Below are 121,896 nucleotides of genomic sequence, written 5' to 3'. Positions count from 1 at the left end.
CTGCTGTAACAGTAAAGGCCATGAATTGGTTCAGGTCAATGAATTAGGATAGATTGAACGCTCATTAGCGATTATGTGGCAGATTCTCAGCAAGTGTAAAGGGCCCTTAAGTCACTGCCAGATATCCTTGTTGAAGTTGTATGCCAAAATTCATAAGCCCAATCCTTTTTGCCTCAAACCACCCTTCTGACATCAGAGGAAAGTCAGAACACCCCAATGTGCATTAGGTGCTCAGTCACTCCAAATTAAAGAAAAAATAAATCATCTTATGTGGACAGCCATCTTTAACAAGTACATAGCCTTCACAATGCATTTAGAGCTCCAGGTTCATTTATGGTTTACAGTTTGGTCTAAAAATCACAGAAGTAAGGTATCCCTCCCATACAGGCTGCTCCATGAAGAGGAACCTATAATGTACTTGTACACATTGCAGAATACACACGTTTTTTCTGCACAAGATTAAACAAATATAATGTACCCTTTGCAGATTTGACTGGATTTCACCCCTTTCAAGTGTGAGATCTGCAGAATTTTTTTTTTAGATATATAATTCTGCATCCTTTTTTCTCCTCACCCAAAATGCTCCATGAGAACCTAGCCTTAAAGGGAATCTCATCAGGTTTTAGCATATTAAGGCTGCTTTCACACCTGCGTTCGGGTGTCCGCTCATGAGCTCTGTTTGAAGGGGCTCACAAGCGGCCCCGAACGCATCCGTCCAGCCCTAATGCATTCTGAGTGGAGGCGGATCCGCTGAGAATGCATCAGTCTGCCAGCGTTCAGCCTCCGCTCAGCGAGCGGACACCTGAACGCTGCTTGCATTGTTCGGGTGTCCGCCTGGCCGTGTGGAGGCAAACGGATCCGTCCAGACTTACAATGTAAGTCAATGGGGACGGATCCGTTTGAAGATGACACTATATGGCTCAATCTTCAAACGGATCCGTCCCCCATTGACTTTCAATGTAAAGTCTGGACGGATCCGCTCAGGCTACTTTCACACTTAGAAATTTTTCTAAGTTATAATGCAGACTGATCCGTTCTGAACGGATGCAAACGTCTGCATTATAGGAGCGGATCCGTCTGATGAAACATCAGACGGATCCGCTCCGAACGCTAGTGTAAAGTAGCCTAAGCTGTTACCATTGCAATGTTCAAGGGTCTCTTTTTTTCCCCTCCATGTTGTCATTTCGATTAAAAAAAAAAGTGATTTTTCAGTTATGCTAATGAACCTTCAAGTTGCCCAGAGGGCCGTTATTCCTCTCCTCTAGAGCCAAGTAACGCCCCCTGCAGTGCCCAGCCCACCTTAATTTCAAGCCCAGCACGCCTCCTCAAATAAATTTCCTCCCACAGCCGAGCAGTGCCGCCCCCTCTGCTGCGTCATGTAATTTATTCAACAGACTAACCTTGCTTCGTCCTTTCTTGCGCAGCCACAGTATCGCCGACTCCCTCAGGATCGGACAGGCGCAGGCAGTCGGCGATACTGTGGCTGCGCAAGAAAGGACGAAGCAAGGTTTGTCTGTTGAATAAATTACATGACGCAGCAGAGGGGGCGGCACTGTTCAGCTCCGCTGTGGGAGGAAATTTATTTATGAGGAGGCGTGCTGGGCTTGAAATTAAGGCGGGCTGGGCACTGCAGGGGGCGTTACTGGGCTCTAGAGGACAGGAATAAAGCCCCTCTGGGCACCTTGAAGGTTCATTAGCATAACCGGGGAAAAAAAAAGCTTTTATATCTAAATGACAACATGAAAAAAGACCCTTGCTGGAAAGCAGGTAGTTTGTGCATTGCAATGGTAACAGCTTAATATGCTAAACCCCGATGACAGATTCCCAGGTACCTGCACACAATGCAGAAAACATGCACCAAAACCTCATGAATAACGCATACAAGTCCACATTATTTATGGCAGTTTACTGCTTTTTTTGGTACTTTATGATGTTTTCAATGCAGATTTTCTGTTAGTGTTAATAGCCCTATTGACATCTGTGGGACCACTACATATACGGTGCAGAATCACAAAATTGATGTTGCAGATAACATCTACACTACAGGTTGATTTTGCTGCAGTAAAATAAAAGAAATTAAAGTCTACATTGGATTTAGTAAATCTCATTCACTTTGCTGGTACTGTATTAGGCCTCATGCACACGACCATGCTTTTTTTTTGCGGACTGCAAACTGCGGATCCGCAGAAAAAAATAAAATAAAGCTGCCCGTGTGCGGAACAGAACAGGCGGCTCCTTGTAGAAATGCCTATTCTTGTCCGCAAAACGGACATGCTATATTTTTTTTGCGGGGGGGGGGGGGGGGGGAAACGGAGAAAAGGATGCGGACAGCACACGGAGTGCCGTCTGCATCTTTTGCGGCCCCATTGAAGTTAATGGGTCCGCACCTGAGCCACAAAAACTGCGGCTCAGATGCAGACCTGAAAAAAAACAGTCGTGTGCATGAGGCCTTATGCTGCTGTGTTTTGCCCCACAAAAAAAAATAAAAAATCCACAAGAAATCTGCAACGTGTGCAGTTAAACTTAGGCCCCTTTCAGACAAGCGAGTGTCATACTCCGGACTCACAGCTTCAGTCCTGAACTTCCAGCACATTGATTTGATGCTATGTAACCCTTAGCGTTCTGGAATGTATAGGATAACAGTGACATAATGCTGTCAGGGCTGTAAGCGTTACATTGATTTATGATGCTATGTGACCCCAGCAGTGCTGGAAGTTCAGGATGAGAGCTTCACTGCGAGCCAGGAGCGTGACACTCGCTCGTCTGAAAGTGGCCTTAGAGTTAGCACACTAAGGCCACTTTCAGCTTTAAAGACATTTTAAAATGGGAATCCGAAGTCAACTTTAGTACTGGCTGGTTCCTCGGTACCAAAGCCAATTTCAGATTCCTATTTTAAAAAAGGTTTTTAAATCTGCAGATAGGAATACCGAAGTCATTCACCGAAGTCTTACACATCGGCAAGACAAAGTCTTATTACACGGAGCCCATGCATTTTAGGCTACTTTCACACTAGCGTTCGGAGCGAATCCGTCTGATGTTTCATCAGACTGATCCGCTCCGATAATGCAGACGTTTGCATCCGTTCAGAACGGATCCGTCTGCATTATTACTTAGAAAATTTTCTAAGTCAGAAAGTAGCCTGAGCGGATCCGTTCAGACTTTACATTGAAAGTCAATGGGGAACGGATCCGCTTGACGATTGAGCCATATGGTGTCATCTTCAAGCGGATCCGTCCCCATTGACTTCCATTATAAGTCTGGACGGATCCGCTCGCCTCCGCACGGCCAGGCGGACACCCGAACGCTGCAAGCAGCGTTCAGGTGTCCGCTCACTGAGCGGAGCGGAGGCTGAGCGCTGGCAGGCGGATGCATTCTCAGTGGATCCGCCTCCACTGAGAATGCATTGGGGCCAGACGGATGCGTTCGGGGCCGCTCGTGAGCCCCTTCAAACGGAGCTCACAAGCGGACACCCGAACGCTAGTGTGAAAGTAGCCTTAATACTGTGCGGAAACAGCATTGCAATCCGAAGCTCGATTAGCTCGAGCCTGGTTATAACCTTACAAGTACCTATATGGGTGGATTCACAAGGGGATTTATCAAAACTGGTACAAGGAAAAACTGGCTTATTTGCCTGTGGCAACCAGGTGGAATCTGATTAATTGCTATGGGCAACTAAGGGTGGCATCACATCACATTTTTCCAATTTAACATATAAGTTACAGTGCATTCACAACTGTATAAATGGATCCGCATCCATTCTGCAATTTTATGGAACAGGCCCATTCATTACAACAGAGCCGCAAAAGATGCGGACAGCACACGGTGCGCTGTCCGCATCCGTTGGTCTGAAAGGAAAAAAAAAATAATAAGTTCCATTCTTGTCTGAAACCGTGGACAATAGGCACTCTATATACAGAACGCATACGACCGGTATCAGTGTTTTGCGGATCTGAAATTTGCAGACTGCAAAACACTTAGTCGTTGACTGTAGCCTTAAACAGATGCCTCAGACTGATGCCATACAGTGGTTTCCGTTCACCAAAGTTTTTTACCAGACTGTGCAGGATACAAGAACGTTGTGTGCGGGTTTTTTTTTTCTTACACATCAAGCAGAGGTACAAAAAGTGATGTGAACCCACCATTAACCAGTTCTCCTACATTTTTTTTTTTAGGGGAAGATTTTCCTGCAGGTTTTTCAGCCAAAGCAGATTAGAAAAAAACCCCAGAGATATAAGGACGGATTAAAGCCACTTTCATATGTCCAGTAAACATTTCCAGCAGAGAACAGCCAGCCGCAGTTCACCAGATCCAACATTGCCAGATTATACAGATCACCGCCAGATCCCCATTTACTATAATGGGATCTAGCAGTAATCCAGCCAGTTTCCAGCATAAGGGCTCATGCACATGTGCCAGACTTGTCCGTGCTGAGGGCCACAAATTGTGGTCCACGTTGCACTAGCACAATTCATGTGGCCGATGTCTGTGGACCCATTCAATTGAGTGGGGGGGGGGGGGCAGCACAATCCATACTGCAAAAAAAGAGTAGTGAATGCATGTATTTGCAGTGCAGAGGCACAGACAGAAAACCCACAGAAGCATTCTGTAGGGCTTCCAATCCAGGCCTCCCAGATTGTATGGATCTGCATGCACGATACATTGTGCACACAGCTAGTGCCCATATATTGCAGACCACCTCCATGTGAACATGCCCAAGGGTCCAGCCACAAAGTCTGGTCTCTTGATGTAGCTTTGAAAACTAAAATCAGGAGGGATCTTGAGTAAAGAAAGTATACAGGACAGATACAGTTTCAGCTTCCAAAACCATCTGACCATACCCTCACTTGCCACATACAGGGGCGGACTGGGAACTTAAAGTGGCACCATTTTGTAGTCAGGTCCAAATTGATGGAAGGTAGGAACAGCAGCAACACCATATTGTGGCACATTATACCACCCCAACAGAGCCAAATACCACAGTCCATCACAAAATCCTGCCAGAAGCACAAAGTACATTCCCAAAAACCATCTACTGGCCAGCCATGAGGAGGGCTCAAGCAGCCCCCCAGGAAATCTCCCTGTAAGGTCTATGGTAAGTCCAGCCCTGGTCACATACTACTTTTATTTTATTTTTCTTCAGTCTTCCAGTCCCCTCCTGACCAATACAGCCCTAGGCACCACACACTACCCCTTACCTCTGTGTCCTTCACCAGACCACACAGATCTCCTCTATCACACCACTAGTTTATATGGCCCTTATGTATTGCCTTCACCTGGAGTCAGCAGAAATCAGGGTCACACCCGCCTCTTCCAGCACTGATTTGGAGTCATGCAATACCTCCAATACATGAGGATCCAGGGGTGCTAGTGATCCTATTCAGCTAAGGGTACTTTCACACTTGCGGCAAAGGATTCCGGCAGGCAGTTCCGTCGCTGGAACTGCCCGCCGGATCCGGCAATATGGACGCAAACTGATGGCATTCCTCAGACGGCTCAGGATCCTGATCCGTATGACAAATGCATTGGAATGCCAGATACGTCTCTCCGGTGTCATCCGGAATAACGGATCCGGCATTTATTTTTTTCAATTTTTTTTCGGTCTGAGCATGCGCAGACTCCAATGCCGGATCTGTTTTGCCAGAACACTCGGGGCCGGATCCGGCATTAATGCATTTCAATGGGCATTCCAGCAAATGTTCCGGAATTTTGGACGCAGATAAAACCGCAGCATGCTGTGGTATTATCTCTGTTCTGAAAAGTCTAAAAGACTGGAGACATCCAGAACGGATTTCTCTCCATTCAGAATGCATTAGGAGAAAACTGATCAGTTCTTTTCCGGTATTGAGCCCCTAGGACGGAACTCAGCGCCGGAAAAGAATAACGCTAGTGTGAAAGTACCCTTAGGGCTCTTTCACACCTGCGTTATTGTCTTCCGGCATAGAGTTCCGTCGTCGGGGCTCTATGCCGGAAGAATCCTGATCAGGATTATCCCCATGCATTCTGAATGGAGAGAAATCCGTTCAGGATGCATCAGGATGTCTTCAGTTCCGGTACGGAACGTTTGTTGGCCGGAGAAAATACCGCAGCATGCTGCGCTTTTTGCTCCGGCCAAAAATCCGGAACAGTTGCCGCAAGGCCGGATCCGGAATTAATGCCCATTGAAAGGCATTGATCCGGATCCGGCCTTAAGCTAAACGTCGTTTCGGCGCATTGCCGGAGCCGACGTTTAGCTTTTTCTGAATGGTTACCATGGCTGCCGGGACGCTAAAGTCCTGGCAGCCATGGTAAAGTGTAGCGGGGAGCGGGGGAGCAGTGTACTTACCGTCCGTGCGGCTCCCGGGGCGCTCCAGAGTGACGTCAGGGCGCCCCAAGCGCATGGATCACGTGATCGCATGGATCACGTCATCCATGCGCATGGGGCGCTCTGACGTCATTCTGGAGCGCCCCGGGAGCCGCACGGACTGTAAGTATACCGCTCCCCCGCTCCCCGCTCCTACTATGGCAGCCAGGACTTTAATAGCGTCCTGGGTGCCATAGTAACACTGAAAGCATTTGGAAGACGGTTCCGTCTTCAAATGCTTTCAGTACACTTGCGTTTTTCCGGATCCGGCAGGCACCTCCGGCAACGGAAGTGCATGCCGGATCCCAACAACGCAAGTGTGAAAGAGGCCTTATTCGTGGGCGAGCTGGATTATTATTATTTTTATTTGGAGTCGCATTGGGTCATGGGAAGACAGACAGCTGGATCTGGACCTGTCATAAAACATGTGATTTATACTAAAATGAGCGCGCTGATTCCAAATATGAACTCGGAATTTGCCTGACACGTCTAGATTTTAACCCCTTAAGGACCCTGGGATTTTCCATTTTTGCATTTTCGGTTTTCACTCCCCGCCTTCCCATAGTTCTAACTTTTTTTTTTTTCCATTCACATAGCCTTATGAGGGCTTATTTTTTGCATGACAAGTACTTTCTAATGGCACCTTTTACGGTTGCATACCATGTAGTAGGAAGCGGGATTTTCTTTTCCATATGGGGTAGAATTGGGAAAAAATGCAATTCTGATAAAGGTTTTTATTTTTTTACACTGTACACTATGCGGTAAAATTGACCTGTTATCTTCATTCTCCAGGTCAGTATGGTTCCAACGATATCACGCTTGTATAATTTTTCTTGCATTTTAATACTGAAAAAAAATTAAAACCTTTGAGGGAAAAAAATGTAGTTTTTTTATAACCATATTCTGACCCCTATAACTTTCTTGTAGTTATGTGTACGGGGCTGTGTCAGGGCTCATTTGTTGCGGGATGATCTGTTCTTTTCAGTGATACCAATTTGAAGTGTGTGCGACTTTTTTATCACTCTTTTTTTCCCGTTACGCCATTTGCAGTATGCCATTAATATTGTAGCATTAGTATGGGCATTTTTGCATGCAGCGATGCCCATGATGTATTTTTTGTTTTTATTGTTTAAGTATTTTTATTTTAAGGAAATGGGGGTTGATTTGAACTTTTATTTTTTTTATATTTGAAAAAACTTTTTTTTACATTTTTTTAAGTCACCTTGGGTGACAATAACTGGCAATCATTAGCTTGCCTATTGTGTTCGTTCATTGAACACTTCATTTGCACTATACCAATACAATGCTGCCACCTAGTGGCCTGTATTGGTATAGTCATCTAATAGGCACCAAAGCCTGCCGATCTCAGCCGGGGAACGCTGTTACCAGAGCTTAAGTGCGCGACTTCCGCTTCTGGACTGCGCAGATTCCGTGGTCACATTTAACCACAGTATCTGAAAGGGAAAATTTATGCAATCAGCCTATTTAAAATAGCCGTAACCCGGCGTCTATGGCGCCCGCTGCTTGTGCGAGCGGGCGCCATGTTTGAGGTCCTTAAAGGGTTAAGTACATGCAAAGCCTATTCAGTTATAATATTAATGCATTATATTGGAGATATTCCAATGGACATGTCCAGACCTGTTCGGACGCACTCAGGCTGATGTCAGCACTAAGTATATAAGACAAGCTGGACAGATTTTGATAAAGTGATCTGTTACAGTGCTATCAGTTTTTAAACTTAAGATGGATAAACGCAAATGTGTTAACGATCCAGACAATTTCTGTTACATATGTGGCAAACACTACTTATGACCAGCGCAAGAATCTGACAAAGCGAATGCGTCTTGCAGCTTGGGATGCATTTGTGCTAGTAGTGCAGAACTTCCTTGGGAACAGACGAGCTGCAAACTATGCTGAATTAGTAGACAACATGCTTACAGCATATGAACCACTTGGCTGCCGCATGTCATTGAAAGTGCATTTCTTACATTCCCATCTTGACTTTTTCCCACCCAATTTGGGACACGTAAGTGACGAACATGGAGAGCGGTTCCATAAAGATATTTCTACAATGGAGAACAGGTATTAGGCCGCTGGAATCCCAACATGATGGGGGACTACTGCTGGTTTTTGCAACGGGAAAATATGACCGTTCACAAACGCAAAAGCAGATGCCTGAAGCACTTTTAGCAGTACTGGGCCTTGCTCAAGTAAGACTTTTAAACTGAAAAACGAGACTTTTGGAAATTGTGTTATTCCATTACATTTTCATAAACTGTTTACTACGCAAACTTTGATGTAGATCAGGTAATTGTTGGAGTAAAACTCGTTCTGTTCAAAATTATTCAATGCTTTCCAAGTGCTTCATTCATTTAGGCATACTTATGCATAGCAACATTTCGTGACATGTTACAACAATTCTGACTTTGGATTTGTAATCCGCACAATCGATTTAGTATAGGACAAATGGTTTTTGCCCAGTAGCAGACAAAACTTTTTTTTTTTTTTTTGCTGCGTGGTGAGATCAGCGAATTTTTGCTTATGAAATTCGTTCATACTTCGTTTACTGGTAAAAGGTGACTTGCGTTATGACACTAAACGCAATCGCAGACAAAGCGGACTGAACTTGTGTGCAATACCATCCGTTTTTTTCCTGAGCAGACCCTGATAGAATCCGTGACGCTCGTGTGAAAGAGGCCTTAGTAAATATGCCCCATTATGACTAGAGATGAGCAAATATTATATTCGTTCACACTTTGGTAAAAAGTGAATTGCGTTATGGATTCCTTTACCACGGACCATAACATAATTCTATGACGGAATGCCTTTAGAGGCATTCCATTATTCATTCCGTTATAATAGAAATCTATGGCCTGCAAAACCAGTCCTCTCCTGCATAACGGAAACGGGACGGATCCGTTTTGCAGCCCATTCCATTACGCATTCTGTCATAGAATTGCGTTATGGTCCGTGATATCAATACTGCAATTCACTTTTTACCACCAAACGAAGTGTGAACGAATATGAAATTTGCACGCCTCATCATAAATGGATCTTACGGCAGCGCAGAGGCGTAAAAAGCCGGTCATAGTAAATGTGCCCCAATGATTTTTGATGCACTGATGTATAAGCCAATGTTAAAGCAGCCCTAAATTAGGGCATTTTAGATACACTCTGGTGTTCCAGATCAATGTACCCCCCCCAGGGGTTAATATCCACGCGTGGCTGAGAGACTGAACACTGACACAGAAGTTGGTCAAAGCAATCTCTAACTTTATTACATCAGGTAAGCCGTATTATACATCTTCAGAAGAGGGCAGTCCTCACTGAGGCTTAAACATTGTTTCATTGGTCAAAAAGGAAAAAGTGATAAGAGAAACATAGATAACACCCTGGCATCTGCGCAGTGAATACCACTTTGGAATGTGAACTAATGTAAACATCTCGTTACCATCGCCATTTTGTAATGGCTTCTATTCTAAGGCCTCTTTCACACTTGCGTTGTCCGGATCCGGCGTGTACTCCACTTGCCGGAATTACACGCCGGATCCGGAAAAACGCAAGTGTACTGAAAGCATTTGAAGACGGAACCGTCTTCCAAATGCGTTCAGTGTTACTATGGCACCCAGGACGCTATTAAAGTCCTGGTTGCCATAGTAGGAGTGGGGGAGCAGTATACTTACAGTCCGTGCGGCTCCCGGGGCGCTCCAGAGTGACGTCAGAGCGCCCCATGCGCATGGATGACGTGATCCATGTGATCACGTGATCCATGCGCTTGGGGCGCCCTGACGTCACTCTGAAGCGCCCCGGGAGCCGCACGGACGGTAAGTACACTGCTCCCCTGCTCCCCACTACACTTTACCATGGCTGCCAGGACTTTAGCGTCCCGGCAGCCATGGTAACCACTCTGAAAAAGCTAAATGTCGGCTCCGGCAATGCGCCGAAACGACGTTTAGCTTAAGGCCGGATCTGGATCAATGCCTTTCAATGGGCATTAATTCCGGATCCGGCCTTGCGGCAAGTGTTCCAGATTTTTGGCCGGAGCAAAAAGCGCAGCATGCTGCGGTATTTTCTCCGGCCAAAAAACGTTCCGTTCCGGAACTGAAGACATCCTGATGCATCCTGAACGGATTTCTCTCCATTCAGAATGCATTAGGATAATCCTGATCAGGATTCTTCCGGCATAGAGCCCCGACGACGGAACTCTATGCCGGAAGACAAGAACGCAAGTGTGAAAGAGCCCTAACAATAATACTGCATACGTCATATGTGACACTTCAAAGAGGTGCTTCTCTATAGGCAGTGAATAATATATATCATCAAGCCATATGATTGGCTTACGCATCTCCATCACACTCTATGGGACACCTGCAAGAAGATGAGAAATCAGACACTGCCCGCAGCACTTCCCCCCCCCCCCCCTCTCTTCTACAGTCTTGAAACAAAGAGAGGGGTGGGAGGCACTTGGAGAAGAAAAAGTTTAACTCATTACAGTCCTAGATATACAAAATATAGAATAAAATTCACACATCTTTAACACCAACGATCATCGGTAAAAGAACCTGGAAACCACAAATGTAAATGCAGCTGAAGGCCAAGTTCACACGTTGCACGCTCCAACACATTGCTGTAGTTATTGGATGGGTGAAAAAACGTGCATTCAGCCAATTACTCCATATGTTGGAACCATTCATTTCAATGGGGGCTTGAAAAAAAACGGAAATGTGTCTTCGTATGGCCATGGAATCTTTTACACACGGAAGTTATAACCATTTCACAACAGGACATGTTACTCCTTGGCGGTTGAATGGTGCTAATCCACATTGGATCCATGGTAAAATAAAAATCTGGGGGTCGAGCTCACATTTCTGACACAGATTCTGCTTAGGGTACTTTTGCACTAGCGGCAGAGGTGTCCGGCAGGCTGTTCCGGCGTGTGAACAGCCTGTCGGATCCGTCCTGCCGCTAGTTCACGTGTGCCCCTGGACTACCGCTCCGTCCCCATTGACTATAATGGGGGTGGAGTTCCGGCGGCAGCACACGCCGAGAGGCGGCCGGACTAAAAGTACTGCATGCACTACATTTTTGCGGCGCTGACCCCATTCAAGTAAATGGGTCCACGTTCACGGTTTTAATATGAGAATCCGCGTGGAAAAAATGCAAGTAGACTGCAACGTACGCTGCCGGCTTAGGCTATGTCCACACAGGACGTACGGTATGTGCTGTGGATTGGTCACCGCGTGGATTCATGGGCAGCAAGTCCACATCACATTACAGTATCGGAAAGTATAAAGGACAAACGTTTTGCATCCACTTCTGGCTTCATAAACTGCATAAAAAACCTGAACATGTAAATATAACCCAACATAAGAGGCTCAAAACCTTTCCTGATATGAAACGAGTCACAGTATACTTTACTAGACTTCCGGCTCATTTAGCGTTTATTTACTGGCTGATTTCAGAAAAGATTAAAAACCGAAATGAATAAAAAAATTAAATAAATCTGAAAACCAAAAACCTAGGAGGCAAATAAATATCAGGGAAGAGAGAATACACAGCAGCCTCTGGCGCCCCCTGCTGCTGGCGGCCGCTTATAGCCGCACACTCCCTGCTGCTGTCTTTTTTTCAGAGTGCGCGCCCTTTTCTGGCCGCCTCCCCGCGTTGCTCTCTGATTGGAGCACTGCAGCGCGTCATCCCAGCCCCCAGGTCTAGCACGTCTAAATTTCTCCGTTTCCGTGACGTCATCACGTGCCCTCCGACCCGGAAAGGGCGTGACAGAGCTGCGCGCGCAACGGGCGGGAGATAGGAAAAACAATAACGCCCGAAACGGCGGCCTGGCAACCGTCATGGCCCGGATAGGACGCAGGTGAGACCGTTAGCTCCGGTAGCGCGGCGGGAAGCCTATCTCGGTGTGTGTGACTTTTACAGGCCCGATGACCCCCTGTAAATGTCCTGTTAGTGTTTGTACGGGGGTAGGACCCTGGAGTCACCCGATTCGCCCTCCTTTGTGCCCTCTGTGTGACTTTCATCCATTAGTGTTCAGTTCTTTTACGTTTTGTTTGCACTTTTATTAGTGGGTGCACTCTGTGGTGCCCCCCAGATTGCTGCCCCCCTGGCTCCCCCCAGATTGCTGCCCCCCTGGCTCCCCCCAGATTGCTGCCCCCCTGGCTCCCCCCAGATTGCTGCCCCCCTGGCTCCCCCCAGATTGCTGCCCCCCTGGCTCCCCCCTCCGGGATCGCTGCCCCTGCGCACCCCCCTCCGGGATCGCTGCCCCTGCGCACCCCCCTCCGGGATCGCTGCCCCTGCGCACCCCCCTCCGGGATCGCTGCCCCTGCGCACCCCCCTCCGGGATCGCTGCCCCTGCGCACCCCCCTCCGGGATCGCTGCCCCTGCGCACCCCCCTCCGGGATCGCTGCCCCTGCGCACCCCCCTCCGGGATCGCTGCCCCTGCGCACCCCCCTCCGGGATCGCTGCCCCTGCGCACCCCCCTCCGGGATCGCTGCCCCTGCGCACCCCCCTCCGGGATCGCTGCCCCTGCGCACCCCCCTCCGGGATCGCTGCCCCTGCGCACCCCCCCCCCCCCCCCACCAATCTGCATTGTGTGCTGTCCACGCCTGTATGCCACTTCCGCCGGCCCACGGAAAAGAACAGGTTCCTATTCTTGTCTGTTTTGCAGTTTCTATAGATGTGGGGGGAAAAAAGTGGGATGCACACGGCCAGGATCCGTGTTTTGCGGACTGTGGAACACATACAATCGTGTGCATGAGGCCTTATGGTCCTATGTGCCCAATGGGGAAAAAGGCTCGCCTGTCCTTGGTTCCGCTGCCCTGTTCCAGCTTCATTCGGTCCCTGATGAACGGGCAAGTGGCTTGGTCCTGTGACCGCTGCAGCCAGTCACATGTACTAGAATGGGATGTCGCTGCTTGTTGTACACTGTTCCAGGGCATAGAGAAGAAATTCCACCTTATCCAAGACTTGTTCTGTGGTATTCTTTATTTCCAATGAGATCCAGGGAAATCCAAAAATATTCATACTGGTAAAGAAGCCGGGCGCTGCGGTCGTAACAGACCTTATTTTCAACGGTACGGAGTCTATAAAGTGGATAAATTAATGGGATTAGTTAAAGGGGTTCCGTCACTTCATCAAATGGCATTTATCATGTACAGAGAAAGTGAATACAAGGCACTTACTAATGTATTGTGATTGTCCATATTGCTTCCTCTGCTGGCTGGATTAATTTTTCCATCACATTATACATTGCTTGTTTCCATGGTTACGACCATGCTGCAATCTATCAGCGGTGGTCGTTTGTCTCCAAGTTAACTCGCCGGCTGGGCTAGAGAGCGTGCAGGGTGAGTTCCCCGCTACTCGCTCCCTGAAGATGAGGCTGGCATACCTGGAGGATTCCCTTTCTTTTGTTTCTCCTGCCTAACGCACTCAGCGGCACGGTCGGGGAGGACTGGAGCAACATCACCGAAAGAGAAGACGTCATCGGCGCAGGCGCACTGAGGGAGTTCTGAGGAGACGAGCCTCCTCATCTCAGAGCGCCTGCGCCGAATGAACACAGGCGCGCGATTTTTGAAATACTGACAGGGCCGGCCGGAGGAGGAGATCCCGGCTGGCCCTGTCAATCAACACGACGAGGGGGCGGATTGCTGCTGCGGCTACCAGCAAGTAGACGCCCTACTTGCTGGTAGAGACTGGATTTACATATTATAAAACTTCGTTTTCTAAAGAAACGGCCGCATGAAAGTAAGTGACAAGATTATATTCTCCTATATCGCGCTATAAGGAATGTAACTATCCAAAAAAAAAAATGACTTTTGTGGGGTGACAAGCCCTTTAAGGACGCCATGGACAGGAGAGCAGATGGCTTCCTAAGGCGAACATGGGAATCAGCGGGGGCCTCCCTTAAACCTAACATAGCGGCCACTTGTACTGCTAGGGCCCTTATCTTATGGGTGAAGCAGTTAGAAGACCAGATCAGGGATAAGACTCCTAGGGATCAGTTATTAGAATCTATCCCGGTTATTGCCAAAGCAGCAAATTTTCTTGCGGATGCTTCTGCTGACGCAGTTAGGTTGTCTGCTAGGTCATCATCCCTGGCTAATTTGGATCGCAGAGCCCTTTGGCTTAAGAATTGGTCAGGGGATGTGGCGTCTAAGAATAGACTTTGTAGTATTCCATGTGAGGGAAAATACTTGTTCTGGTCTGCCTTAGACGATATCCTTGAAAAGCAGGAGATGGGGGGGGGGGGGGGGGGGAAGGGTTTACCTCTTCCTTTTTTAAGCAGAATCCCTCCTTTCGGAGAGACCCCCGGAGTGAACTCGATAGGTGCATCCCGCCAGCAGTTGCAGGGGCTGGGCAGGAGACCCTGACCTCCTCCTCCTGCTGCCTCAGAATAGAATATTTTCAGGTACAGAGAAGAGCCTGAATAAGAGAGATTCCAAGTGGAAGTTCTCTTCTAAATCCAAAGGCTTCTTGTTCAGGGGCCATAATCCTTGCTCTACTTAAAAAGACAACCCCCAATGATGCCAGGGTGGTAGGAGGGTGGGCCTCCTCCCAGCCTGGTCAAAGATTTCCAACAGTACTAGCACTTGGATTCTTCAGTCTTTGCAGGAGGGATTCAGGCTGGAATTTAAGAGTCTTCCCCCAGAAAAATTTGTTGTAACAGAGTTAGGCCCAAAGGCTCAGGAGGCGCTAGAACGGGAGATGGAGAAGCTTATTTTAAAAGGCGCTCTTGTCCTCCATCAGAAGAAGGTATGGGGTTCTACTCCAACCTTTTTCTGGTAAAAAAAAAACCCAATGGCGATTTCAGGACCATCATAAACTTAAAGGGATTAAACAAGTTTCTATTGTACAGAAAATTCAAAATGGAGACGATAAAGTTAGTAGTGGGCCTCCTATACAGCGACTGTTATTTGGTAGTCCTAGACATTAGGGACCTGTATTATCATCTCCCGATATACCCGGCTCATCAGAAATTCTTGAGTGGCACTGAAGGTACAGGGATGTCTGAGGCATTTTCAGTTCCAGGTACTACCCTTTGGAATCTCCATGGTGCCGCGGATCTTCACAAAGCTCCTAGCGGAAATGGCTTCTCATATAAGAGAAAAGGACATCCTGTTTTTGCCATATCTGGACAATTTACTGATCATAACCCTGGGGGTTTCCTGGAGGGTTGTGGACCCAATAGTAGTAACTACAGACGCCAGTCCTGTTGGCTGGGGAGCTCATCTCATGTCCAGGAAACAGTTTTGCAGGGCCCTTGGGACAGATGGATACGGGCAGCCTCTTCAAATGTTAAAAAGTTTATGGCGGTTCTTCTAGCCTTGCATCAGACTTTGCCCTTGCTCGAGAACAGTCATCTAAAAGTTTTGTCAGACAATGGTTCCATCGTAGCTTATCTGAATCATCAGGGAGGGACCAGATCCAAAGAATTACAGCAGATAGACGCTCACATTTTTTCCCCTGCTAGAAGGGAGAGTCCTGTCATTGTCAGCCCTTTATATCAGAGGAGTGGACAATCAACAGGCAGATTTTCTAAGAGAGCAGAGAGTGGTCGTTGAATCAGGGGTTTTTCTCCCAGCTAGTACAGCTTTGGGGGGCGCCATCGATGGATCTTTTGCTACAAGATCTGACAGAAAGGTGGAAAAGTTTTTCCCCTCTTTCAGAGAGACCTTCCTTCGGCAGTAGATTCCTTTCTACAGCCGTGGGACCAAGGTCCCCTCTATGCATTCCTGCCTCTTCAGTTAATCTCCAGGGTTCTTAAGAAGATAAGGGGGGACAGGGCTCCGGTGATCATGATGGCACCTTCTTGGCCCCGTCGTGCTTGGTTCACGTGGCTGAGGCTTCCCTCAGTCAGGGAGCCTTGGGTACTACCAGAGATCCCGGACTTATTAAGCCAGGGACCAGTCATCCACCCTCTGGTAAAGGGCCTTCACTTGACCGCCTGGTTTTTGAAAGGTCACTGCTAATGCATAAGGGTTTGTCTGAATCGGTTATTTCCACTCTGCTTAAAAGTAGGAAACCGGTAACCACCAGGATCTATGTTAGAACCTGGGTGGCTTTCTTTGCTTTCCTGGGAATTGATTCTGTCCCTCATGATAGTCTCTCTATTCCCCGGATTTTGCAGTTTCTTCAGAGGGGTCTAGAGAGAGGCCTTTCCCTTAGAACTTTAGTACTCTTACCGGTAATTTGATTTTGCAGAGTCCATGACAGCACCCTTATATTCCCTCCCTTGGTTTGGTGTTGGTGATGGGTCTTGGTTATGGTACACGGGGTGCGCAGAAAAAACTAAATAATTTCAATGAATTTGGATGAATCAGAAGGATGGTTAACGGGGGATGCTCTCTTTCGGCTCTGAAGACCACTGAGGAATGGAGAGGCCCCTCCTTCTTAAATATCTGTGGGTTTCCTGTCCTGGGCGGAGGATCCTCTCTCCTGGTGCTGTCATGGACTCTGGAAAATCAAATTACCGGTAAGAGTAATTATAATTTTTTTTGGAATGGCCATACGGACGCTGAATGCACACTGAGTAATTTCGGCAGAAAAAGCAACAGGCACGGAAAAATACGTTTGTGTGCATGAGCTCTTACTTTGGATTTTCTGCGGGTCTCGTCCTCTGCATTGCAAAAGGTGAAATTCACTGCATAAGTTGACATTCGGTGGTCCTAAAATTTATATCGTGGGTCAATTTATGCTGCAGGTTGGTTTTTCGCAGTACGTGTTTTTTTTTTCCCTCCCACGAATCTCCAATTCGGTGTATAGGAGTGAGGAGAAGGATGGGTTGCACACAGAAGCAGTCTGTTGTATTCATTTTTTGCAGGTGGAAATTGGACGTGGTGGTCGTGTGAATAAGACCTTGGGCAGGTGAGGGTCTGACTCTTGGTGCCCCCCGTCGGTCAGTTCCCTCTGTTTACTGGGCACAGCTCAGTACTTTTAGTAGGAGCTGTCTGGCATTATATGTTGCTGCGGCTTCGTCACATTAATGTGAATGGGACTGAGCTACAATACCCGGCACAAGCACTGGTAACAGTATGGTGCCAGGGAAAAAAGTAAAGGGGATGCGGCACTCGCACCTTCCAGCGGCTGATCGGCGAGGGTGCTGAGAGTTCAGTCCTCACAATCTAATACTAATTGTTTCTCCTAAGCAGTTTTGAAGAACTGGCTAATCCCTGTCAGCAGGATCAACCCAGACATAATGACTAGTTGGGTTTATCCTGCAGAGTAAAATTTATACCTTTTTGATGTATTCCCCTTGACCAACAGGGCCAGCCATGTTGCTCCTGAGCCGTAGTTTCTGCTATTATGCATGCGTAGAGCATCTGTTTCTGCTCAGCAGCGCTGATACTCTGCGCATGCATAGTGAAAACCGCAGCGCCAACACAAGGTTTCAGGGCCAGGTGACATGTCTAGTCCTGTCAATCAAGTGGAATGGCAGAAGGTGTAGGGTGGTATAGATCTTGTGCACCCAGGGGGTCGAGCCTGCCCCTCGGTGCACTGATGAGCTCATTTGCATATAAATAAGAATGGCCTTATCTCGGTAACAGTGCCAGGTGAATCATTTTACTCAGCAGGATCTACCCTACCACATTATGACTGGTTTGTTGGGGTAGATCCTCTTTACCTTCTGGTTGAGGCCTCATGCAATCAAGCTTGTTTGGGATCTCAAACTTTCAGTGGATACTTCCATGGTGGTAAGGTTCTGGGCTGTGAATTCAGTGCTTCTAAAGAAACCCTCATCCATGAATGGAAACGTACGCAGAAATCTATGGCTGCTATACGGTGCAGTACCAGTCCGTTTTATGTACTGCAATTAGGAGCCAGAATGCACGTGCCTGTGTGCGCGAGGCCCTATACACATGCGTGTATTCTCTGCCGTGGTGATCTAGTGCGCGGACAGAGGACCTAGAAGGACCAGGGATAACAGGAAGTACCACGGGTGGTCATGCATATGGGCGAGTAAAAATGACCATGTTTTCCATTGTCTACAGTGAGCGCTGCTTTATCATGTGCCCTCCAGTTACCCTGATGGGTCATCCATGGTTGGAGATCTACCTGCTGTGAAATCCATCGCATAGATGGGAAGGTCAACTGCTCACTTTTATGTACACTCGGACCTCCAGTTGTCAGAGCAGAAATCTTCCAGCATGCCCGGCCTCTGCACAGGGCTTGATGTGGCGATTTCCAGTCTGTCAGGTGCAGCCTTTACACTGTGTAGTTAGAGGACCCGTCCCCTCTCCTGACATGTCTGGTGCATCCCCCGTGTAATAACAATTCTGGAGCATTTGTTCTTATGGCTCTATGTTGTCCAATTCCTTGTCAGCAGCTTGCAGTAAAGGTTCAGATGGAGGTGACTCCAGTCAGACACACCAGCTACTGGTAACACCCAGCTGTACTTTTACTGCAGACTGATGGCAAATTATTTGTAGACTTCTAGCGGTCATTTAATGACCCTTATCTATATAATTTATTAAGAGGTCACAAACACTTAAGGTGGGTTTACATGGGCCGAACGTTCCTTCTCGACAGTCGGCTGCTCGTTAAGAGGACGTGAAGTGCTGTATTTACATGCAGCGATCTCCTCCACGGTATGAGGACGAGTGGTCACTGTTGCCATTCCTCGTCCTCCTACAGCTGCATTGTTTCTGGGCAGCAGATCGCCACACAATCTGCTACCCAGAAACGATAATTGGTGTGTGCACGAACGACAGGATCAACCGATGAACAAGCGTTTTGCTCATCTAGCGGGTAATCGGCACAACATTTAGACGGGCAGATTGTCGGGAATCCACCTTTATTTGAGCCACATGGTTAAGAATTGATCTATGAGTGTTTAGAAGGTCAGAGATCAGAAGAGGAGCAGTCGGCTGAGCTGCCTGACCAAACAGAGTGAAAATTCAGATCCTGCTACTAGATAAACTCAATGCTGCACAGATACAAGGGATAAATTTAAAAAAATTAATAAAGACCAATTGAAAAAATAAATAAAAATTGCCCCTTGTGGTGTACATAACCTTTAATGGGGAACACACACAGTAAAGGATGTAGACAGAGGTACGACTACAGCACTCATCCAGAGGGCTTACGTGGGTGCACGTCCCAGGTTTATCTCTTCCACCCCAGAGATTTATATAAATACTCAATATTTGGTTTGAGACCGCACACCAGATGATCTTCAAGAAAGAATTATACTTTTATTGAGATTTCATCATCAGTGGTACATATTATAGCAATGTTTCGGGCCCAGATTTGGTGCCCTTCATCAGGCTGTATAGGACAGATGTGAAATCTGACATCTGTCCTATACAGCCTGATGAAGGGCACCAAATTTGGGCCTGAAACGTTGCTATAATATGTACCACTGATGTTGAAAAATCAATAAAAGTGCACATTTTTCTTGAAGATCACCTGGTGTGCTGTCTCAGATTCTGTAAAGGATGGTCATCAATGTACTGGAAGGCCTTTGCCTCTGCATTAGTACCAGGCACCTGTAGACAATCAGTGAGATTAACCCTCTCAATCACACACTGATGGTCTGTGCTAAGGACAGAAGGTTATTCTAAAATCCTGACAAACACGTCTGTTATACCCATGCTTAACTGCAAGAAGTGCTCCGAAGTTTTCCCATAGACTGTGATGGAGAGCGCCATACTGCCAGTTCTCTCCAGTTTCTCCTCTGTTACGGCTGCTCTGTAATTAACATATACCTTTACCTTTCTCTCTGCAGTGACGATCTGGAAGACTTTCATTATCAAGACACAGATTCTGATGTTCCTGAGCACAGAGAAAACAGAGTCATGGTGAAATGGACCCATGAGGAGGTGAGGGCACCACATAATGGTCGATGATGGCTGATGTGATCACATCTGTAGAAAGAGAGAGAAAGCTGCATGCGGTCAGTGACAGTCTAGCTCGGCGTGTTCTCAGTGGATGTTAGAGTGGCTTTTCCTGGTGGTACTGTGGTATCTCTACCATCAAAGTCAGATAGGTACTGGTCCCACCTCTGGGACCTGCACCTATCTCCAGAATGGGCCCCTAAAGTGAACGAGAACGCACTGTACAAGTGTGGCCGACCTCTATTCACTTCTATGGGAGTTCTGAAAATAGCAGAGCCCTGGCTCAGATATTTCCGGCACTTCTTTAGAGGTGAACGGAGAGGTGGCGATGCATTTTCTGTGCGCTCTCCATTCACTTCTGTACGACTTCCCAAAATAGCTGAAGTGAATCTAGAGCATGTGTGGTGCGCTCTCCTGTTTAGGGGGCTAGTTGTGGAGATAGATGTATGTCCCAGAATTGGGACCTCACATATCTAAGGGTGGGTTCACCTCACCGTTATGGATTCCGTTTTTGTTTTCCGTTGTAACGGAATCCATAAGACGGAAAAAAAAGTCCTGTCGCCAGGATTTTTTATTATTATTTTTTCCCCGTTCTGCATAACGGAAACCAGACGGATCCGTTATGATTGCCCATAGACTTCTTTTATGACGGATCAAAACGGAATGCCTCTTTAAAGGTTTCCGTTTTGACTTCCATCTTATGTAAATCCACGTCATGATATTAAAGCTCCTGCTTCTCCAGTCTTTGCCAGTGACTACTGTGATCGATGGTTACCCCCTGGCATCAGCTTTGGCAGTGACTGTCATGACTGAAGCATGCCAATACAGTTGCATTAGTCACCCTGTTTATCCAAGACTTTGCATCTCTGAACTTCTGACAGCTCCTAAACGACCATTTAATCAAAATACTTAGATGCTTCATAAGACTTTAGCTATATTGTGTTTTAAGATGTTAGTTCAGAGATGAGTGCTATAGATCCAAATGGGTTCTACGTGAAGCAGAGAGCCTGTATGTCTGCCGGTGTGCTGAAACTGAAAGCTCTGGAGGAAAAACTTGAAATTTTTTTGATAACAAAAACATAGAGAGGATTTTTAGCCCAAACTGAGTAGAATGCAGTAATTGTGCCAAAAGCTGTAAGGATTGTGGATTAAACAAACTATCAGTTGTCCTCTTCTCAGTACCCTTGCCCCCTCCTTTTAAAAACAAAAATTGTCTGCAACTGTATTGAGAAACGAAGGACAAGCTTTTGAATAACCCGCTTCTGTTACCAGGATGAAGTGCTGAGAGCCCTTGTGAAGAAGTATGGGCCGGGTGAATGGAAACAGATAGCCAGCCACATGCTTGTGAGTAGCCCAGACATCGTCTATGATGATTTGATCAATTTACCTATTATATGTGAAGATCGCTTAAAAGGGTTTTAACAAGATTACTAACTTAAAGGGAACCTGTCATCGACTTTATGCTACCCATACTAACGGCAGCATAAAGTAGACAGGTGAGATGATTTCAGCGGTCTGTCATTTATAAGTTAAAAGTAAGTGGTTGCCGAGAACCAACATCACAATCATTGCAGACTGGGCCTGGAAAAGAGTCCCGGCCACCTGAGAAGAGTCCTGGTTATTCATGAAGTCCTGCTCTCCTGCTGATGACTGACAGTCTTCTACCTAGTTGTCTCCCTTTCTCTCTAGGAGAAAACTGCCAATCAACAGCAGATGGTGAGAGCAGGAGATTAGGAATAACCATGACTCTTCTCAGGTAGATTTGACTCTTTTCAAGGCCTGGGCTGTAATGATTATGATCCTGGTTCTCGGCAACCACTGACTTTTAGCTCATGAGTGACACACCGCTGAGATCAGCATTTCTGTCACTATTTTATCCTGCCCTCAGTGAGGTCAGCATAAAGATGATGACAGGTTCCCTTTTAAAGGGGCTGTCTGGTTTTTGGGGGAAACGGGACAATACTTGGGATGTGTCTGCAGTAGAGAATAGATGAGCACTTACCTTGTAGATACTGCGCCCTCACTCCGGTTCTCTCAGGCAGGTGCTGTTTACTCAGCTGCAGCAGTAGTGATGTTGCACCTACAACACATGACCACTGCAGCCAATGCCTTGCCTCTTCAGTGCACTGCTAAGGCCAGTGATTGGCTGCAGCCGTCATGTGTTGGCAATTTGACATTACTGCTGCAGCTGGGTAAGCAACCCACCTGGAAGAATTGGAGCAGCGGTGTGGGATCTGCTAGGTAAGTGGTCATCTTATAAGTATTGCAAGTGTTGTCTGGTCAGACAACCCCTTTATTACCTCTCCTGTGAACTCTGCTGTCTTCACCAGTTCCATAGAGATTGAATACAGCGGCAGTGCTTCTGCTGAACCACCGCTCCCTACAAATGGGGGGAGTCTGGACCCCTGTTCCTGGGATCTTTGGGGGTCCCAACAGTTGCACACCACCAGAGAAACTTTTCACTTAGTAATGGGATAAGTGATCTTGATACAACTCCTTTTAAACTAGCGTTGGCAATAAATTTCCACTGCCATTTGTATTTATATACAGTGAGTAGAACAGCCTGCCTAAAGGGTGAAGTTTTTTTCTCCTCACTTGTCTTTATTTAGAACCGGACAGAGCAGCAATGCCAACAAAGATGGCTCCGCGTTCTTCATCCAGACCGTGTCAAAGGACCATGGACTAAAGAGGAAGATGAGAAGGTAGGCGTTATGGCAAAGTGCACAAAAGGTTCTAAGAAAATAAGTCCTGGTAATGTTATATTACTTTGATCCCGTTTGTGAACGTGTCCTCTCCTGTGCCTGCAGGTTATTGAGCTGGTGAAGAAGTATGGAACTAAGCACTGGACACTTATAGCGAAGCAACTGAAGGGAAGGTTGGGTAAACAGTGCCGTGAGCGATGGCACAACCACCTCAATCCAGAGGTGAAGAAGTCCTCCTGGACTGAAGAGGAGGATCGAATTATCTGTCAAGCGCACAAAGTTCTAGGCAATCGCTGGGCAGAAATAGCAAAGCTGTTGCCTGGGCGGTATGTAATGTTTTAATGCTTTGAATTTTTAAGTGCCTTTTGCTGCTGATTATACTGATTCATTATATTGGTTAAAGCCACTGGTACATAGTCATACACCAGGAGAGCAAGAATAATATTCTGCTCATTTCACTGCAATGAAAGGTCTACCATTATGGTTAAAAGGAGCCTGTCAGTAGTTTTGACCATGCTAAACTGCTTACAGCACTAGGTAGGGGCTGGGAATAGCAGAAGAAACACACTGCTTTACTATCAGGAGAAGTATAAAAGTGACCTTTATTCTGTTCCTACAAATGCACTGGAGGGGGAGCTTAACAGTGAATTGCTCTCTGCATTGATCTGCCTCCTCTGTAAATGATGGCAGAGCCAGGAGACCACTTACAGCTGTCACTTTGGGTGGGGGGCTGTGAAGCGGCTCAATGCCAAGTGCACTTTACTGTGAAGCCCTGCCCTCTGCACTGGCAGGAGCAGAATAAAAGTTCATATTTACACTAGCCTCGATGATAAAAAGTATGTTTGTACTGCTTTACCCTACGCAGTGCTGTCAGCAGTTTAATGTGGTTAGAACTGCTGACCGACTGACTCCCTTTAACTTAACATGTGAAACAAAACTGCCCTTTATTTGGGTAGTATCTTATAAGATGGGGGATTGAAACAAGAGGGTGTAGTTTTTATTTTAATTCGGTACATTTTCAAAAAGCCTCGTTCAGCAAGGTCTATTAAACCAGGGAAATTTCCTGATCGGGTTGATCATGCTGATTTAGTGGTATTTTTCTTCCCCTGTAAATAAATATGGATGTATTGGTTACAGTTGCAAAATAAAAGTAAGCATCTCTCTGAGGTCTAGGTTATGTTGGGATTGTAAGTACCAAAAATACAGACAAACATAATAAAAAAATAAACTAAAATGCACATAAAGGGGAAAAAAATGCACCACTCACGGCAGCTGAAACCATCACCATAGCTGCCGTTCAACCGTATGAGAAACTACCAAAACAGGCCTTTCTAACAATTTTAGTGCCACTTTGCAAATTTTCAAAATAAAGAACTATAAATAAAAATACACACAATTTTCTTACACTACCAAAAACAATCTGTGAAAAAACTATTAAAAAGATTTGCCAAGATAAGTGGAGTGGCAGGTCGCGTGAATGCGCACTGGTGCTCTATGGGAGCGTCAGGAGCTATCTCCAGCGCTCCCATAGAGAATGAATGAACGTCGGGGCGCATGCATCACCTGTTGATTTATCAGAACGGGGAAAGAGACCCCGCCAGCGATCAGCTAGTTATTTCCTGTCCTGTGGATAGGGAATAACTTTTTGGTAGCCCAACAAATAATGATGATAATAAAGTTAGGGCCGGTAAAACCACCACGTGCACAAAATCTCTCTAAATATCTGGTCATTAAGGCCTGACCCCCCCTTTCCCTTTCCTTCTCGGGCTTCAAGCATCTCATGGATCTGTGTGTTTCATCCATAGGACAGACAATGCAGTGAAAAATCATTGGAATTCAACCATCAAGCGGAAAGTGGAGACAGGTGGCTATCTGAATGGAATGAAGATCAGCATCACAGAGGAGAAGGACGAAAAGGAAGACTCTGCTTATCAGGCTGCTGTGGAAGAGGTACTTTTTTTTTTGTGTGACCTGAAACATGCATCTAATTTGTGGTAGAGGATCCTACTCCTTTGTCTCTAATTGCAGATAGAACCATGCTTTGTTTCTGAAGTCAAGGTCGAGACCGTAGAACATGGCCCCAACTCTGACATAATGGAAGTGAAAATAGTTGAGGTAAAGTCTGAGCAGCTGAGTGAAGGCGAGGAAGAGGAGAGTGCAGGGTCCAGCCCGTCATCTGCCTCTGTGAATTCTGCCCCAGAGAAATGGATGGTGGAGTATGTCAACTGCCTAGTGCCAAGCAATGACATGATCGAATCGGTAAGGAGCTTCCAGGACATTGCACCCGTGAATTATAGCTACTCTTTCCCTATTGCCAAGTTTAGCATGTCTGCACCCTTTTATGGAACCTTTTAGAAAATTTTCCAACATACTTTTTTTTTTTTTTTTTTTTTTTTTTTATCCCCTTATTCGCAAGTTTCCTTTTATCAGCATGTAGAGACTCGTACCCGAGATATTCAAGGCCTTGACTCATTAACAACATTCTTACCCATAGGTGACAAATATACAATCAATGGGTGTCTGAACCCTATGATCCACTAAAACAGGGGACCCAGAGTACCCTCTGTGAATGTAGCAGTTGTGTGCATACGTAGCTCCCTCTCCATTCACTTTATTGGATTGACTGAGATAGCCAAGCATTGTACTCAGTCCTGTAGAAGTGAATAGAGGTGGTCACGCATGTGCGCTACTTTTCAATTGACGCACATGGGGGGACACATGTTCTCCTTATCAATTGAGGTCACAATGATTGTACATTTATCACATAAATTGTTGACAACGAGGACAGTGGTTGGCCGCAGCGGTCATATGCTGTTGCAGCCTTTTAGATATCAACATAGGAGGATTACTGAAGCTGCAGCACAGAGAACAGCTGGAGAAACAGATGAGTATAGGAGTTTTTTTTTATTTTAATGCATTTATTGGCAGGAGACACATTTTTAGTTAAATTGGACAACCCCTTAAAGGCAATCTGTAGATCAGTGGTCTGAACTTGCCCATCCAACCACCAATAAAATATGACCAAGGAAAAAGATAATGTAGTTTGACCTTCATTGTATTGATCATGGGGTTACATTTTCTTACCTAGGATGCTGAAGGTTGGTGTGACCTTACAAGTTTTGATTTGGCGGATGAATCTGCGGTTACTGATGTTGGCAGTCCTAACTCTGAGACTTCATCAAAACCCCTTGCAACCAATGTTACTGAATATCGTCTAGATGGACACACCTTGTCTGACCTGAGTAAGGGTAGCAAGGGGGAGTTGATTCCTATATCTCCACGTCCACATGCTGGATTTGGGACCCCACCATCCCTGCTGAAACACAAGAAGAGGAGGATCACATTGTCGCCTGTGACGGAAAGTGTGGCCAACACTAGTGCCTCCACTACAGATACAAATAGCATGACCCCCAAAAGCACTCCTGTTAAATCACTGCCCTTCTCTCCATCACAGGTATGACTCCGTAAAGAGGACATGGAGATATTAGAGGAACTCCTGAGCTTATAGATGGAGAAATCCTCTGGTTAGGGAAGAAGTATAAGGGCATACTGGAAAAAATTTAATCATTTGGCGGCTTGGGGATAACAGATTGGTGGTGATCTGAGCACTGGTGCCACTACAGATTGCAAGAATAGGAGCCCCATACCCCCAAAATGAATGAAACTGCATGCACACTGCTGCTCCTTTCATTGTCTGTGGCTCTTGGGAGTTCCATAGGGATGAATGGGAGCGGCAGTATACATGCTTGACCTGATAATCCATTTATTTTAGAAGTATGGGGTCCCTGCTCTCATGATCAGTGAGGGTACCAGTAGTGGGACCCCGATCATTGTAATGGCTATCCCCTGTATCATGCAACTGGGGAGAACGCCATCTGCCCTGAATACCCCTTTAATGGCAATTTTCCCCAAAAATGAAAATGTCAGTTGTGGGTGGAATTTGTCTTGGGATTCTGGAGGAACAGGTGCTGGAAATAACAGTTGTTCTGAATGTCAGACACTCCTACCTCCAATAAGGGGGTCCCCAAATCCCCTTACCCTCCATCTGTAAATGGATAGATGGTCACGCTTCATAAAGCAGCCAATCAAGCTTTATTAAATGAGTTTGAATTAAAGGGGTTTTCTTTCTGGGAGTTTTACACTGATGATAGGTCATCTAATAACTGATCGGTGGCAGGCTGACACCCAGGACCCCCATGGATCAGCCGTTTTAGAAAACAGCGGCAATGGCAGTAGTGCCGTGGCCTTCTTGCAGCTTTTCCTTGGCCATGTGATGTCATGTTATCAGTCACATGGCCTTGGCGCAGCTCTGCTCCATTAAGGTAAATGGGGCAGAACTGCAATATCAAGCACAGCCAATATACAATGTACGGCGCTGTGCTTGGTAAGCGCAGAAACGGCTGCAGCTCTACTGTGAGTGCCGGTGCCTTCAAACAGCTGATCGGGGGTCCCGGGTGTCATAACCTTTTAGGTGTTTTATCATGCCTGTGCTATAAGATCATACACCTAAAGTCTACTGTTCTGAAACGCACAATGCCCCAGCAAGAGTTTTCCAAATGAATAGCGATGGGCAACTTTGTTTCAAGTTCAGCGCGCAAGGTTTGGGTTATCTAAGAATTCCGTTATGGTCCGTTGTAGGGAAATACATAACAGAATTTTTAGATAACCTGAACCTTACACACCGAACTTGAAACACAAGTTCGCTGATGCCTACCAATTAACCAATATTTCAAGCAATTTTTTTTATTTTTTCCCCCTTCCTTAGTTTTTGAATTTTTGGTCGAAACATGATGCACTGGAGCTGGAAAACCCATCTCTAACCTCCACACCTGTCTGTAGCCAAAAGGTGGTTGTAACCACACCTCTCCATCGAGACAAAACGCCATTGCTACAGAAGAATTCGGCGTAAGTCTTTTTCCGCCTTCATTGTGTTCACTTAACTTTCCTCTTACACATCAGAAAGGACAGACTTGAAACCTTTGAAGACCGTAGTGTTAACTGATGATACTAAGTGAGTTTTATGGAGTGTGCAACTAAGTTATTTTAAAGGGGTTGTCCATGTTCAGAGCTGAAGCTGGACATATCCCCATTTTCACCCAGGCAGCCCCCCTGATATGAGCATTATTGCCCCGATGCTCTCCCTTGCCCCTGTGCTCGATTGTGCATTTTTGGAGTCTTCTGCCTAGCAGTGTTGCCGGTGATGTCACCGGTTCTCATGGGCGGGTTTTAGTGCTGCCGTGGCAGTTTTCCAGGCTAGGGCAGCTCTAAAGCCCGCCCATTAGTTTGAGTGACATCACTGGGCTTACTGCTAGTTGTAAGCCTCCGCCAAGATTTCCCCATGGAGACCCCGGTACGTCGCAAGATCTCCAGAAAAAGCCTTTGGCCTGCGTGATTCAGCGCAGGTCAAGGGAGAGCATTGGAGCATGAAATGCTCTGATGCTCATATCAGAGGGGGTGCCTGAGTGAAAATGAGGCTATAACCCCTTTAAATGTAGACTAATTGATTAAAAAAAAAAGAAATTACATTTCTCGCTTATATCATTGGGAGACACAGACCATGGGTATAGCTGTTTGCTGCCACTAGGAGGCGACACTAGGCTAAAAACTGTTAGCTCCTCCCCCGCCAGCTATACCCTTTCCGGTCAGGAGAGAGCTCTCAGTTTTTAGCCTGGGGTCGTAGGAGGCAGACCCCCTGCTCTGCATGGTGGCTGTTATTTTTATTTTATTTTATTTTTTAGGTTGGGGGTCCAGGGCTACTAAGAGCTCTGCATCCCCAGGGTGGCTGTCTGGTGACGCTTATCCCACCGCTCTGCCCCCCACAAGAAGACGAAGTGGACCAGGAGGGCTTGACCTTCCTGCTCCCCTCAGCCATGGGGCCACCTATTCCCGCCCTCCAACCTGGTCCCTGTCACTTGTGCCAGGGACTGAAGAGGTGGCACCGCTGGTCCATATCAGATGGGCGAAGAGCACAGATGAAAGCAGGTAAGTATGTCTGTCTGTGTATCGAAGGGGCTGGACTCTATTATGGGGAGACACGGAGATTGTACCTGGGGACCTGTCTGCAGTGGGGGAGTTAATTCAGCATGTGCGGCGCTTGCCGCCGCCCTTCCCCCCTCTTTTTCTGATCTCCCATTTATACATTGGGCTTGGCCGGGACCCCTTCTCCTCTGGAATCCTGGCAGCGCTGCGTCAGTCCGTTTTTCCACCGGGCGGCTGGAGGGGGCGGAGCCTAATTTCCAGCCACACTTCCCTTCCTGCCTGCTCCATCCAGAAGTACCTCGGCCGTGCGCGCGTTTCCAGCCTGAGAGGAACGTCTTCTCGCCGCAGATCACCTCCCCGTCGCATCCTGCCCCTGGGGACACGTTCCAGCAAGGGTTAAACTGCTCCACTCTGGTAGGACCAGCGCTGCACCCCTCCTCTGTACCCTCTTTGGCTCCCTGACACAGGTCATGTCGAACCCAGCGGATTCTGCGCCCCAGGTCCTCTGTAGGGCTACCCATTATGTCTGCACTTAATGTAATGTGAAGTTTCCTAGGGTTCAGGCGAACGCCCTCTGCCTCATGCCAGGCCACCCAGAGCATGCCACCTCAGTCGCAGTTCACTGACGTGCACCCTTCTGCTGGAAGTATGGAACCGGAATAGGCCAAATCCCTGTCCCGGGCGGTGACTGACCTATCTAAGATCCCCCAATCCACCCTTTCCTTAATGGGTCGCTTGGTGGAGACGTCGTCACCTGCGCAACCTGCTATCTCCCAGGGCGTACCATCCAGGAGCAGACACCCCAGCAAGCGTCCCAGGCAGGAACGCCTCTCCTCCTCGGATGCATCACCTTCTCCTCCTCCCCCATTTCGCTGTCCAGGGCGTCCTCGTTGGTTGTGGACCCTTCGTCCGGAGGAGAACTCACCGAGTCGGATACGGATCTGGATCCGGACCGCTCATCCCAGATGGCCGCCTTAGTGGACAGTCTGGTCTCGGCAATCCGGGACGCCTTTCAACTTCAAGAGGAGGGCCCCTCTTCCAGTCACCAGGGAGTTTCTTTCCTGCGTAACAAGCAGGCTCCCAAGTCATTCCCGGTACATGACGACTTTTCCATTCTCACCGCTAAAGCGTGGGAGCAGCCAGGTTCACGTTTTCTGATCCCCAAGCAGCTGGATCTTCTATATCCGTTCCCCCCCGCATTGGGTGGGTAAGTGGTCTTCCCCCTCCAAAGGTGGACCCGCCGGTGGCTCGCCTGGCCAAGAATACCACTATTCTGTTTGCGGACGGCTCCTCTGCAGGACCCGGTGGGTCGAATCGCTGGTGAGGTCTGTTTTTTCTGCCACCGGTTCGGCACTCCGTCCCATTTTCGCTTCATCGTTGGTGGCTAAGGCGGTTTCTGAATGGGCCCACGCTTACATCAGGACTCGGGCTCTGACCTTTCCCGCACAGAACTCCAGCCTCTGGCGGCCCAGATATCCTAGGCGGGGAAGTACCTTTGCGAGGCGGCTCTGGACGCGGGCTCCATGGTCGCAAGGTCCTCCGCCTTTCCTGTCTCCATTCGGCGGGAACTCTGGTTAAAGGCCTGGCAGGCTGATTCCTCTTCCAAGCGTTCCCTTCTCTCCCTTCCTTTCGCTGGTTCTTGTCTTTTTGGGCCAAAACTTGACAAAATCATTTCTGAGGCCACGGGTGGCAAAAGCACCTATCTTCCGCAGCCCAAACCCAAGCGTTCTTCCCGACCGCGTCCTTCCGCGCCTCGCCAGTCCTTTCGCCGCACCACGGGCACTCGCCCGGCGGCTCCCTCGACCGCAAGGCAGCCCACCCAGGAGCAACGGCGGAAGCCTTCATTCAAGCCACAGCCTGCCTAGTGTTCCCGAGTGCAGCCTCAGCACTCTTCCTCTGGCAAGCATTCCCCAGCCTGAAGGTACGCCCCCACCTTCCTGGGTGGGTGGTCGGCTCCTTCATTTTCAGGAGGTTTGGCAGGCCCACATTTCAGACGCCTGGGCGCTCGAGGTGGTCACTTCGGGCTACAAGTTGGAGTTCAAATACATGCCTCTAAACCGTTTTTTCTGTCCCGTCCCCCCAAGGAGCCGTCTCGTGCGGGAGCCTTCTTTCAGGCGGTTCAAGATCTGCTGGTCAGGGGAGTAATCTCCCCCGTTCCGGCGAGGGAGCGGTTTTCTAGTTTTTACTCCAACCTCTTCATTGTGCCCAAGAAGGAGGGAGCGGTCCGCCCGGTGTTGGACCTCAAGATGGTAAACCGTTACCTTTTGAGTGCACCATTTTCGCATGGCGTCTCTTCGCTACGGGATAGCTTCCTTGGCGCAAGGGGAATGTCTGACTTCCGTGGATATCCTGGACGCCTGCCTGCACGTCCCCATCGCGATCGCCCACCAGCGGTTTTTGCGCTTCGCGGTCCACTCGGACCACTACCAGTTCGTCGCCCTGCCATTTGGTCTGGCGACTGCGCCAAGGGTGTTTACCAAGGTGCTCGCTCCGCTTATGGACCTTTGCTCCAGAGGCATCACCTTGATTCCTTACCTGGACGACAATCTCATCAAAGCATCGTCGTTCCGGCAGTGCGAGGAGAGTCTGCAGATCACCTTGTACACTCTCGTCCACTTTGGGTGGATAGTAAACCTTCGGAAATCCTCCCTGGTCCCGTCCACTCGGATTCGGTTCCTCGGTATGATTCTGGACTCCGTGCAGCTCGGGTGCATCTTCCAGCGGACAAGGTGAAAGACCTTCGCAGCACGGTGCTCCGGTTGCTTTGTCAGCGCACAGTCTCCATCCGGACTTGTATGCGGGTGTTGGGCGTTATGGTGGCGGTGCCATTCGCTCAATTTGACACCCGGTCTTTTCAGCGAGCGATCCTCTCGACCAGGAGTCCTTGGATCATCGGTTTTTCCTACCTCAACAGGTTCGGTCGGACCTCCATTGGTGGCTCTCCCCAACTCACCTGGAGGTGGGGAAGTCTTTCCTTCCGATCAGATGGACGATCATTACGACCGACGCCAGTCTTCAGGGTTGGGGAGGGGTCTTCGGCACTCGGACTGCCCAGGGTGTATGGTCTCCGTCGGAGTCCAGACTATCCATCAATGTCTTGGAGCTTCGTGCGATTTTCCTCTCACTGCGCCACTGGTCTTCCCTCCTGCGGGGCCTTCATGTCAGAGTCCAGTCGGACAATGCCACAGCTGTGGCGTATGTCAACCATCAGGGGGGGGACTCGCAGCTCGACCGTCATGTCTGAAGCGGCAAGGATCCTCAGGTGGGCGGAGGCCCATGTTCCGGCCCTGTTGCCGGTCCACATTCCCGGCGTTGTCAATTGGCAGATTTCCTGAGTCGGACGACTATAGACCCCGGGGAATGGTCTCTCCATCCGGAAGTATTCGACGTCCTCTGTCATCGCTGGGGACGTGGATCTGATGGCCTCCGGCCTCAATCACAAGCTTCCGTGCTACTTCGTCCGCGCAAGGGATCCCGCAGCTTGCGGAGTGGACGCGCTCGTGGCGCCGAGGGACGGGTTAACGTTCCTCTGTTTTTCTGCTGTTGTCCCTCCTGCCTTGGATTCTCCACAGGATCAAGTGTTAGGGCGTTCAGACCCTGCTGATCGCTCCGGACTGGTCGCGCCAAGCATGGTATACGGATCTTGTCCTCCTACTAGGGGACGTTCCGTACCCGCTCCTTCTCAGACCCGATCTCCTGTCGTTAGGGCCCGTCTTCCACCCGAGTTTAGATACTCTGTTTGACGGCGTGGCTCTTGAAACCTTCCTTTTGAAGCAGCAGGGTTTTTGGTTCGGACGCTCATTCGAGCCAGGAAACCTACCTCTTCCAGGATCTATTATAGAACCTGGAAGTCCTTCTTTCGTTTCTGTGAGTAGCGGGACCTATATCCCAGATCCTTCTCCCTGCCGGTCGTTTTGGCCTTCCTTCAGTCCGGACTGGAATTGGGCATGGCGCTCAGCTCCTTGAAGGGCCAGGTGTCGGCCCTTTCCATTTTCTTTCAACGATCCTTGACTGGACTGGGTACTGTTAAGACCTTCCTTCAGGGCGTTGCGCACTCCGCTCCGCCTTACCGTCCCCAGCTTCATCCGTGGGATCTCAACTTGGTATTGGGGGTTCTGCAAGCTTCTCCTTTTGAACCCCTGCGGGAGGCTTCCCTTCGCCTGCTGTCCTGGAAAGTGGCCTTGCTGGTGGCCATCACATCCATACGAAGAGTTTCAGAGTTGGCAGCTCTGTCATGCCGTGAATCATTCCTAGTCTTTCATCAGGATAAGGTGGTCCTCCGTCCGGTCCCTTCCTTTTTACCCAAGGTAGTGTCGGCTTTTCACCTCAATGAGGACATTGTCCTGCTGTCCCTTTGTCCTGGGCTCTCCCATCCGAGAGAGGTGTTGTTGCACCGTTTGGATGTGGTGCGGGCTCTGCGGATTTACCTTTCGGCCGTGGGCCCCTTTCGGCGCACGGACGCCTTGTTCGTCCTTCCGGATGGTTCTAGGAAGGGGTTGGCAGCTTCGAAGGTGACGATCTCCCGGTGGATTCGCTCCACTATTTTGGAATGTTACCGTGTTCGGGACAGGACGCCCCACTCTACCAGGGCACTTGGATCCTCCTGGGCTCAATTCCACCAGGCGTCAGCGGCTCAGTTGTGTAAAGCCGCGACCTGGTCTTTCCTCCACACTTTTACGAAGTTTTACAGGGTTCACACTCTCGCTTCTGCGGACGCCGCTCTGGGCTGCCTAGTCTTGTAGGCCGCGGTGTGATGACGGTCACGAGGTTCTCTTACTACTTCTCTCTGGTTTTGTATTCCCTCCCCAGGGACTGCTTTGGGACGTCCCATGGTCTGTGTCCCCCAATGATATAAGCGAGAAAACAAGATTTTGTGAAACTCGCTTGTAAAATCAGTTTCTCGCTTGATTCATTGGGGGACACAGCAACCCACCCCCGTTTGGGTCCGTTGACCGCGTGCGTTTGTTTTTTGTAATATCCTACTGCTTCTCCTACTGCTTTTGCATGAACTGAGAGCTCTCTCCTTGCTGGCGGGGGAGGAGCTAAGTTTTCAGCCTAGTGGCAGCAAGCAGCTATAACCATGGTCTGTGTCCCCCAATGAATCAAGCGAGAAACAGATTTTACAGGTGAGTTTCACAAAATCTCGTTTTTTTCTCACCCTTTTTTATTTTAGGTTTGTGACGCCAAATCATAAATTTATGGGGGATAATGCACCCCACACGCCCACCCCGTTCAAGAATGCTTTAGAGAAGTTTGGGTCATTAAGGCCATTGGTAAGTGTGCTAATCAGTTTGTTACTAGGGATAAGCTAGGTATTAGTGATATTGTCCAATATTTTTTTGCTAGGAAGTGCCACCAATATCAGATAGGTGCAATTCCCAACTCTGGGACCTGTTCCTATCTCCAGAATGGGATACCTGAAGTGAATGGAGACGAGGCGCACATGTGTAGCTGCCCTCTATTAATTTCTGTGGGAGTTCTGAAAATCTATTTCCGGCAGTCCCATAGAGGTGAATGGAACAGTGCCCTCTCCATTCATTTCTATGGAGTTCCAAAAATAGCCAAGGGCACTCGCTCGGATATTTTTGGAACTCCTGTAGAAGTGAATTGAGTGCATGGCATGCATGCAAGGTGCGCGTGTTCACTTTGGGGTCTCGTTCTAGATATAGGTGGGGGTCACAGAGGTGGGACCTGCATCAGTCTGACATTATTGGCATATTCTGGCGATATGCCACCAATGTCTAAGGTGACGCAATACCTTTAATGGGGTTATCTGGCATCTTTAAAACGAATGGCCTATGCTTGCCCATGCCCTGAAAGAAAATTATGGTTGGGTGTGGTGTCAGAATTGGGGATGAGCGAAGCGAGCTTCGGATGCAAGCGCTGAAGTCGCTTCGCTCCAAAATTCGTTTTAATGCTGTATGGAGGATCAGTCTCTGTACGGCTTTGAAATGTATGCACTTCGGGGAGGCGAAGTGAGTTATAATTGAAGTCTTGCGGGACTTCGGTGAATAACTTTGGGTTTTGAATTTGAAAACCATTTTAAAATTTGGTTCAGAAGTTTGCTGCGGAACTGAGGTACCAATCTGTACGGAAGCCGACTTTCGATACCTGTTTTAAAATGGTTTTCAAGTTTAATAATCAAATGCCGAAGTTTGGTGATAACTCTCTTCGCCAAAGCTTTACGGAGACAAATATATCTAGTTAGAACCTGGTCACAGCATCCCAGTTCCTGCGGCATGCCTCCCATCCGGACCCCTAGCTATCCCATGCCTGCACATGGCACTATTAAAGGCCAGCAGTGGGATCTTGCAGGTAGACGTCACATCACACTTCTGGTTTGGCAGTATTGGGAGCTGTTTAGCAGGAACTAGGATGCTGTGACCAGGTGATGCCATGCCCAAGCACTAAAGTGACACGTCTCCCCCTTTGTTTACCAGGCACAGCTCAACCACTTAATATTGATTTGCCCCTTCTCAGGCTAGGCCATCAATTTTAAAGGGTAACTGTCATGTTTTTATTTCCTAGTTTATTAGAGCTAGGCATGTATACCTGAGTTAGTTTGTCAATGATTGTCAAAAGATCTGTAATTACCTTATAATGACAGCTTTCATTAATGTCCTCTGTCCCTTTCCACTGCTCTCTTTTAAAAGACTGTTGCTAGGGCTTGTCTGTCTTCCTTTTAGTATAAACAGAAGGCAGAGGGGCGGTCCTTCACACTGCATGCCTGCATTAGGCTTCAGAGTGAGGAGGTGTGTCTCTCAGTAATCCAATCTGATTGGCTGGCAGGGAGTTGCTGGCTACAGAAAGTGTGTATGTGAAGTGAGGGAAAGCAGTTTTAGCCTCTGAGAAATGTCAGAGGAGCCATCTTGAGATGGTCCTCATATTGTAAATGTTTAAACAGCCGTAACTAAAGGAAAAACTCAAGGAAAACAGTGGTATGTGAAGAAACTAAAGATTGCTTTATGCATAATGCTGCTGCAGCAGTACCATATGCTAACATTGGTTTTAAAAAAAAAAAAGAAAACCTGACCGTTATCCTTTTAAAGAAAAGCGTCTTTCACACCCATTCATCTCAATGGCTTTGTGCACATGAGCGTTGTTTATCACTGATTATCTTTGCCTTGAGGAAAAATCTCGGCATGTTCTATATTGTGCTTTTATTAAACAGCCCTAGCCCCATAGAAAAAACGTGAAAAACCGAAGGCATCTGGATGAAATCAGTTTTTTAATGATGGTTTCTAGGAGTTGATGTTTAGTGTTACCCTTCAGTTTTTCTTCACGCACATGAAAAAGCACATCAACAACTGATTGCATCCACGTGGAAAATCTGAAACACTAAAGGCAACCACAGATTAGGGTTGTCATTATACCCAAATTTTTATTAGATTTCGATACCACGCAAGAAAAAAAATGAAAAACACCAAAAAAGCCATGTGCATTCCGCATTTTATGGAACATCTGGCCCATAATCGAACAGTTCTATCCTATTGTTTGGGGGGACAAGGTGACTAAAAAAATGGCGAATCGCGCCTATTTTTTTTTTTTTTCTGTTACGATGTTTACCGCATAGAAGATTTTTTATATTTTAATAGTTTGGTCTTTTCAGACGTGGCAATATACAATGTGTTTTATTTATTTAATAACTATTAGCCCCCTTATTGGCTAGAACGTGGAATCTTTTAATCTCTTGTCCTATTCACCCTAATATAGATCTATTAGGGTAATTAGGATTTCCATTACGCCCCATGACGGCACCTGTAAGAGATCCTCCCCCTTCCAGACAGGAAACAGGAACTTCCCAGATCTTTAAATTGGTCCACTGCCTTCCACCACTCAGTTATTTCCTGTTTCCTGGCCAGGGACAGGAGGAGTTTCTTCTCAGGTCTGTTTCGGGGCTGCAGGACCTCTAGGGTTAAATGGCTGAAACCTAATGGAGGTACCTGTCGGCGTAAGTCTCCACTAGGAGCTGCTGAGAAGCCAGGCAGTAGTTTCCCTTCAGCGCCATGGGGGGATGCCTGGGGCTGCCTCATCGTCCCTTGCCAGGCCGGCGAAGTTCGGTGTGAGGGGGGAGGAGCATCTTCTCTTCTCATCTGCGGCAGACCGAGTCTGGAAGTGACGTGTGCGTTCCACCGGCTGCAGGGAGCTTACCATGGCAGCCATAGAAGGCTTCAGTAGCGTCCTGGCTGCCATGGAAACCATGATTTCACTGCTAGGGCTCTGATCGAAACGGCCACCAATGAAGAGGGGGGGAGGGGACCCTGCGGCCACTGACGCAATTACTTTTAATACTGGGGGGGGGGGGGGGGGGGGGGGCGGCACTGCGCCACCAATAAAATAAATACATAACCTTTTAATACAAATACAGGTGGCGGGTGACGGCAGCAGAATCGCATCCAACCTCTGACAGGGCTCTCTGATCCACGGCAATTAACCCCTCAGGTGCGGCAGGGGTTAATTGCAGAGGATCGCAGCACCCTGTCATAGAGTTCGGGTATGTGATTCTGCCGCAGGCACCCGCAACCTGTAGTTGTATTAAACCTTGGTTATCTTCATTGGTGGCGCAGTGGCCACAGCCCCTCCCGTCCTCAACCCCGCTCTCTCCTCATTGGTAGCAGTGGCACAGGGGGGAGGGAGGGAGAGATTCCCTTCTTCTACACTGTGCTGCTGAGGAGAACATGGAGCTCGCTGAGAACAGTATCGGTAAAAGGCAAATTCCGGTATCTAATCGATCCGGGTACAAAAGTATCAATTGGGTATCGATAATTCAATACCTGGTGCAACCCTATCACAGACCAAACTGATTGAACTTGCGTGCAAAACCATTTGTTTTTCCTTGAACATATCCTGACTTTTTCCGTATCGCTCATATGAAGTAAGCCTAAAGGGGTTGTCTGGAAATACATTAATCCCTGATGCCCAAAGCCTGCCTCCGCTAGGGAAGGAGTCATACTTGCCTATGTCCCGCCACTCCAGCCTTGCATGTTGGCTGTCGTGTGTCCATCTTCCAGTTGCTTGCGTCCTCTCTGGCGTGTACACGGCAGACTGGGCTTCAGGGAAAAATTATTTATTCCCAGATAACCCCTTTTAAAGGCCATTTATTTATTTCTTGAATGCATCTAAAGTGAAGCAGCTTTGCAAGTTTTCATGAATTATTTTTTTTTTTTTCTACTGTGTCCTATGCAGACCTGTGTGTCTCGATGGTAACGCAACAGGCAAACTGCTAGGATGTGAGAGAGGTGTGGCTCCCACCTCTAGGACCCATTCCTTTGTCTAGAACAGGGACCCCCAAAGCGATGAAGAGCACGTTGCACATGCATGGCACGCTTTGCATTCTCTTCTATGGGAGTTCTGAAAATAGCGCTATTAACTCTCATAGACGTGAATGGGCCACCTCTCAGTTCACCTCTATTTTAGTGCTGGAAATAGCCCAGCTGGTGCTTGGCTATTCCTCAGAAATGAATGGAGGCAGAACTCCTCCCACAGAAAAGAATGGAGGGTGGCAGCCTTCATGCTGTGTGCCCTTGTTCACTTTGGGGGCCCCATTCTAGGGATAGGTGCAGGTCCCAGAGCTCTGGGACCGATACCTAGCAACATGCCACCAGTGTCTTAGATGAGACAACCCCTTTAAGTCGAAGTTATGCTGGTTACTAATGTGTATGCTGTTACTAAGTAGTTATGCTGGTTACTAATGTGTATGCTGTTACTAAGTAGTTATGCTGGTTACTAATGTGTTGTAAACTTGTAGCCTCCAACCCCTCATCTTGAAGAAGATCTGAAGGAAGTTTTACGCAACGAATCTGGTATAGAACTGGTCATTGTAGATGAATCCAAACATGAACGTCCAAAAAGGAAACCTGGGGTAAGTAAATGTTAAGAGAAATTAGTTATTTTTAAAATTTTGCTATTAAGGATTGGCTGAGGGTCCAGTAAGAGACTTATGAGCCTGCCTCTCGGTGAAAAGTTCTGTTTATACATTGGGTTTTCCTTATGCCGTTATATTTAGTATTTCCGTTGTATCCTTTCAGCATTCTCACAGTCCGATCAAGAAGGTGCGGAAGTCTCTTGCTTTAGATGTGGTTGACAAGGAGATCAAGCCTCCCACACTTTCCCTTTCTTCGGCAGTCTCTCTAGAAGTACAGGTAATATATGGGGTGATGTCCGCATCTGTTTAAAAAATGAGTGCATTTGACGTATCAGTTACCGGCACCTTCATTTCTCTAAATACATTGCATAGCAGATCCTGAACCTAAAGGGCAGCACAGATCAGCCACAGTCTGTGCTGTATTGGCGGCTCACATGTAGCAAAGTGCAGAGTTTCAGAAATACCATTGTCCTGGAAGCAAATAATCATCCCTTTTTAAAACTCTGATAAATCGCCCTTTTACTCATGACGGCAACAAGGGATATATGAGTAGCTTATCACACGCCTTATATACCAACCAAGCCAGCTCGCCACACGTGACTTTCTTCATTAGCTCTGCCAACATTTAAAGAGGACTTTTCCTAATGTTATAATTCTGGAGCATCTGATCTCATGACTCTGTGTTGTGCCATTCTTTTATTATTTCTGCTAGAAGTTATGAAAGAATTGCTATTAGCTTTCAGTAAGGGTACAGAGAGGAGGTACCCAGTTTAGGGGGGGGGGGGGGGGTGTACCTGCACAGTCTGAAAATGGCAGTGCTGATTGGATAGAGCTGTGATGGCTAACCTTCGGCACTCCAGCTGTGGTAAAACTACAACTCCCAAGATGTACACTTGCTTGGCTGTTCTCAGAACTCCTTAGAAATAAATGAAACATGCTGGGAGTCGTAGTTTCACCATGGCTGGAGTCTCGGAGGTTAGCCATCACTGGGATATAGGGAGACTGTGCAGATGCACCCCCCAACTTGTTACCTCCCCTCTGTACCCTTAGTGAAGGCTAATAGCCATTCATTCAGAACTTCTAGTAGAAATAAGAAAGAAATGGCACAACATACAGTAATAAGAATAGATGTTCCAGAATTGTTACATGGGAAATGCATGATGGTATTAAAACTAGAGTGTCAGGAGCGGTGAAAGGTCCTCTTTAAAATAGGAAGTGCTCATAATAATGTGATAGATAGATAGATATATATCTATATCTATCTATCTATCTATCTATCTTATTTCAAAGTAGCATAACGAGGTATATACTGGATTCAGAAGGAGGGGAGTAGCTGCCTTTTTTGTAATCCACCCTACTGCATGCTGTCTGTACGTGGCTAACCAAGTTAGTCAGATGTCATGTCTGCCTACCTTCGCTCACCTTGCCCCGGTCCTCCATCACAGGCTGCATTCTAGTAGAAAGCTGTGCCCAGAGTTCTGTAAGCTTCAGCACTGACATTGTTGGATTGTGAACGAGTATTAATGTACTATTGCGGCCCGCAAATAGCGGGCCGCAATGCACGATTGCTGGCCGTAGGTCAGCCGCATCGGATCTCGGACCCATTTACTTTAATGGGTCCGCGATCCGCCTGTTCCGCTAAAAGATAGGACATGTTCTATCTTTTTGCGGAACGGAAGTACGGGAAGTAACCCCACGGAAGCACTCCGTAGTGCTTCCGAGGGGTCCCGTCCCGTGCGGCTGTTCCGCCATTCCGGATTTGCGGACCCATTGAAGTGTGAACTCGGCCTTAGGCTTGTGTTTGGCGACAAGCTTGCTGTCCATTTCCATTGATGAGCAGCAGTATTGTGAGTGAAGCTCTGCAGTGTAATTCAAGTGATTAGAAGTAATGCAATGAATGACCTAATGCTGATCCTTGAGACTAGGGGGGCTGGAAAGAGTGGTCCGATGGGCGATTTGGGACACTTGATGCAGTCCGTATGGAATAAGGTCAAGCTCCTGAGGGGGGTTTTCGGCAATACGGAATATACTCCACTGTGGGGCAATCCTGTGCTGCCGGAATTCCTCTCCCTGTCTGAGTTTGGGGCATGGAAAAGGAAGGGTATTCTGAGGTTGGGCCATCTTTTGGAGGAAAAGAAGTTAATGTCATTTGCCAGATTTCAAGAGAAGTATGATCTGCCTAGAACTCACTTTTATAAGTACCTTCAGGTGAGACATGCTTACAACTCCACATTTAAAGGTACGAATATGGTGGCTGGGAGAGATGCTGCATTGCACCAGATTCTGTCCAGGGGGGCGAGGAGAGGTATGATTTCCTGTATATACAAGCTGCTGCTTGAGAAGTTTCTAATGTCGCATCCGCTTACGGCTAAAAGTAAATGGGAGAAAGATGTTGGCGAATTAACTGATGACCAATGGTCTGACATACTGGAGGCGATACCTCTCTCTTCCTTGAGTGAAGGACGTAAACTCTCGCAGCTGTTTATTGTCCATAGGGTCTACAAAACACAGTTTTTTTTGTTCCGTATAGGGTTCAGACCCACAGATGAGTGTCCAAGATGCTCTGTGGTGTCTGCAGATTTGTTGCATATGATGTGGACGTGCGAGAGGTTAGGGAGATACTGGGAGTTGGTACGTCAGACAATACAGGATGTTTACAAGGTACGAATACCCTCTGACCCGAAAGTGTGTGTGTTAGGATATGTCTCTGAATTGGCCACTGGGCAGGTGCATAAAATAGCTATAGGGAGAATGTTATATGTCGCTAGGAAGTTAATAGCCCTACATTGGATACAGACAGCGCCGCCAATCCTAGGCGAATTCCTAAGTGCTGTTGACACAATGCTGAGTTATGAACGGATGGTGTACCAGAAGCGTGGATGCCCAGCGAAATTTGAAAAATTGTGGGATCCATGGCTGTCGTTTCGACGTCTGAATAGAAATGTTTAAAAATGTGCCTTTGTATTTTGTAGGTTAGGGTGGGGTGGGATGGGGGGGAGGTTGGATTGGAACTGGATTAATACACATAGTTTGGTGCCCTTTTTGTTGTTAGTCCTATGGATAATATGTCTCTATGTCATCCTTGTATGTATTGTGGAAAAACGTGTATTTACACTGTAAAATGTTTAATAAAAATGATCTGATTAAAAAAAAAAAAAAAAAGAAGTAATGCAATGCATTTATAAAGTTACTCTTTTTATACAGATTTTATCTGTTCTATGTGTTGGCTTCAAAGTTGAGTTCAGAAAAAGTCTTCTGATAGGTGTGAGATGCTGGAAGATAGATTTGGTAGTAGTAGATGGGGATCTGCTGATTTTCAAAGCACTGGGGCCATGGCCATTTTCTCTGTACGATGAGCGCAGTGTTGAAGCTGCTGGAGGCGTTCGGCTTGTTGCTGCATGCCTGAAGTGCGTATTACCATTTAGTTTGCGCTCTTGATAGCTTTTGAATAATTCTCTGTTCCCTCTTCAGCCGCAGTCCTGCGAGAGCTTCTTGTCCATGTCCCTGAATGAGTCGTCTTGCAGCACTAAAGAGAACAGTTTATTAAATCAGGGATTTGTCCAGGTGAAGCCAAGCAAAGGCTCCTCCGTCTACGATGAAACCTCACACACTGACATTGGCGAGCTGGTGAAAACGCAGGAGGCAACTGCTCGGAAAACCAGTAAAAGCGTATTCATCAAAATGGAACCCTCCATACACTTCATTACAGACTCTGGCCCGAGCTCACCTGTAGATGCGGACACGGCTGTCAAGACCTCGTATTACAGGAGTAAAGGAGCCATTTTGAAGCCTGACAAACCTATCATTTGCAATGCTGAGAAGCAGTCAGCAACACAAACAGAAACCCTCAGGATTCCCGAACCGGTAAGTGTCTCTATTAAGACGTGAGAGCACCAGGTAGTAGGGCTGGGCGATTTTTGTTAAAAAAAAAAAAAAAATAATAATAATAATAATAATAATAATCTAAATTATTTCTACTTGATGATCGATTATTGATTTTATAATCTCGAGTATTTTATTTATTTTTTCTTGCTAAATTAACTAAAGGCATTTCCAGGTGGTGCACTGTATATAGATGGGGGTGTCTTGGAGGCACCATCAGCGGGTGCTCAGTCTGTCCATAGAGCTGCAGTGCACAAAGATGTTATAACACTTTTATTACATAGAAGTTCCCAGCATTAGGATTATTGCAGCCCTAACTGGACACTGCCGTCACCAGATGTCTCAGTCCGTGCAAGAACAACACAGCCCCAAGCAAGCTCCTGTTCCACTGTGGCCGAGATAAGTCACTACCTGTTTGCCTCACACGACTCCCAATAGTTGTCCTGGGGTTGGAGTAGTCACCCAGCCAGATCTTAGGCAGAAGCCTTAGTGTCTATTCACATGTCCGTATGTGTTTTGTGGATCCGCAAAACACTGACATCCGCCATGTGCGTTCCGCATTTTGCGGACCGCACATCGTCGACGCTCATAGAAAATGCCTTTTAGTGGACAAGAATAGGACATGTTCTATTTTTTTGGAGGAACGGGAAGTTCGGGTCCGGAAGTGTGGATGCAGACAACACATTCCGGCCCCATTGAAAATGAATGGGTCCGCACCTGTGACCCAAAACTGCGGAACGAATGTGGAACCATTTTGCGGATGTGTGAATGGACCCTTACTTGCTTGTAATTGCGACACATGGGGAGCGTCTGCAACTGTGTGTTCAGTGACAAGTGTCAGCAGGTGGCACTGCCACCCTGTCCGGAAAGAATTGTGGTGACGTAAAGGTAGAGGGTGAAAAATTAATGCCAATTAAATAAAAAAATTTAAATCTCAGTAAAAGGCCTTATGCACACGACCGTGCCGTTTTTTTAACGGAACGGGCGGCCCATTGTAGAAATGCCTATTCTGCGGGACATGCTATTTATTTAATTTTTTTTGCTGGGCTTCGGAACGGAGCAATGAATGCGGACAGCACACGGAGTGCTGTCCACATCTTTTGCAGCCCCATTGAAGTGAATGCGTCCGCACCCAAGCCGCAAAAACGGCGGCTCGGATGCGGACCCGAAAAACGGTCGCGTGCATGAGGCCAAAGGCGAATCAAGTGATCACCCCACCCTTCCTAGTAATAGTTCAGAATTTACAGTACGCAGAGTTGCCTAAGAAACTAGAGCGCCCATGTCTTGACATTACTTTGTTAACCTGCCCGGGACATGGGCGGCTTTGTCGTTTCAGATAGTTTCTCCCTTGGTTGTAAGAATCTTTTGAGGTTCTTTTCAGTTGTACTGTCTGGCAAAGTTCAGCATTGTTCACATTGTCATCAGAGCTTCCATTTTTCCATTAGCCGTGATGTGTATCAATAATCCCATCGGCTTATAGTGGGGTCCATTTAGGTTTCCATCGTTGCATTGGAGTGTAAGTGCAGGAAAAGAAATAGGTGTGTGTACAGAGTCGAACCAGTATGTCAGGTTTTCTCCTAGCGCCCCCCCCCCCAATCTACCTAAAAATCTACTGGTCATGGGGGAGCACAGTGTGTAAGGCTAGGTCTACACGACGACATTGTCACACGACAATTTTTATAATGATGGTCTGTGGTGTCACACTGCGATATACTGCGACATTCAAAATGGATTTTTCTGTGGACACCATAGACCTATCATTATAAATATTGTCGTGGGACACCAATTGCAGTGTAGTTGTGCCCTATGTGACAGATGTCGTCGTGTAGACCTAAGGGTTTGTTCACATCAGCACTGCATTCTCCATACTTCTGTAAATAAAAAGGGACGGCTAACCAGACAGCAGTGCTGATCAGGACCCTGGAAAAGGGACGGCTCCAGAGGGGCGATGTCACGACGGACAGATTGGCTTTAGCTTTGCCGTCTGAAAAGAACCGAATCCAAGAAAAGTCTGAATATAATTTTCACTGCTTGACAATGGAACGGTTTGTAGGAATAGGTTGGGCTCGGTTCACTTTACATTAGTCTGACATACAGATCGGGAGAAGCTCTATACGCCAGGTACATCCATAGGGCTCCATTCACCTGATGGAGACCAAATAGTGTCCTTTAGGCATCTGTTGTCAACTGTGCTTTTCGATGCAGATGCATGCTGCAAAAGTGACTTTTTTTTTTATAGTATCCAAGTCTATCGGTGACATGCCACCGCTTTTAGAATGGCACATGTTGATGCCTTTTTCTATAGGTGTAGGTCTGGCATGATTGGTTACCTCTAGGCAGGTACATGTTGCTAGAGCGCATCATCCTGGTCCTGTTTCCATTGCTTTTGAAGTATAGGACAGTGGGTTATCTGCCCCTATCCACGGGCACCGTCTATCTTTAGTAAAACATGATATGTTGTGTGGAGGACCTAGAGATGCGGATGCTTACGCCATTTATACGGAGTGATTCCAAGCCATTTCTAGGTAATAAACCTTTACAATTAAGTTGGGCTGTGAAAAGGTTAAATTGCACAAGCTGATTTCTGTGCAGATTATGAAGCGAGAAAAGAATTGACTGCAGGTGTTCTCCTACCAAACAACATCCATCTCACTATTACTATGCCACCCATGGCTCCCACACAGATTCATAATTAGAGGCATTTAAATAATTATCCTTTTCCATCTCAAAGCTATTAAAGCTGCCGCCGCATTTGCAGTCTTTTGCAGCGGCTCTTTACCTGTATCGTATGTCTAATGACAGTCCTCTGCTGCGGTTCAAAGAATTGACTCCTGAGCAAAGTATGGCGGCTTCTCCATTGAACTGCAGGTCACAGCGTGCCACGGTGGACTCTTACTGTTGGAAGTGTTGGCTAGTATTTAGCATTGTCTGCAGAGCCTAGCAGACTCCATAGTCTTAACACTTAATCTAGGAGTAGAGTATGAGATGACAGTCGAACCATCACCCAGAGTCTAAGGGGTGTTCGCTGCTTGGCGATGAGCTGTTCACGAAGTCTCTGCTTGCTGGGACCGCCAGCGATCATCGGTGAGGAAACCTGGCAGTAAGTGCTCAATTTCCCTGCAGCGCCACCACAGGGGAAATGAAGCATTACACAGTCCCCATTCAAATCTGTTCATTTTGTGTGTACTCTCCTGAGCGAAAGATACTGTCTCTCTGGCCAACACGTAAGGAAATCCGCCCCCACCCCTTATTAAAGGGATTGTCCGATTTCCAATATTGAGGTCTTATCCTAGGGATTAGGTCATCAATATCAGATTGGCAGGGGTCTGACTCCCAGCTGTGTTCTCCTCACCTGCTCGCTGTCGACATTGCAGCGGCAGCATTGTATTACGGCTCCTGTGTAACTTCAACTGCTTCTTCCTATTCAAGCGAATTGGAAGGCAGTGCTCGCATGAGTGCTGCCTTCTCCGCAAACATCTGACCTGATATTGATGACCAATCCTGAGCATAGGTCATTATCCGTAACCAGACAACTCCTTTTTTTGAGGTTTTCTAAACCAGGTAACCCTTTTAAAGTAGTTTTTTAGGGGGCCAAAACTTTGACTTGTGAATAGAATAGGTTGTCTATATGACATTGGGGGCGACCTGCGCTCAACATCCCCCACGATCAGCCGCAAGTTCTGGGAGTAAACTGTACAGACCCAGAACACCACAGCTCCGTGTGCTCTAGTGGTCGTTCTCCGGTACTGCGCTGAGCTTCAGTACCTCAGAATGACCACTACTCTGTACAGAGCAGTGTGGTTCCAGTGCCGTGGTGGTGCCAGGAGATGGACCTCTGCCAATCTGACATTGCTAACCTGTCCAAAGTCTTGGGAAATCTCTTTAAAAGGTTTCTAAGGCTATAACTTAGATTCTGTCATACGCATACATGACATTTATGTTATATGGTTCCAATAACTTGTACTATAAGCATATACTCTTGCAATACAGTTTTTAATATTCGCACATTACAATAACTTTTCAGGGCAGTTTGCCCATCAGTAAAGCGCTCATATTGGAGTTCGTCGGGGTGTACGTCTGTCCACACATGAGCTCAGCTTCTGTCTCGCCCTCACAGTGCTTGTTCCCTGTCTCCCCAGATGAGTAAAGCTTGGAAAATCATCGCTTTTGGTGGCTCCCAGGACCAGCTGCTCATGCAGGAGAAAGCCAGAGCAATTCTGAACTTGTACAAACACAGCTCTACTTCACGGACTCTCATCATGTCATGATGCAGCCAAAAAAAGACTTGTCCATCATCTAGTTTTAGAAGAACCACCTCACCGTGCAGCTACAAAGACCCCAGCTATCTATTAACAGTGGGTTCTGGCTGGACCACACGTTACTCAGGCTTGTGCTGTCTCCATAAAAGGTCCAAAATAAATGGTAAATTAAATAGAAACACCAATTCCTTCCCCCCCCCCCCCCCCCCCCCCCCCCCACGATCTTATAACTGTACGGTAAGTCACACTTTTCAGTATTGTAAAAGGGTGGTCCAGCATAAAAACACACTGCCGTGTTGTGTCCATGGGCTGTGGCATTGCATCTTATCACAATTCTCTTGCCTGGTGACAAGCCCCTTTAAAAGGACAAAAACCTTCAAAAGATGTTAGTCATATACCTAATACACAATTGGATCTGAGCTGTAGTTTTCAATTTATAAATTGAACCTATATTGATTGGGGCGTTTATCAAAATAGTTGGAAATGTTCATTGCAACCGGTCTGATTGCTCCTTTTCATTTTGCAAGTTTTTTGGTTCCCCCTTCCCAAATCAGATCTGTTGTAAATTAGCTAGCGGAGGATGTAGGGAGAGTTTGCTTACAAGTAGGTATATTTGTATTTGCTGTTAGTATGACTGATCTTAAAGGGGTTCTCTGGTATTAAGTAAGCAGACACGTCTTATGAAGCAAAATTCATATTGCAGGGGAAGAAAGCCTCTTTGCAACCATCGCCCCCGTACAATGAGATCAACATTTTGGGGACCCTTTCTTCTTCTTTTTTTTTTTTTTTTAACACTATTATAACTGACTATTTGTACAGGGGGTTGTCTGAAATTAGGAAATAAAAGATGTTGTTTTTATTTAATTTTTTTTATTTATTTTATTGCATTTGTCATCACTTACCAATAGGTGATGCGTCCGGTCACTGTAGATTGGTGTCTGTCTGATGATATCTCTGCCGACACAGATGGCGATACCAATCTGTAGAAAAAGGCTTTTTTATTATGTGAAAATTGACCCCCAAGGTGCAACAAGGGCGGTATAGTTGCACCCAGAGACTCCTTTCCCTGTTTGCTATGCTCTGCCTCCACCACTGTGACAGACAGGCCAGACAGTGAAACCCTATGCATCCCTGGCCCTGAACTGTGTGTTTGGCACAGTAAAGGGATGGAGACTGTCCATCTGCACAACGGTCTCCATCCCTTAATTGCATGCGTGCCGAACACGTTTCCTGAGAGACTTCAGGGCCAGGCATTAATGTTTTTAATGCCTGGTCTGTCTGTCACAGCGGTGGGGGTGCAGCATGGCAGACAAGGAAAGGAGTCTCTGTGTGCAATGGCACTGCTGCTGTTGCACCTAGGGGGGTAATTTTACATTTTATGAACCTACCGGTAATTCAGAAACAGTGCCACATTTTGGCAATGTCTAATATTGCAAGCCAATTGCAATACCAGAGACACCCCATAAACAAGGGTGACGCCGTTTTAGTTTTTTTTTTCTTAATCTCAGGCGTCCTTGAACACTCCACGTGCTCTGTTTTATCCATAGTTACACAGTCCAGCCACTTTAATGCAGTGTTTTGTGTGTGGGGTCCCCACAAAGAATAAAGTGTTACATAACTGTTCTCATTTTCTATTAGGCCCCTTTCACACGAGTGAGTTTTCCGCCCGGGTGCAATGCTTGACGTGTAAGCATAGCACCCGTACTGAAGCCCGACCCATTCATTTCAAAGGGTCTGTGTACATGAGCGTGTTTTTTTTTTTTTTCACACATCAGTTCTGCGTTGCATGAAAAACGCAGCATGTTCTATATTCTGCGTTTTTCACGTAGCTCTGGCCCCATAGAAGTGAATGGGGCTTCAGTGAAAAACGCATTGCATCCGGAAGCAAGTGCGGGTGCGATGCGTTTTTCACTGATGTTTGTAAACCTTCAGTTTTTTTATCGTGCGTGTAAAAAACACATCAAAATGCATTGTGCCCGCGCGAAAAACAAACTGCAATCGCAGACAAAACTGACTGAACTTGCTTGCAATTGGTGCGAGTTTCACTGAACGCATCCGGACCTAATCCGTCACGCTCGTGTGAAAGAGGCCTTGGTATTTCATGGACAGAGGAAGACTACCATATTTGACTAGCCTGTGTGAATAAAGTTCTGTGTCTTTCCAGAATAGACTGGTGTAGTATTTTATTTTGTTGTGCAGTGATTGGTGCATGCTGCATTTCGTGTCACTGAAACAAAGTACCAAACTGGGTTGGGGCGCAACCTTTTGACAATGTGAACATTTGGACCCAATTGTTCATTTACAGGAGGTATAAAAAAGGAGCTGCACTATGCTCATGGATGAGACCTAGTGGGTATATGGAGGCTTCTGGATATACATGCCTACCAAAAATGTTTTGGGGGGGGGGGCGCGCATGGGGTTGCTCTATTTGGTGACTAAGTACGAGCGAGATTCTGGTTTCCCAAAGACAGACGGTGTCCATATTATGTGTATATATATAGGTACAGCAAAAGTAAACAAGGGGTAAACTTTCCCCAGGACCTATGGGTGCTCCCACCAGCTGGAAGAAAAGGTGCAACTTCCAAATGCATCACTTCTCCTTTGCACTGCTTAGCTGTGCCCCTTACACCCTGCCATGCCCCCCATTTACCAAGCCAACATTCCCACGACAGACAGAGCAGATGGCTCACTACAGAGGTGGTCTGTTCTGCCCGGTGGATGGGTGCAGCAGGCGTGATGATGTCACTTTGTGCCGGCACCTAGCCAATGGTTCCAGTGTGAATGGTGGAGCGAGGATCTGACTGTTTCCTGCTTCTGCATCGTATTCAGCTGTGTCTGCATCCTGAGGACTCAGCAGGGGGACCCCCATGCAGTTGTGTGGTTTGAATAATGCCTAAAACCCCCACTCCCTAACACCTCTTCCTTTCTTCTGGCCATTTCCTGTATCTAGTTTCACAGCTCAGCCTTGTACAAGTATATATCCGTGGGGAGTCCTGTCTCCATTCAACTGTAAGGGTATCCGGGTCTTCATCCTGAACCTGGATCCGGGTCTCCTTCCTGCATGATCACATTAGCAGGTTTCCTGGACTCTGCCCTTTCTCTGGCGGTACTCTTGAATAGTGGTGGTTTCAGACCAGCAATAATCAGATATTCATGGCGTATCGTATGAATGTGTCATAAAGGGTGGGAAAATTCCATTTCATTTCTCAGGTAAAACTGCAAAACCCTGCAATCATTAAACAGATTAAAGCCATTGAAATCTGCATGTCCATGGTTTTGTTTTTTTGACAGCTACATGAGACCGTACCAGTAATTAAAGGTCATTTAACACTGAGTATTCTGGTGGATAAGCGATGATGCCACTTCATTGAGCCACATTATCGCAGACCATCTAGAGGGGGGTTTGCCAGGGTAATATTTTTTTTTTTTTAAGACAGACCCAGGAAGGGTTTATAAAAAATAAAATAAAAATCCATTCATCCTCTCACCGATCTGCTGCGGCTGTTCCAATGCTACTTCGGTGAGTGCTGGGCTCAGGAAGTGACAGAATATTGCTTAGCCAGTCTCTAGCTGAGGAGGGTCACTGAAGCACCGAAACTGCAGTGGTGGGGGACTGGTGAGGGCATTGAATATAATTATAAAAAAAATAGTTTCCCTTGAATCCCCTTATTAAAGGGGTTTTGCAGCCAGTACATATCTGATCGGTGGGGGTCCGCAGCAGTGGAGCAGTGTAATTACAAGTGCTTGTTCCATTCAAGTGAGTTACAATGCGCCTCCAAGACCATATGCAGTGTGATCTTGAAGAAGTAGTAGTGCTTGTTCAAGCGTCACCTCCTCTTCAAACAGCTGATTGTCGGGGGGCTCTGCCGATCAGATATTGATGACCTATCTTGAGGATATGTACTGGCTGCACAACCCCTTTAAGAATGCAGTCAGACAAGATGACCTTTGGAAATGGATTAAGATGATAACTAGTAGAATAATGTGTAATTAAAGGGGTTCTCTCACTTGAGCAAATGGCATTTATCATGTAGAGAAAGTTAATACGAGCCACTTACTAATGTATTGTGATTGTCCATATTGCTTCCTTTGCTGGCTGGATTAATTTTTCCATCAGATTATATACTTCTTGTTTCGATGGTTATGACCACCCTGCAATGCATCAGTGGTGGTCATGCTTGTACACTACCGGAAAAAGAACCAGCCTATATGAACTACCATGGTCCTAGCCACTAGAGAGGCCGGCACTTTTTCCTATAGTGCGCAGGCACGACCACCGCTGCTGGATTGCAGGGTGGTCTGTAACCATGGAAACATGATGTGTATAATGTGAAGGGAAAATGAATTGAGCCAGCAAAGGAAGCAATATGGACAATCACAATACATTAGTAAGTGGCTTGTATTAACTTTCTCTACATGATAAATTCCATTTGCTGAAGTGAGATAACCCCTTTAATGGGGTCTTTATGTATTAGTTATAACCAGATAGGCGTGTAAGTTTTATGCCTTATTCACATGTCAGTGTTTCGGATAACAAAAACACTGACACGTGCAAGTCTGCATGTTTTTTTTCACAGCCCTGTGCTTATGCTATTCCACCACTAGATGGCAGCTTTGTGCAACTGAAAATACATCTAGCAAAATTAACTAGAAAAACCTTTCACATAGGGATTTATGCCCTACTCCAGGGATTGGCACCACCGTGTGGGCAAAGGAGACGTCTGTGTACTTTTCAGCAGCCACATATTATCTACTACCTTGCTGTGAGATTTTTTTTCCCTGCTCCTTTTTTTCATAATCGTTCTACTTGCAGTAGGGAGGGTAGACTGACAACTATAGATTATCTGTGTGTTCCTTGGCTTGGTGTCATATTGTTTTTAATCTTTTATTTGTCTTGAGGCAACTCAAACTTTCTGAACACTGACATCATTACCTAGTAGAAGATGAATAATGGGGTACAATCTGTCAATATCTCCCCCCCCCCCCCCCCCCCAAAAAAAATAATCCCCATTGGCCCTGGTCTAGAAGAGATCAGATGAACACCTGTTATGTATGAAGCAATCATATGCTGCCATCCTACTTTTGTTTTTCTGCGGATTTTTAAGATTCCATTTGATGTGTGTCCAAGTCTTGGGAGCGCAGTAGCAAGAATAGAGGTGGGATGATCAAAACTGCAGGATGTCTTACAGCATCAATCTGCTTACAAAGCCTATGAATTTTTTTTTTTAAGGGTATTATGTATTTATTAATCCCTCTTCTGTACCATAAACTTGTGGAAAGATGAATGTTCACACCTGCGATCTGCGCCGGTATTCCATTGGATTTTTGGTCATAGAAATTCTCCTTGGCGTTAACTTTCTTTAAAAGGGAACCTGTCTTCTTGAACATGGTTTAGCATGTTATAGAGCAAGAGGAGCTGAGCAGATTGATATATAGTTTTATGGTAAAATATTTCATATAACTTGTATTTAATTTATTTAAATCTCTGCCCATTCTTGTCAGTGATTGACAGCCTTCTCCCCATGACTGGGTATACAGAGGAATCACCGATAGGACTGTCTCCTGGACGACAAAGCCCAGAATGTATAGAGATTTAAATGAATGAATTACAAGTTATACTAAATCTTTTCCCAGAAAACTTTTCCCTATGAAAGCATGTTCCCACTAATTTGTCTGATTATCGTGCAGTCTAATAGGGGCTTTAGGCATACCCTACTGAACTCCAGACTAGTCCTGTCCCATTCGAGGTCCAGCTATCTAGATTCCTCCTTAGCATATTAAGGTGTAGGTTCCAGCTGAGGGGCTGCTCCTCTTTGGGGTGATCTAGGATGTACTATTAGAATTATTAGGGTAAGTTATACCCAAGCGTTGCATCAGATGAAACAGATCAAATTAAGGGGTTAATATGGTGATTGTGCAACAAGCCCCTGAGGATGGGAGTGGTAGTGGCAGTGGCCTTGATTTAGTGTTGTCACATTTTCCTACCTCAGGCTGTTGCTTCTTGGGGTTCGATGCAGTGAAAAAGGTGATGATGAAAAGAACCAGGAAGAGACTGTAGAACAAATAGCGTCTTTTACTGAGTGCAAAAATAGATAGCAGCTCATTTATCTGCAGTTCGTACCAGCTCCATTTTTCTCCTCCCAGATGATGGGGTATGGTGGCTGGCAATGTGGCAAAGATGACACTCGGACACTTGCTAACTGACACTGTTTTTCTCTGGATTCCTTTCCCTACGGCTTTACTCTGGCACCTCTGACTGTAGGTGTCCACTGAATAATGCATGCTTCTAGCTATGCATGTCTTGAACTCTCGTGATGGTGTCTTAACGTGTTTCCCACCACTTTGCAGGAGTCTTAATAGCTCGGAACCTTGATCACCCTGTTGACTCTCGTATGCTGTAGCTTGCAATTCTTCTGTGGCTTAGGACTCTGCAGTCTCCCTGGGGTAATTACGTCCTCCTAGGTGAGCTGCTTCTGTGGGCCACCTGGGGTAATTATGTCCTTCTAGGTGTGACTCCTCTGTGGTCCACTGGCCTGGAGGAGTGGGAGATGGATCACATTCTTCCTCTCTCTAAGGCCTCTTGCGCATGACCGTATGCCCTTCAAGATATACGGTCCGTGAGCGGGCCATATGTCCCGGAGCGGCATTGATCGTGTGCACACAGCATCATAGACTACAATGATGCGGTGCACGTCGGGCTGCCCGCGGGACTATTGTCCTGCACTGGTATGATTATATTGGTGTGGGACAATAGCCCCGTGGGCGGCCCGACGTCCACAGCATGATTGTAATCTATGATGCTGTGCGGTCCAGTGCACATGATCAATGCCGCTTCAGGACATATGGCCCGCTCACGGACCGTATATCTTGGAGGGCATACGGTCATGTGCAAGGGCCCTAACTAGACTGACTCTCCCTAGTTTAGCCCCACCCGTGGCAGGAAGTTGGAACCAGCCCACTCCTACCATGAGGGAAGGAATGGAATGGTAAGTTCTATTCCTGTTACCAAACACTGCCAACTGTACCCCCATCAACTGTCACATTGCAGATACTACAGTAGTACCCCCAGGTCTCCTCACAGCAGAAGGGCAATGCTTTATGGATAAGTCAGTGTTGTGAGCAGTATATATGCAAACAGTGGTTTCGGCAGACTTGACCCATTCATGGATTACACGGAAGGATGTTCATTTCCCTGGGACCAAGACCAAGTAGAGGCGAGTAGGGTTGATCCGGTACTATGCAGTGGAATAGTGGCTTTAGTGGCCACACAGTAATAATGCACTTCTCCTGTAGGGAGAATGTCTGCTAGTCAGAGATTCTCCTGGGGAAACCAGGTGCTTTCTGAAGGAAGCAGGAGCCACATCAACCAGCTCATCAATGTGCAATAACCCCTTTAAAGGAATGAAATACAAGTTATTCAGAATCTTTTCATGAAACTATATATCAATCTGCTCTATAACATGCCACGCACTCATTGCACTGCATGTTTCATGTGACAGGTTGCTTTAAAGGGGTTGTCTACCGGATCAGCTGATTGCTGTGGTTCCTGCTTCAGAAAGCACCAAGGATTACCTGCTTTTATCAGGAGAATATTTGACTGGCCAGGTGCTCCCCCTGCAGGAAAAATAGTGTTGCTTTGTGGCCACTAAAATGAATGTCTTTCCATGTAATGTATGAATGGGCCAGCCTGCTAGAGCCCCTGTTTGCATGTATACGTGTCACACCGCTGACTTATCCATACACGATGGCTCTTCTGGCGGAGGAGATGGTGCCATCAACAGCCTTTCCTGGACAACCACGTGCTCTGCTTTGTGTCATTAATCCTCTGCTGACTAGTGATGAAGGAAAACTGTAAATTTCACTGTATGCTGTAAAAGGTGATGTGCTTTTGTTATTCTACCGGCAGGGCTGCCTGTCTGGCCACTAGATGGCAACGCATGTAAAATGTCGACGCTATGCTATTTGCTATGCAGGAAACATGCATGCACCTTGCAGATATTGCAAAATTTACAACACGAATGAACGTAATATTTCCAGAAAAGAGATTGGCAACCTCTGGCACTCCAGCTGTGGGGAAACTACACCTCCCAGCATGCTTACTTGCTTGGCTGTTCTTGGAACTCCCATAGAAGTGAATGGAGCCTGGTGAGAGTTCTAGTTTCACAACGGCTGCAGTGCCGGAGGTTGCTGACCCCCTAGGATAGAACATTCAGAAAGTGTTTAGCAATTTCCCAATTACAAAAGGGTAAGTTTATGGAGCTTATGGTAATTGTCATCTGTTGAGTAAAACCATTGGAGGGGTAAATTATCATCATTTAGGACAAGAGACATAGTATGAGAAGAATATTGTAGTCGCAGAAGCCCAGATTGATAGTGATTCTACCATAAAAACAAAGGCAGCGTGTGTGTAAGTGGAAGTCTGAATTTCAGAATTATGGTTTTATCATATATTTTGTGCGTATGGATCGGGTTTTGGCATGAGGTTTGTTACATGACCTATTCTGCACCTAATTAGGGGATTGTTATGTACGCTCATTTATTGCTTGAGAAAAACTGAAGAAGATATTATATAAATAACCTACCACTGCATTTAGTGAGGAGTGCTGCGGTCTTCTCCACATAGTATCTTATAGGACCCAGAGGTCAGGACCTGACACTGCGTGCATCTTGAAGATATTGTTATTCATACCCAATGGCTGTTGAAATAACGTTGTGCTGCTCATTATTTTTTGATGTGCCTGAAGAATAACACAATTTCAATTTCATTATACGGTTTGTATCTGGCATTTTTAGCAGTTGTCCCCTGTTCTTGCTGAATATCTGGCTTGCAGTCCTCTCAGACATGGTGGGTGGAGACTGCCATCCACTGCACACACAGAAAGTAGCAGAGAACCTCCTTCCTAACTGTCTTACAGTCAATCAGAAGCAGCCCCAGGATAATGGAGGACATTACAGAGAAGTACAGACCTCTATTTTTGTGGAAGAAGCACTTGTGATGAGCTGTAACCTTCCTATGTAGCTATGTATACTCTTTGGCTGTGCATGTCTTACTTATTTCCTGCTCACTCCTCCCCCATCCCCTCTCCATAGACTTATATTGACATGTGTAATATGATCTTCCTGCAGAGATGATCTGTCCTGGACAGGGCAAAAGGCATTTTTCAAAGTAAAAAACAATTGGCAAAGGAGGGGGAAAGGGGAGAGCTGATAACAGAAGAACTAGACATTTCCCACTGATATAACATATTACAAAGCTTCTTATGGTCACTGGTACTATTGATTTGTGCACAGTTGTGTGACAATTTAAACATTTCCAGGAGTTCTAGGGAAAAGGATGCTTCAGAATTATGGGGGTCATTTATTAAGACTAGCGTTTTAAAAGCTGGTCTTAATAATCCCTCCACAGGCGGAGTATCCACCGAAGTTATGTAGAGGCGCCAGCCTAAATCTACGGCAGCTCCCTTGCTGAATGATGAATTTCTTTTCTAAAACATACTTCTACAGATTTGTCAGCATCCTCAGCGTATGTTCCGATAGAGTCAAAATGGTGTAATAGTTACCTTGAGTATGCAGCAGTTACTGAAGAAATATAAGTGGGATCTTAGCACTCGACAGTAATCCTATGTAATATTCCCTTCCGTCAACAGTAAAACTAGGACAGCATTGAAATGTGCTGTACAAGGTCACAGTCTACCTACTAATAAAGCATTTTCATCTGAAAGCTCTGGCTGAATGGATTATTACTTTTCTATGTATACACAAATTATGACTTGCAATACATGTCCTGCTCTTTCACAAAAGGGCACTTTTTGTGCTGGGAGATGTTTTGTTCCCTTCATCATGATGCAGAAACTTTGTGCAACCTTTAAAAAACTGAAATCCCGATACATGGTGGAATCATAAGTCCTTGTAAGGACCCTGAAAATTTCCTTTGTACTAGCGAAGGCAAAAGGTCGACCTTTTTACATTAACGGTGCAATTTAATTTCACCTTTATATAAAAAGCACTAGGCTTAAAGTGGGGTCCTTCCTTTATCTATGCACTAGAGATGTTGCCTCAGACACCTTGTTAAAAGGGTGATCCCGTGATTAACGGGATAATATATCATAGTACATGATGATCTCCTTCTAACAAACTTAGAACCAGCCTGTATCTCACGTGGATCTAGAAATTGCCCTATTTATTGCTCTGCTAGAGTTCTATCTAGGGAAGTGTCCTTTCTCAGTGGGTGTGTCCATTCTGCTGCAGCTCTCTCCCTATCACAGCTCAGGGGGCGTGTCTCTGCTCTCCCTATCACAGCTCAGGAGGCAGTTGGAGGATGAAACTGAGCATGTGCGGCCTTCTCAGTAACTAGTACAAATAAATAAGAAAGAAAATAAACAAACAGCAGGTGGCGCTATACAGATACATTTTATTGAATAACTCAGTGGCTTTACAATTTTTTTTATTAGCAATTACAAAAGAATTGAGATCCAGGTGCTGGTTTGAAAACTATAGAATATTTTTCATTGGACAACCCTTTTAACTAGATTGGTGGATTTTTGAATAAAGTGATTTCAAGATAGTAGTAGGTAATGGGTTTAGGTACAAGGGTTGACACAATGTATGAGCTCTTCCAAAACATATAGCTAAACATATTAATGGAGCCCTCTATCAATCTGCCCATATGCATAAGATATTGTTGCCCTGAACACTTCCCCAGCCTCCCTTAAAGGGGTTACCCCATCTTAGACAATTGGGGCATATCGCTAGGATATGTACCCATTGTCTGATAGGTGCGGAGAAAATTGAGGAGGGCGCACTGCACATGCACAGCCGGCCTCCATTCATTTCTATGGAGCCGCCGAAAATAGCCGAGCGCTGGCTCGGCTATTTCCGTTGGCCCCATAGAAATGAATGGGAGAGGTGGCCACGCATGTGCGGTGCGCTCCCATTCACTTCAATGGGAGAGGCGGGGAGCTGCAGCCATAACTCTCCCCGGCTCCGTTCTCCTTGTAGGTGCGGGTCCCAGAGGTGGGACCCACACCTATCAGACAATGGGGGCATATCCTAGCGATATGCCCCTATTGTCTAAGATGGGATAACCCCTTTAAGCATGCATGCTCGATCGAGCTGAGCCATTTATTCAGCATGTCAAAACTGCCTGCCAACAGAAGGCAACACCCATACCATCAAACTTAATCACAGCCATGGGCTACTGCATTATTTTTTTTTAAATCAAATCGTTTTTATTAAACAATAGATACATAATAAAACATAAAACAATACGTTGTGTTTTCTTTTCTTTACATTATCCACCGTGTGGAATCCGTGAACAACAGTAATCATAAATATATCACCACTCAGTTTTAACACGAATCCATACAATACGTGTACACTTGCTAAAACAAATATTTTAGACATAGAATTACCATAACTTAACCCTCCCAACCTCCCTCCCCCCCTTACCCTGCCCCAACCTCCCCAACCCTAACAGCTGGTCCTGACCGTCACAAGCCTATATAACCACATGGGTATGAGATAACCATTCACTCCACATTTTATCAAACTTCTGAGGACACCCTCTCTTCACATACACCCCTTTTTCAAGTATCAGCATGTCATGCACCTTCCGTTCAAACTCACTCAGTGTGGGCGGACTCCCCTGGATCCACCTCATAGCAATCAGTTTCCTGGCCACATATAGCAATCTCCCCACAGCGACCTTAACCGGTTCAGTCCCTCCAATTTCAGACACATACCCCAGAATACACACCTTAGGATCTTTTTGAATTTTCAATGTCAGTTTACTATTAATCATATTTCTAACTTCCTCCCAATAATTACCAACTACTGGACAAGACCACAGCATATGCAACAAGTCTGCACCATCTTCCATACACTTTGGACACTTGTCATCACTTCTTACTCCTATCTTTTTCAGGAACACCGGTGTTTTGTACACTCTATGTATGATAAATAGTTGGGACAGTTTGCCCTGTTCACTTAAGGACACCTTGGGCACTGCTTCTAATATATCTTCCCACTTATCCTTAGACATATCTCCCACGTCAGCCTCCCATTTTTTCATTCTTGAAAGCGGATATCCCTCTAAGAATGTTTCCAGTAAAAGAGCGTACACCTGTGATATTAACCCTCTTTTTTCCCCACCTGTCGGAAGAACAAGCTTATGAACCACCTCCATTTGAGCTATCTCACATCCTTTCCGCAACGTGACCTCAAGGGCATGCCTTATTTGAAGATATTTATAGAACCACTCCCTTGGAATATTAAATTCCTGCTGCAGGTTTTGAAATGACTTACATATCTTGTCCTTAATTAATTGTCCAATTCTCGTCACTCCATAAGTTTCCCAGTTCCTAAGTCCTGGTATGGCAAATAGTTCTGGCAACAGGTGATTCTTTCCAATAGGGGAAAGTTCACTAATACCTCCCACTCCTCTTAGCAGCTTCACTTTTGCCCAAACTTTTTTCATAAGTTCAATAAGAGGGAGTTTATCCCTCCCTGCATGCATTCCTGAGCCTTCTAGAATGCCCATGAGGTCCCGACTGCCCAGCCAATGCTGCAATATCTGCCCAGTCATGTCCGGTGCTTGTAGATCAATCCATCCCTTAAAATGCTGACATTGGGAAGCCAAAAAATAAATCCATGCGTTAGGGACAGCCAGGCCCCCTTCCGACTTAGAATACTGTAATGTCTCCAGTTTGATCCTAGCCTGTCCATACTTCCAAGTAAGATCTCTAAATATAGAGTGAATTTTCTTGAATCTATCCAGAGGGATCCAAACTGGAGCATTATTCAGTATATATAGCAACTGGGGCATCATAACCATTTTTAAAAGGTTAACTCTACCTACCACCGAAAGAAAGAGTCTACACCATGACCTCACTTTAAGCCTAAAAGTAGCCAGCAATGGGGACAGATTAAGTTCTTCAAAATCCGATAGCCTCGGTGTTATATGTAATCCCAGATATTTAAATTTATCCACCCAGGGCACCAAACTATCTACTTGTCTGCCTGCCAGGGCCTGCCCATCAATTGGCATCAAAGAGGATTTTTGCCAGTTTATCCGCAGTCCAGAAAAGCTACCAAATCTGTCAATCAATGCCATGGCCGCATCCAGAAACGCACCATGAAAAGTAGAGTATCATCAGCGTACATAGCCACTTTATTGTGCAGCCCACCCTATCTAAACCCCTCTATACTTGTTGATAAACGAATATGTGCCGCAAGCGGCTCTATTGCAAGAGCAAACAATAAGGGCGACAGTGGGCATCCCTGCCTGGAGCCCCTGGCAAGGGGAAAACAGTCTGACAACCCTCCATTAGCTCTAATTCTCGCCTTAGGACTAGAATACAGAACCTGTACCCACTGAATGAACCGCTCACCAAAGCCCATAGTTCTCAGGACCCCCCACAAATACCTCCATTCCACACTGTCAAACGCCTTAGCGGCGTCAAGCGCAAGCAAGGCCCTGTCTCCACTGTTATCCGCCGGAATATTTAAACTAGTGTACAGCCTACGAAGATTAATAGCCGTCGATTTCCCTGGCATAAACCCCGTCTGATCCGGGTGTACTGTGGTCAGAATTACTTTGGACAGCCTGTTCGCCAACACCTTCGCCAGTAGCTTAACATCAGCCGTGAGAAGTGAAATTGGCCTGTAGGAATCCGGTATTTTAGGATCCTTTCCAGGTTTAGGTATAACCACAATTATAGCTTCCTGCATCGAATGTGGTAACGAACCTGCCTCCAATGAGTGCTCAAACACCTTAAGTAATTCAGGGAGTAATATCCCCTGCAGCTTTTTGTATACCTCTACTGGGAGGCCATCAGCTCCAGGCGCCTTACCACTTGCCATGTCCCCAAGTGCAGCTTCCAGTTCCTCAAGTGTAATCGGCTCCTCCAGCCTCTCTCTATCCTCTTCTGACAGCACCGATAACTGCGCCTCCCCTAGGAAATCATTCAGGGCCTCATCAGAACTAGATCCAGTGGAAGTATATAGAGATACATAAAAGCTTTTTAAAATATCTAATATTCCTTTCGTGTCCTGGCTACTGTTCCCCATGTCATCTCTCAATTCCTGAATGCAAGAGGAGCCCCTCTGGGCCTGCGAGACCACCGACAACAAATGACCCACCTTCTCTCCTTCCTCAAAAGATCTCTGACGATAAAAGCTTCTCTTTCTATCTGCGGCCTGGACCAAATGACATCTCAACTGCTCCTGGGCTACCTCCAGCGCCTCACTACTAACCGTGGTGGGGGATCTACTAAACTCTCTCTCAGCCTCAGCCACTAGTACATGCGCCTTGACATCCGCCTCCCTGGATCTGGATTTATGCTTGTTAATTTCTTTCATCAGAACTCCCCTCAGGAATGCTTTCATGGCGTCCCATACACCTGGTATCGAAGCCGACCCTGTATTGATATCGAAAAATTCCTTAATTTCCAGAGAAATCCCAGACAGGTCACCCAACACATTCAGCCAATGAGGATTACACTTCCACAGCCTCGGTCCCAGTCTGAGCACCCCCAGGCACAAGTCAATCTGCACCAGAGAATGGTCCGACAACGACCGAGGATGATAAACGACACCCTTAACTAGTGGTAGCATTATGTCGTTAACAAGGGCCAGATCTATACGCGATAGCGAATGGTGCGTGGCGGATCTACACGAGAATTCACGCTTATCTGGGTTACGCAATCTCCATACATCCTGTACTCCTACCTCACCCAAAATATTCCTGAGAGCCGCACTCCCCGGTGAACCACCTGCTCCCTCCACCCGGCATCTATCTAGGGAGTCATTCAGCGTGCAATTAAAGTCCCCAACCAACAGCCACGGCAACCCAGGGAAGTCCGCCACAAAGCCCATGATCTCTCTTATTAACGGAGAAGCAAATGGCGGAGGCACATACACAGACACCAACACCACCTGTATTCCATCCACCTTACACACAACACACACATATCTACCCTCAGCATCCACACAATCCTGCATATGTTCATACCTAATACTCCTATGCACAATCATACTTACACCTCTAGAATGAGAGGAATGAGTTGAATGTAACGCATGAATCACCCAATTTTTACTCATCCAGTGTAAATTTTCTCCAGTCAAATGCGTTTCCTGAAGGCAACATATAGCCGGCTGAAACCGCCCCAAATACTGATAAATACACTGTCTTTTCCGTGCATCAGCCATCCCTCTCACATTCCAGCTTAAGACTCTAATCACCTGTGACATGGTAAAACTTCAAACCATATTTGAATCTCACAGCCCACTCAGATAACATTCGCTCATAGTTCAAGACCTTAACCCTTCCCCCCAACCTTCTCCCTGCCCCCCCACCCCCCTCCCTCCCTCTCGTAGTCAGGTTACTGTAACTGGGGATCACTGTCCCCTCAGTATCCACTTCACACATTAAAACAGGGCAATCCGAGAGCAACCTGCCCCCCAACCTACAATAAACATAACAGTTTATAACACATTTCCTCAGGTAGAGAATCCTCCCCACATCTGAGAAATACATTTTACTATCATTACCGCCTGCTCCCTCCTCAGGAACTACCATGTGGTAGCATTACATAATACACTCCCTAACTGGTGCAACATTTAAAGAAATCCTAGAGTGCAAATGCATATATAAAGTGAACATAAGAAACATATATCTGCCTCCTTCAAGTGTCCAGGGCACCACTTCTCAATTGTCGCTCGTGGACGTCCAGCCACTGCGCCGCCTCCTCCGGATCTTCAAAAAATCTGGTGGATCCCAATGCCACCACACGCAGTTTAGCAGGAAACAGCATAGCGTACTGGACTTGTAGAGCTCTCAGCCTTTTCTTTATATCCATAAATCTGCTTCTCCTCCGCTGCACTTCGTTGGAATAATCCGGAAATATGGACACTTTAACCCCATTCAGGACCATCTCCTCATTGTCCCTTGATTGCCGCAGGATAGTGTCCCGGTCTTTAAAATGGAGTATCTTCGCCAGTATGGGACGGGGAGGTCTGCCAGGCGGAAGCGGCCGCATGGGGACTCTGTGCGCCCGCTCCACCGCATATAATGAGGATAGACCTTTTTCATGAAATAGTTGGTGCAACCATTTTTCTACAAATTCAGTGGCATTATCCCCCTCCGTCTTCTCTGGCATACCCACAATCCGCAGGTTATTCCTTCTGGACCTGTTCTCCAGATCATCTGTTTTGGCGTATAAGGCAGCTATATCTTTAGCAGTTGTTTTTGCCGCCATTTGCAAGGGCTGAATAACGTCCTCAATAGGGGACACCCTCTTCTCCAATTCATAGGTGCGTTCTGTGATTTTGTGTAGGTCATGCCTAATTAAAGACACATCCGACCTCAGGCTGCCAACCTGTACTGTAAGCACCTTCAGTGTGCTGTTACAACTGGCCACAGCGGCCATAATATCTTTTAGAGTAGGCTCTGCATCAGTCACAACTTTAGGGCCTACCGCGTCTTTTGCCAGCCGTGCAGGGGTTAATGGCGGCGAATTCACCGCATCTAGGGCCTCCCCATCAGTGGATTCATCCTCCTGTCCAGAGGAGATATGAGCGTCCATCTCCTTCTCCTCAGCCCAGTCTCCCCCAGCACTATCCGTGCGAGCAAACCTGCTCAGCTTTGCGGCCGCAGTCTGTCTCAGCTTGGGCTGTAAGGCCGGCCCCTCTTCTTCCTCGGCGCCATGCCGGCTCACCTCTGGCCTGTCATATCGCGGCCCTTTACCGGACTTCCTCGGCATGTCGGCTCTCAGAAATTTAGCACAGCACCCTCCTGTCGCCTCTCAACCACCAGGTAGGAAAGGATCGGCGATATAGGGGGTTGCTACCACTCTAAAGTCAGGATGTCTGCAGGAGCTCAGTGCAGTGCGACCTACTCCATGCGCTCTCAGGCCACGCCCCACCGGGCTACTGCATTATTGATAGGTTATCAGTGAGGGTCCGACTCCCGATCCTCCCAACGATCAGCTGTTTGAAGAAGTTTCGGTGAGCACTGCGGCCTCTTCTTAGGCCAGTGACGTCACGTTCATTGGTCACATGGCCTATATGCAGCTCAGTCGCATTCAAGTGAATTAGCCTGGGCTGTAATGGCTAGCACAGCCCCTATACAATGAATGGCGCTGTGCTTGGTAAGCTGTGAGGAGGCCACAATTCTCACAAGATCGCCCTTGATCAGTGGAGGTGCAGGGAGTCAGACCACTTCCGATCAAATATTGATGACCTACCCTGAGTATAAATCATCAATATTCCAATCCAAGAAAACCTCTTCAAAACATGCAGTTAGTATGCAACACCAAAGGAAACAAAAAATGAATATCAAGGTGAGTATGGCAATATTTATCACCAAAAAATGCTGTGGCCAATGGTGGGGTTCAATTTTCTAACATCAGAAGACCATATTTTGCTGCCTGAAATATGTGTGAGAAGTGTCTGTGGTATATTGGAGAAAAGTATCCCTAAACGAATAAATACAATATAAAAAGAGATTAATGAAATCCGTAGTACCAGAATCAAGCTCAGTACATATACAGTACAGACCAAAAGTTTGGACACACCTTCTCATTCAAAGAGTTTTCTTTATTTTCATGACTATGAAAATTGTAGATTCACACTGAAGGCATCAAAACTATGAATTAACACATGTGGAATTATATACATAACAAACAAGTGTGAAACAACTGAAAATATGTCATATTCTAGGTTCTTCAAAGTAGCCACCTTTTCCTTTGATTACTGCTTTGCACACTCTTGGCATTCTCTTGATGAGCTTCAAGAGGTAGTCCCCTGAAATGGTTTTCACTTCACAGGTGTGCCCTGTCAGGTTTAATAAGTGGGATTTCTTGCCTTATAAATGGGGTTGGGACCATCAGTTGCGCTGAGGAGAAGTCAGGTGGATACACAGCTGATAGTCCTACTGAATAGACTGTTAGCTGGTTTTTTCTTGCCATAATACAAATTCTAAGTAAAGAAAAACGAGTGACCATCATTACTTTAAGAAATGAAGGTCAGTCAGTCAGCCAAAAAATTGGGAAAACTTTGAAAGTAAGGGCTATTTGACCATGAAGGAGAGTGATGGGGTGCTGCGCCAGATCACCTGGCCTCCACAGTCACCGGACCTGAACCCAATCGAGATGGTTTGGGGTGAGCTGGACCGCAGAGTGAAGGCAAAAGGGCCAACAAGTGCTAAGCATCTCTGGGAACTCCTTCAAGACTGTTGGAAGACAATTTCAGGGGACTACCTCTTGAAGCTCATCAAGAGAATGCCAAGAGTGTGCAAAGCAGTAATCAAAGCAAAAGGTGGCTACTTTAAAGAACCTAGAATATGACATATTTTCAGTTGTTTCACACTTTTTTGTTATGTATATAATTCCACATGTGTTAATTCATAGTTTTGATGCCTTCATAGTCATGAAAATAAAGAAAACTCTGAATGAGAAGGTGTGTCCAAACTTTTGGTCTGTACTGTATACACACTGACAAAGAAAATAACACACCTAAATCGGAACGTCTGCAAACGTCTGGAATTGCTGCAAAACTTGGTTATGTCTTAGGCAGATATGTAAATAGTTACAGGTGTGGCCTGAGCAGACATTGGGTCTTGTCACAAGAGGGCGTAAAAGTGCTTCCCCTACTGTCCTACAAAAAGGCTTTCTTTCAAGGCTACTTTTGAGTAGTGTACCTTTTGGTGAGAGATCGTTGACTGCTAGACATGCCTCAATGATGCACTCGCAGACATTTTGCCCAGTTGACAGACTTTGAGATTGATGCATCATTGGACTGAGAGAAGCAGGATCTTTTTTTCAATGATTTGCCTGCCATCTAGGCTCTTCAGAACACGCTGTAAGGAGGTGTTGGGAGCAGTGGTTACATGGGGGCATGCACCCACTGCAAACAGGCACTGGATGGCCCAGACAGACCACCAATAGAGAGGATTGTTTGATCCACAGACAAGCATAAGCAGCTCCTACGGTTTTGTTGTCCACCTTCTTGACTTAGGTGGCACCTTTTTTATTTTTTATTAAACAATCTTAATTTCATACAAAATAATAAATCAAAGTTATAATTTCTATACCCTTAATACCCCCCCAATTCCCTCCCAACCCACCCCTTTGCGATGAGTCTCTCATTACCACGGCAGAGGAGGAATATAGGGGGACAATGAGAGAACGGAAACAAAAACAAATGCAAATATTCCATTCTCCCCATACTTTGAGCCATTTATCCTCACAATTTCTTTGATTATATATGATATATTCATAGCTTTTAATCTTATCAACCAGACTAAGCCATGTTTTCATAGTTGGAGCATTAGATGAAAACCAAGCCTGTGCAATCAGTAACCTTGCCAGGAATATTATCTTAACCAGAAGATTACATTTGTACTTATTGCACCCCACTTTAGAAAAATCACTCAAAATCCAAAACTCTACCGTAAATGGAATCATAACTTTCAATTTTGAATGATATAACTATATATTGCCTTCCAGTATTCTTTTAATTCTATACAGGTCCAGAGCATATGTAAATGATCAGCCTCAGGTAAATCACATCGTGGGCACTTTGAAGTGTTTCTCAAACTCCATTTATAAAGCCTTAAAGGTGTAACATAAATTCTGTGTAAAATATTAAATTGGACCAATATATCATAAAAATTGTGTGAAACTAAACCCATATTACCCGATATCTTATCCCAGTCATCCGGTTGAACCAGTGGACAATCCCTTCTCCAGGCCTTTTGCCCAGGAGATTGTAAATTTGTAAATCGTGCATTAAGTAAATATCTATAACACAGTGAAATCTTAACCCGCTGTGCTAGCTTCTCTATTAAATCATGCAAAAAAGTAAAAGTATCTATATAAAGAAGTGATTTTTCTTTAATACTAAAAAGTGCCGAACGTAACTGAAAATACCAAAACCAAGATAAATTGGATATATTCTCTCTCTGTGATAACTCCAGCATAGTGAGAATATGCCCATTCTCAACCACCTGAACAAGATAACGAATATTATTCTTTTGCCAATACTAATCATCACCTAACTCATCCAAGGCCTGTAGATGACAATTATGTCAAAGGGGCGTACAGGAAAGGGATCCCTTTATTCCCAATCAATCTCTAATGGTACTCCAGGACTTAGTAAGTAGCTTCTCCACAGCCCACAGGAAAAACAACCTCCCTGTATTTACGATAAAATTCATATGGGAATCCATCAGATCCTGGAGAAGAGTTTCCCACACAGGCTTTCAAAGCGGCCTCTAACTCCTGAAGAGAGAGGTCGGCATCGAGAAATTCTCTTGAGTATTTGTGAGGACTGAAAAAGAGATGGAATCCAAATATGAATCAATCACTTCCTCTGAAACACTATCTTCTGATTTATACAACTCAAAAAAATAGTTAGAAAATATCTCTTTAATAGATTCCTGATCTTGAACAATTACACCCTGAGGGTGAGCGTATACTAACTATCTATTTGGATCCTGATTAGAGATCACTCTAGCTAGCATTTTCCCTGGACTACCTGATTCAGAAAAATATTCCCTTGCCCTTCTAAGGATCATGTCCCTGTCTCGTGAAGCAAGAATCTTCGCAAGAAGCATCCCCGGTTGTCTTCCGGGAGTTGGTTTGCCCCAGGGACCCGATGAGCCCTTTCCACAAGGAATAAAGGAGAGAAGTACTCTTTTCCGAACTTCTCCAGAATAAAATTCTGAATTCTATACACAGGATTGACCCCCTCCATGCCTTCTGGCAGGCCCATTATTTTCACATTGCTTCTCCTAGACCTGTATTCGAGGTCTTCCATCTTTTTTTTAATGGTGTTACCCTCAGATCTCAATATAGGAATTTCCGTTTAAAGCGTTTTAACTTCCTTCTCTAGGACCTCCACAGATTTTTCTATGGTAGTTACTCTGTCCCGTATTTTGGAAACATTGTCTCTTATCAGAGCCACATCGGTCTGAATTGCCCTAAGTTGAATAGAGAAGTTTTTAATTAGCTCTCCATTTTTTTTTTTACTGCACCTAGAATTTCATTCCAGGGTATTCGGCTTTTAACAAGTCAATATTATCATCTCTCTCCGCCCCCCACCTGCTGAATGAAATAATTGGATGGTTCTTCCATAATGGATCCTCCTCTTTTTACTACATCCACCTCGTGCGACCCTTTATGTCCCTCTCTTGTAGTGGGACCCTTTGAGGACTTCAAGAATTGTTCAATTTTAGGCGATTCTGTAGACTGGTATATATTCAGTAGAACTCCTATTTTGCTTGGGGGCCATTCCACCCCCCCCCCCCCTTTTTTCTTTTCTTGCTTCTCTGCTCATTATTTTTCTTGTCCCTTTTTTTTTTCTTTCCTCTTTACAATTTAATCTATTTTCCTCTCCCTCCCCTTCCTGCTTTACTTATATTAATAAACATCCTTTCGCTCTACATATTTTATCATTTCATTCGCACATAAAGTTTCATTTGATCTATTGGGGCATTATGCCCCATCATAGCGTGATGCCCCCTTAAGTGCCCCGACACAGTGATGCCACTTTAAGGGGCCCCTCACAGAGTGATGCCCCACACACAATATGATGTCCTCTTAAGTGGCCCCCACATAGTGTGATGTCCCCTTAAGTGCTTTCATCACAGAGTGATGCCGCATTAAGTGCCCTCCGCAAAGAGTGATGCTTTTTACTGCCTCTAATTTTAATACTCACCTACTCTATGTTCCCTGTTTTTGAGAACCGGTTGAGATCTTATCCCTAGCTGTGGCATGAAGAACAGTCTTTTTATTCAGGTGAACTGGTTCTTGCAGAGCAGCCAATCAGAGATGGCACCTATGCCTAGATGTCTCTTAAATTTTGAGTAACAACGCCTAAAAGGGTAACCCTTTTACAATGGGAATTTCATTTGATGGAGCCATTGCGACAAATTTTGAGGGGCTCTATAGTTTGAAGTTCCTGTTGGAGTGACCTCTTTAGGGTTAGTTACTTTAAATGTCAAGACATGGCCATATGCTCATACAGGGATTGGTACCACATCTGCTTGGTTGCTCTCCAAGAATGAGTTCACCTGAGGTTAAGACTGTTCCTTACTCCTTATGCCACAGAGCGCACTTTTTGTAATTAGTGACATACTCACCATGTTTTTGGTGAGACAGAAAAAAGGTCTCCTGGCTGAAAGGATTAGTCATGTTGAAATTTAGAATATCTCAGTTCCCCAGTCATAAGGGGACAGTCAGGAAGCCCCATGTACATTAGATTCTTAGTGGACCATCAACATTAATCAAATTTTTATGGACACCTCTAGATCACCCTGCTGTCCTAAGAGCTACACCTGGATCTGGCTATTCCAGAATGGCTCATGCGCTTCCCTCTGCTTAGCACAAAACCTTTTGAAAAATCTGACAGCACTTAGCAATTTGAAAACCATTTTGAAGGTTTGCCAACATGTTTATAATTACTCTTTTATTGGGAGGCGGAATGAATATAATGGTTTTTACTAGAAGGCATTTAGGTCTGCCACTCCATGGTCTAGAAATATGCAGAAGACTATGTTAAAGGGGTATTCCTTTTTTTTCCAGAAACAGTGCTATTGTTGTTGACTGGCTGTGCTTGGTATTTCAACTCAGCCCTACCTAGCTAGGATTCACCATGCGGATATAATTTTTTATGAACTGTTTTAATCTAATCAAATAAAGAAAAGAATGTTGGATGAAATGGATTTTGGAGGCACTCTTGTATATGCATCGGCGGAGTGTTAAATAGGCATTGCGGAATGTCCACTGAAATTTAATAACAACATGAATATCCCATGGTCTTATAGATGAGCTAGGTGAATGATTCAGGGATGCAGAGGGTTGACTAATATATTTTGATGAACTCTAGAAGCGGTTAAATGTGATTTCCATTCATCATGAACCCTAGAACATTTCCGCAGGCCGAGACTAAATGAAAGACATTCTTAAAAATGATCTAAGGGTAATCTAAACGTTAGCACAAAAGTGATGATTGTCAGCCATTGTGATTGAGCTTCTTTTATGGGAATATGGAGATCCAGACAAGCGAGAGGCAACTACAGTCTAATGTATAGAGACTACAAAGTATTCCACTTGGGTCATAAAATTCCAGAATTCAGAATTAATGGCTCTATAATGTCAACTGCTACAGAAGGAAGGATCCAGGGAGCCATTATTTCAGATGACTTAGAGCTAAGCAAGCAGTGCAGCAAAGCAGAGGGGAAAACCAGCAGGATACTAAATTGTATAGGAAGCAGCATTAGCTACACTGAGAGGAAGGTAGTAATATCACTCCATAGATCACTGGTTAAATCTAGGTCTGAATGGTGTGCACTAAAATAAACCTCTGTGTCCATTATGCAATCCACAGGCCAAATAGAAATAACTCATTCTTCCTAAGAATCTATCTATCTATTTATCTATCTACAATCAATAGAATAGCTGTACCACTGTATAGTTTCTGTCACCAGCAGCTGCCTGTGGGGGTACTGAGTGTTGGGCTCCCATGAATTGAAAACCCCTTTAACCTTAGACACACCGGTGCCCTCTTAGAGTATATTCTTACTTACCAGATTTGTTGCTGAAATTTCTGGGTCTGAAAACCTCTCCATACATGTGAATAAGGTTGTTTCTGTAGCATGTGTATGGGTTTCTACAAGCCCTATTAGGATGAATGGGACAACAACTGCAGAAAGGTATGCCACAAATTGCTGTCTATCAATTCACCCTTACATTCTTATTCTTCATTCCAGTAGAAGATCTGAGCACTGGTGGCTCATAATAATCCCAATTTATAAATCCTCCCCATACAAGCTATGGTGGTCAGGAGAATGCTAAGAAGTTGTAGGCATGTGGATTTCACATTAGAAATGTAATGACTCCTCTAGGGCCTGTGCCCCTGCTGCTACTGCTATGTTATTCAGTCATACAGATCTCTTAAAGTATGAATTTAATGTGTAGCAGTCAGGAGTAGCTTCATATGAGATTATCCAAGATAAACCATCTTGACAGATAGCAGATCAATGGAATACCTTCATGTTCCCTCTAATGCACTGTACATATCTGTTCACACCATAATATTCCAAGATGGAATCAACTGCAGGACCAAAAGGATTTCATGGCGTTCACATTTACATTTACTTGCACTAACAATGACTCCTCGTAAAAGTCGAGAAACTAATGTTGCAAAAAATCCTTTGCAAACGGTGTATTCCACCATTTGATACAAAAGATGATTATACAATATGAGAAGTGGGTATATTATCACTATGGAAATGATCGGTAATAATGTTCCTTTGTTAAAGGGAAGTTACACTTCTGAGCAATCTGCCCTGTTGCCTTCATTTTTTCTCATCCCAATTTGGTAGCATAGAATTTAGTAGATGCTACCTGTAGGAAATGTTGGAATGTCATGATTATAGCAGATAGTGGTCAATAGCTGGTGGCTAACTGCTCCATTCTTGTGCAAGACCAAAAGCATGAGTAAATCAAGACGTCCTGGGACATATGATGCTGTTGTCATCACCACTGGATTCATTGGAGGCGCCCAATCCTAGGTTGAGTGCACTGCGACTGAGCTCCGTGCTTGGCGTATAGGCCAGGAAAAGCTCCCAGCATATTAGTCAAACATATCCATAGGGCGTCATAAGTGTGTCTTTTGGTCTCTGTAGTGGTGGTATGAAATGGCATAGCCAATCAATGGGTGATGTATGCCAAAGTATGTATATACATTGGCATACATTGGAGCCATCAGGCAATCTACCTGACATATACTTCCACAGAAGGGCTAAGCCATTCCTACCAACTAGTTATACTGTTACTGACAGATTTTATGGCGATGTAGAGAATACTATAAAAAAGTTCAAAAAAGTCCTTGCAATTAGTACCCAATAATTGGTGTGACCTTTGGGTGGGTTCCTTTTAATGCAAGTGTGTGGAGAGGAAGAGCCCAACACAGATTCATAATGCTCATAAAGAAGGCAATGAAGCCCACCATGCCTCACTGTAGACAAGAAGCTGTCTGTATGGTACACTTGTGCTTGAGTCTTCTCAATGGGGTTGTCCAGCAGGAGAGAATTATTTAGAAAAATGGCAGAATTACTTAAAAAAAAAAAAAAAGAAGCATTACTCACCTCACCGATCCACCATAGTTGCTGTTCCGACACATATCGGATCCTTGCTGTTCCCTACTTTCTGGTCTGAATCACTGGTTGAGGCAGGTCACTGCTGTGGCTGAACAATTATTCCCTGCCATTTCCTGTTTGTTAAAACGGAAAGCGGAGACCAGCATTGGCAGAGGAACGTTGAGGTGAGCAATGCTATATATATATATATATTATATTGTTAACCCATTCTGTCCCTTTTCTAAAATGTTTTATTCTACCAGTAAACCCCTGTAAGATGCAAGAACCTGCAGAAGAAGCATTCTACTGTAGAAGGCTTTTTTAGGAAGTACATTTAAAGAACTATTAGATCTTGTACTGTTGGCCCACAGGAACATTAAAGAATAATTTACACATCTCCAACTATAATTTCATAATTGAGAAATAATCACTTATAATAATTAGTTTTTGACTGTTGCCGCATTGTGGCTGGTATACGGGTTTGTATTTTGTTTTTCTCTGCAATGATGATCATTATGAAGCAGTCAGTGATCTGCTCATTGCAACAATAGAATAAAGCTTAAGATGTTTTTACAATTTTGCTTTGCTGGATGAAAGACAAAATGTGAACAGCGAGGCCTGACTGTTCTGCTGCTGATCTTTGGCTGTCAACATGGTCTGCTGCTCAGTGAAGCCTTATTTCCACTGGGATTTCTCCCTGCAAAGGCTATGACTCTACGTTCATAGTAGTTGTAAATATGTTCAAGCCATTTGTATCATAGCACCTTCTGCCTCCGCGATTTCCTGTCTTAACAAAGATTCTGAATAGGTTACTAGAGTGTTAATGACTGTGTGTAGAAACAATCATCACTTCCGAAAACGTCTTTACAAAACCTCATCTCATGAAATCGAGGCAGCCTAAGACAATGAAATCTCCAAGTTACAAGCTAACCACCACCTCTAGGTTCTCAAGATACATATTTATCCGTGTGCCAGTCATGCCAATACACATTCATTTATTATACTGTTAGCCGTTTTAATAATAAATGAGACACCAACTAAGGGCTGATGGATTATAGAGGCTACCCATGTGACTGCTATGGGACACACAGAGGAAGATGCTTTATCCTTGTTTCAGCCATTCCTCATGGGTATTGTGAGACTTTCGGCACAGGCATTGCAATGCTAGTCCATAATCGATGTGGGAACCAGCCTGAATGTCACACAGTAGCAGTGGCAGTGGGAAGGGGGGGGGGGGGGGGGGGCGACGACGACCAACAAGTGCTTGCTCCTCTCTTCCAGGAAGGACAAGAATGGTGCCTTGGGTCAGCACGTCATGTCTCCTGGAAATTCTAGTCTACTGCCCCCTCCCCTAAAGCGATGCAGGGAGATGCATACAGAGCCTTATCTGTTTGTATGGTCTATTACTATATGTACCTTATGTCATGTGATACAACAGAGATTTAATTAACTCAGTCACTCTCTAATGATATGGCATACTCATTCTGTCCCAGTCTACGCAGCAAAGCTGACAAGTGAGCTGCTACAAAACGGGAATTGTCAGCCTATTGTGACTACTCTAGTAAAATAGATAGCATGCTTGGCCTATTATAGTCAGAGGCCTGCCATTGCCTATCAGTGTTTGTTACGATAAGGGATCTCCTTCATTTGTATGTTAGTGGATAATATTAGAAGGCATTTATGTGAAGCAACTGGTCAATTTCTCATTTTTTTTTGTCCTTTTAGAGATAGTGCTTTGTCATTGTGTCTCACAGCTGTTCACTGTATGGATTTCTCTAAAGAGACATTACTAATGTACGCTTGTCAATTACACAAACATGGATATGTTTTATGTGACTGTTTTAGATTAGTAAATTGATGGCTGTCATATGTAAGAAAACCCATGATAATATAATTGCTAAGAAGGCCGCTTTAGTATAAATAAGCTGTTGAATTGCATCACTCTGCCACTATTAATGAATAAAAAATACTGCAGTCCACAAACCAGAAAGTATGATTAGAAACAGGGGCGGACATATCGCCTGTGCAGCTGGTTGAGCTGCACAGGGGCCCAGCAAGGGAGGCGGCCCATCCCAGTGGCAGCAGTTTATTTTTTTATCTTATCATATTTTTAATTCCATACCTCTGCCAACAGGGTAACCTGGGCACCTTGGTGTGGAGGTCGGGAGGGGGCGGAGTTTTGGGGGTGGGGGGCTGATTAGCACTTAGTGCAAATCTGCTGCCCGTTTGTGTCTACACTCCATAGCTGACGGACCTTCGATGACATCATAGTCATGTGATCTTTTTAGCAGTGGAAGTGGAGGCAGGACCTGTGATGAGGTCACTGTCATGTGACCAGTGCAGAAAGAGGCAGCGCTCAGCAGTGGAGACCTGTGATGGCATGGAATGAATGTGTCAGAGAAATGCTGAGAGATGTGGTTCTCCCCATTATACCTCCTCCCTGCTTAGTGGGAGGAAAATATGTTATTTAACTGGGACTGTATGTTAGAGGAGCTGAAGGGAGGGGAGGGGTGTCAGTTACATAGGACTGTATGTTATAGAAGACTATAAGAAAGATATGTTTTTTACATGGGACTGTATATTTTAGAAGACTGGAGGGAGGTGAAGGAGGGGACTGTATGTAATAGAGGACTGGTGTTATTTACATGGGACTGCATGGAATAGAAGACTGAAGGGAGAGGAGTGAAGTTATTTATATGGGACTGCATGGTATAGAAGACTGTAAGGAAGATAGGTTATTTACATGGGACTGTATCATATAGAAGACTTGTGAGAGACGACTGGTGTTATTTACATGGGACTGCATGGTATAGAAGACTGGAGGGAGAGGACAGGCATTATAATTTATGGGTGCACTACAGAGATGATTATAACTCCGGGGGTACGGCAGGAGGTATTATAATTACAGGGGGCACTGCAGGGAACATTATAAATACTGTGGGCAGTGGTAGAGGGCATTACTACTACTGAGGGCTCTATAGAAGTGCCTTATAGATTATAAGAGGTGCCCTATAGGGAGGCCTTATTAGTACTGAGGGCACTGTAGGGAGCCTTATTACCACTGGGGATACTATTTGGGGGTGGATTCCGCCTGGCAGTGAGCCCGGTGATGTCACTGGCACTAATGGACATGCTTTAGCGCTGCCTTAGCCTGTAAAATGGCTAGGGCAGCGCTAAAGCCACCCATCAGTGCCGGTCTGTGTTGGGCCCATGTTCATATATGCCTGCATTATTGAGGAAAAAAATGAATATTTGAATATATGCAAATGATCCTCTAGGAGCAACGGGGGCGTTACCATTACACCTAGAGGCTCTGCTGTCTCTACTTTGACAGGGCCTGGCAGTGAAAATGTCATCCAACCTGGCCATGTTAAAGTGCAGAGGGCCCGGCAGTTCCAGAGAGAGCGGAGCCTCTAGGTGTAATGGTAACGCCCCCGTTTGTATATAATAAAACATAATTTTTCTCAGCAATGCAGGCACATAAGAACATGGTACCAACACAGATGCCTTTAGCTGCCAAGCGCACACGTAACAAGTCAGTCCTTTAATTGTCCAAGTGTATGAGGGAGTCCTGAGGGATAGCTGAAGGCCTAGGGAACATTTTACCATCAGCTATGGACTTCATTGAGGGGAGAAAGCTGGCACTAAAGTGCTTAGGACAGCATCAAATCTAAATATGGACCTGGCTCCACAGCAGTAGCAGGATGTAGTGTCACACATCACACTGCTGCTCTGTGTATGAGGAGGAGGAGCGGTACGGCCGGTAATCTGCTGTGCTCCTCCTCCTACACAGACCAGCAGAGCAATGTGTGACACTACATCCTGCTACTGCTGTGGAGCGCCAGCGGCTGAACTGTGATCATCAGAAACTAGGTGAGTATATATTTTTTTACTTCCTGTGAAGGGGGCACATATCTGACTATTACTACTGTAAGGGGGCACATATCTGACCATTACTACTGTGAGGGGGCACATATCTGACCATTACTACTGTGAGGGGGCACATATCTGACCATTACTACTGTGAGGGGACACATATCTGACCATTACTACTGTGAGGGGGCACATATCTGACCATTACTACTGTGAGGGGACACATATCTGACCATTACTACTGTGAGGAGGCACATATCTGACCATTACTACTATGAGGGGACACATATCTGACCATTACTTCTGTGAGGGGGCACATATCTGGACATAACTACTATGTACTGGCACAAAGGGGGAATAATTACTATGTGGGGGCATTAAGGGGACTGGGTGTGTATAGTTATGCTTTGGGCAGAGTTAGAGGCGTGACCTAGTATGAAAAGAATATATATACATACTGTAAACATATTCACAAGATGTTTTTTATTTGCACATATATGTTTATATTTGTATGTGTGGTTTGGGGTGGGTGGGGGGGGGGGGGGCAGGTACATCTTTTGCACAAGGGCCCTTTACTGCCTGTGTCTGCCCCTTAGAAAAGGTATAGAAATTCAACACAATCCATTTATTTTTCCATAAAGGTAATGTAAGTATCTAATACCTCTTAAAGGTAATCTGTCACCATGATTCTGGGCTATTTTCTGCAGTAATACATGAGGAGTACTGCAGATAAGGAGTCCAGATCACCATTTTTATTTTCCTTCTGTCTGCCCCACTGTCACTGCTCTAATCTGCACTGAAATACATTGTTTGGACTGCTGTGCTGTGCAAACATAATGGAGAGGACTTGTGTGTCTGAGCAGCAGTCTCAACACTGTATTTCAGCGCAGCTTTAAACCCTGACAGTAGTTGGACAGGGGTCAGTAGAAAAATAAAAAATAGTGATCTGGACTCTTTATCTGCAGCGGTGCTCTGCGTGGACAGCAGGAGGGTGGCAATTTAGCCTCCAGCCCTGCACTCCTACACAACCCTGAACACAACAATGGTTTTTATTATTGTATTGGATTATTGTCCATTGCAGTTTTCAGTTTTGTTGTTGCTGCAATAACCAAGACAAATGGTGATATACAGTAATCCCTAGGTGTAGATGTATGCAAGAGAGGCTGAAGGACCTTTGGATATAGTCACATGTGCATATTACAAGACCATCTCTAAGGACCTGTAGGAGAGTCCCGGGGATAATAATGGACGGACGCTACGTTCCACCAGAGGTCCTGGCCTCGGTGGAGTAGAAACCGGATCATTGCAGTTACAGCGGCGAATGCTGCTGGCGCAGCGTGGCTGGGCCGGTTCTTACTGGGAACAGGTAAAGAGCAGAGTGGTTGCCTGTTCCCCACGGCCAGCCCAGGTTTTTGGTGGAGCTGGGCCCAGCTCTACCAAAAAGCCTGTTGAAGATGGGAGGTGGGGTGTGTCTTGCTTGGCTGGAGAGTTTGACAAACAGAGTCGGTGCTGGTCAAGGAGAGACTGGGGTCAGCACAAACTGAAGGATAGCCCTGGGACCTGTGGTGCCACTAGCCGAAGGGCCTCCGGCCTGAGGGAGACAAAGACAGGTAGCCTTGAAGCCTGCAGGACCGGTGTGGTCCGTACAGAAACAAGGTGACTCAAACCTGTTGTTTGTTTGCTATGGAAGGACTTTTTGTTCTATGCTCTATGTGGATACGCCCCTGAGTGGTCTGCACATTGCCTGTTATGCCTTTGGTGTGAATAAAGTCACGGTGTATCACAAAGACTGTCTGTGATTGCCTCAATACTGCCGTCGCTACCCTGCCTACCAGAGCAAATCCCCACAGACCGTAGAGGGTTTTTTCAGCCTTTGGGTCATTTTTAATCTATCCTTGTTAGCATGTTGTACCTAGTGAAAAAAACATACTCACCTGGTTCCCACCAATCCATTCTGGCACTCTAGCTTCATTTTGTGGTCCGGTCTCTGGTCTGTAAACGTCCTGATAGGTTATGTGCATTGCTGCATCCAATGACTGGCCCTAGGGGTGACATGTTGCTAGGATATGCCATCACTTTATGATCAGCGGGAGTTCAACCTTTTGAAGAGTCCATTGTTCCTCAGAGTGAAGGGGCACAGTGACACTATCAATCCCCCGGATGTACATGTAACTCCAGCCTGCCCCATTCTTAGGACTGCACCACTGAATCAAAACTCTGACCTCTTCATTCTTAGGGGTTGGTGAGGTCTCAGAAGTCAGACCTCCACAGGTCATAAAGTGATGGCACTATATAGCATGATCCTATCACTTTATGATATGTGAATACCCCTCTGATTCCCAAACACTCCCAGCAGCAAGACATCTTATCGATCCTGAATCTCATCTTTCTGACCTGTGTTTGACCTCTGTATTGACCCTTTACTGCCAGTCCTGACCTTGGACCATTTACCATATAGTATGTACTCTGTCTGCCCTGACCTCGTCCGGACCCTGACTACAATTTTGCCTTGACCCCTCAGTGCCCAAAACCAGTGTCTCTGACCCCCGTGAGTCAGCTGTCAATCACAGAGAGACTACTTCAAGAGGTGGCAGCATGGTGGTTCCGCTACAACAAAGTCCAGATCCCTATACAGGGGATAAAGGGTGAACACCAGGATACTACCACGATAATGTGCTAAGGTTTAGCCCAAAGTCAAATCTGTTGGTTGACACAGTGGCTCCAGACCCACTGCAGTAACAACATAGAAGTTTTAAAAAAAATTCTCCAATGTTATAAATGTTTTATGTGGCAGAAGAAATGATTATATAGATTTTACAAATATGGTATATACTATTTTACTAGGGGTAGAGGTATTTTGTCTTTTGTTTAGAGCTTTGAGGCCTCATCCATCTGCACTGATCAATATGGAAGATCCGCCGGCAAAGGGTGTATTTTTATTGCCATAGGCAAATGGTATAAGAGCTGTCAAAATTTTACAAGCAGTACAATGTATTATAATCACATGTGCTAAGCATATTACAGTACGGTTAAAGCCTCATGCACATGACCATGATTTCCACAGGTGTACTACCTGCATTTTTTGTGGATAGCACACTGACCCATTTATTTCTATTCCTATGGGGCCATGCACACATATGGATTTTTTGCAGATCCATGTGACCGTTCCGCAATTTATAGAGCATTTCCTATTCTGGTCTGTTTTGTGGATGAGAATAGTCCTGGGTCTTATTGATGGGAGTGAGAAAAGTACAGAATGCACATGGAAGATTATTTAGCAGATCTGTTGTTTACGGACCGAAATACGGACACGGATGTGAGCATGAGGCCTATCAGAGATCTCTCTTGTACTGAGGTATAAACCTGTGCGGTTGTCACATGCCCAGGACATATAGTATGGGTTTCCTACTATAGCAGCAAACAGAAATCTTAAAAGCTGTAAGCATTGAATTCACAAGGTATATTAGTAAATTGCATAACCTGTCATGATCAATGATTATGTTTGACTTTCTGAATGTGAAAAACCCCTTTAACTCCTTTATGGCCAGGCCTGAAGGGGGTTTATTGACCAGCGCCTTTTTTGGTGATTTAGCGCACGTAATGGTTTAACTGACCTAAGCTTTTCTTTGTGCTGGGCTCTCAAAATAGTGTTTGTTTTTGTGGCGTTTGTAAATGGCACATAGGCTTTTTATTAATATGCATTTTAGAGTATATTTTTTCCTAAATCCACATAGCTCCCTTGCTGATGCTTCCTGGTCCCCGCTGGTCTCTGCTTCCTGCTCTTTCTCCATATGCAGGAAATGAATGCTCAGCCAATCCCTTGTCCAGTGGCCAGGGCTGGGACAAGGTCCACCACCAACAGAGGCTGAGCTGCCCAAGTGCGCCCCCCCCCCCCCCGCCATTTAGATATGTATGTTTGTTATTAATCAGACATCCACCCCAACCCACCCAACACCCTTCCCCCCCTTCCCCCCCGGGGCGTTCCTTGTAATTTTACCCCATCCAGAACCCCATCAGACCTCAGATCAGACGGAAAAGAATATTATCTTTATTTAAGAACTATCTTACTTCACTTCAGGGCAGACTCTCACGTGACACAGTGCTGTGCTGCTGCCCGCGCTGCTCCTGGTCTCCAGAGGGCGCACATGTGACCTGACTGCGTACAGCGCGTCAGGTCAAAGTGTGCGCTGTACGCAGCCAGTCAGGCAAGCGACTGAGCAGAGACCAGAGCGGCGGAGCGGGGAGGGAGAGCGTAAGTCAGTGGTCAGTGGCCTGCCTGCCGCCCAGAGGCTGGGGAGCTGGCCTGCGCCCTGAGGTTGGAGCCTCCCCAGCCTCTGTGTCGGCCCAGCCCTGCCAGTGGCATAGTGTGGGTGGTGGACAGTTGCTTGAGTTTTCAGTGGCAGATTAAGTGGGCCAAAGGCTAGCGATTGTTTCTCAAGCTTGGGACCCACAAGTATACTGCACAGTATTCCCTCCCCCCTAGCCATAGTGCTAACAATTTATTTAGATAGACATTAAATTCTGCACTATCACACCCACAATAATACCCCTTCATCCAGTGATATCTCCTCTGATGTAGATGTTCTCTTTCCTCATCTTCTCCACTGGAACCAGACCACCATGAGATTTCAGCCACGTCTTGTCTTTGCAGAGTTCACCACAAAGACATTTTACTTTCCTCAATTTTCCATCATCCACCCTCTAAAGTACTCCCAGCAGTTATAATGGCCCCTATAGCAACCCCAGTAGTTACACTGCCCCCTGTAGCCCCTTCAGTACTTATATGCTCCCAGTAGTGCTCTTAGTAGTTTTATATTCGCCAATAGTGCTCATTGCCCCAGTAGTTCTTATTGCTCCCAGTAGAGCTTATTGCCACCATAGAGCCCATTGCCCCAGTAGAGCCTATTTCTCTCAGTCGCACCTATAGCGTCCAGTAGTGACAAAATAAGAAAGAAATTATACTAACCTCACTCCTGTGTTGTCAGTTCCCAGGGCAGGCGATTGTGATGACGTCATTGCGCTGCCAAAGTCCTGATGCAGGCAGTCGCATTGACGTCTTCATACTTGTCTGTGCCGCTCTACGGCCTCATAGGCTTAAGGCTGTGCCTATGAGAGTGAAAGACGGGGATGGGAGCCATGGACTCCTGTGCCCCGCCATAGTATTCAAACGTGGAGTAATGGGCAAAACATCTGGGCCCCAATCCCCAGATGTTTGCCCAGGAATACTGATGGGTGTTTTGGGCAGCCATGGGCCCCTCAGCAGCATCAGTCCCCGGGTAGCATCAGACCCTATTGTAATTCGCCATTGTGTGTATTATAGACAGAGAATATTTGGGGTATACAAAGCGCACATAAAATGTGCCCGAAATGGATATTTATTTTATCTAGCTTTTTACATATTACTGTTTGCTGTACACAGTGCACATGAAGAGTGGAATGGAATAAAAAAAAAAAGCATACTCAAGCTATATGCTGATACTTGGCGTGACCTCGTCTATATAAATTTATACTCATGTAATAACGGTACATGAGCTCTCACATCCCACGTCTGCACCATTCAGGACCGAATCAGAAATATTTTCCAATTTTCCTGAGGGCTCTTTCATAAGGGGCAATACCACTCTGCTCCTGGCACAGAAGAAATCTCATTTTTAATCAAATACAAAAGTTTCATTAGAGGCTGACAGGTTTTTATAAAAGGTTTAACTCTTAGTAAGGTGGGGGGGGGGGGCGCAGAGAGGAGAGAAGCAGTGCAAACTCAACTCAGGGCTGAGAATCGTAGAAGAAAAAGGGTCTATATGGCCATTTTCCTGAAATGGCAGTAAAAAAAAAAACACATACTCAACTCATCCATCGGCCTCCTGGTGGGCATCTTGACTGCAGAGACCGCGTGAAATCTCGCGCTGGGTGGCGTATGACGTCACCACGCTGTCATCAATGATGTCACCACGCCAGGCCAGCATGATAACGTCATCACGTCACTGCGTGAGATTTCACATGGTGCCTTCAATCAAGATAGCTGTGACAGTCAGGAGTTCGGTACCTTTATTGACAGTCTCAATGATAATCATATGAACATCAAACTTACATATAGGACCAGCAGAGAGGAGGTGGATTTCCTTGATGTTAGGTTGCGAGTGGAGGCCGATGGAAGAATCTCTACGGATTTATTTAGAAAACAAACATCGGTTAAGGCCTTGTTATCGGCTGCATCTGCACACCCTGTGAAACTCATTAATAGCATACCAATGGTCCAGTTTTGGAGTGCGAGATGGATTTGCTCCACTGACCAACTATTTGAATTTCGGGCCCGGGAATTGCGTAACAGGTTCCATGAAAAGGACTATGGAACGCGACCTATTGAGGCGGCATATCAACGAGCTCGGAATGCGGGACACTCTGATCTCTTGAGAGAAAAAGTCAAGAAGAACAAGTCTGATGACATTCGCTTTATTGCAACCTTTAACAGCAGTCGTAATGAAATTGGTAAGATACTATTCAAATATTGGGATATACTGAAAGTGGATCTTCATTTGGCGGGGGGCGGGGGAGGGGTTGGGTGGTTGTGGATTACATACAGACAGTCCAAGATTTTGAGGGACCATTTAGTATGTAGTCATTACATGACAAAGAACCCTGGCCTTTTTGGTTCTAAGGGCCCCCTGATGGGGTAACAAACAATGTGGAAAATGTGCGGCATGCCCCAACATGGAGAGAACTGATGTTTTTGGGATGCCACACATGAGAGAGAGTATCAGAGTATCAGATTACCTACCCCATCAATTGCATCACAATTTGTGTAATCTATTGGGCTATATGTCCCTGTAATAGAATTTATGTTGGGATGACCACCCGCCAGTTCAAGAAACGGATTCGTGAGCACATGTTAGCAATAGAAGCGGCCAGGGATACTACAGATGTAGAAGGGCTAACAATGATACCCAGACATTTCAGAGATGCAAATGACTGTGATGGGTCTTTACTCCGATTTAGGGGTATAGATCATGTGAGAGTATCCCCCAGAGGGGGTAATTGGAAAAGACTTCTAGCTCAACGAGAAACTTGGTGGATCTACACCCTGAAGTCGGTCACACCACTTGGTTTGAACGATTATAATAGCTTTGTGCCTTTTTTGTAGGCTCCTGTGTGCTCCTCTGTCCCAGATCTTGATGATCACCGGGTAAGTTTTTAATAATTTATTTTTAATACAAATGATTTTTTTAACAGTGTTTTGTCCTGTATTCTTTATAAATTTTCTACAATTATTGTATATTGTGCAACAATACCTGTGGTTGTCATATACTCACGTATCTGTTCTTTGTTTCCCCTCAGTACTCTCTAGGGAGTTCCCTGGCATGATGTCTGTCCATTGAGGATGCTTACTGTGATGACTCTGATTGACTGATAGTTGTCAGATCCTAGGAAACCAATGGAATGTTATTAAAATGGATTTGCACATTGTGACGCGGGTCCCCCCCTTTTTTCCTATGTCCCCCTATTGTCATATATGGTGTATCTTGTATAACATAATACCTGTTTAATCACTATCTTCTTCTTTTTGGTTTTGTATACCGTGATGTGATTTGATAAATCTTTTTTTTTTTTTGTTATGATGTATTATTATTAATATTTTTGCATCATATTTTGCACCAGCACTTGAGCACGTCACTTTGCACTTTCACTTTCACTGCATACTTGCACATTTATCACTTATTTATTTTTATTTTTATGCATTATCCACATTTTTCAAGTTTTTTAGGTTATTACCATACATTGTATGTATAATATCATATACTTTATAAATAATCCACTATATTTTGTAGTTTTATCCCGATTTAATGATCTCTTATATGCTACTATTAGATGCACTAGATATTAAGGCCTCATGCACACAACCGTTTTTTTTTGCGGTCCGCAAAAATGGGTTCCGTAGTTCCGTGATCCGTGTCCGTTTTTTCTTCTGTGGGTCTTCCTTGATTTTTGGAGGATCCACGGACATTAAGGAAAGTAAAAAAAAAGTCGTTTTGGTGTCCGCCTGACCGTGCGGAGCCAAACGGATCCGTCCTGACTTACAATGCAAGTCAATGGGGACGGATCCGTTTGACGTTGACACAATATGGTGCAATTGCAAACGGATCCGTCCCCCATTGACTTTCAATGTAAAGTCAGGAGTCCCTATTATACCATCGGATCGGAGTTTTCTCCAATCCGATGGTATATTTTAACTTGAAGCGTCCCCATCACCATGGGAATGCCTCTATGTTAAAATATACCATCGGATTTGAGTTATATCGTGAAAACTCAGATCCGACAGTATATTCTAACACAGAGGCTTTCCCATAGTGATGGGGACGCTTCAAGTTAGAATATACTGTGCACATGACTGCCCCCTGCTGCCTGGCAGCACCCGATCTCTTACAGGGGGCTGTGATCCGCACAATTAACCCCTCAGGTGCCGCACCTGAGGGGTTAATTGTGCATATCATAGCTCCCTGTAAGAGATCAGGTGCTGCCAGGCAGGAGGGGGCAGACCCCCCTCCCTCCCCAGTTTTAAATTCATTGGTGGCCAGTGCGGCCCCCCTCCCTCCCCTGTATTAAATTCATTGGTGGCCAGTGCGGCCCCCCCTCCCTCCCTTCCCTGTATTACATTCATTGGTGGCCAGTGCGGCCCCCCTCCCTCCCTCCCCTGTATTACATTCATTGGTGGCCAGTGCGGCCCCCCTCCCTCCCTCCCCTGTATTACATTCATTGGTGGCCAGTGTGGCCCCCCTCCCTCCCCTATATTACATTCATTGGTGGCCAGTGCGGCCCCCCTCCCTCCCCTGTATTACATTCATTGGTGGCCAGTGCGGCCCCCCTCCCTCCCTCCCCTGTATTACATTCATTGGTGGCCAGTGCAGCCCCCCCTCCCTCCCTCCCCTGTATTACATTCATTGGTGGCCAGTGTGGCCCCCCTCCCTCTCTCCCCTGTATTACATTCATTGGTGGCCAGTGCGGCCCCCCTCTCTCCCTCCCCTGTATTACATTCATTGGTGGCCAGTGCGGCCCCCCCTCCCTCCCTCCCCTGTATTACATTCATTGGTGGCCAGTGCGGCCTCCCCTCTCCCCCCCTCCTAATTAAAATCCCCCCCCCATCAGTGGTGGCATCGGAGAGTTCCGATCGGAGTCCCAGTTTAATCGCTGGGACTCCGATCGGTAACCATGGCAACCAGGACGCTACTGCAGTCCTGGCTGCCATGGTTACTTAGCAATTTTAGAAGCATTATACTTACCTTTGCTGTCTGTGTGCGGCCGGTCGCTCCTCTTACTGGTAAGTGACAGGTCTGTGCGGCGCATTGCTTATAGCACAGACCTGTCACTTACCAGTAGGAGGAGCGCCTGGCCGGACACAGACAGCGCAGGTAAGTATAATGCTTCTAAAATTGCTAAGTAACCATGGCAGCCAGGACTGCAGTAGCGACCTGGTTGCCATGGTTACCGATCGGAGTCCCAACGATTAAACTGGGACTCCGATCGGAACTCTTCGCTGCCACCAATGATGGGGGGGGATTTTAATTAGGAAGGGGGGAGAGGGGAGGCCGCACTGGCCACCAATGAATAATACAGGGGAGGGAGGGAGGGGGCTGACAGGTCTGTGCGGCGCATTGCTTATAGCACAGACCTGTCACTTACTAGTAGGAGGAGCGCCCGGCCGGACACAGACAGCGCAGGCAAGTATAATGTTTCTAAAATTGCTAAGTAACCATGGCAGCCAGGACTGCAGTAGCGTCCTGGTTGCCATGGTTACCGATCGGAGTCCCAGCGATTAAACTGGGACTCCGATCGGAACTCTCCGCTGCCACCAATGATGGGGGGGGGATATTAATTAGGAGGGGGGAGAGGGGAGGCCGCACTGGCCACCAATGAATGTAATACAGGGGAGGGAGGGAGGGCCGCACTGGCCACCAATGAATTTAATACAGGGGAGGGGGGTCTGCCCCCTCCTGCCTGGCAGCACCTGATCTCTTACAGGGGGCTATGATACGCACAATTAACCCCTGAGGTGCGGCACGTGAGGGGTTAATTGTGCGGATCACAGCCCCCTGTAAGAGATCGGGTGCGGCCAGGCAGGAGGGGGCAGTCATGTACACAGTTCTTAGTATATTCTAACTTGAAGCGTCCCCATCACTATGGGAACGCCTCTGTGTTAGAATATACTGTCGGTTCTGAGTTTTCACAAAGTGAAAACTCAGATCTGAAAAAGCTTTTATGCAGACGGATCTGCGGATCCGTCTGTGTGAAAGTAGCCTACGGACACGGATCACGGACGCGGATGACAATCTTGTGTGCATCCGTGTTTTTTCACGGACCCATTGACTTGAATGGGTCCGTGAACCGTTGTCCGTCAAAAAAATAGGACAGGTCATATTTTTTGGACGGACAGGAAACACGGATCACGAACGCGGATGAACAACGGTGCATTTTCCGAGTTTTCAACGGACCCATTGAAAGTCAATGGGTCCGCAGAAAATCACGAAAAACAGAACAACGGACACGGATGCACACAACGGTCGTGTGCATGAGGCCTTACTGTTGGGAAGTCTTGTATGGGGTTAGTAGTGGGTTAACTTATCTTATTCCGGCTGTTGTCCTTTTAACATGCCGTTACGGGCCGATCATGTGATGATCAGGTGACCCCGGCTCGGTGTGTGTGCTGGGTCGGGTCACGTGGGACACCATGTGATATGCCCCACACTGTGGTCTGGTATAATATCGCGAGACTTCGGGCGATTGTTCATTCATTAAGCAACATTTTATCGTGGTGATTGCAGATGTTCAGGTGCGTGTTTAGTGATTAGGACGCGCACCTTATTAGCTGGCGTATTCATTACATGTTCATTATTAAGGATATATAAAGGGGGATGTGACGTTGTGTGGGTTGTGCCCTGTGAAGAAGCAACTGCGAAACGGACGTTGGGCCGTTGCCTCAGGTTTGGTTGGTACTATGATCCTGTTTTATTATTGCTCTCAGTCCACAATTAGGTGATTTGATTGTTCCACTGGATGGGTATACCACTGTCTTTTCATCATTTAAATCTTAGGAGGCTGTTTGGCACCATACTATGTCAATTAGTGGTTCATGCTATTATGCATAGTGACTGTTGAGCTGTACCATTGCACCTTTATCTCTAGAACTGGAGGGATTTTTCTCCATATTCCTGCTCTCTTATTATATATGTAATTTTATTTTCAATATATGTATGTCCCATATTGGAGTGTCAATAAAAATTTTGTTTATTACTTTTTGTGTGGTGTAAGATTTTTATAGGGGTTGATAGTGAGTAAAGATAGTAAACATTACACTAATCAATTTATTTGATCAAATTTAAAAAGTGCACATCTCAAGCTTGATAGAGTGAAAAATGCATTTCAACTTTTATTTATTTATATAGCACATTTAATTGCAATGTTGTTGCCCAAAGTGCTTCACAGCTACATTAAAACATACATTTATAAAAACATTAGCAGCCGGTTTGTGTAGATGGGCTTGAAAATGTGGTGGCAGTTTAGAAATCATGTCCTGATTTTTCAGCTCACACTCTAGCTTTTGTCACTCTGCTGGCTGCTCACACACCTGGGTTCCTATGGCAACTCACTCTACAGCAAGGGCAGAGAAGAGCGGTTCAAAACAAACTGCTCCAACTTGCTCACTTCACTGACGGTTGCCATCTTCAAACGGTTGTAGTTTAAAAATTATAAATCCTACAGCAAAGAGCTTTATATTGTGAGAATCACAAGACCCAGACCTACATTTTCAGTATGTCTCTGAAATATAAAAAATGAAGGCACAGTCGCAGTTTAGAAATTGCCCTTCATATTTGAGGTGGCTAGAGTGGAGTTTCAATGAATGTCAAAGGGCGGTGTGAGTTGCAAACAAATGGTCATATTGTGAAAACTATCAGGACTATGGCTTAGCCGTGGACATTTTTAGTGGCAGCAGGGATAGCTGAACATTTTGATATAAGATTTGTGTAGGTGGGCTTGAAAATGAGATAGTGGTGGCATTTTAGAAATCATGTCCTGATTTTTCAGCTCACACTCTAGCTTTTGTCAGCTCACACTCTAGTTTTGAACATTTCGTGATTCATTCCTATGGGACCAATTTCGCCACAAAAACGCTGATATTTTGCGAACCATTCGGCGAAACGTTCCACAAAGTAATAGCACACCAATCGGGAACAGTCAGCACGTTTCTGTATATTACTGTCTATGTAGTGTAAAAACTGTGGGAGGGGTTAGGGTGGTAAATTTGGCTATAATAATAAGAATATATATGTGAGATAACAGTAAGTGGTCTTGCCATGTAAGAACACTTAATTATTACGTGTAGGTGAATACACTGCTCAAAAAAATAAAGGGAACACCTAAACAACACAATGTAACTCCAAGTCAATCACACTTCTGTGAAATCAAACTGTCCACTTAGGAAGCAACACTGAGTGACAATCAATTTCACATGCTATTGTGCAAATGGGATAGACAACAGGTGGAAATTATAGGCAATTAGCAAGACACCCCCAATAAAGGAGTGGTTCTGCAGGTGGTGCCACAGACCACTTCTCAGTTCCTATGCTTCCTGGCTGATGTTTTGGTCACTTTTGAATGCTGGCGGTGCTTTCACTCTAGTGGTAGCATGAGACGGAGTCTACAACCCACACAAGTGGCTCAGGTAGTGCAGCTTATCCAGGATGGCACATCAATGCGAACTGTGGCAAGAAGGTTTGCTGTGTCTGTCAGCGTAGTGTCCAGAGCATGGAGGCGCTACCAGGAGACAGGCCAGTACATCAGGAGACGTGGAGGAGGCCGTAGGAGGGCAACAACCCAGCAGCAGGACCGCTACCTCCGCCTTTGTGCAAGGAGGAACAGGAGGAGCACTGCCAGAGCCCTGCAAAATGACCTCCAGCAGGCCACAAATGTGCATGTGTCTGCTCAAACGGTCAGAAACAGACTCCATGATGGTGATATGAGGGCCCGACGTCCACAGGTGGGGGTTGTGCTTACAGCCCAACACCGTGCAGGACGTTTGGCATTTGCCAGAGAACACCAAGATTGGCAAATTCGCCACTGGTGCCCTGTGCTCTTCACAGATGAAAGCAGGTTCACACTGAGCACATGTGACAGACGTGAGAGAGTCTGGAGATGCCGTGGAGAACGTTCTGCTGCCTGCAACATCCTCCAGCCTGACCGGTTTGGCATTGGGTCAATAATGGTGTGGGGTGGCATTTCTTTGGAGGGCCGCACAGCCCTCCATGTGCTTGCCAGAGGTAGCCTGACTGCCATTAGGTACCGAGATGAGATCCTCAGACCCCTTGTGAGACCATATGCTGGTGCGGTTGGCCCTGGGTTCCTCCTAATGCAAGACAATGCTAGACCTCATGTGGCTGGAGTGTCAGCAGTTCCTGCAAGACGAAGGCATTAATGCTATGGACTGGGCCGCCCGTTCCCCAGACCTGAATCCAATTGAGCACATCTGGGACATCATGTCTCGCTCTATCCACCAACGTCACGTTGCACCACAGACTGTCCAGGAGTTGGCAGATGCTTAAGTCCAGGTCTGGGAGGAGATCCCTCAGGAGACCGTCCGCCACCTCATCAGGAGCAAGCACAGGCGTTGTAGGGTGGTCATACAGGCACGTGGAGGCCACACACACTACTGAGCCTCATTTTGACTTGTTTTAAGGACATTACATCAAAGTTGGATCAGCCTGTAGTGTGTTTTTCCACTTTAATTTTAAATGTGACTCCAAATCCAGACCTCCATGGGATAAAAAATTTGATTTCCATTTTTTTATTTTTGTGTGATTTTGTTGTCAGCACATTCAACTATGTAAAGAACAAAGTATTTCAGAAGAATATTTAATAATTTTCAGATCTAGGATGTATTATTTTTGTGTTCCCTTTATTTTTTTGAGCAGTGTATATTGGATTTAACAAATCTTAATGGTATGGGAGGGGGTAATACCACTGCTCAGAAACATACATGAAAAAGGAAATTGCGGGGTTGATAGCCTAGCAAAATATACGCAGCATAGCCACTTCATGGTTTGGCGCTGGCTGTGAATGTTCTAAAGCAAGGTCTTCTTAATGAAGGGATTTGACGACAGCAAAGGGCAGGGAAGTGCTGAGAGATGCTTTAAAGATGTAGTGATTTCAGGATGTGCATTCTCTCACAAAGAAGGAATACCCAGCAGGATTAATAAATGTTTCTTAAAGCATCTGGTCTAGTCTTATATAACTGCACTTAGATTGTTAAAAGGGAAACATTTTAAAATTGAAGATTATTCAGTTTCACTTTGGGAATTTTTCTATTAAATGATGCTACAGACAATGCAGAAGATTGAATTGTTACCAACCGAGCAATGCTTTCTAAACTCCTGATGCGGTAGACTGCACATAGTAAAACTCAAGTATTCACGTACTGCCTGGGCTGCACGAAGCCGTACAGGGGGAGAAAATGTTGTAGCTGCCATCTGACTGTCGATACTTCCTTTGTGAGAAGTAAATTCATTGGGGCCATGGTTTGCCAATGGCAGGGTAAGAAGCACAACCCTTCAGCTCTTGAACATCCTTACCAATTTTCAGACCACAGGATTCCCTAACTATCTTTTAGACCCATAATGGTACACAATAATAATGCATCTAACTTCTGCTACTGCTCTTGAAAAGAAGACCAGTGGGATCGCCAGCTTTTCTGCTCCTCTACTTCCAAGACAGCCAACATAACCAGACCCAATATGGCATGGGTGCCATAGTACTCAATATTGAGTGGAAAGCAACACATCTACAACATCTCTCCACTCGTGACAGCTCCAGGACCTGGCTCCAAGGATGGCTAAGTTCTCTCACTCACGACAGCAGTAAGACCTGACCCTTCTCAGGCTCTCTCTCCACTAGTCTTGTATCGCAGTGGGCAGCCTAGTTGTGCCATACTAATAATACAAGAAATGGAAACCCTCATCACTTACCTTTTAGACTCTCATCAGAAGGATATAGAGGCCTTAATAGAAGAAATCCACCATCTGGGTGAAAGGATGGGGGAGGCCAAGGAGACAAATGAACAAACAAGTGGCCAACTTTAGGAGCACAGATAGGTAGTACTAGAGCATTCTCAATAAATTGAAGATTTTTTTTTACCCACTTTGACAATATTAAGAATAGACAGAAGGCTATCAGAAGGCTGATCGAGGAGGTTTTGCAGTGGACCCTCGGGAGTGTGTGGAGGATGGGAGTGGTAGTTGTGGCTCTGAGGGTGGTGTTAGTACTCACAGATCATGGTTGTGATATCCACTCTTGTGCTCACTAGGGCCATACAGTAATTGGAGGGTACACCCTTTCTTTCCTCAGAGCACACCCTGATTCTGGGGCTCCTGCATGATGGTAGCTGGGGTGCCCATGATAGTAGGTGTTTGGATGGGTGCATGGCAGAGCGTGTAAAATGCAATGTGCGATGGCTGGCATATAGTGCAACAGTTCGTAACCAGGCCAGATTTAATAGAATAAACTTCTCTTTACTGTAGTGCAAAATGCAACTTGTAGTAAATCTAATTATAGCAGCCACAGCTCCAATTATACACAGTGCAATTCTCTCTCAGATATCAGTGTATGGATCTAGGCAAGGATGGGAGTTATGTCCCTCTTTCCTCTCTAGCTTGCTAAAGTCTCTCTCAGTAGAATTTATGGCTGGCCATAGTGCTTTTGCAGTTATGCCTATAATGCACATGGCGGCGAACAGATTGAATGATATGACTGTCCAGGTCATTTTTTAAGTGTGTAGAGTGTGTAGGGCTTAGAGAAAGTGGGTCTTAACCGTAATCCCTCCCTGGCATTAAAGTTTGTATTGCTCTCAATTGCGGTTACCTTACTCACTCCAGTACCTGGCCATGCAAATTTCAAGTTCTCTAATTCCCTCCTTTATCTTTTTGCTGTACATCTTGTAGCAATCACACAGAGATCTGTTAGTCTCTGAGTCCTGAGGAAAGGGAATCCTAGTCTGTGCATCCTGCCTCTCCTAACTCCCTCCTAAGACTCCCGTAGAAAGCTTTAGAGCTAGAGTTGGAGCCAGCCACCACCTAACAACCTCTTGCAAAATGTTAAGTGAAGTGATTTTTAAGAGTTAGTTAACTCCGTCACTACCATACAGAGCTATGCTAGGAGTATACATGGCAATACAATACAACATAACAATATATCAACATAACATTTAATTGACAAACCATTTGCAGATGCCCCTTGCTTCAGGATACTGCGAACACCTCTACAGAAATTACCAGGTCCTATTTCTAAGATTAAGAAGGGCCCATTTTGTTATTTGATATTGGCTGAGAGTCAAATTATTAAAAACTCAGAAGATCTCCAGCCTACCCACCCTGACTGCTACAGGTGGATGTGATAGATTCTCTCAAGCTTATGGAGGAGATTAGGGCCTTAGACAATGATACCCCTTCAGCATTCTAATACCTATGGTTCCTTTGGACATAATTTGGTGATTCCCTTGGAATTCAGTACTTGGCAGACCACTGGTTTGGCTCCAATTTAGGTTGCTGGATGGAAATTGAGATCAAATCATTGAGTGAACCTAAATATCCACCCCATTCCATCTCTTCTACTCTTCTCCCATTGCCTCCTGTTATTGTGAGTTGCTAGAGTTTTTTTTTTGTTTCTTGATTATGACAAAATCACATTGTTCTAGAGTTTAGTTGTATATGTTTATCGCATTATCAGTTTTCTTTTCTATTTTCATGTGGTGGTTTAGCCCTTCACATTGTGCTACATTCTATAAAAACGTGTACCTGTAATTTGAGGCTCAGATGTTCAGATCAACTTTTATTGAACCATGGAAAGAGTATTGTGTGACTGCCATGTCAATCACATCATGATGCTGTGCCAAACGCTGCCGACTGTCTACTTTTGACCAGGCAAAAACAGACATGCTGTGAACAATGGAAATCCCAGAATCTGCTACAGCAAAGAAAAATGTGAAAAAAGAAAGCTGCTGGTTTTAGTAGATGCATGGATCTTCACATACGGCTAGGAGGTGATTGCCCTCACATACGGCTAGGAACTTCTATACCCTGGCAGTGACATCACGAATGCCATTTATGACTTCTCTAGCAAGTAATGATCAGCGTAAGAAATAATAAAGTAACTATGACACCGGACTACAGCTGCAACTGTTGTGATATGAATGTGACATCAGGCCAAAAATATTTAAAGAGGTTATCTCATAAGAACAACTTTTGTCCATAAGCCCGATTAAGGTCATAGGGGGAAGGGTCCAACACTTTGGTTGACTTTTGATTGTTTTATAGCTCAGCTCCCTTAGTGCACAGCTATGATCAGCCTAGCGGAGGTAGTCTGAGACTAAACTCTTGTGTCATCAGTGGCACAGGCAACTGCTCTGACTCTGTCCATGGCTCATTGAACTGCAGCTCTGCTTCTTAAAGAGATTGTGCCACAAAAATTATTCTACAGTTTTCTAACCAGCACTTGGCTCTGAATACTTTTGTAATCATATGTAATGAAAAATATAATATAGCCACTGAGTTATCTTATTAAATAACGCAGTAGCTATATAAATTTTTTTATTGTGCATGTGTATAGCGGTATAGCGTCTCTTAAGCGTCACCTGCTGTTTGTTCTTTTTCAAATTTCTCTTTCATCTCACTGATATGGACACACATGTGCAATTCCATCCTTTAACTGCCTGCCACCAACCCTACCTTCTGTTAGAAGCTGTGGCAGCTAAAGGGAGAGAGCTGCAGTAGACAGGACACATCCCCTGAGAAAGTAGACACCCCCTGAGCTGCCAGCTTGAAATAAATCTAGTAGAGCAATTGGAGCAATGAATGAGTAGAACTCTGGATCCATGTGAGGTACAGGGCTGGTTCTAACTTTGTTGGAAAGAGATTGTGATGGACTATATGGTATCTGGTATCTATTTTTTACATTAATCATGGGATAACCCCTTTAAGGTTAGCTGCTCTGTACAAGCACAAGCTCACCAAGAAGTCAGAACATTTTAGATGACTGCAATTACAGCAAAGATAGATGATTACAGACTGCAAGCAACTAAATTGCCATTGAGAAAACACATACATATATTAAAGAGTCACTGTACTTTCATATAAATGAATTTCATTTAATAGAGAATGGTGTAAATAGCAAATTTCTAAATCACTTCACTTACAAAATCTGCCTGCGTCCCCCTGAAAAAAGCTGTTAAGTCTTGACCACTAAGGGTCTTACTTCTAACTAATTTGCAGTCCACTGCCTGTTGTTAGGCAAGATCCATCCCCAGTAACAGAGCCAAAGAAAGTGGGGGTGTGTTAGTGTTAGCGTTAGCTGAGATCTTGAGCCTGATAAAAGGACTGCCTCTACACTTTATCTGAAGATCTCAGGATCCTGCCTTTCTGTAAGAGTGATCTCTCCCTCCTTATCTTTTCTGCGAGCTCCAGAGCTAAAATCAAACATAGTGGGAAGTAAGGGAAAGAACATCACATGCAGATTCCAGAGAATGGAGATGTCCCCTGCTTCTGAAGGAAAGGCATCTAGCTGTGCAGCTAAAAAGGGTAATAGTTAGGCTGAAAAATACATTAATGAAGCCCACAAAAGACCTATTTCTTCACAGTTATGACTGTAAAAGGAACACAGCCATTATGCAAACTTAAAAAAAACCCAAAAACTTCAGGTACGCTTTAAGCCAAATGGAGGTCAACCTTAATACTATCTAAATATATGTCAGATATTCTCATAGCTGGGGGTCTATGACTCAATCCATCAAATTAAGGGGAACTGCTGTGGAGAACCTAGCTATTTTTTGTGCTGCTTTGATGCACATTTCTAGCACAACATTTAGCATACGGTGCCCATAAACTCAACATCACTATATTGCAGGATGTGCTGGGATTTCGCTCAGCACATAGACTACCACAAGTATAATTGTTAAACAGGTATATATGACATCTTAAATGGAATTTTCCATTAATACTGCAAAAATAGCACCATGAATGGATCCAGATTTTATGCGGTCTCTTCGGTGTCCCAGACCAGAGTTGTAAAATGTGATAGCTGCTATGGAAGGCTGTTGGGTGTCTAAATAAACTTGTGTTGCTCCATTTGGGGAAGTGGAGCTGTTGGGCAGCTTGAAAACCTATAACACTTGGAGCTCTTGCAGATGGCTTTACAGAACTGAACCATGTTCACACCTTGTGATGTAATCCTAGACTATTAAGACATTAGGGAAGTTTAGGAACCAGTTTTTCACTTAATGGTCCCTAATTCTGCATCTATACATTGATACTAATTGCATCCATGGATTTATTATTCGACTGGACATGGTGTTGACGTTTTAAACTAGTGACTATAGAATAGATTTTATGTGGCAATCTATCCTGGGTAGTGATCAGTGTCAGACTGGGGGTCCTTGGGCTCACCAGAGGAGATTATTCTTGATGCCCAACCCCTATATCATCAATAAAGTGTAATAGGGTTTGAATCAAAGAAACAGACCCTAGTTGCAAGTTATTGGTTCAAATGGTAGCCAAATGTTTTTTTTTCCTGGACCTTTGAGGGCATTAGAGCCTGGGCCCACTAGAGGATCTATTGGTACTCTGGTGGACCAGTCCAACGCTAATAATAATGGAATATTTGATTACATCATACTGAAAGTAGATTATATATTCTCATATTAACTCAATTATAGTTATGAAGAACATTTTGTCTTCCTTCTACATAGGTACTGTGACGAATACCACCCCTCGTGCCCCAACTGATGCCGGACGTCAACTACGTCGAGCTCACGAAATACGGTATGGTCACGGGTTACCAAGTCGTGACGTTACGCCCTCCTGGAGGAGCGGGTAAGGTCTGTCTTGGTAAATTTTTCACAGGCTCCTCCTGTCCACACGGGCACAGAGAGGCAACAAGCGGAGAGAGCCTTATTACTGCCCCAGTGAAACAGCGCGTTTTCACCAGTTTCTTGTTTGATATAAGCCCGGTCTGCTAACGGGATTATATAAGGTAAGAAACCAACCCGCGGTAGCGTATTACTAGGCCGAAACACGGACGCGGGGATTCGTGATCGAGATACAAGACAGCACAAGATTAAATTATATATTTAATCGCCTTAAGGGCTCACTAGAAATAACACTATACACACAAAGAATATATACAGTGTATATAAAGTGGTCTGAGGTTGCAAATACACGTGGTATGGTACAAACAGGGTTAAGCAAAACAAAAGTCAGTTTAGCAGATGGATGAGTCCTTTTGGGTTGTGATGAGTTCTTAGCTGTATTCACATGGAGGGCAGCTATGTCAGCAGGTAGCAAGTCCCTCTAAACACATGGCACGATGTGACCCTCCTTCAGAGAAAAGAGAGACCCGCTTGCTGGCACAAGCCTTTTAAACTGTAGCCGGCCCCTCTCTTCCCGCCTCTGGGAAAGGTCCCCCCCTCCCTGCTGATCCTGGCAGCTCAATGACCCACAAAACCCTTTAGGGTTCATAGCTCCAGACCAGAAGGTCACAGGGAGATGGTTCTGGGACCAACAGACCCGCCTGGGTTCCGTTGTGTGGTTTCTGTGGGGAGATATGTATATCTCCCTTTTATGGCCTCCCACCGCCAGACTATGACCACGGGCCTGTTCATCGTGGCCACGGGGACACAAATATGTATCCGGTTTGTGCCTGTGATGGCTGGGCGATTCATAATTCCTTATAAATCGCCGGTTCCATGCTGTCTGCTAGATTTGATTGAACTGGGGAATGGCTTAGACCTCATGCTGAGAGATTCTTCCTGTCACATCAGCTTGGTTCCTGGCTGACTGGATGGAAGTGTGAAAAGTTGTAAACACTGGTGGACTGCTAGAGGTCCTCTGCCATCTGCTGGCTTTGAAGCAGCGCCCCCCTGTGGAGCTCACTACCTCTGCTAACTTTCAGCTGATGGCTGGTGTGGGGACATGGCTGAGAGCAAATATTAATCCATATTCCTCACAGGTACCCTCCTAGCTGTATACTTCTATATCAATCTGATTATAATCAGCAGCGTTTCTTTTCCTGAAGGACACACAAGGCTTGGAGACTTTCTTATACAGACTCGTGTGATGTGACATTATCTTCTCCCCACACTAATAATACAATTATTCAGCGTTTCTCTTCTGTCACACAGCTTAACTTAATTGTGTTTTAATTAGACTTTGCTGTGGAGATTAAATACACATCGTCTCTGTCACCCACACAGCGTGGGGCTGCTCTCCAATTGGTATTCTAGTGCACACTGCAGACTCTTTCCCCCCTTTGCAAGGTGGCGAGCTTGTAATTTGAGGCTCTGCTGCTCCTCACATTGTGTGTGACCAAGAATTACACAGAGTCATTTTCCTGCAGCCGAGGAGAAAATCTGTGCCGTGGTGTCAATGTGACGAAGGCTGCCCTGTGTTTGCAATCAGAGTAATAGGATTGGGGGCACAGTGTGTTACACTGCTTGAATGCTAGAGAGAAGAATCATATGCTGTGCCCACACAGCCAATAGCTGTCTGTTCATCAATCGGCCATAAATTGGCTTGTCTACCTTATATTTATAACTGTCTGGTGTTCTACATGTCTATCTCCCTTTTGCCCATACATTCAGCTTGTTTCCCTGGAAAACTGGGCATAGACGTTAGGCTCTCATAAACTGAAACTATGAAGCAGTGCCAAATTTGTTGCGTGGTAGTCACCGGCAGCTCCTGATGGACCCCACTGACTTGTAATAGGGCTCGTCGGTGTCTGTTTTTTTTAATGGAAAATATAGCCCTGCCTGCAGCAGTCTTTTCCTTTCCAAAACAATCGATGGAGGCTTCATGAGATGCAGATGTGAACATAGCCTAAACTACCTGTTTTTGCCGGCTGACGTCTTGACCAGATTTCATGGATAAGGAGTAGACATGCTGCTCTTCAGGTGAACATTAAAGGGGTTTTCCGGGATTTTCATATTGATGGCCTCAAGATAGGTCATCAATACAAGATTGGCAGGGGTCCGACTCCACTGATTGAGGAAGCCGCAGCGATCACCAGAGCTCCGGTGAGTGCCGCAGCCTCCTCATAGGTTACCAAGCACTGCGTCTGTGCTTGGTATCGCAGCTCAGCCCCATTTACTTGAATGGGACTGAGCTGCATGTAGGCCATTTGACCGACGATCAGTGAGGTTTCATGACCTAGGAAGAGGCCTAAGCGCTATGATACATAAAGGAGAATACAGTGCCACAGACCTATTACATCCAGGTATCTTTCCTCATCTTCTCCATTGGGAGCAGACCATAATGACGACATCCTTCAGCCACATTTTGCCTCTGCAGGGTTTACCCACAGACATATTGATTCCTCCCTTTTCAATTATTTTCCTCCTCCTGGTGCCCCAATAGTGCTATCCTGCTACTACCCCCAATACTGTCCCCTCTGTGCTTCCCAATGCCCCTAAATAATATTGCTATGCAGAAAGCCCCCCCCCCCCATAGTAATAGTGCTCCAATAAGTGCCATCAATAGTAATTCTCTCTCAGAGTGCCTTCATTAGTAATAGTGCTCCCTACAGTGATAATGCTCCCTGAGAGTAACCCTGTTAGTAGTAATGCCCTCATATTGTGCCCACTAATAATAATGCCCCCAAAATACCCCCAGTACAAATAATAAGGCTCCCTATAGTGCCTACACAAGTTATAATGCCCCTACAGTACCCCCAGCAGTTATAATGCCCCATAAATGCCCCCAGCAGTTATAATGTCCCCTATAGTGCCCCCAGCAGTTATAGTGCCCCCAGCAATTATAGTGCCCCCAGCAATTATAGTGCCCCCAACAGTTATAGTGCCCCAACAGTTATAATGCCCTCTATAGTGCTTCAAGTAGTTGTAATGCATGCCCCTAGTAGTCTTGTGCCCTAGTAGGTATAATATTCCCCCATTAGTTATAATATGACACCAGTGGTTGTTATAAAATGCCCCAGTATTTGTTATAATATGTCCCCAGTAGTTGATATAATATGTCCCAACTGTTATTTGCCCCCACTAGTGGTAATAAAATAATAAGAATAATAATCACCTCACTCCAACTTCATGACAGGGCAGACAGGCTTCTTTCAAGCTTGTGGCCTGAGTTGCCAGAGACCTGACAAAGGCAGTTGCGATGACGTCATTGCTCTGCCTGCGACCCAGCTCCACAATACTGTGATACACACCACATTACTGCAGGCTCTGTCATGTGCATAACATTATAGGATTAGATTTTTATTAATGGCTATGGACAGCCTTGAAGTAATTTTTTTAAATTATTGCATTGTACTTATTTTAGACTGAAAAACATTTTCCAAATAAGTCTTTATTAAAAAAATGTGCAACCAGTTGTCTTCTGCAGCCTACATTTTTTACAGATATTGCAGGCTGCTGTGTCTCCTTCACAGTGAAATCCCTCAAAGAAGCTGACTGGCGGTTTGGTTGGTAACCCATATTCTATTTTCTTAGAGCTCATATACGCTCATGAAATTGATCCGAATTCAGCTTCAATTAGTTTTTTTGAGCTCTCAAAAGAAACAAATGCTAGACTGAGCCGTCTGACAGCTTCTATGACAGATTTCACAGTGAAATTAACAGAGCAGCCTGCAATATATGTAAAAACATGCAGGCTGCAGACGACAAATGGTCGAAAATTTTATTTATAGACCTATTGGAAAAAAGTTTTTTAGCCCAAAATAAGTACATGCAATAATAAAAAAAAATGCATTCAAAGGTGTTGATAGTCTTTAAACCAACTAAGGGTTAATTAAATGTAAATATTTGCTGAACTTGCAGAATCTGAAGCAGATGGTGGTCACTGCACCTCTGCTAAAGAAGACTTCAAGGTTGGTTACAGTATCAGAATTGGACCTCTGCTGATTGGCAAAGGGTTGCCTTCTCCGTTGAGTCAGCTTTATTGAACGGATGGACGTTCTCATGTCAGATGAGAAGCATCAGAAAACAAACCCCCTGCTACCATTGCTAGAAGAACACAAGCTGGTGGTGGCAGCGTTATGGCCTGGGGAATGTGTTTGTGGCATTCTCTGGGCTCAGTCATCTGTGTGAAGACACTATCCACCAACTTGGGTATGAATCCATGCTTGCAGATCATGTAATGTCTGATATTGGTTGGAAGAGCATGACCTGGCCCCCTAATTCCCCAGACTTGAACCAAATTGAGCATCTGTGGGACCTCCTCGATCGTCGTGTTCGATCTATGGATCCTGCCCGACACACGGCTCCAGGTACCTGTGACAACCTACCAGGATCTTACCAAGTTACTCCCTGTCTATCTATCTTATATTTATCAATTTGATCTATCATCTATCTACAATATCTATGTATCCGTCTATATGTCTATCTATCTCATATCTATCTATCTATCTATCTATCTAATTTTTCTATATGCCTGATACCATAGGACACATTCAGAAGTCTTGTTGAGATCATGCTTTAGCTGACATAATGGGGACCTACTGTGTCTATCTATCTATCTATCTATCTATCTATCTATCTATCTATCTATCTATCTATCTATCTATCTGTCTATTTATAAAACTCATCTCTCCATCTATTTGAAAATCTTTTTTTCAGTATTGTCACTTTTCTTTCTACCTGACTGTCTGTGTAGCTTTCTGTCTCTCTCAATCTGGCCTCCTGTCACTATCTGTCTGTCTCTGTCTATCGCCATCTCTCCTTTCTGTCCTCTATCTATCACTCACTCCTCTCTATCAATATAAGGGGGGAGGCGAAGGGCTTCTGTTCACCCATTCGGAAAATAGACTGTTAGCAGCGAGCTGGTACAAAATGAAGTGCTGGCGTCTTCCTGTGTTTAACATGAGCTGTCACTTATCTCTGCTCCCCATGGTGTCCCCTCCTGTCACACCTGTGGCCCACACAGCTGGGCTGATAGAATCCGAATTTACCACACGGTTAATGAGAAGAACGGTATTTTGGGGGTTTATATGGTCATTGTCATTTAGATTGGCTAAAAATAGGTCTATAAAAATATCATCCCTTGGCCGTGACTTTTCAGCCTTTCTGAGTACATTCCTTTCTGGCAGAACATGGGGCACTCTGCCCAGAAACTTCAGCTGGCACTCCATCCCTATAATATATATGGTTGTCTCAGACATAGAAAGTGCAAAATACCTGCAGCTTCTCGAGCTGACAAAAGATCCATACACCTTAAAAACGGGACATCAGACCCAGTGCATGGCACAGGTGGGCACCATAGAAAAGACTGAGCTGGCATGGCTTTCTCTAGAATATACAGTCACAAATCGTAACCGTATAAGTCCTGTAATTGGCAGCTTTATCCAGTAGTTTAGCTGCCGCTGCCACCTGTTAGCTTAAGTGCTGTAATTTCGGTATTGTTTTCAGCTGCCAACAGCAGGCACAAAATGCCAGCAGGAAAAACGCAGACACCAGTCTTCGAAGGCTTGTATAAGACCTGCTCTACATTCATTCATATTTAGAAATGCATAAATTAACCTTCTCGGAAGCCATGAAAACATGTCTAATCAACGAGACTCAAACAATTACCTCACGTAAATTCGGTATTAGCATATGAATGGTGTCTTTAGCATATGAAAGGATGTTCTGGGCAGATTAAAATGGGCAAGAAGCTGCCCTGCATACATATGAGCTAGAATCTAGAAAAGGGCTGAGGGTGTTCAGCAAGGGAAGGGTTACTGGCTTTTTACCATGTCGTCGTGCTATCTAGAGGAACGAGAGGCAGAAGGGAAGAGGATAGCAGAAGCCGGATATCATTGATGTTACAGATCGTGGTTAAATGTCGTGCCTCTACACGGATGTATCATCAATCTACCAGTATGAAAGTCATGAGGGGCCACAGTGCAGGAGTAATAATGAGCTGGGTGCAACTTTGCACAGTAGTCATCGAGAAGGGCACAGAGGGCACAGGCAGGGTGAGCAATAACATGCGCTGCACCAATGCTCTTCCGAGAATGGGAATATATAAATTTAGGCTACATGCACCGTGAAAAAAAAGTCAGTTAAAAACTGACATTTTTAACGGACGTTTATTTCACTGATGCCTTTCTGAGAAACGGACATTAAAAATTGACCCATTCAATTGTATGGGGGCTGTTGGTTAGTGAAAAATGGACAAGATAGAACATGTACTATTTTTTGACGTGTTAATAACCCCATAGACCATTGGTCTTAAAACAGACACGTGATGGCTATTAAAAAAATGTACATCACATGTCTGTTTTTCACTGTCGTGTGCATGTGCAATGAGCAGGATATGGGGTAACGCTGACGCCACTTTATGCAGTGGGCCAGGATACGGGTGGATAATAGTCTGCATTTATTCGTGAAGCCAATTGCAGCGTGCGCAGGTTACTACGTCCCAGATTAGGAATGCCAGAGTGGTGTAATGGCCTATAATGTCTCTGTAGAATAGTGGTAGTTGTGTCAACAGTGTTCCCCTACCTGGGTACGGCTGGACTACTGGCTCCTGGCTCACTTGCAATAAAATTGAGTGTAGTGATAGAGGAATTTTGCAGCAGAAATGATGTCCAGACCTTTAGATGAAGTTCAAACGTTTCTTTACTGAAGGTAACTTGGATCCAAGCAGTATACAGCTTTGGTCTCTGGTCCCAGCAGGTTTTAGCAGTCATTGGCAGGAATAAATGCTTCTGCTTGATATGTGGGGAGCTTGCAGAATAATTAGTCTGCTTGATAGCTCTGTAACTGTGGCAGGAATTAATCTTCTGCGCTTTTCTGTAACTCTGCTGTATGGGGACAGACTAGCTGAGGAGGAATTGCTTCTGCTAGGTCTCTGGAGTTTACTCACAGATAATTTTTCAGGGGATGCTTTCTTCCTGGAACTCTGGAGGTTGTCTGCTTTCTTCATCCAGCTGAGGCTGAAGGTTCTCAGACTGGGTATGTGATCATTGTCTCAGCCGAGACAAGATCCTTGCTTTCTTCCCTATTCAGGGGATCTCCTACACACACACACGCTACCCCTAGCAGGGGGTGGGCTACACTAATTCTAACTTCCTTCCCCTCCCATGCTGCAAGATGTGGTAACAGTCCACACCTCCACAGAGGGGGAGCTAAGCTGGAATAATCCATTCCAGCCTAGATTCACTAAACTGAGACAAGTACCTTACCAATGCATTTGTCATGGCGCGGTCTAGGAAGCGGGCACGTCCAGAGCGCGCGCGCATCATCCCACGCGTACGGCGTCGCCCGCGCTCCTGATAATACCATGCGCGTCTATGCACATTCATGCGAATGGTTTTAGGGCTGAGCGCCAAGCTGATCACTCGGCGCTCGGCTGTGTAGTCTGTGTGGAGTCATGTGACGCTGGCCACGTCACATGACCCCTCTGTCTCCCTATTTAAACAGGCAATCTGCTGGCCACAGATTGCCTGTTATTCAGGTTCCACCTGTGTCTCCTTGTATTCCTGGTGTATTTACCTCCTGTTTATCCGATGTCTCCCTGTCTGTTCCTGCTGAGCTATACTGCTTTCCTGGTTCCTGATCCCGGCCTGCTCCAGACGATCCCTGGTTACTCCTTTGGTACTTCTAGGTGCTCCTGGTAAACGACCTCAGCTTTCTCCTGACCATTCTCTGCTTGTTCCTTTGTACTGCGCTGCCTTCCTGGTTTTGACTCGGTCCGTATTCGTTCTGTTTGTTGTCTGTTTGTCCTCCCTGCACTTACACCAAGTTAGGGACTATTGTCCAGTTGTCCCTTGTCATCAGGACTTGCGAGGCAAGTAGGCAGGGTCAGGGGCGAGGGTGGAGCGCAGTGGTCACTCCCTCCCCCCTGTCTGTGTGTGTGTGTGTTCATGACCGTTACAACATTGCTGCCACCTGCTGGTAAACCTGGAAAACTAGAAGACAATTGAATTTAACATGGTTTTGTATGCACATTTGTGAAGACATGAGCAAAATCATATCAGATGATGATATACAGGCTCTTAGAAGATTGTAACGGGGTAGAGGCGTGTAGTAACACAACTCTGGGGTGTTACACATGTAGCTTAAGGGTGCATTCACATCACTATTTAGCTTTCCGTTCTTCTGATCCGTCAGAAGAAGAGAGAGAGAGAGAGAAAAAAACGGATCCTGTTGCATCAGTTATGCATAGGATTGCATAGGATAAGTTTTTTTTTACAGAACCCTGTAAAAAAACTGATTCTGTTGCATTTCCGTCTGAGATACGTTTTTTTCCCCGTTTAAAAAAAACGGATCTCATAAGGAAATGGCTCAAACGGACGACAACTGATGCAACAGGATCCATTTTTTTTTTACTGGATCCATTTTTTTGGGGTCTCTCTCTTCTTCTGATGGATCAGAAGAATGGAAAGCCAAACAGTGATGAGAATGCCCCCTTAGCTTTAAGTTTTTCTGATCCGTCAGAACAAGAGAAAAAAAACTGGATCCTATAAAAAAAAAAACGGTTCCTGTTGCATCAGTTGTCATCTGTATGACCCATTTCCTGCCGAGATCCGACTCCCCCCATCCAAAAAAAACGGATCTCAGGCTGAAATGGCTCAACTGATGCAACATGATGCGTTTTTTTACAGGATCCTCTTATTTTTTTTCTTCTGACGGATCAGAAGAACGGAAAGCTAAATGGTGATGTGAAACATAACATGTAAAAAAACTATTGAAGTGGCACTGCACGCTAATTTCCTCTGCTCCCTTGTGGGTATGCTGGTGATAAATGATGTGAACTCGAGTACCTGACCCTTCTACTGACGTCTGTTTTAGAGACTGCCTGCATTCCCCATGTAATAACAATTCCGGAGTACTTATTCTCACTACTCTATGTTGTGTCATTCCTTTTTTAATCCTGCTAGAAGTTCGGAATGAATTGCTAGCAGTCTGTACTGGTCCACATGGGTGTTACCAGTAGGGGGAAAAAGGGAGGGTGGTGTCCCTGCACAATCCCTGTCAGACTGTGCAGGGACACCTCCCCCCCCCCCCCCCCCCCCCACTGGTAACACCCAGCTGGAACTTCATTACAAGTAGTTTCTAAAACAGACATGTCAGTCAAAACACAGACCTATTTGTAGACAGTACAGGGTAGTGGATGGATAAATAATCTAATTTGCATATTGAACATAAGCCTCCATATACTGCTGTCACAATGATTAAACTTTAGTTACATATGCAGTACCCCAGACATTGGGGTATCGTCAGTTGTTGTACTATATTGTATTGTAAAGTTATATATTTATTATGTACTTATATTTAATTTTGGCCGTATTTACTAGTCAGAGGAGGTATGGATGGCTAAGGGTTGGCAGGAACAGGGCTAATCACCCTGCTCCTACCCTCTTGGTAGGACTGAGCTGGTCCTGATTCCCGCCAAGAGGGGGAGTTCCTGTGTAGCTGGAGAGAAGAGAGGAAACACACACTAAAGCTTTTGCACCTTTTATCCTCAAGAAAGCACTTTAGAGTTAAGGCATCAGTGAACAGAAAAAAACTGCATTAGAGATCTTGCTGCAAGGTGAGGGACTACGGCTCAGACACCCATCTCCCACACCACGAGTAGGCCAGATAAGTCTTGACCTTACAATCGTCACATACCCACATGTGCCAAAATACAGTCATCCCCCATATCACCTCAACTGATGCAAAATACTGCACATTGAATTTGCTACTAGTCGATGTACCACAAGTTATATTTTGTATTAAGTACAAAGAGACTGTTATAGGTTCACTTCTGGCCTCATTCTTCAAACTCTTTTTTCACTACATGTACAGTCATGTTAAAAAATTAGGACACCCTTTGAAAGCATGTGGTTTTTTGTAACATTTTTAATAAATGGTTATTTCATCTCCGTTTCAACAATACAGAGAGATTAAAGTAATCCAACTAAACAAAGAAAACTGAAGAAAAGTCTTTTCAAGATCTTCTGTAAATGTCATTCTACAAAAATGCCTATTCTAACTGAGGAAAAAGATAGGACACCCTCACATGTATTCCCTCTTAAATTGGCTCAGATCTCACACAGGTATATCACACCAGGTGCACATAATTAGTAGATCGTTACTCTGCATGTTGAATGAGGCTTGCCCTATTTAAACCTCAGACATTTAGTTTGGTGTGCTCCTGACTGTTGAAGTGAGAGTGAGCACCATGGTGAGAGCAAAAGAGCTGTCAGAGGACTTCAGAAAAAAGATTGTAGCAGCCTATGAGTCTGGGAAGGGATTTAAAAAGATCTCAAAAGATTTTGAAATCAGCCATTCCACTGTCCGGAAGATAGTCTACAAGTGGAGGGCTTTCAAAACAACTGCCAACATGCCCAGGACTGGTCGCCCCAGCAAGTTCACCCCAAGAGCAGACCGCAAGATGCTAAAAGAGGTATCCAAAAACCCTAAAGTGTCATCTCGAGAACTACAGCAGGCTCTGGCTACTGTTGATGTAGAAGTACATGCCTCTACAATCAGAAAGAGACTGTACAAGTTTAACTTGCATGGGAGGTGTGCAAGGAGGAAACCTTTGCTTGCCAAGAGAAACATCGAGGCCAGACTGACATTTGCCAGCGATAAAGTTGACAAAGACCAGGACTTCTGGAATAATGTTCTTTGGACAGATGAGTCCAAAATTGAATTATTTGGACACAACAGCAGAGGACATGTTTGGCGTAAACCAAACACAGCATTCCAAGAAAAGAACCTCATACCAACTGTGAAGCATGGAGGTGGAAGTGTCATGGTTTGGGGCTGCTTTGCTGCAGCAGGACCTGGTCAGCTCACCATCATAGAATCCACGATGAATTCTACTGTGTATCAGAAGGTGCTTGAAGAACATGTGAGACCATCAGTTAGAAAATTAAAGCTGAAGCGGAACTGGACCATGCAACATGACAATGACCCAAAACATACTAGTAAATCAACCAAAGATTGGCTGAAAAATAAGAAATGGAGAGTCCTGGAATGGCCAAGTCAAAGTCCAGATTTGAATCCCATTGAGATGCTGTGGGGTGACTTGAAAAGGGCTGTACGTGCAAGAAACCCCTCAAACATCTCACAGCTGAAAAAGTTCTGCATTGAGGAGTGGAGTAAAATTTCCTCAGACCGATGTCGAAGACTGGTAGATGGCTACAAGAACCGTCTCACTGCAGTTATTTCAGCCAAAGGAGGTAACACTCGCTATTAGGGGCAAGGGTGTCCTATCTTTTTCCTCAGTTAGAATAGGCATTTTTGTAGAATGACATTTACAGAAGATCTTGAAAAGACTTTTCTTCAGTTTTCTTTGTTTAGTCGGATTACTTTAATCTCTCTGTATTGTTGAAACGGAGATGAAATAACCATTTATTAAAAATGTTACAAAAAACCACATGCTTTCAAAGGGTGTCCTAATTTTTTCACAAGACTGTATCTCTAGGTATCAATGGCCTGAGGGAGTACACCATCAGGGCCACCACCACTTCCATCATCTGCACTAACTCCTCATGAGCTCGCTGCATATAAACCTGGGAAACATCTTTAGGGCTCATGCACACAACCGTGTCCGTATTGTGGTCTGCAAACCACAGATCGGCAAAGTACGGACACCTTCCTTGTGCAATTTACATTTTTCTCAGTCCTATCACTAGAAATAACGTTAGAGACAAGAATATAGAACATGTTTTATAATTTGCGGAAGGGACATATGGATGTAGATAGCACACGGATGACATCTGTTTTTTTTTGCAGATCCATAGAGTCCATGTGCAATCCTCAAAAAATTAAGACTGGACCTGGATACAAAATAGGGTCGTGTACAAGAGCCCTTACATGGTCATGCACAATCCAATATTACAGCTCTGGGAAACCTCTGGGAAGTCTCTGAGGATCTACTGATTTTATATGGAGACATACAATGCAGAGCTTTTGGGTTTTAGGATCTGTATGAATCCAACAAATCAAAAATACCATGGTATGCTCTTCTGGATACCATGTTAGTGAGGTAATTTCTGGAAACGCTGCTTATAGGCGTGAATATACATAATACAATGCAGTAGGAAGACACCAAATGAATATCAAGAGTCTTCCATTAGGTATTAGAAGATCCATCGCTATTTCTTCATACAGGTCACTACGTGGACCATGTGATAGCTGCATGTAAGTGTAGAGGCCAGGCAAGAACTTCTCCAGATTTCCAGAATATAACATTACGAAGAGTTACATTTTTCCATTTTCCAAGATGCTTTTCCTGTTTAAGATTTTATGAATGGAGCCTGCCTATTGCTTTTCATTTCCTCAAGGCATGCTCACTGCAACATCTGATATTAAAGGTTTACACAGAGGGTATAGAAGAAGCAGCTCATCAAATTCCAGAGGACGAGGCAGCTACATATTTCGGTGGAAGTCACCATTCAATATTCATAAAACTAACCTGTCTATGGCAGCTACATAGAAGAGGTACCCAAATACCCATTTCTCTGTAAAGCTACATGATGCATAGGTAATGTGCATGTGCAGAAAGGACAGTCAGTTCAAAAAGGTCAGAACAACATTCAGATTTGACAGTTTTTGTTATTAACCATTGGCTATACGGATAAGCAGGCCATAGAGATCGTTTAAAAGTTTTCTTTTTGGTACAGACCTCCCTGGGTAGCCTGGCTCCCTACCTGGATCAATGAGCTTCTGAAATTTGGCTACCCTAGTTAGATCATGCAAAATATGTCAATCTCAAATGAAGCAGATAGGACTATGACTAGGACTATCATGTTTTATATATTTCAATAAATTGAGGTGTCTCACTAGTGATTAGCTCTGGTATGGTGCTACAAGCCCAAAAAAGGGGAACACCCAACCCTATATTGGTAAGTACTTATATATGCGGAAAAATGGGCGAGCACTGCACTCATGCATTCGGCATCCAATTGAAATATGCAGAAAATGTATTCAATGATACGTTCACATATACGCATAAAATCTTTAAAAAACTATTTAAAAATAACAATAAGACAATAAAAAATAGCGTGTAATACAATACAGACAAAAGTTATTTACTGTGCAGATGACTATGTTTAAGCAACCTGTATTTGATCTGTTGCCATTTCACACTTCCTGTTAAACCACTTTGAGCAGTTAATATTTCTCCTATATTAGAATTACTAGTAAAATGTCACTTTTTGGGTGCATATATTGCAGCTATTGTAAAGTCACAGAAAAAGGCCCAATGATGTATTTCCCAAGAGATCGTATAACACTGCACATAGAGTCTTTCCTTATGCTTCTTAGACTCCCGTTTTGCTGATGTACAGGGACAATCTTTAAAGATGTTTGGCTTACCTCCTTCCCAACGTGTAGTTCGGATATCTCCCGATCACTTGGCGAGGAGTGAGCGGTGCGGATTGTTACCAGCGTGTCTCGCCGTTCTCCTCGAGCCAAGAAAATTCGGATCTCGCGGGAGTAGCACAAATCTCGCGGGAGCTCACGCGCTCTTTCACCGCAAATATATTCAAGTCCTAGGATCGGAGGAAATATGTAAGTTCCTTATTCTTTACTTTGTTTCTTCACGATTCTTTCTGTATGGCCATACAGTTTTTAGGAGGACTTCGTTGCTGGTACATCCACTTGTTGCACCACACGCGTTTCAGGATGGTACGCTATCCCTTCCTCAGTGGTCAAGTGTTGCCCGCCTAGCCTCCATTCTTTATATTGTCTCTAATTGGGTCCAAATTGCAAGCACCTGCTGCTCCAAATTTTCCTCATTTGGAAAGAGGAATTGTGCTATAATGCGTTTTATTAATAATACTGGTTGCGATTTTTCAGCGTTTTTTTTATTTTTATATATGAGTTTTTTGGGCTAAACATTCTTCTTGATGTAATACACTACTGTATGTAATATAATTAACATTTACGGTTGCTTATAGTCAGGAACACAGATTTTTATTTCGCATAATGGTGATATATCCATAAATATACATAGTGAATGTCTATATATGTAAACTTCCTACATAGACACCACTACGACCCAGTGATAGGCAATATTAGTTTTCCCGATATTAAGCGAATTTTTGGCCTAATATTTGCCGTTATTTTCTTGATTGAAAATCGGCAATGTAATATGCGCATATTGCGTGCGCACTACAGGTGTGGCTCACTTTTGATACATTTTTCAAGCTGCTAGAAGTTTCCTGAGACTGGAGAAAATGGTTGGCAGCAATTTTCGTGACTGTGAGGAAGAACTCCTGATCACTGTAAGTAATTTTACATTACAGCACTATCCCTATCACAGCACAGAAAAACAGACAGCAAATCACACTACCTAACACCCTGCACTGGAACCTATCAGCTACACTATATCACTATCTAACCTACACTGACTATCTCCCACTAACTATCTGTATTATATATACAGTCTTGTGAAAAAATTAGGACACCCTTTGAAAGCATGTGGTTTTTTGTAACATTTTTAATAAATGGTTATTTCATCTCCGTTTCAACAATACAGAGAGATTAAAGTAATCCGACTAAACAAAGAAAACTGAAGAAAAGTCTTTTCAAGATCTTCTGTAAATGTCATTCTACAAAAATGCCTATTCTAACTGAGGAAAAAGATAGGACACCCTTGCCCCTAATAGCGAGTGTTACCTCCTTTGGCTGAAATAACTGCAGTGAGACGGTTCTTGTAGCCATCTACCAGTCTTCGACATCGGTCTGAGGAAATTTTACTCCACTCCTCAATGCAGAACTTTTTCAGCTGTGAGATGTTTGAGGGGTTTCTTGCACGTACAGCCCTTTTCAAGTCACCCCACAGCATCTCAATGGGATTCAAATCTGGACTTTGACTTGGCCATTCCAGGACTCTCCATTTCTTATTTTTCAGCCAATCTTTGGTTGATTTACTAGTATGTTTTGGGTCATTGTCATGTTGCATGGTCCAGTTCCGCTTCAGCTTTAATTTTCTAACTGATGGTCTCACATGTTCTTCAAGCACCTTCTGATACACAGTAGAATTCATCGTGGATTCTATGATGGTGAGCTGACCAGGTCCTGCTGCAGCAAAGCAGCCCCAAACCATGACACTTCCACCTCCATGCTTCACAGTTGGTATGAGGTTCTTTTCTTGGAATGCTGTGTTTGGTTTACGCCAAACATGTCCTCTGCTGTTGTGTCCAAATAATTCAATTTTGGACTCATCTGTCCAAAGAACATTATTCCAGAAGTCCTGGTCTTTGTCAACTTTATCGCTGGCAAATGTCAGTCTGGCCTCGATGTTTCTCTTGGCAAGCAAAGGTTTCCTCCTTGCACACCTCCCATGCAAGTTAAACTTGTACAGTCTCTTTCTGATTGTAGAGGCATGTACTTCTACATCAACAGTAGCCAGAGCCTGCTGTAGTTCTCGAGATGACACTTTAGGGTTTTTGGATACCTCTTTTAGCATCTTGCGGTCTGCTCTTGGGGTGAACTTGCTGGGGCGACCAGTCCTGGGCATGTTGGCAGTTGTTTTGAAAGCCCTCCACTTGTAGACTATCTTCCGGACAGTGGAATGGCTGATTTCAAAATCTTTTGAGATCTTTTTAAATCCCTTCCCAGACTCATAGGCTGCTACAATCTTTTTTCTGAAGTCCTCTGACAGCTCTTTTGCTCTCACCATGGTGCTCACTCTCACTTCAACAGTCAGGAGCACACCAAACTAAATGTCTGAGGTTTAAATAGGGCAAGCCTCATTCAACATGCAGAGTAACGATCTACTAATTATGTGCACCTGGTGTGATATACCTGTGTGAGATCTGAGCCAATTTAAGAGGGAATACATGTGAGGGTGTCCTATCTTTTTCCTCAGTTAGAATAGGCATTTTTGTAGAATGACATTTACAGAAGATCTTGAAAAGACTTTTCTTCAGTTTTCTTTGTTTAGTTGGATTACTTTAATCTCTCTGTATTGTTGAAACGGAGATGAAATAACCATTTATTAAAAATGTTACAAAAAACCACATGCTTTCAAAGGGTGTCCTAATTTTTTCACATGACTGTATGAGCTAACTAACTATCAAATGTAATTGGATAAGGAATAGGATCCAGATAAAACCAGAGATCACAGCAATGACACTGCTGTCTCTCTCAGAACTGCAAAAAACAGCAGAAAATGGGTGCTAGGGAGGTTCTTATATAGTAAGGGGTAGGCAACTTTCCTATTGGTTGCTAGGGATGTTGCTAAGCTCTGACAAAGATATTGCAGCCTTCTCATTGGCCCACAAGCAAGAAGCAGTGATGGTACTGATATAAAGAAATCTAGAATATTCACCATTACGAAGATATAGCACTATATTCTAAATCTTCGCGAATTCTCGAAGTGCCGATATTCGCGCTAAAAATTTGCGATTAGAATATTCGCGATCAACACCAGTTTTATATGGGAATCATCTGTGTAATTTGGGAATGTGGTAAAGAAGCATCCGTTCATCTGGACATTGTACACATTGTTCTTCACTGACTCTAAGCAACCCTTACCTGAAAGGTCCATCTGACTCCTTTGAATGGGTTAATTGAAAGTTTCTCTGTCTGTTCCCATGGGTTATAGGCACAGGTCAGCTGTAAAAACTCAACCCTTGTATATTGACCATCCTTATTAAATCCCCATAGTGTGTCGTATGAAGCGTGAAATAAGGTTTCGACCCCTGGCTGAAATCAATATTTCTATGTTGCTACATTTCTACATGATCTTTTCTGGAAGTTTATCCATCTTATGCTACACTCGACTGTCCATTATGTTTCAGGATAATGTTGACGAAAGTGATAAGATATGTGTGAGATGGAAGGATTCCTTCTTTATGTCCTGGGCTAGTGAAGTACTCCAAACATCACAACCTCCATTGAGGTTGATGTCATACTTGGCAGCTCACTAGGACACAATGATAGAATTGGGCGAGTTGAGTAACATATACAAATAGAAGAAAGTACAAAAGTTTATTTACCATGGCTTTTGATGTAGCCAGGAGTTGGATTGAGACCTTTATGTGGCCCTGAAAAAAAATCTAAAAGAGGCCTCATATTGAAGTTGTTCCTAATTGGGCAGTGAACGAGGCAAACACAAATCATCAGGGCAATCAAATGGTCAGCCACTGGTGGTAGATGGGGCCAATGCAAAAATGCTATGGAATATTTCTTTAAGACATTGAGACTGATTCTATGTCACGCTCTAGTGTGGGAGAGAAAACCCCCACACCGAACATAGGAGGGAAAGGAAATAAGGCCTGAAAACTAGGGAAGGAAGATGGACACCTCCTAGTGAAAACCCTAATCAAAGCCCTGACTGACAACCAGTATGAACAGACCCCAGAGGTAGGTGAGTTCATACACAATAATCCCTTTGGTCCTATCTAACCCTAAAGGACCCTGGTACTAATGACAGGAATGAGACATCCTGTTCCTCCAAAAGGAAGGATGAACGGAGGTCTCCCTAAGGCCTAATACAAAACAACAAAGAAATGCAACACACAGAAAAGCCACAATACAAAGGGAAAGGTAACACTTCACTTCCAAGAAGCTATGGCAGCACCAGGAACTCAACCAAGATCCAAACACCAGCTATCCACAGGTCCAACTGAAGCTATAAACAACACAGCATTATGGGAGAGACAACTATAAATAGGGAAAGTTAAATGACCACAATAGCAACACCTGGAGGTTAAGGGTGTGGACAGTACTAGAAACAACACAGACGCCTATTGATCCACAAGGTAAATATGTCAAACCAAACCACGTGTGGCCAGTCTCAAAGATCTCCTGCCACTCACTGTCGCGGGGAAGTCTGTATGTCTCGGTACGTCCGTCACATTCTCCAACCCTTATATGCAAGTCTGAAATGAAGCATCATTATTTTATATACAGCCCTATAGTGAGGTGTGGAGCCTAGACATTTCATATATAGTCCTATATTGGACATGGAGCACTATAACTGTATATAGAGCCCTATAGTGAGGTTTGGAACATCAGGATTATATGTACAGGCCTAAAGTGAGCACTATTATTACACATATAGCCCTATAGTAGTACATAGCACCCTATACTAACCCCATGCTGGCTTACAGGTCATAAGTGACACGAAGGCCCAGAATACTGAGCTTCTGAGTTGGTGGCTGTCCTCATGGCATCATAACCTAACTGGCCCACTAGGATCTAACCCAGGATGTAATTGAATATGATACGTTCCTTCTGGTTTTGTTTAGGGCCTCTAAGTAAGCCATTATCAATAAGATGGAGACTACTTTGGGGAAGATCTTCAGACCCAGAGACCTGCAAAATGTGAAACTTAGCCTTCTAATGCAATTGCAACAAAACACAGCCAAATTAAGGGTGTTGAAAGACTCTTTGTCACTTCTGGGAACCAGACCGTACTCTCAGACCATATTCTCTACTGCAACCAAATATAGTAGACATGTAACGTACTGTATGTCAAGGAGCCAGCGACCACTCACCCAGTCATCACCCTGGTACGATTTGTCTTATTATTAGATTGGAAATTCTAGTAACTTTATGGTCATAGCTTTTGGGAATGTACTTAGATCAGTGCATGCTGTTATTTATTAGTGAGGATGGATTTCCCTATGTACTAGTTTAGTGTGCACTGGTCACATTCCACATTCAGTGCCTTTTCACTGGCTATAAGTAATCAGTAGATGATTGAGGTTAGGTGGCACTGTTAATTAGATGTCTCTACATATGTTGGCAATTATATATTTAGTATGAACATGTTTTGAGATTTTATCTTTATCTGTTGAATAAACATTATATTTTAAACCTATGGGAAGTTAGTTTACTCTTTTTGTGGTGCATAGATAATAGTAACAGAGTATCCCAGTTATTGTTGTTGAAGTTGATCTAGACCTATTTGTATATTAATGAACATACATTATTCCAGAAGTGCAATTCAGATAGTCCCCCATAGTAGAAAGACAGCTGCGTGAATGACTTCTTTAGATTTCTATAAAGAGAGCCACATACTTGCCTGGTCATCTATTCCCTAGAATTGCTGAATGGCCATCAGGAGACTCCTGATTTCCTGAGGGTTGTGACTACAGACCTATGTGGACAGAGGGTGCCTACAACCTACAAGGTGAATGGTGGGGCAGAGAACACCCTTCGGACAACTAGTTCTCCCAATCCAATTGTGAATGCATCAAGTAGGGAGATGATGGAGACTCTTTAAAGCTGGTCATACACATGTAATATCTTTTCCAACTCCCCCACATACATATACATTTGGTTTTTCTAAATATTTATGTGTATTTAATGGGTAGAGTGAAGAAAGTTGCTGCCAAACACTTCTGGCGGTGGCTTATCTCCTGGGAGAATTAAAGGATCAGGTTAAAATATTCACTTCACTTGTTCCCTCTCAGACGATTTTGAGAGAGAGTCGAGAGCTCCCCATACACAACATACTGTCGGCCAAGCCCGCCATTCTAGACAGCGTCTGCCAACCATGCTCTAATATTTATGGCGCCTTAAAGGGGTTTTCTGAGATTTTTTTACTGATCAGTGGGATTCTGATACCCTGGACCCTGGATCAACTGTTTGAGGCATTGTGAGCGCTGTGACCTTCTCTTTGCTCTTCCTAGGCCAGTGACGTCACGTTCATAGGTCACATGGCTAAGGAGCAGCTCAGCCCTATTCAAGTGAACTTGGCTGAGCTGCAATGCCAAGGACAGCACTATACAATGTACGGCACTGTGCTTGGTGAGCTGTGGGAAGGCAGAGGCGTTCACAGGAGCTCTGGTTAGGGGTGGACTGGTCATAGACCCTACAGGGAAATTTCCCAGTGGGCCGATGCCTAGGGGGCCACCCAAGCGCTCCTCAGGCCGCCGGTCAGGTACATAGTGATCTGATGCTCTCAGCATTAATTAATGTTAGGAGCACCAGGTACTTATGCACCTGGCTGGTAGAAGAAAGTGCCCTCATGCATTCAACTGTATTGCCGTCCTCAGGGGGCAGCAGTATTTTATGCTGCACTGTAGTATTTGTTTCTGCTGGGGCAGTGTTTTGTGCTGCACTACAGTATTGTTGGCCCTGCCTACTTATATTGGCCCTGGCTTGTGTCAATTTAGACCCGCCTACAATATGGGGCTACATTTAGTATTTTTTTTCAGGGCCACTTTACGTTCCCAGTTCACCCCTGGCTCTGGTGCCTTCTCAAAACGGCTGATTGATGGGGGTTCAGGGTGTCACTTGGCTTCCCTCCATATACTATGGCTCTGCACCAAATACCAGTTCAACAATGACTGATTTTAGAACGGAAGAGATAAGTATAAGTTCAGATTGGGCTTCTTACCAGGGATACATATGGGCAAAGGTATAGCAGACATGTGATAATACCACTGCTAGTAATGCTGCTGGAAAATATTTTTAGTTTGCAACAAGAGTACTGAAAAAAAGTCTCTGTCCAGCATTCCCTCGCTATTAGTCCTGGTAAAATTAAATATATTAATAGGTAATAGATTTAATTGCCATTTATAAAAGAGAGCCTTGAAATCTTTTTATTTCTCGCCATTGAACTGACTTTCTTTTACAATTCATATTCTTCCACGGAAAATTGTAATTCGAGCCCATTGCCTCTTGAGGACTGTGAAATGTAACAAGGTATTGTCTTGAAATTCCCTTGCACCTCTGTTTAGTCCATTCTTCTTCATCTCAGTCTCATCCCCTTTCACCTTCATTCTCATATCCCCCCTCCCCCTCCATCTCTCATGACACAGCCCCCTTCTTATGAAGTGTAACAGCTGTATATTGTGTATGTGTTGTGACACAGTGAGAGGTTTGGTCTGGGAAAACTGGTATTTTCCTCCCAGCATGTGTTGCTGGCCTGATTTACAGCCAGGTGAGGTCAAATACCGGATCGGATTTTAAATGCCGGTTCTGGTTTTTGCAGCACCTGGCTGTCCTTAAATAGGCAGCTGGGCTCAGAAGCCAGGTCTCTGTGTTGGGATCTGGGAGCCTTGTGTCTGGATGAAGGCATTTGAGGCAGAATTGCCGCATGGTGTGAATTACCACCAACACCGCAAGGTGACTTTTTGTTTGATTATGACTGTTTGTTTTGTCACTTGCCTAAAGTGTGAATAAAACATTGAACTGTTTGATCCAAAGAACTTGTTGTTGCTTCTATACTGCGTCCGCTAATCCTGTCTACCAGAGCAAGTCCCCACAGTGTATACACCCCCCCCCCCTCTATTCTCACAATATTCACACTGTCAGCAGAGTAACAGACACGGCACATTTATATGGCTGGCAGAATGTGCCCCCTCCTCGCTTCACTGGATCATCATGCAGCCACTATGGGCGATATTACTCTGCCCAATTTAACCTATACTCACATTGATTCAAAGCAAGAATAATAAATTGCCATTATATGAAGACCATAAACAGCAGTAATAAGCAGAGTATTACGGAGGAGGATTCAGATATGATGCAATGATGGCCATGTTTATTATGGGGAAAAATAGTTAATATAAAAATATGGATGTGTGCAAACACCTGATATTGTGGCATATGGAGTCCCTAGAGAACCATGTGTCTGCATGTGGTTCCTTCATGTAGCTCTGAAGAATGCCTCGACAATGTAAATTTTTTGTCATGGTTTCCTATAGAATTGTGGTATGTTGCAATGCACCCCACATTACTTAGGAGCAGTTCAGAGTTAGCAAAGGGGTCTTTTTTCCGTCAAACAGCTCCACTCTTCTTGAGCTAGCTGTATCTGGCATAGCAATACAGTGCCATTTACGTGTCTTGTGATGAGCTGCAATACCAAACACAGCTCATGGTGGCGCTGTTTCTTAAAAAAAAAAAAGTCCTTTTGTTTTTCTAATTCTAGAAAACCAATTTTATTTCATTCTAGTGGCGTCGCTAGGCCAAAACATCAAGAAATTGGGCCCCGGATGCTTTCTTCAGGGTCCTGTCAACTGTATCACTGTCCTCATGAGAATGTGGCTTACTGCCCCACCGTTCACTCTCATAGGCCACAGGCCACTAGGTCTCAAGTCTATGTGAAAAAATATTAGGCACCGGTGGCACGATGATGTTATTGAAAACACTTGCACCAAGATGCAGGCAACTCAGACGAGGAGAAACCTCTCAAACAACTGAAGCCAGAAGAGGCCTTTGGCCTGCATCCCAGATGGTGGCATGGAACAGGAGTCAGGTATTTGATTTTTGTTTATAACTTTGTTGGAACATTCTACTGGAGCACTATAGTGGGCATTATAATGACTGGAGTCACTGTAGGGGACGTTACTAATAAGGTCACTATCTGGGAGTACTGCAGGGGTTCTTATTACCACTGGGGTCATTACAGGTGAGGCCTTCTAACCACTGATGGCTTTATAGGGGCATCTTATTGCAAGTGGGGACATTATGGCCGTATCACTACTGGGGGCACTATAAGGTGCTGTAATAATTCGCAGGCACTATAGGGGAAAATTATAATGGGGCATTATTACTACTTGGAGTACTATGGGGGTATTATTATTGGGCACACAATGCAGAGCACTACTAGTTATGGGTGAACTCTTGGGGACCATTATTACTATTGGGGCACTGTAGAAGGTTCTATTGTTAGTGAGGGCACATTGAGAGACAAATCTTACTATTGGTGGGAATTTTTGGAGAACTATTACTATGGTGGGACTATCTCTATGGCACTGTTATTTCTACATTATTGTAGGGGGGCACAGTGGGCTCACTATTAGGGGTAGCAGCAGGATAGGGCAGATGATATGAAATTGAGGAACCTAAGATGACAGTGTGGCTAAGTCTGCAGAGACGAGTTTTGGCTGTAAAAAAGTCATCATGGTGGTCTGGGCTAAATAGAGAAGATAATGAAATAGAATATCTAAAATCAGAAAAGTCAACTGTGAGTTAATGAATGTAATAGGTATATAGTGCTATATACTCCTGTATGTTTGGTGGCTATGAATGTAATGTTCATCCACCAAGGATAAACATTTGGCCCATATGCATTGGAACTTGGGCACCAGATCTTTAGAGAACCTAGCAATGCCCCTGTTTCATTGAGTTCCTTATGGTTTCTAAGTATTTGCACCAAAAGAAATTATAAAATCAGGGGCCTATGGAGTTATAGTATGGGGCCATGGCAGACTAAGTGCCTACTAGCTTCCAAACACCACTCACAAATTACTGTGATCTTCAGATTAGACTGGGATTTTGTAAACCGAAGAACTATTTTTTGGAGGAAAGATCCCATTAGGAGGCAATTCTATTTCAATCTAATCTGAATAGATAATAAATATTCTACCACTAGGAGCTCTTACACTTATTTAGGTTTTAGTGTAATTCTTATTTATCAGCTATCTGATCACTCACAACTCCTCTGGAAGCAATTTCTGCACAGATGACATGACTGAGAGATCTAACAGGCTGCCCGCAGAGGTGTCAGATTGGAAGCTGGCACTGTCCTGCTGTGGCTAAACCACGGTGAATAATAGTCGATGGTGGAACAATTGTAAATTTTCTGTATCTGAAAATCTTGCCGTCTTCTCACCTGTAGGTCTGTGCCAGAATAGGACCTTCAATATAATTTATCATTAAATCCCTCCTGTGCCAAGTATTTCTACTAAATGTATAAAATTTTTCTGCTTGCAAGATTTCCATCATGGTCAGGTTCAAATCGTGCTTTTGCCAGGGCTTCTAGTTCATTGTCTGGTTATGAACTAATTTGCATATTTTTTCCCCATAGAGCATTGCCTGAAAAATAACTCTTCATACACTGCTATGTCTTCTCAATGAGATGTAGTATGGTGGGTACATAGTGTAGCTATGGTAGGTACATGGGTGGGGGGGGGGGGGGGCGCACAGTAGCATAAGGATTCAAACAAAGGCTCCCTGCTTGACCAACAATGGTCTGTTTTGGGTGTATTACACTGCCTTACAACCATTGCTAAAATAAAGCACATATAATAACCCAGTACAGTAATTAATCCCTCCGTATGGTGCTGGATTAAAACCGCCAAACTGTGTACAGTTGATTATTAATGAATGTTCTCATACATTCCCCATTTAAATACCACTTCCCTACACTTCCTGTTCTCAAGCACACAAGAAACAGCTTAGACTGACTGTTCAGCCAATCAGTGACTGAGACGGGTCACCGCCATGGCCAGTGATTGGCTGAGTAGGCAGTCTAAACTGTTCCTAGCGAGTGGAGCACAAAAACAGGAAGTGTAGAGGAACGGAGAGCAGAGCAGTAGCTGAGGTAGGAGAGTACTGATGGTTTGCTATTTTTTCCCTCTCCAACCCCGTTTTTGTTTAAAATGAAGCCACCAAAGTAACCCTTTAAAGGGAATCTGTCAGTAGTTTATACCATGCTAAACTGATCATATCTCTGGCTAGGGGCTGAAGAGAGGAGGACAAACATGCTATTTATCAGGAGTAGTGTAAACATGAAGTTTTATTCTGCCATATTCTGCTCCTGCATGTGCCCAGGGTGAGGTTCACTGCAAAGTGCTCTCTACATTGAGCTGCTTCACAGCCCATTCATCTGCTCTGAGTGACAGCGGTATCATCTAACTAGGATACCAGTACACCTGTCACTCGGAGCGGAGGAGAGAGGTTGTGAAACAGTTCAATGCAGAGAAGACTTCAGAGTAAAGCCCCGCCATGGGCATTTGCAGGAGCGGAACGTGCCTAATGAATGTTCATATTCACACTACTCTTGAATTGATGATAAATGCCCCAGAAAAGGCATATTTGTGTTAGTATATTCCCAGCCTCTAAATAGGGCTGCCAGCAGTTTACCAAGGAAAAACTTCTGACAGACTCCTTTAAATGGGTTATCCAGGAGAAGATATTTATGACTTATCCTTAAAATAGGTCATCAGTATCAGATCTGCAGGGGTGCGACACCCAGGATCCCCGCCGACCAGCTGTTAGAATAGGCCTTGAGTGCTGCATCCTCTTTCTAGGCCTGTGACATCACTGTAAATTGGTCACATGGCCTAGTTGCAGCTCAGACCCATTCAAGTCAATGAGGTTGAGCTGCAATACCAAGCACTGCCACTATACGATGTACGGCGCTGTCCTTAGAAAGTTGCCGGGTGCCTGCATTGTTCACTAGAATTTCGGTGAGCTCAGCGGCTCCCTGAAACAGCTGATTGGAGCGTATGCCAGGACTTGGACCCCTGCTAATGGGATAATGATGACCTATCCTGATGAACTATCATTTCCTGGATAACCCCTTTAATTATTATATGCATGGTTAGCCTGAACTAGAGTTTTAAGAGATAGGCGCTACATGTAGTCAGGTGTTAGTCACATAATACTCCTCGGAGCATGCATTTTGTGTTGTTTTTTTAGTACTGATTACACAAAACTTTCTTATATTTAAAAGCTCCAAAATAAACTAAATTCATCTTTCATAGCGCGTTTCATTGCGAAGCTGTTATGATGCGGTATCTAACAACAGCCTGTAGGTATATCATTTACTGCCTATAAAAAACAATAACACAAAGCAATAGGATGTAGTTTAATTTTATATCATCTTAAACATATAATCATTATACATCCCCTTGGGATTGCTTTGTATTTCACAGGCCATAGAACAACTAGCATCGGTATTGATTGGCGTTTGGTAAAGTGCAATAAATGCCATAGGCGGCGCGGCTTATCCCCCAACAGACCTGTTATTCAGGTGCATCAGAAGCAGTTTACTTGTAGTGAAATGACAGCAAGCAAATTCTGGAAAATCCCTGTCATGCAACAACATCAAGTATCTATGGAGTAACAAGGAGCCAAACATAAATGGCTTAAAAAAAGGAAAGTAGGCTCATGTTTCTTTTCCTCCATTCTCTCCTGAGATTGCCATTTGGTGCCATCTAGATAGGGTCCAAACCCATGGCAAAGCTGTGTGCAAAGACACTGTACAGTAGCACATTAAGACTATGGGGGTAATTTGTTAAGCCCCTTAATAAGCCCTTTAGCTGGCGGTGAATCCACCAAAATTATAACTTTGGCGTATCCAT

The 121,896-nt window shown here is 45.0% G+C and overlaps 1 protein-coding gene across 1 annotated transcript; it reads left to right on the top strand.

Moving 5' to 3' along the window:
* Nucleotides 1-12,110: 12,110 nt before the first annotated feature.
* Nucleotides 12,111-48,012, top strand: MYBL2 (MYB proto-oncogene like 2). The gene is made up of 14 exons (XM_040437338.1): nt 12,111-12,206; nt 20,073-20,166; nt 21,454-21,525; nt 22,791-22,883; nt 22,989-23,209; nt 24,689-24,833; nt 24,912-25,142; nt 25,972-26,337; nt 27,649-27,788; nt 34,036-34,135; nt 38,611-38,724; nt 38,891-39,004; nt 42,199-42,591; nt 46,749-48,012. Exons 1-14 carry the CDS (start codon nt 12,187-12,189, stop codon nt 46,875-46,877), a joined length of 2,232 nt encoding a protein of 743 aa, XP_040293272.1. The 5' UTR covers nt 12,111-12,186; the 3' UTR covers nt 46,878-48,012.
* Nucleotides 48,013-121,896: the final 73,884 nt, after the last annotated feature.

Source organism: Bufo bufo, chromosome 6 (assembly GCF_905171765.1).
Source record: "Bufo bufo chromosome 6, aBufBuf1.1, whole genome shotgun sequence".
NCBI lineage: Eukaryota > Metazoa > Chordata > Amphibia > Anura > Bufonidae > Bufo > Bufo bufo.
This window is presented reverse-complemented; position numbering and strand designations above follow the sequence as displayed.

Excerpts from the sequence above, each read along its gene's own strand:
- MYBL2 (XM_040437338.1), top strand. The coding sequence starts at position 12,187 with ATGGCCCGGATAGGACGCAG. Across the intron at positions 24,834-24,911 it reads ATCAGGCTGCTGTGGAAGAG|ATAGAACCATGCTTTGTTTC; the intron begins GTACTTTTTTTT and ends CTCTAATTGCAG. Across the intron at positions 26,338-27,648 it reads TGCCCTTCTCTCCATCACAG|TTTTTGAATTTTTGGTCGAA; the intron begins GTATGACTCCGT and ends CCCCTTCCTTAG.